At 38.6% G+C, this 124,855-nt stretch overlaps 6 protein-coding genes and 1 non-coding gene across 11 annotated transcripts; 3 read left to right on the top strand and 4 right to left on the bottom strand.

Moving 5' to 3' along the window:
* Positions 1 to 40,023: 40,023 nt before the first annotated feature.
* LOC106352652 (14-3-3-like protein GF14 psi) lies at positions 40,024 to 41,649 on the top strand. 2 transcript variants are annotated; one of them, XM_048759509.1, is made up of 5 exons: positions 40,024 to 40,205; positions 40,335 to 40,827; positions 40,907 to 41,029; positions 41,137 to 41,253; positions 41,352 to 41,649. In XM_048759509.1, the coding sequence occupies exons 1-5, from the start codon at positions 40,198 to 40,200 to the stop codon at positions 41,406 to 41,408; spliced, it is 798 nt and encodes a 265-aa protein (XP_048615466.1). In that variant the 5' UTR covers positions 40,024 to 40,197; the 3' UTR covers positions 41,409 to 41,649.
* A 1,707-nt stretch (positions 41,650 to 43,356) lies between these two features.
* Positions 43,357 to 45,964, bottom strand: LOC106436374 (RHOMBOID-like protein 9, chloroplastic). 2 transcript variants are annotated; one of them, XM_013877335.3, is made up of 7 exons: positions 45,727 to 45,964; positions 44,890 to 45,373; positions 44,692 to 44,794; positions 44,429 to 44,594; positions 44,110 to 44,280; positions 43,860 to 44,014; positions 43,357 to 43,789 (listed from the first exon to the last, which is right to left on the bottom strand). In XM_013877335.3, exons 2-7 carry the CDS (start codon positions 45,350 to 45,352, stop codon positions 43,543 to 43,545), a joined length of 1,305 nt encoding a protein of 434 aa, XP_013732789.1. In that variant the 5' UTR covers positions 45,353 to 45,373; positions 45,727 to 45,964; the 3' UTR covers positions 43,357 to 43,542. The 2 variants fall into 2 exon arrangements, with proteins under 2 accessions (XP_013732789.1, XP_013732790.1); XM_013877336.3 differs by having other exon boundaries at positions 44,890 to 45,366; positions 45,727 to 45,879.
* A 1,759-nt stretch (positions 45,965 to 47,723) lies between these two features.
* On the top strand, positions 47,724 to 49,902 carry LOC106436378 (uncharacterized hydrolase YugF). 2 transcript variants are annotated; one of them, XM_013877342.3, is made up of 6 exons: positions 47,724 to 48,225; positions 48,622 to 48,733; positions 48,815 to 48,908; positions 48,999 to 49,176; positions 49,257 to 49,326; positions 49,440 to 49,902. In XM_013877342.3, exons 1-6 carry the CDS (start codon positions 47,888 to 47,890, stop codon positions 49,749 to 49,751), a joined length of 1,104 nt encoding a protein of 367 aa, XP_013732796.1. In that variant the 5' UTR covers positions 47,724 to 47,887; the 3' UTR covers positions 49,752 to 49,902. The 2 variants fall into 2 exon arrangements, with proteins under 2 accessions (XP_013732796.1, XP_013732795.1); XM_013877341.3 differs by having other exon boundaries at positions 47,773 to 48,225; positions 48,996 to 49,176.
* Positions 49,903 to 62,242: 12,340 nt separating this feature from the next.
* Positions 62,243 to 66,501, bottom strand: LOC106436377. Its single transcript, XM_013877340.3, has 11 exons — positions 66,054 to 66,501; positions 65,787 to 65,884; positions 65,625 to 65,711; positions 65,203 to 65,509; positions 64,973 to 65,115; positions 64,704 to 64,895; positions 64,511 to 64,595; positions 64,277 to 64,439; positions 64,087 to 64,200; positions 63,908 to 64,005; positions 62,243 to 63,340 (listed from the first exon to the last, which is right to left on the bottom strand). Exons 1-11 carry the CDS (start codon positions 66,135 to 66,137, stop codon positions 63,287 to 63,289), a joined length of 1,425 nt encoding a protein of 474 aa, XP_013732794.1. The 5' UTR covers positions 66,138 to 66,501; the 3' UTR covers positions 62,243 to 63,286.
* Positions 66,502 to 69,907: 3,406 nt separating this feature from the next.
* Positions 69,908 to 72,445, top strand: LOC106436375 (tryptophan synthase beta chain 2). The gene is given in 7 exon segments (XM_013877338.3): positions 69,908 to 70,077; positions 70,240 to 70,564; positions 70,721 to 70,769; positions 70,771 to 70,938; positions 71,024 to 71,561; positions 71,774 to 71,872; positions 71,986 to 72,445. Coding segments are annotated over 7 exon segments (1,503 nt in total). The 5' UTR covers positions 69,908 to 70,007; the 3' UTR covers positions 72,240 to 72,445.
* Positions 72,446 to 96,018: 23,573 nt separating this feature from the next.
* On the bottom strand, positions 96,019 to 98,313 carry LOC106436376. 2 transcript variants are annotated; one of them, XR_007324930.1, is made up of 4 exons: positions 97,941 to 98,063; positions 97,517 to 97,869; positions 97,338 to 97,435; positions 96,019 to 96,767 (listed from the first exon to the last, which is right to left on the bottom strand). XR_007324930.1 is itself a non-coding variant. In XM_022705191.2 (4 exons), exons 1-3 carry the CDS (start codon positions 98,311 to 98,313, stop codon positions 97,681 to 97,683), a joined length of 489 nt encoding a protein of 162 aa, XP_022560912.2. In that variant the 3' UTR covers positions 97,338 to 97,435; positions 97,517 to 97,680. The 2 variants fall into 2 exon arrangements, 1 of the variants encoding a protein (XP_022560912.2); XM_022705191.2 differs by lacking the exon at positions 96,019 to 96,767 and adding an exon at positions 98,099 to 98,313 and having other exon boundaries at positions 97,941 to 98,025.
* A 13,473-nt stretch (positions 98,314 to 111,786) lies between these two features.
* On the bottom strand, positions 111,787 to 111,893 carry LOC125589415. Its single transcript, XR_007325608.1, has one exon. It is a non-coding gene; the product is annotated as a small nucleolar RNA R71 (small nucleolar RNA).
* Between the last annotated feature and the right edge of the window lie 12,962 nt (positions 111,894 to 124,855).

Consider the following 124,855-nt stretch of genomic DNA (forward strand, 5'->3'; position numbering starts at 1 on the left):
AAAATCTCTTAAATGATTTTTCAATCAATATATAGTATGATATATAGCTTTTATTTTAATCTCTTATAGATGACTTACAAACTCTTGTAATAATTCAAAATATACAATAAGCCAAGATAAATAATATGATAAATGTTTTTATAGATGATTTATAAAGCATATAATATGAACTTTAGGAGATGTTAATAGTTATCATGATAATTTATATAAAATATAATGCTTTAAATAAGAATATAAAATCATTATATTGATTTATATTAAAGGTTTTTCGTTTATTATTTTAAGTATTTTTTAAATATAAAAAATGATCAATTTATTTCTCTTTCTATAATTTCAACAATTAGTTACCATAAATCATTATTTATAGTATTATTATGAAAATTATTTGGCAAGTGATATTAATTGGTTATAGACTTACCTTTTATTTTTAGATCTAATTAAAATAAATAAAAATTAAAAATCATCGGCCAATCAAATTATAACAATTTTGTAAGAGTTCACCTATGATCGACACGTAAACAAAAATCACTAAAGTGAATTTTCAATTAATATATAGTAGAATTGACTTTGGAATACATGCAATCTTTAAAAACATTTTCTAGCCATTATTTGAGATGTGATTTGTCATATATCATCACCACATTGATTTTGAAAGAAATGATGACATGACTTACTATAAAATGTGACATGACGCTAATCTAATTGCGACATGTACAAGTTTCCTTATAAATATTTATATTTTTGGTAAGCTTTTAAAAATATGATAGTGACTATTAACTCATATATCACTATTAATGTACATTTTCAATATAAATCAATTTTTTGACAAGAATATTAAAATATATTTATTTTTGATATATATCACATTAATAAAAATAAGCTAAATATTATTACAAATATATTTTTTATATCAAATTATATTATATATATATATAACAAAAATGATTGTAAGGGTGCATCAACAAATACAAAACTAAAATAACTTTAATCAATATATTTTTGATAGTTAAATGATAAGATTTTAATTTAAATGTATCTGTTCATCAGGTAGTTAACAAATTAATTTTCCAGTTTTAACATTTTTAACTAAAACAAAAAATCCAAAAATTATTAGAATTTTTATATATATTATATATATATACCAAAACAAGATGATAAGAAATTTATTTTAAAATAAATAATCATTAAATATAAATAAAATTGAAATAGTTAAACCAAATCAAAATAAATAATATTACAAAAATGCATTTATGATTTTTTTCAAGCAGCTGAATTTAATAAAAAAGTAATAATGTCTAAATGTAAATTAAATTTTTCTTTAAAAAAAAAATATTATATTAAATTTTTTTTTTTTGATTAAATGTGAAATTTATTGATCATGGCAAAAAGAATAAGCATTTACAAAGACATATAGGCCTAAAAAACAATTTTACAAGGCTAAAAGATGAATCTTATTCTGCTATGTATTGGCTGAGACTTCAAACCATATTTGCATCAAACCAGTGAATTTATGGCCAGCTCTGTAGCGAAGAGAGGAGATTCTGTTTCTCATTGCCTTGTCAATGGCTCGGACTGTTTGATCAACCGTGCAATGGCCTGTCTGATGCCTTCTTCGGTTTCTTTCCTGCCATAAATGGTAGATAGTGGCTTGAAAGACCATCTTGAGCAGTATCTTGTCCATTATCTGCAGGTTGTTTGCACTTAAAAACTGCAGCGAGGTCATCCAATCAGGATCCGTTCTGTTACCACTCAGTCTGTTAGCTAATTTGTCCCACACTGTAAAAGAGTAGGGACACGCGAAGAAGACATGGTCCTGTGTTTCATCCCTCTCTCCACACAAAGGATAGCCTTGATGAGTGCCCCAAGCTCTCATTCGGTCTCCTGTTGATAGTCTGTTCCTCACAGCCAACCAGACAATAAAGGAGAACCTCGGTACTCCTTGCGTGAACCAAACACTCTTGTTCCAGAAAATTGTGGCCTTCTTTTGCCTGATCTGATCCCAAGTGCGCGCTGAAGAGAACCATGGTTTGAAATTGTCATCGGAGTGCTTCCACAGGATCACATCTTGTTCTTGTTGATCATCAGGGACCGGTTCTCTCTGAATGCGGGCATGTAGCTCATGGAAATGCCGACTCCTATGTCCTCTGACACTCCACTGCGCTTGAGTGACCGCCTCACATACTCTAGCATTGCGGGCAATGCCAAGATAGCAAGTACCCACTGCACCCGTAATGTCAATAAGTCTTCCACTCTGTAACCAATTATCAAACCAAAAGAAAGCATTTCGCCCATCTTTGACCTCAACCCGTGTGAACTGATATGCTAGCGACCGAAGCTTTAACAGCTTTCTCCAAATCCAAGAACTCTTTGCATCCTCCCTAACTTCCCAAAAAGAGTTTTGTCTCAACAGGTACTGTTGTATCCATGATACCCACAGCGAGCTCTTTTTCGAGATGATCCTCCAAATTAGGCTTAAAGCAAAGACTTTAGATGAATCGCGCAACTTTCTTATTCCCAATCCTCCTTCTTCTAGAGGACAGCAGAGGTCCCCCCATGCCACTTTAGCCTTGTGCGTCTGGTTAGGAGAGCCAGACCACAAGAAAGCGCTGCACATACTTTCTAATTCGTTCAGACAAGCCTTTGGCAAGATGAAGGCTTGGCTCAAGAAGTTGATAATGCCTAAGATTACTGATTTAATCAGCTGTAGTTGACCCACGTAGGAGATGCATTTGTTTCTCCATGCCAACATTCTTCCCCTCACCTGATCAATGAGTGGCTCATACTCTTGTTTCGATAGAGCTTTGGTGGTAAGTGGCATGCCCAAGTACCTCACTGGTAGCTTCCCCGCCTTGATCCCTAACCGCTCGGCCTCATTTAGCATAGGAGTTACAGTCTGACCAGAAGAAAAGATAGATGACTTAGAGGCATTTATATGCAGCCCAGAGATCCGAGCAAATTGATCCATGACTTGCAACACCCCGAGAAGTGACCTGCTAGTACCATCTGTGAATACTAGTATGTCATCTGCAAAGCTAAGATGGGTAAGCTTCACTTCCCTGCATTGAGGATGATAATCAAACTGTTGCGCTTCTGCTGCTTTATTCAACATCTTGGACAGAACATTGTTCAGTATGACGTACAAATAAGGCGAAAGCGAGCAGCCTTGTCGAATTCCTCTCGCACTCGTGAAGAAACCTTCTAGACTGCCATTGATCGACACCGAGAAAGCAGCTGTCGAGATACAGACCCTAATCCAGAGTATAAACTGCGCAGGTAGACCCATGGCTTTCAGAACAGATGTGATAAAAGACCACCGAACCGTGTCAAACGCCTTGGAGATATCGAATTTGATCGCAGCTTGATTGAAATTGCTGGTTCTGTGGTAGCCACTCACGAGCTCAGTGGCTAGTAAGACATTCTCCAAGAGTAGTCTACCTTTGATGAAAGCAGTCTGATTTAGCTTTATTGCCTCTGGGAGAATTTCTTTGAGCCGAGAGGCAAGGATCTTTGAGATGACCTTGTACAAGAAGTTGCAGCAAGCTATCGGTCGATACTCCTTCATAGTCTGCGCTCCTTCGGTTTTAGGTATGAGCGAGAGGGTCGTTGCATTGATTCCCGTGGGTAAGAATCCATATAAGAAGAAAGATTGCACTGAGACAACAAATTCCCTTCCTACAATAGACCAGGCTGCTACAAAGAACTCTTTTGTGAAGCCGTCTGGGCCAGAGACCTTATCGCTTGGCAGAGCGCAAGGCAGAAACAATTTCTTCAGCTGAGACCGGAGCTACAAGACTAGCAACTGATCCAGCAGAGCAGCGATACGATAACAGTTCCTGTAGGAGAGGGAGGGAGTCACCTTCAGAGTCCATATCCTGTACTTGGAGAAATTTCTGAAAATGCATGACCGCCTCCTTCTTTATGTCTGGAAGATTTGTGAGCGCTTCACCCGCCTCATTGACAAGAATTGTATTGGAGTTCGAAGCATTCCTAGTCTGAACCGAGCGGTGGAAAAGAGTCGTGTTCTGATCCCCTGCTCCCATCCATCTTACGCAAGACTTCTGTCTAAAAAACTTCTCCTCTATTGAAGCCAACTTGTTCCATCTCGCTGATGCCTCAGCTTCTGCAGCAAGTGTAACAGGGGTTGGATCCAACAGTACCACATTTTGACAATGGCACATCTCCTCAAATGCAAGCTTTGTCTTGTATGGTAGATTCCCGTAGTGAGTCTTGTTAAGGAGTCTCATTTCGAACTTGAGGAGCTTTAGCTTGGCTTGGAATCGGCTCAAAGCCGAGAGGGAGTGATGAATTTCCTGAGTCGTCTCCCACACTCTTTTAACAACTGGGAGGAACTCAGCATGCTCAGTAAGGTAGTTGAAGAACCGGAACGGTTTGCGGGCTTCATTGTGGTTACCAGTAAGATGAACCGCACATCTTGCATGATCAGATATGCCTCCAGCCTCGAATCGTGCTACCGACTGTGGAAAGTCTCTAAACCAAGCCGCGTTTATCAAAGCTCTATCCAACTTCTTGCCTATAGGATCCTCATCTCGCTTGTTCCACCAAGTGAATAGAGCTCCAGTTGACGCCATATCAGTAAGATTACAGTCCCCTACCAATTCTTGGAAATACCTCATCCCCAGTTGAGAGGAAGGGGCGCCACCCCCACGGGAATGCTCTCTAGTAGAAAGGGTTGCATTGAAGTCACCTATGACTATCCAAGGCAGGTCTAAATACTGATAAGCTGCCTGTGTACCTCGTAATTCATCCCACATAATTCTTCTTTCCATTTCGCTGTTCGAAGCATACGCCGCTGAACAAATGAACTGCTCTCCTGTTTCATGTGACTGGACAGCACAAGTGATGACCTGAGAGCTAACGTGAAGCTTTGTCACAACCACCTTGTCTGTCCAACAAAACCAAATGTGCCCTAGCTGACTGTACTCGTAATTGGCCATAGAGGCCCAGCCCGGTAGCGCTGCCTCCAAACAAACTCCATAGTTTTCCTTCTGAACCCTCGTCTCCAGCAGACACCCAAAAGTGAATTTACCTGTTTGAACCCAACGCCGTATTTCTATATATTTGTGTGGCATGTTGAAGCCACGCATGTTCAATGCGAAAAAGGATTTCATAACTTGCGATCAGAAGCTTTTTTAGGATTGTTACTAGACTTGACCGCTTTAGAGTTAGCTCGAATGGGGACTTGTTTGCTAAGCTTGAGACTGGCACTCGAGCGTAAACGACCACTCTTTGAAGACTCTTTGATCTTTGCGCCCACTTTCAGTTCCCCTGTCTCCATCTCTCCCTCCTCTAGCTCATCTTCTTCCTTTTCATTTTCCTCAACAATATCCTCAAGTGCTAAGACATTGAACCTAGAGGGCGATATGATAACTTCATCTTCTCCCTGCATCTCGTCGCCATTAGTTTCATTCTTTTTCCTATTTCGAGGTGAAGGTGGAGACTCTCTACCCACCAAAGCCCAAACTTGGTTCTCTGCTGATTCTGTCTCCACTTCAGTACCCGTTTGTGATGTGCCTCCAACCTCAAAACATTTCCTCGAAACATCCCCAACAACATCACTCCCGAGTGCTGGGGGTAGTCCCTCAAGCTCCAATAGCAAGTCCTTGACAACATTTCGATTGTTGTCTAGGTCGTTACTCCCCGCAGACGTTCTGTTCATCACCTCCTCAGAGTGTCTTGAACCACTCAGTATCTCCTTATCCTTATGCAGGATTTGAACATTCTTTGATGAACAGCTGCTTCTGTCATGTCCCTAGTTCTAGATAAGGCCATCAGGACGGGCCATGGTACGAGGAGATGCACCAGTCAGGTCAAATGATCTAAAGACAAGCGTATCATGGTCCAAACAGAAGGTTAAGTGCATCAGATGGCTGAGACTTGACCAAGATAAGAAGGAAGGAAGCTAAAGAGAGCTGGACGAGTGGTCCATATGCTGGACAAGGTCTGGAGGCAGCTCATTCAGCTAGGTGGAGCTGGAAGGGAGTTCACATAGTCTGAGCTAGCTCACTGGAGCTGGAAAAGTAGCTCACTCATCTGGGGCAGCTAGCACTCAGCTCATCTCAGCTGGGTGGAGTGTTGGAGTCTTGGCCGGTCATTACGGATCATGGGTGGTTATGGTCCGGATCATGGACATGGGGGTCTGATGGGTCTGAGGGACTCTGGCAAGTAAGCTATGTAAGTGGGCAAGCTATTGGGCCAGAGATCGATCATCCCAAACGAAGAGAAGAGCAGTTGTGAGCGGTTGGACGGTTTGGGTGAAAAGGTGCAACCGCATGTGCCCCATCGTCCAATCAATGCTTCTGTTCGCCCAGAGCAGTTGGTGGGCTCTTCTCCTATAAATACAAGTCCCTCCTGTCGACATTGATGAGGAGAAAGGGAAGGGGAAAACTCTGCCCAATTCGTTACAGAAGTAAAGAAAGAAAAGAGAGAAGTTGGCCGCAAGGCAGTCCGTGTGGAGGGTTGGTGATTCCGGTGAGTTCTAGCCGTGGGCAAGGGAGACTCAATCGGAAATGGATACTAGACAGAAGGAGAAGACTGTGGAGAAGAGTTTGGGGATTTCCAAGCACACACCTAAGGTACAGGGTGTTAACCAAGTGGTATCGCCCAAGACCATTAATTCGGGTGGTCTGGCCGATTGATCCATGTGTTGTTGGTTGCATCTAATACTCTTTACCTGACAATATATCTCTTCTCTACTATATTCTTAAGTGTTCTGTGGGTTCAGTCTCATGGGCACGCCACCAGGCCTTGGCCAGATCAGTGTAATCTCTCCATGGCCTTGGTTGGTCATGTAAGGTCTGATCTTATAGTTCCAAAGGGGATTGATAGGATCCGACCATGGATATCTCTTAGTGGCTATTTATCATGAATTATCATGGTGAAAGATTAGTTTTATATCAAATATTTAGAGGTGGTCAGTTATGGCCATATGGGCGGTTCATGGGCAAGATCAGTATGATCGAGGCCGGTTCTGAGGAATCTGACTTGACCATTCTCTTAGTCATGAATTATCATGAATTATCATGAATTTTATTTAGATTCTAGACAAGTATCAGAAAGGGTCACTTTTGGCCAGATTAGGCTAAGTATCTGAACCATGCTTAGGATGATGTTTGCTAGGGTATCGGATGTGATTCTTATGCATATGTATTGTGGGTTTTGTTTTCAGGTCCTGATAGGGATCGTGGTAAGGCTAAGGAGCCATGAAGACCTTGGCCGTGTGGGATGTGTGATGTAGTGATAGTTTGATACAGTGAACTTATGATAGCCTATTGTGCAACTGAATGATATGAACGATTTGTATGGATCACATTGACTTATATATATGAAATTATGTTACCTTAAGCTTCCGCATTGTATTGTCTGATTACATGAACCTCAACGATTGAAAAATGACTTAGAAACTATTGGACTTAAACCGGCTGAAGTACACTTAGATATTAGATAAGGCCGCGGACTGGTTGGATCAAGGGATCCAGGTTTGGGTCTTACAAGTTGGTATCAGAGCATGCTTGATTCTAGGATCTTGTGTTAGGGCTGATCATCACACATCCGGCTGGGTCTCATGGCAGGTTTTGGGTATTGGTTAACTTAGTTTTGTTCGAGGTTTGCAAACAAAAATGTAACCTAACCTCTGTCTTGTGTTTTGTCTTTGCACACCTAAGGGAACTAGGAAGAGGTCTCAGAAAACTAAGGATGGGACAGGGGCGTCCAGTGCTGGAGATGCCTTAGTGCTTAATCCAGTGGAGTTGTCAGTCCCACCTACTGGTCGGACCGGGGAGGCCATCCTGACTGAAACTCAGATCAATAAAACTGAGGTTCAGCTGGGTGGAGAGGACAGGCAGCTGGAAGAGACCAGAGAACAGCTGAATGGAGCTGGGAGCCAGCTAGGTGCAGCTAGTGGGCAGCTGAGAGATGAACGGGATGGTGAAGCTGATCCAAACGTCCAGAGAGATGGGCGGACTGGTCCGGTTGATCAGATGGCTAAGCCATCCATGAAGGAAGTACTTGATGCAATCAAGGTAATGGGAAGTCAGATGCTGGCAATGACCCAAGTGTTCACACCAGTAGTGAACTCATCGGTGGGTCAGACTACACAAGCTCAAGTGATAGCTCCTGGAGCTGGTGGACCTAGTGGTCAAGTTGCACCTGTAGCTGAGGTGATTGAGCTGGATCCACCAGCTGGAACAGCTAGGAAGGTTGATTACTTGAAGGTGCTGGAGCACATCTCTCGGTTGGGAACAAAACACTTTGCTAGAAGTGTTGATCCTCTAGAGGCAGATGAGTGGAGGACCAGGCTGGTTCGCAATTTCAATTCCACTCGTTGCCCAGATGAGTATCAGAAGGACATTGCAGTCCACTTCCTGGAAGGGGATGCACACAACTGGTGGTTGGCCCTTGACAAGCGTACCAATGGTACCATTGATCGGTTTGCTGACTTTGAGGTTGAGTTCAACCACAAGTACTTTCCAGCAGAGGCATGGGATCGTTTGGAGTCTCAATTCTTGGACTTGGTCCAGGGAAAGAGATCAGTTCGGGAGTATGAAGAGGAGTTCAACCGCCTTAGGCGCTTTGTGGGAAGGGAGCTGGAGGATGAGGCAGTCCAGGTCCGGAGGTTCATAAGAGGCCTTAGGGTCGAACTCAAGACCTACTGCTCAGTCCGTACCTTTCACACAGTGTCTGAGTTGGTGGAGAGGATGGCAATGCTGGAGACCAATCTGGCTGAAGAAAACAAACAAAGACTGAAGAGTGTGGTGGTGTCTTCTGGTCAGAGTAGTGACCGGAAGAGAAAGAGGGATGCGGCCGAAGGGGGTAAAACCTCAAGTGGTAGGCCTGAGTGTCCCAAATGTGGAAAACACCATGGAGGCGAGTGCTGGAAGGCTATGGGAGCTTGTACCCATTGTGGTAAGATGGATCACTCAGCTCGAGACTGTCCTGGACCGGAGAGGAACCGTGGGCAAGGCTCGACCAGTGAGGCCAGGACTTGTCATCAGTGTGGCAAGAGAGGGCATTTCCGTGTGGACTGTCCTCAGTTGCAAACTGGACAAGGGAGGAGTCGTGTTGAGAAAAACCGACCAGACCACAAGCAAGGCCAAACCTCAGCGCCTCGAGTCTATGAGCTTTCAAGGGATGTGGATGAGTCCGGACCCTTCAAGGCGATCACTGGTAAAAAGTCTAACCTTATTCTTTTTAAATTAAGTAGAACTGCATGGTAAGGAATCTAGGATGGACTAGATACTTAGAGGAGGTCTTATGTAGGGACCTTATGTATTGGTGGTGTGGAAACACATGTACTATTTGATACTGGAGCTACACATAGCTTTGTGAGTCCAGATATGATTGGAAAAGGTATGTTCCAAATGGGAACCAGGAATGATCTTGGCTTGGTGAGTGGAGCTGGTGGGCAAGTTATGCATTCACTAGGTCTGGTTAAAGACATTCCAGTGATGATCCAGGACAGGGTAATGCCTGTGGATCTGATTGTGGTCCGCCTTAAGAATCACGAGGTGATCCTAGGCATGGACTGGCTTGGCAGGAATCGGGCCACCTTAGACTGTCATCGAGGGAGGGTGCAGTTTAAGAGTGGGTGTGGACCCCCGATCAAGTATCAAGGTATTAATCCGGCCTCTGGATGCTTAGTGTTATCAGCAGCCCGTGCGGAAAGGATGCTGGAACAAGGTTGTGAGGCTTATTTAGCCACAATCACCACTAAGGAGGTCGTAGGGGTTGGTGGCCCGGACGGGATACCGCTGGTAAGTAAGTTCGAAGATGTGTTTAGGTCACTACAGGGCATTCCCCCTGATAGGTCTGACCCATTCATAATAGAGCTGGAACCAAGGACGACCCCAATGTCAAAGAGCCCATACCGCATGGCTCCGGCCGAAATGGCTGAGCTAAAGAAACAACTCGAGGAGTTGCTGGATAAAGGGTTCATACGCCCAAGTGTATCACCCTGGGAAGCACCAGTCCTCTTTGTTAAAAAGAAGGATGGTAGTTTCAGGTTGTGCATAGACTACAGAAAGCTGAACAGGGTTACTATAAAGAATAAGTACCCTTTGCCTAGGATTGATGAGTTGCTAGATCAGTTGAGGGGAGCCAAGTGGTTTTCAAAAATTGATTTGGCTTCAGGCTATCATCAAATCCCTATTGCATCGGAAGATGTAAGGAAGACAGCTTTCCGGACTAGGTATGGTCACTACGAGTTTGTGGTCATGCCATTCGGATTGACCAATGTACCAGCAGCCTTTATGATGATGATGAATGGAGTCTTCGAGATTTCTTAGATGAATTTGTAATCATCTTCATTGATGACATACTTGTATATTCTAAGACTCGAGAGGACCATGAGAGGCATCTCAGATTGGTGTTGGAACGGTTGAGAGAGCAGCAACTGTTTGCTAAGCTAAGCAAATGTAGCTTCTGGCAAAAGAGCATTGGCTTCCTAGGACATGTAGTGTCTGAGGAAGGAGTCTCAGTTGATCAAGAAAAGATCAAATGTATACAAGAGTGGCCGAGACCAAAGAATGCAACTGAAGTGAGAAGTTTCTTGGGTCTGGCCGGCTACCACAGGAAGTATGTCAAGGGGTTTGCTAGTGTGGCAAAACCTATGACACAACTACTGGAAAAGATGTCAAGTTCAAGTGGTCTGAAGCTTGTGAAAAGTGCTTTATAGCCTTGAAGGACATGCTGACCAGTGCACCAGTCCTGGTGTTACCTGAGGCCGACCAACCATATGTGGTGTACACAGATGCATCCATCACCGGACTAGGCTGTGTGCTCACACAACATGGGAAGGTCATAGCATATGCCTCAAGGCAGCTCAGGAAACATGAGGGCAACTACCCAACCCACGACCTGGAGATGGCCGCAGTGGTATTTGCCTTGAAGATATGGAGATCATTTTTGTATGGTGCCAAAGTTCAGATTCTCACTGACCACAAGAGCCTGAAGTACATATTCACTCAGCCTGAGATGAATTTAAGACAAAGGCGCTGGATGGATTTTGTGGCCGACTATGATTTGGACATAGCCTACCACCCAGGCAAGGCCAATCTAGTGGCTGATGCATTAAGCAGGCGTAGGGCTGAAGTATCAGCAGAGAAGGAAGTAGAGATCTTGGAAGGGATGGTCCGGTCATTGAATCTAAACACCTTGGCCAGTGAGAATGAGCCTTTGGGTTTGGAGGCTGTGAACCAGGCTGATCTCCTTACAAGAATCCAACAAGCACAAGGCTCGGATGAGAATTTGCAAAAGGTTGCAAGGAATGACAAGACTGAGTACCAGATCACCAGCAATGGTACCATTTTGGTACATGGGAGAATCAGTGTTCCTGGTGACCGGGAACTAAAGGAAGAGATTATGAGACAAGCTCATAAGTCTAAGTTCTCAGTGCACCCGAGGCTAAACAAGATGTATAAAGACATCAAGAGGTATTACCATTGGATCAGAATGAAGGCTGATATAGCTGAGTGGGTGGCAAGGTGTCCTACTTGCCAACTAGTTAAAGCAGAGCATCAGGTCCCAAGTGGTTTACTTCAAAACCTCCCTATACCAGAGTGGAAGTGGGATCACCTCACAATGGACTTTGTGACTGGGTTCCCTTCGACCAGGAACAAGAAGGATGCAGTTTGGGTGATTGTAGATCGCCTGACCAAATCTGCACACTTCTTACCCATTAAAATGGGTGATGGAGTGGATGAAATTGTAAAGGTTTATGTGAATGAGATAGTGAGGCTGCATGGAGTGCCGGCCAGTATAGTCTCAGATAGAGACCCTCGGTTCACATCTTACTTCTGGAGGGCTTTTCAAAAGGCCCTAGGAACCAGAGTGAACATGAGTACATCTTATCATCCTCAAACGGATGGTCAATCTGAAAGAACCATCCAGACCTTGGAGGACATGCTAAGGGCATGTGTTTTAGACTGGGGAGATTCATGGGAAAAGCACTTGCCACTGGTGGAGTTTGCATACAACAACAGCTTTCACACCAGCATAGGCATGTCCCCTTATGAAGCATTGTATGGGCGACCTTGCAGGACACCCTTATGCTGGACTCAAGTGGGGGAGCGCAGCATGATAGGTCCTGAGATTGTGGAAGAGACCACAAAGAAGATCAAGCTAGTCAAAGAGAAAATGAAGGACGCGCAGGACCGCCAGAAGAGTTATGCGGATAAGAGAAGGAAACATCTTGAGTTTGAGGTTGGTGATCGAATCTATCTCAAGATGATTACCTTTAAAGGTAGGACCAGAGTTTCTGGAAGAAGGAAACTGGACCCTAGGTTCTTAGGTCCATTCAGGATACTTGAAAGAGTTGGGGCGGTGGCTTTCAAGTTGGATTTGCCATCTGCAATGGATGCTTACCATAATGTTTTCCATGTGTCTCAACTAAGAAAGTGTCTAACGGATCAGGACATTGTATTGCCTGAGATTCCAAAAGATCTTGGTAAGAACCTCACCTTAGAAACAAGGCCGGTTCGGATCATTGATCGGATGGAAAAGGCAATGAGAAGGAAAACAGTCCCCATGCTTAAAATAGTATGGGAATTCAATGGCAAGGACATTATCACTTGGGAAACAGAAACAAAAATGAAAGCTGAGTATCCTGAGTGGTATGGTCAATATGAGGGTGGTGAACCATCGAGTTTGAACTCGGGGACGAGTTCCTTCCAAGTGGGGGAGACTTGTCATGTCCCTAGTTCTAGATAAGGCCATCAGGACAGGCCATGGTACGAGGAGATGCACCAGTCAGGTCAAATGATCTAAAGACAAGCGTATCATGGTCCAAACAGAAGGTTAAGTGCATCAGATTGCTGAGACTTGACCAAGATAAGAAGAAAGGAAGCTAAAGAGAGCTGGACGAGTGGTCCATATGCTGGACAAGGTCCGGAGGCAGCTCATTCAGCTAGGTGGAGCTGGAAGGGAGTTCTCATAGTCTGAGCTAGCTCACTGGAGCTGGAAAAGTAGCTCACTCAGATGGGGCAGCTAGCACTCAGCTCATCTCAGCTGGGTGGAGTGTTGGAGTCTTGGCCGGTCATTACGGATCATGGGTGGTTATGGTCCGGATCATGGACATGGGGGTCTGATGGGTCTGAGGGACTCTGGCAAGTAAGCTATGTAAGTGGGAAAGCTATTGGGCCAGAGATCGATCAGCCCAAACGAAGAGAAGAGCAATTGTGAGAGGTTGGACGGTTTGGGCGAAAAGGTGCAACCGCATGTGCCCCATCGTCCAATCAATGCTTCTGTTCGCCCAGAGCAGTTGGTGGGCTCTTCTCCTATAAATACAAGTCCCTCCTGTCGACATTGATGAGGATAAAGGGAAGGGGAAAACTCTGCCCAATTCGTTACAGAAGTAAAGAAAGAAAAGAGAGAAGTTGGCCGCAAGGCAGTCCGTGTGAAGGGTTGGTGATTCCGGTGAGTTCTAGCCGTGGGCAAGGGAGACTCGATCGGAAATGGATACTAGACAGAAGGAGAAGACTGTGGAGAAGAGTTTGGGGATTTCCGAGCACACACCTAAGGTACAGGGTGTTAACCAAGTGGTATCGCCCAAGACCATTAATTCGGGTGGTCTGGCCGATTGATCCATGTGTTGTTGGTTGCATATAATACTCTTTCCCTGTCAATATATATCTTCTCTACTATGTTCTTAAGTTTTCTGTGGGTTCAGTCTCATGGGCACGCCACCAGGCCTTGGCCAGATCAGTGTAATCTCTCCATGGCCTTGGTTGGGCATGTAAGGTCTGATCTTATAGTTCCAAAGGGGATTGATAGGATCTGACCATGGATATCTCTTAGTGGCTATTTATCATGAATTATCATGGTGAAAGATTAGTTTTATATCAAAGATTTAGAGGTGGTCAGTTATGGCCATATGGGCGGTTCATGGGCAAGATCAGTATGATCGAGGCCGGTTCTGAGGAATCTGACTTGACCATTCTCTTAGTCATGAATTATTATGAGTTATCATGAATTTTATTTAGATTCTGGACAAGTATCAGAAAGGGTCACTTTTGGCCAGATTAGGCTAAGTATCCGAACCATGCTTAGGATGATGTTTGCTAGGGTATCGGATGTGATTCTTATGCATATGTATTGTGGGTTTTGTTTTCATGTCCTGATAGGGATCGTGGTAAGGCTAAGGAGCCATGAAGACCTTGGCCGTGTGGGATGTGTGATGTAGTGATAGTTTGATACAGTGAACTTATGATAGCCTATTGTGCAACTGAATGATATGAATGATTTGTATGAATCACATTGACTTAAATATATGAAATGATGTTACCTTAAGCTTCCGCATTGTATTGTCTGACTACATGAACCTCAACGATTGAAAAATGACTTAGAAACTATTGGACTTAAACCGGCTGAAGTACACTTAGATATTAGATAAGGCCGCGGACTGGTTGGATCAAAGGATCCAGGTTTGGGTCTTACAGCTTCCCTTGTGGCCCCAAGTAGCACACACGTTGCATTTTGGAGGTAACCAAGGGTAGCTAACATCTATCATCACTTTCCTCCCATCCTTGTCCAGACAAATAATCTTTTCCACCAGTGGTTTACACAAGTTGACCTCTACCAGGACCCTGGCCACGTCAAGCCTAGTACACTTCTCAGTGTTTGGATGCAACTTGACAAACTTGCCTGCTGCGCGACTGAGACACTTCAGGGCTCGCTGAGAGATCAGCGGACTCGGAACCCCCTTGAGATCAATCTAGATGGGCATGGCCAAAAGATCTGGAGGGTCTAGAGCCGTTTCTGGGGACCATTCATTCACCACCAAGGGGACGTTAGCAATGTGCCAGTACTGACGCTGAATCACTCGAGCTCTCATATGTGGGTTCTCAATCCGGAACAAGACGGTATTCTTTTTGAGAAATTGCACATCGATTTTGTTTCCCATCTTCGGTGAGGACCAGAGTCGATTCACAGTGGCGTGGATTGAACCTATGTGAGGAGCGTCGCCGATGAAGTACCCAACCACATAGCACTGCCAGAGAGTGTTTGGGTCTGCCAGGATCTCGTCGGGGATTATAATCTCCACAACGCCGTCCACAGGGGCTGAAGGCGGAGGTGGCTCAGTTGGAGGTGTCTTCGCCCAGGGGGAGCGCTCTTTTCCTTCTGCGTCTGCCTCTGGGAGGAGCTGTGAGTCACGAGTCGAATCGCTGTCGTTGTCTCCTAGGGTTTCCATAGCCTAAACTTCCTCGCAATTTCTTAATTCCATTTAATTTTTTTTTTTAATTTTAAATAATTTAAAATTATTTTTCATGCTCATTCCTTTTTTTTTAGGAAGGGGGGGGGGGGGGGGGGGTATTAATATTTCTTATAATTTAGCTTACTTATAAATGATAATTTATAACTGATTTAATGTATTATTAATTTAATATATACAATATTTATACTTATAGTCTTGCATTTTTACGGTCCTACTTAACCGGAAATAAAACATCCAGGTCAAAACCATGATTAAAATATACCAGTCAAAATAATCATTTTCACACTTTTGCGCTCTTACAAATGTAAAATACATAGGTCGAAATCATGATCAAAATATAAATTTGAAGTTATATTCATTTAAACTGTAAAATATAAATAGTAAATTTATATAATATATAAATAAATATAAATTAGTCTGTCATTAGGGGACATAAAAAAAAGGTTACCGAACCGTTCTCTCTCTCCTTGCGACTCTCTGAGCGATTAGCACAAACCTCCATTTTTTGTGATTTCGGCGTCGGCTCCGACGTCGGTTGTGCTCTTCTTCTACTTTGTTTCTTTGTTTCATATTCAATAATACTGAGCGATGAATATGTCAATACATATTGCAGTTATCGTTCTTTGTTGCTTACATTCACCCCTTCGACAACGGTACTCAATTTTTTTACCCCAGTTATCGTCTCTTGAGATGGCTGCTGTCATTGATTGGATATCTTTTTGTTCTGTCTTTGAGTCATGGGGGAAATATACGAGGCAAATTCGTCGAATTGAAGGTTTTATTTTCTCCAATTTGAAGCGTATTCATCCGGCAAATCCCTTTGATTTTGCCGACGTTTTTCCGGCAAATCTGTAAGGTTTTGTCAGCGCCATCCCCGAGAACTTGTTGCGCGATGTTAATCTTTCTCCTCTGGTCAATTCTGGAGAGATGCAGTCATTCCTTAAGCCACCTTGGCCGGGAAACTATGACATCGCTTTCATCGTGCACCTATTATCGTCGGAATCCGTCATGACCTTTACTGTACAGAAAAGAATTTGGGTGCTTGAGGAAACTATGTTTACAGGGATCAGGTTTGGTTACTCCGGAGTAACCAATGTGGGTTACATATGTCCTTGTTAACGGGTTTGATTAACATCAATCAGGTTTGGTTTGGGGTTTATAAACTTTCAGAGATGATGTCTCAAGGGTATGAAACTATGGTTGTCAATTTCTCACTTCAAGCTGTAATACGATGGCGTGGGTATTGGAGGATGTGGAAACAATCATGGCATCGGAGAACTTCAGTGTCATTGGGTGGACGGGATAAACAGAAGACTACATCATCAGTCTATTGGAGTCACAAAAGGAGTATTATAGAGTCTACCTTAAAACAAATAACACGGATATGGGCTAATTGGTACCGTGTGGACATCTCAAACTATGTCCTGGATACAATGGCTTTTTACTGTACAATATGGAAAAAGAATGAAATGTCAAAATGGCATACCTATTGTATCAGAGATAGCCAAATTCTGGAGAAGGAAAATAACAGATTACACATTATGTTAACGTGTAAGGCTTACTGCAAAAGAAAGCAACGTCATTCTTCACTTCTTCAAATAATTTCTCTTCAGCATATGTCGCATATATCTGCTTATGTAATAAATTGTATCTTATTGTTTTGTATACGATTCTGTAACTCTAATTGTACTTTGGCATATTAATAAAATCTGTTTAGACGTTAAAAAAAAAATTAGTCTGTCAATATATTACTTTACACATATTGCATATATAAATAATAAGCCAATGCAAATTCAATACAATAAATATATGATATAGTAGATGGTTCAAAAAAACAAAATAAACTTACTCAAAATTAAAAAAAGAGGTCACTGTCTTATCATGCTATAAAATCCTATGTTTGTATACATATGCTTAACTTAAAAAATCTAAAACATGTATTCAAATTAGATTTTTCATAACAACTCCGACATGTTGTCGCTTAATATCATGAGTTGTATTGTAACTCTTAAGAACTACAAAAATATTATCTTTATGGCTAACGATTTTTTCACAAAATTGAAGGTATATTCTCTTAATAAACTCCATAAATATTTAACCATAAATATCTAACCACCTATAAATATAAAATCATTGACTAAAAAATCGACCATAACTGAAGCCTACTTCGGACCATGTCTTCCAATAAGACTGTTAATTAGCTTAAGGATGTTAAACCGTATAAGAGTGGATGGCGTGTTCAAATTATGTTGCTTCACTCATGGAGGCAATTTACCAGTTACAATGAAGATATTCTTAAATTGATCATGACCGACAAAACTGTATATATTTTTTCATTACCACAGTTTAGAAGTATTAATTCAATTTTTATATTTTTTTTGTATGGTGTAAAAAATACACTTCACTTGCAAGAACATATACCACTAATGATATAAAAACAAAATTTCTACGTACATACAAGCGTAAACAAACACCCGCGCATCAACAAATACCCGCACGGTTGCGCAGATCAAAGTTTAGTGTGCATTATAATGAATAGCATGACAACTAAATATGAACGTGATATCAACACACCAGTTAGATATTCAAGACACGCATCATAAGCAACCATTGAAATGTTGATAATACTCGATTTTAAGAGTTCTTAACTCGTAATCTTCAGATAAAAAATCAGGAGACTCCTTTCTTACTTCAAAATGAGTTGATTGATCATACATGGAAACACTAAAATAACTACATTGAGTAATTTATATTTTATGTTTTTATGAATCAATGTGTAATATATTATTATTTTATGTATTTATGTGTTATATTCAATTGTATTTATTAAATATTATGTTTAATATTTTTAATGTGTATGTATTTTTTATTTATATAATGTTTAATGACTATAATTAATTTATATTAAAATTAAAGACTGAAATGCAATTTACATAAAAAAAATTTAAGAAAATTTAAGGTTTCTTTTTGGAGTAATCCATCCCCAAGCCCTCATTTTAAGAATTCCCCACTCTCAAAATGAGGTTCCTTCATGGAGATTCTAACACCACCGAACCGTTTGAGACATCGGTCAGCTGGTCAGACAACAATCAAACAAGAACATGCCGAAACGACCTTCTTCAGCCAAGTCTGGAAATGTCACAACGAGTTGAGAATAGAGTTTCCAAGTCCCAAAACATAATTCTGTAACCTGGAATATCCATCCAAAACTCGTTTCCTCTATTCTTTGGTCTGAAGCTTTGCAATCCGTACCGAGTCATAGATTTGTGTTAGGTTGGACTAACCTAATATCAGATTCAATACACCACAAATATAAAACATACTTTATTTCATACATATAACATGAAGTTTACAAGCCCAATATATTATACATAAGGTCCATAGACACGCCAAAAGTAAAACATACATTCACATATCTTGAAAACGAGTCTTTAGCAAAAGATGTCAAATCTACACCAGTTCTTACAGTTCCGCCAGCGCTACGGTCCTTTCTACTAGTCACCTGCAAAAGGATGCGAAGAGTGAGTGAACTAGTTTCACTCAGTGAGCCATGGTTTCCTATCTAGCACATACAACTATCTGTCATCACGAACCCAACCCCAAACACAATAATTATATAAATTTCAAATTTTAGCAATCTAAGAAATTATGTATATAAATTTAAAGCATACAAATATATAAAACTTACAAAGTACATTAATTATGTATTATATTATAATATTATTTGATAAAAAATTTATCACTTCAATCTTATTTCATATTTTGAAAACACGGATCAAAGAATTAAAATAAAAGTTTTGGATTAGGAAACAAAATTCTGATCAAGGAACTTGACTATCGACAACATCTTCTCTCTCCTCTCTCTAGCTTTTGTGTTTTCTCTCTCTTTTCTCTCATCAACAAAGTGTTGTTTTTCAGTGACCGGTGCATGGTGACTCTGTTAACACCATTTAGATCTGATGTAGCTTCTCTTTCTTTATATCTGATATTTTCTTTCGTTTTCGCTGAGTTTTGGATTTTGATTTTCGGGTTGGTTCGTGAACTTGGTGAGCTCTGTCGTTTCTCTATTGGTTTCGTCAATAGTTATGTCTGATCTGAGTTTCATTTATTTAGTAGATGCGGTTGCGTCTAGGTTTGGTTGTGGCAGGTTTGGTTGTGGCAGACTGGCAGTACAGTTCATGTTTCGGTTGTTCATCAGTTTGTGATTCTTTCTCTGTTTTAGTTCTTCCCATAGCTCATTTCTTTTGGTTGAGTTATTGAAAGGTTTTGAAGAAATCTCTTATCTTGCTTCCTGTTCTTGGTAGGACAATATCTGTTTTGGTTAACAACAAAGTTGTTCAAGCGTTTTTTCTGTGAAGATATCTGGTTTAATAGAGCTTTTTTCGGCTGAAGCGGATAAAGGTATTACGCTTTATTGAGTGTTCTATCAACTATGTGGTCTACACTAACTTGGTCTATGTTCCTGTGGATAAAGAAATGCACCTCTGAGCTTTTGGTATGTTTCTATCATCTACTTTATTAAAACAGGAGAACGCTTATAGAATAACTCTAAAGTTACACAATATTTACAGCCAAATTCCACTGAAAATTAAATTAGTCTCACATTAAAAATGATTGTCTTTTCCACATATTCATTGTTTTCCTAAAATAACTCAAACGAACTAAAAACAAGGAAACAAATTATTAATAACTCAAACTAATTACATTGTTTTCCTAAATGTGATTTCCACGACTATAATAAAGGAACTATATCAATTTAGAATCCAGAATATTAAAACAAGCTCAAAATCTTTGATTTACGCCTATAACAAAGGAACAAGCATAAAATCTTAGATAAACATTTACGGAATAAGCACAAAATCTTATCACGTTTTTACATTCTTTTTTTACTTTTCCAAATCTAATCTATTAAAACTGGAGTACAAATTGAAATTAACCCTCAGTTTTCCTTAAATATTACAAGTTTATGCCACTAGCTTAAACCATGTTTAACACTTAAATCAAACCATTTAAATCTAATTTAAATAACTAACCAAACCGTACGTAGTAGTTAACCCAAACAAACGTCAATTCAATAATATTACTAAAACCTGAATTAATTAAAAATCTTAACCATTCATCACTTCTTCCTTTAAGGAATCCAAACTCTTATAAATTTGGAATCACACCAAAAATAGAATGGCATCTTCTTATCGTACACTGCTCCACTATAAATTTCTAACCTTCGTATGGCAAACATAAACCATATAATTATCATATATTCAGTCAATGAAAATTCAACAAAAAACATATTATTAGTTCGTTACTTTTCGGATTACAAAGTGAGCATAAAAACTAAGAATTGTTTTTTATCATTTGAATACTTTTTTCATGGATAAATCCAATTATTATTATATATCAACCATTTGGTCAATATCGACCAACAAACCTTTTCTACATCACAAACATTTGGTCAATATCGACCAACAAACCTTCTCACGATACAACTTGTTTAAATATAATAATATATAATTAGTTATATGGTAAATGTTAGAATATATATTTACCAATTATAAAAACAAATAATTATTTTGAATCAAAAATAAAAATAAACACCCGCACATCTAGTTACTTCATAAATTTTATTTACCATTATAATTCAATGTCATTTATTTTACGTATTAACCATAATAATTTCACATGTCTAAATGAAATTACTCCATTAGTGACAAGAAGTCAAACCGGTTAACAAAATTAGTTTTATTTGTTTACTAAATCATTTAGACATGGACATTCATGTATTCGTTCAGATACATATCGGTTTTTATGGATATCGAGTTTTTGGATTTAAAGTTAAATTATGTTCGGGTATTATAAATTTTCAAACAAGGTTCAAGTTGGATTCTTTTGGATCCGGGTAAGTTTGTAGGAACCTAAAAATATCTAAATAACCTATATGTTTTAAGAATATCACTAAACAATTTATAAAAAAAAGTAAAAATCAAACCCGCACCGTGCGGGTCAAGCTCTAGTATATATTAATCTTCGAACATTATAGCTATTGAGTGTAGACACGTATCATCATTAGGATGATTCTCAGAATCTTTAGTAAATATGTTGGTCCATAATTATACTCCTTTTTTATTAAATTAACTACCATACTGATTAGTAGTGCATGAAAAGATATCTACTCTATTAAAATAGAGTCCTATTTGAATCCTACCATGACATGTTTTTAATTTGGACCTATTGAATAAGTCATTACTTTTTTACATGTGATTTTTTATTTGGACCATCATTTTATAAATGTTAAATATACTTTTGTATTTACCTAATAACTTTAAACCCTTTTAACATTAGATAATGGCCAAAACTTCTCCGCAAAAGTATAATTGATCTGGATCTATGATACTAATATGCGTTCTTCAAACAAAGTTTGCAAGGTTCTTCATTGTTTTTTTAGGAATCGGATCTCTTATTTGATGCTCTGAGATTTCGATGTTTTAGTTAAAAAAATTAACGATTATGATTATGGATCTATGAGAATCATTTCGATTTTCACATCTTCTCATCGTAATTGCTATATATACATTCTGAGTTCTAAACGATATAAACGATGACGAGCATTAGGTTTTATATTCAGCAGATGGTGTGAAATTTGATGGGGAAAGAACTTGATGAGATCGGTGGATTTGAGTCTAGGTTAGTCTTATACCTGCTTTTGTGTTAGCTTCTTTGGTCCCTTGATATGAAGAGTGAATATTTAATCAATTGAAGTGAAGTTTTCAGTATGTTCTGCTTGAGAATGAGTTGATTAGTATTTGTCTGATTCCTCAATTTACTTGCAGTGAAGAAGATGATATGAAATATGACTTTTTATTAGTTACATTAACCTAAACTTTTCTTATTTGATAGATTACTAAAATATCTTAGGTTACAAGGGGAGAGAAGCGAGAGATTACGATGGGACCGATGAAAGTGGCAAAGGTGTTAAATATCATAGAGCTGAGATCGTTTCCAATTCCAACCAATCTGATTAACACGTAGGTACGTATGATAATGACAAAAGCAAGAGTGGAGAAGATGAGGATAATTATGAGAATGAGGAAGGTGTTTGTGAGCTCAAGAAGGTAGAACTGGTCTTGAAAGTCCAAGAATAGTGTTGTTGACAATAGAGTCCATGGTCGCAAACTATCAGAAACTTGATGGACTCCATTAATCTCCATCGATCCCTTTCTTCGACGCAGGTACTCTTTTCTCTCTTCAGTGATGCACTTCTGTTTTCGTATATGAGCAACACTCATAATCATAGGCGTTGAAGTTGCAGATACTGAATGTACGCTTATCGTATGAAAATAGACAAAGGGGTAATTTCTTTCTGATACACTTGCTTGGTGCAGTTACCTCGTGAATATTATCTCTTGGTGGTAATTTAAGAAGCAAGCTTTACAAGTTCTGTGTCTACTACATTTTTGTGTTTTATCTTTTGGTTTTCAATAGATTAGGTCTCATGTCTCTGGTATTTGAACTCTAAAAATGGGATTTTGTAACCATGTCTTTAGGCTTAGATGATGTTTGGGGTGTAGAGAAAGACATAGCCAAGTCTCAGAATGAGTGGACGAAAGTGTTATGTTGATGGAGTTAGATATCAAGACCAAATTTCAGTCTTCAAGCGTGAAACTGAGTTTATGCAACTGTAGGAATATTTCATCTAAGCATTGATGATTGCTAACATCTTTCTCTTCGAAATGTTTATATGGTCATAAAATATATTTTTCCATGCAGAAAATATCTTTATATCTCAATGATCTCTTAGCGTGTTGTGGATTCCTTTGCGGTCAAGGATATAATAGTGGCGGCCCAATTTCCGCGTGGCGGTACGTTAAGCATCACATATTTGTTCCACGTGACTTTACGCATTACAAATCTGGGGTGTACAAGCACATATCAGGTACTAACATTGGAGGTCACTCTGTTAAGCTTATTGGCTGGAAAACTTCTGATGATGGCGAAGATTACTGGGTATGGTTTCACTTTTAACACTTTGGGTTTTGAATTTATAGATTTTCCTCTTTGCAATAGCTTTTTGTTGGCAAACACGTTGGTATCTGAATCTTTTTCTTTGAAAGTGTGCACTAGACTACAAGCTTGCTATTATAGAGTATAGACTTCAGTTTGTTTAAAAAGACTGAAGGAATGTGATATTTTTGTGTATTTCTTACTCACTTGGATGAACCAAAAAATCAAATTGTTGAGCAATTGTCTTTAAAATTATTTCCAAAATATGAAGTAGATTGCTTCTGGTAATGTTTGTCTGACCCAGTTGCATCAAGCATTGACTCAAGCTCAAGCGAAGTCGTTGTGAACCATGTTGATCGGTCATTGGAAACTCTAAACTGATTCTCAGCCTCAAATTCTACCAAAATGAGCCAAGAATTTTTTTTTTTTTTTAAATTTAATATGTTAACTAATTATAATTCATGTAAATCTATTGTTTATAAAATACAATTGCAAAAATTAATAATTTAGAGTATAACTAATGAAATTTAGAAAATAACATATACAAACTCTGTGAAAATAATAAATATATTAAATATATTAAAAACCCACTTTATTTATTTTATAAATTGACAACAAAACATATTCTTGGCGTAGTTAATATATTTCTTATGTAGATGACATTTAACCGTATGTTAACAAAATATGTTAATTAAGAAATAAGGTATCCAATCATAAAATATGTTAATAATTTATTAGACATAAAATTGACACTGTATTTCCCATAAGGTAGCACTAATTTCTTATCAGTTTTGTTTTGAATCAAGCAAACATATACCCTTTATGTTTGACACTCAATATTCAAAATGAACCCATGATTTATTCTGATATATACCTTTTTTCTAACACCAAATTGATATATACCTTGCATATAAATTTCATAAGTGTTTATCTTACATTATTTTATTAACTTTACCCGCGATTTGAATCAAACGATTATGAAATATATTCTTATCATGAAATATATTTAATAATTAATTTCAAAAACCACCAATATATTGCGACCTATTACCGAAAGTATAGCTATCTAATTCCTATTTGGACTTAAAATACATACTGTTTCAAATTGATATTGGTATATTATGATCATAACAATTGAATATACATCTTATCTTTATCACATAGAGATACAAAATTAACAGATATTTTCTTATTTGGTACAATCTTTGAGATATACTATTTCCCTAAATACATTTTAAAATAGTAAGACATTCAATTAAAAAAATCAGAAAATGTATCAAAAATATAGCTACCTAAATCAGAATCAAGATCAGAAATTTTGTTTCCATATTCAGACACACGATCTCGAATTGAACTCAAAATTTTATCGGATTCCTAACACTGTTATTTGAAACAAACCAAAAACCAAAATAACAAAAGCCAAACCAAACACAAATTCATAAATAACTGACTCTTACTATATTTTTGAACCAAACACTACAAGAAAACAGGGGGATTCTGATGGCCGAAATCGTCGGAAATTCGTCGGAATAGACCGATTCCGACGAATTTCCGACGAACCCGTCCGTCGGTATCGTTTCGTCGGAAAAAAAAAATTCGTCGGAATTTCGTCAGAACTTCCGACGACTTTCTGACGAATACCGAGAAATGTCATTCTGACGAACTTCCGACGATATTATGATGCGGATACACGAGACCAGAGTTTATCGGAAAAACTACGAACCGACGGAGAATATTCCTCGGACACTTCCGACGCAGAGTGTTCCTCGGTACATTCCGACGGCCAACGATCGTCGGTATATTCCGACGACCGTTGTCCGTCGGTAAATTCCGACGAACAAGGTTCGTCGGTAAATTCCGACGGATATGTCCGTCGGTATATACCCATTTTTTTTTTCAAATTAATTTTGCATTTTTATTTATTTTTTGATATTAATAATTTAAAAGTAATAATATTATAAAATTTCAATTCATAAAAACCGAAATAGGAAAAAAACATTCATAAAGTTTAAAATTCATACAAACCGAAACAAAAAAAAACATTCCGAAAGTTTTGAAAAAGCCGAAATAAACTAAGATGAACTCGAAGACATCAAACGATCTAGCTTCTGCATAATCTCGGTGTTGAACTTCTTCTGGGATGCCAACTCAGCAAGGATAGTGGCATTCTCCGAACGGATAGTGGCATTCTCGGAAAGGATAGTGGTGTTCTGCTCCTCCAATGCCCCAATCCGTTCATCTTTGTCATGTAGCTCCTCGAGAATCATGGGATCGGCATACGGAGCTTGTGAAGAAGATGCCGGATACGAAGAAGCACGACGGGCCAACCCAACTAAACGGCCTCCTTTCCTTTTAGGAACCGCCTACAAAAAATTTAAAGTAAGTAAATAGGGACAAGTAAGTAATCGACATTATAAAAAATATATGATAAAAAAAATTACCTTTTCAACCATCTCATTTATTTGCAATAGAGACAGGTTGGTTGAAGCTCCCGTGGAGTCGCCGTCATCAGAGAGAGGCTGAGATTGGGAAACTATTTCAGCTTCCACCAAATCAACTACACCTCTGATCACGGGGTCCTGAATTTGACCCGTCGTCTTGTTAGTGTGAGCCACCTTAATGAGTTGTAGACGATCAACGGGATTACCGTCATTTGCTTCGATCTAAAAAAACCGCCATTATTAGCCAAGAAATATATAAAATATTTATTTAAAAAATATAAAGATAAATAATAATAAAAAACTTACAAGTTCATCCTCCTTAGTAGACATAGAGCAAGCGCCGAGGTTGTGCACATACATACCTTTCCCGCCACGATCGCTCTTCCGGTTCCTGGAGTTCCTAGAAGACGTCTCTGCAGTTTCTTCCTTCTCCCAATGAGCTATCAACTGCTCCCACACCGACCCGTTGATGAACCGTGGCTTCTTGTTCTTCTGCCAAACTGTCTTCCACGAGTTTATCTGCTTTGTGTAAGAGTCCATGGCCTTTTCGTTGAATTTCTTACGGACTGTTTCCGTAAGATCGGAGTGCCAGTTGAACTCTTGCTACAAAAACAAACACAATTTAATAAGTAAATATATTTAAAAAAATGTTCAAACTTTAAAAAAATGAAGAGTTACTATACCGCGAACTGACGAAACCACAACTCTCGTTCGTCGGAAGGGATCACACTCCACTTTGGATATCCAAAACGGAGCATGGAGTACATCATCTGGTTGATGCTCCGGCTAATGCCATTTTTCGACTTGGTGAACCTTTAAAAAAAATACAAGTTAGCAAGTTAATTAAAGAAAAAAATATAACGGTACAAATAAAAAAAATACTAACCAAGTGCTATGGCCTCGTCGTGGGTTGGGTTGGAGAAACGGGAGATGCTCTCGACCTGGTTGTTGAACCAATAGATGAACCGGCATGACCCCCGGATCCTGTTGAGCAGCAGCGTGAGGGGCAGCGTGAGGGGCTGAGGGAGCTGGAGCGGGAATATATGCGGGAACCGAGTCATGAGACGATCCCGATGCACGGGAACTGCTCACCGAACTACGTCGAAGACGGGCTGCAGGGCGGGCTTCATCCTCGGCCCTAAAAAAAAAAAATTAACCCATCAAACATATTTTCAAATCATTTATATTTTTAATGTTTTCATTTATATATTTACAAAAGGTTTTATAAACGTTTAAAAAAAACTATTAAACCTTTTATATATATATATATATATATATATATATATATGTATACAAAATTATAAAAAAAATTATAAATATAGAAAAATTATAAATGAAGAAAAATGTTGTTAAATATTTATATATTTTTTAAAAAAAACGTTTTATTATACATAGTTTATTAGTGGAAACTTATAAAAAATTATAAAAAATCTTAAAATTTTTATTATACATGATTTACATATATATATATATATGTATACAAAATTATAAAAAAATTATAAATATAGAAAAATGTTGTTAAATATTTTTAAAAAATATTAAAAACGTTTAAAAATAAAAGAAAACGTTTTAAAAAATCAAAAAACGTTTTTAAAAATCAAAAAACGTTTTAAAAAATCAAAAAACGTTTTTAAAAATCAAAAAACATTTTTAAAAAATCAAAAAACGTTTTTAAAAATCAAAAAACGTTTTTAAAAATCAAAAAATGTTCCAAAAAAAACTAAAACAACAATCCAAACAACATTCCTAACTTATATATCCTAAACTATCCATTCAATCCTAAAATTTTCAATCAAACAACCTAAAATCCGAGATCAACTTCCAAAACCCTAAACAATTGATAAAAAGAAGGTTTGGGATGATTCTTACATGATTTGGGGTTTGGGGAAGAGATATGAGGGTGAGGAGAGGATTCGCCGGTGAAGAGAGGCGGAGAAAGGCCGGAATCGCCGGAGAGGGGGAGAAATCGCCGGAGGTTTCGTGAGAGAGAGAGGCCGCGGAGATAAGGAAGAAAGAAGAAGAAGGGTTTTTATTTCCGAGGATTCCGACGGACACGGGTTCTTCGGTATTCCGTCGGTATAATTAAAATATACCAAATGCCGATTCGCGAAAATTTTCAAGCGGTTTGGTTCTCCCGGGCTAATTGAAATTCCGACGGAATGTGTCCGTCAGTATTTTCCGACGGACACATTCGTCGGTATATTCCGACGGAATTCCGACGACTTAGTGTTTAGGGTGTTGATTTCAAGTTTCTAAATGCAAAATCCAAATCTTTGATAATATATATAGTATTTGCATAAAGATTTAAAATAAAAATGTTTTATAACACGATTTTACACAACAACATTTTTTGTAGTGTAAGCTTATATAAATATGATTGTATAAGTATATAATGTTAAGATGAGATGTTATGAAAACAATGATATGCATACATAAATATTTTAATGAGTTGTTATATTTGAACGGTTGCGATCTAATACTATACTAAACACTTATTATGTGTTATTTTCATAGTTTTGGCATCTAAATTTATAGATTTTTATGATTGAAACTTTATAGAAAAAATGTCGTCGGTATTTCGTCGGAAAATACCGACGACATTCCGACGAACTGGACAAGTTCGTCGGAATGTCGTCGGTATTTTCCGACGAAATACCGACGACCTTTCCAATTTTCAATGAAACCCGTTGTCGTCGCTATGTCGTCGGTATATTGCGAGGGATTTCCGACGGACCATTAAAAAAAAAAAAAAAAAAAAAAAACTAATCAGAATCTTCTGAATCTTCATCAAACTCCCCAACCTCGGCTTCCGGCTCTGAATGTACGACAGCATCATGTCCAAACACAGTCAAATTCTCAACGAGTTGAACATTTTCCAAATCTTCAACTGCCTGGGCGTTGCTGGTAGACTCTGGTTGCAATGGTTCATCATCATCAGAAGTTCCATCCACTCGTCCTCTTGGGTTGATTTGCGTTACAGTAACCCATGGATCGTCTCTGTACGTCACCCGAGGGTAACTGATGTAGCACACCTATACATATCAATTATACAAGTATTAGTAAAATATATAACATTAATTAATTATATTGGTAAAAAATTATGAATAGATTGACATACCTGATCAGCTTGCGAACCAAGAATGAAGGGATCATAATATTGAAGTTTCCGCCGCGAATGAACTGATGTAACACCAAACGCATCAATCTTCACTCCTCTATCTGGGGTGGTGTCATACCAATCACAATAGAATACTACACAACGCAATCCAACCATTCCAGGAAATTGGATTTCCAATATTTCTTTTATGTTGCCGTAGTAGACATCGTCACCAGAAGAAGATGAAACACCAGCATCATATGTTGTCTTAGAATGACCTTTCCTTGTGAATGCATATCCTCGCGTACAAAATTTAGGATATGATTTGACCACATAGTTTGGTCCCTGCACAAATTCGCGTATCCAATCATCGAACACAAGACCTCTGGCCAAACCATCATTCACCTATAAATTAAAAACATATATGATTGCAAAATTAATTAGTTTATATATATTAAATTTAAACTAATCATTTGCATAGGGTAATATGATATATGACTCACATAACTACGAAGCCACGCAGCAAATCCGTTATCTCTAAGTTGTCGAAGCTCATCTTCTGTTGCATGCCTGTGAGTCATACGCAACTCCGCCATATATACACTATATACAAAAATATTATCAATATGAAATAAATTTATTGAATATTAATCTAACAATAAATGAATAAATATTTTTACCTCTCATATTGTAGAACATCTTCACAGTTGGTGAGCAAATATGTTTGCAAATGAGCGTGCTCAGTGTCCGTAAGTCTCCGCTTCGTGAATTTTCCACTAAGTCGTCCTATTTCCTTGAACATGCTTGGGACAGTAACATGATATGTTGCTCTCTCCCCTCTATCATCATGCCGAGCAGGTCTTCGGTGTTTTGTATGCACTTCTGGTGGAAAATAATTTTCAGCAAAGATTGCAGTTTCTTCATTGATCACCTGTGCCACTATAGATCCTTCCACCCTGCTTTGATTTTTGACCATCTTCTTCAGATGATGCATATAACGCTCAAAAATATACATCCATCTGTACTGCACAGGACCACCAAGTTCCAATTCTCTTGCGAGATGAATAGCAAGATGTTCCATTACATCAAAGAATGATGGAGGAAATATCTTCTCAAGGTTGCACATGCTGACTGGTGCGTTTGTCTTCAAATTATTAATACCCTCTTCAGTCACTACTCTGCTGCATAAGTCGCGGAAGAAAACACTAATCCCTACATAGATAAAAGACATAATTTTCGTAAGTATTAAGTTTTTATAAGCATAATTGTTAAATATAAAATAAATTAAATTGTAAAAATATAATATACCTGCAATTGCTTCATGAACATTACGTGGCAATAATGCTGAAAAAGCAAACGGAAGGAGGCGCTGCATAATTACATGACAATCATGACTCTTCAAGCCAGTAAACTTTCCTTCGCTTCTATCAACGCAGTTCCCCAAATTTGATGCATATCCGTCAGGAAATTTCACTTTATCTGTAATCCAATCAAAGAACTCTTCTTTTCTAGCACCATCTAGCCGATAAATGGGAAAAGGGGCCGTACCGTTCTCATCAACGTGAAGTTCAGAACGATCACAAATATCGACTAAATCCAACCTTGACTTCAAATTATCCTTCGTTTTACCTTGGATGTTAAGGACTGTGTTCATCAGATTATCGAAGAAGTTCTTCTCAATATGCATGACATCTAAATTATGCCGCAATAGATGACTCTCCCAATATGGCAGATCCCAGAAAATACTCTTTTTGTGCCAGTTATGTAGCTCTCCAACCGCATTGACTCGAATGTTTTCATGTCCACCTACATCTGGCGTCCTTTCTGCATCAAAATACCTAAACTGCTTCAACAAATCTTTCCCACTAACTTCCTCAGGTGGACCATCAAACACCTGCTTGTTCTTCGTAAACGAAGTCTTACTCCTGCGGTATGGATGATCAGGTGGTAGAAATCGTCTGTGACAGTCAAACCAACACGTTTTCCTTCCGTTCTTTAGTTGGAAAGCATCTGTGTCATCTTGACAATATGGACATGATAGCTTCCCATGTGTTGTCCATCCAGATAACATACCATATGCTGGAAAGTCACTTATTGTCCACATAAGTACTGCCCGCATCTGAAAGTTTTCTTTGCGCGAAACATCGTATGTCTCAAAACCATGCGCCCATAGTTGTTGCAACTCATATATTAGTGGTTGAAGAAACACATCTAGTGATCTTTTAGGATGATCTGGCCCGGGGACGAGAATTGAGAGAAACAAAAACTCTCGTCGCATGCACAAGCTCGGCCGTAAGTTGTACGGTGTCACAATAACTGGCCATAGAGAATACTGCCTTCCATGCTTTCCAAATGGGCTGAAACCATCAGTAGATAATCCAAGATAAACATTTCTTCTCTCTTCCGCAAATTCTGGATATGTTGACTGGAAATGTTTCCAAGCCTTTGCATCTGAAGGATGTCTAATCTCACCATTTGTGGAATGCTCTGCATGCCATCTCATTGCTTTTGCTGTGCGCTCACACTGATACAACCTCTTCAATCTTTCCGTCAAAGGCAAATACCACATTCTTTTGAATGGGATCGGAACTCTTCCCCTCGTCTCCTGATAACGAGGTTTCCCACAAAATTTGCATACATTCCGTGTCTCATCCGCTCTCCAGTAGATCATGCAGTTGTCAATACATACATCTATCACTTCATACGGTAGTTGAAGACCTGCAACAAGTTTCTGAACCTCGTAGTATGAACCCGGTGCAAGGTTATCCTCAGGTAGAATACCTTTGACAAAATCAGTAATCGCATCCATACATTCTTCAGCCAAATTATAGTCTGTCTTAATACCCATTAATCTAGTTGCAGATGATAAGACTGAATGACCATCTCTACAATTTTGATACAAAGGTTGTTTTCCTGCATCCAACATGTCAAAAAATCTCCTAGACTCGGGGTTTGGTTCTTCCCCTCTATAATGATCATGTACCATCTGCTCAGTACCTACACCATAATCTATATCCGTTCTAGATTCTTCTAACCTAATATCAGGCTGAGGTTCACTAACAGGCTGAGGTTCGCTAGTACTACCATATTCATAACCAGTTTCCCCATGAAGGTACCAAACTTTATAATTACGTGAAAACCCTTTCATATACAAATGAGTCCAAACATCAAATTCTTTTATAACCTTATTATTATTGCAAGAAGAGCAGGGACATCTTAACATACCACTTTTTGCATCCGGTTGCTGTTGAACAAGCCTCATGAATTCTCCAATCCCTTGAACGTATTCTTCCGTAAGCAAATTGGTGTTCGGATCCAAATGAGGTTTATCCATCCACGAACGATAATAAACTTCTGAAGACATGATTTTCACGGAATTGTTATGACTAAAGAGAATGAAGAGAGAATGAAGTGTGAATGAGTTGAATGAGGAGGGGTTGTATTTATAGGAAATTGCTTACGGACCTCCGACGACTTTCCGACGAAATTCCGACGGATGTAAAGCAGTCCGTCGGAATTCCGTCGGAATTGTCCAATCTCAAACGGCTATACAACGGTCATATATATTTGTCGGCAACGGTCACATGGTTCGTCGGAATTCCGTCGGAAAATACCGACGGAATTCCGACGACTTTGCTGTTAATCGGAATGTCGTCGGAAATTCGTCGGAATGTACCGACGAACTTCCGACGACTACAACGGTTACATTTTTTATCGGAATATCGTCGAAAAGTCATCGGAAAATTCCGACGAACCATATTTCGTCAGAATTCCGTCGGAAATGGCCGACGGAATTCCGACGACTTAATTTTTTTGGATTTGGTCGGAAATTTGTCAGTATTCCGTCACAAATTTCCGACGACCTTGGTGTCCGTCGGAACCTCCGTCGGAATTCGGTGTGTTTTCTTGTAGTGAAAAATCAAAACCCACAGCCGAACCGGAACCAAACGAAAACCAAAAAAATAAAATCTGGATGCCGAACCAAAGTTTAAAGTACTATGAAATCATAAAATTTTGATTTAAAACCATAAATTATAAATATTAATTATAAATATAAGTTATTCCGCGCAGTCGCGCGGCTCATAATCTAGTTCAAGTTGAAAATGGTTTAGCTTCTCAGCTTCTCCTTTCAAATTGAGATCATCAGTGTCGGGTTATCGTAACTTAAGGCTCGTCGTTTGGTCTAAGTTTGAGTATTCTTTTTTATATGCTTTTGTTGTTTAGGCTTTAATATTCTCAGCTTTTATTATTGTTTTGCTTGGTTTAACTTTAATTGTTTAGTTTCAGAAAGAAAGAGTATGTTTTTACCGGCTTAGAGTATCTCCAATGGTGCTTCATTTTTCACTTTTTGCTTCATTTTTTGCTCCATTAGTGCTTTATTTTTTTCTTCATTTCTTCATTTTTAAAAGATACACTTTTTAATTACAGATTAGTCCCTCAACTTTAACTTGTTCTTAGTTTTTACTTAAAGTAGTGTAACCCCCATGCTACGCATGGGTTAATTTATTGTTTGTAAAATTATTTGATCAAAAGTCATAATTTTCAATCAGAATAGATATTATTTAAAATATTATATGAACATCACATAATTTTAGAGGCACCTTCATTGAAATATATTTTATTTATTTTTGAAAGTTCAATAACATAAAATATTGTTAAAATATACTTTATTTGAGACTTTAATTTACTCGATAATTTCTTACTGAATAATAAATACTTAATTTAATTTAATGTAACTTTAAATATGATAAATCTAATAAATTTATTTTCTTTTTATTTTACAGTTCAAAATAATTCAGTGACATTTTATGTTAATCCACCTAACATATTTTTTTAGAAAGCACACATTTAAACAAAATTAACCCACAAATTTTTAAACTATAAGAGCTAATATTATCAACTTAATTTTAAAGCTTTTTTTATTCAATCAATTTAAAATATTAAATATACTAGAAACATGTTTTTACTAATATTTAGATGAAACATAATTAAATAAATAATATAAAAACTGAAAGACTTGATAAACATCAATCTAAATATAAAAAAAAAAAAATAGTGCAAACTATTCATGAGCCAGTGGGTTCAAAGAAGAAATATTTTGCTACACAACAAGAAGCATGTCGAAAAGATGTGGAACGTGCCTTTAGAGTTCTCCAATCACGCTTTTCAATTGTGAAAGGACCAGCTGATTTTTGGAAAAAATATGTGCTACATGACATAATGACTACATGTATAATTCTACATAACATGATAATTGAAGATGAGCGTGATCTTGATGCTCCAACTGAAGTTGGTGGAGAAGTTCCAGTTCTAGAGGTTGATATCGAAGAGCATGATAATATTCGTTTTCAAGAATTTTTGGCTTGATTTAGAAAAATTAAAGATCAAGAAGCTCATTTCACTCTTCGGAACAATTTAATTGATCACATGTGGGAAAAATATACATCTCATGTGTCCTTAAATATAGTGTTCTTGTGTTATTTATTTATGCTATGTGTACTAATTATATTGTATGATAATGTTTATTTAATATTAATTAGCAATTGTGGTGAAATATTGTTAAAATAAAATATTTGGGTAAAATTAGTAAACTAGCAAAAGTAAAATATGTTTTTGATAAATAATGATAAAACAGAAAAAGAATATATTTGGATATTCTTTTTGAAGAAAAAAAATGAAGCAAACCATTGGAAAACATGTTTTTTCATTTTCTGAAGATCTTCATATTTTGAGAAAAAAATGAATACCATTGGAGATGCTTTTTGTTGACATGAAGCAGAATTAAGCAGCTAGACTTGAGAATTAAGCAGCCAAACTTGAGAATTAAGCTGCCAGACTTTATAAGGTTTTATAAGGCTTTATAAGGTTTTATAAGGCTTTATAAGGGTTTTATAAGCTCGATTTTATTGAAGAGAAGAAGAAGAGAGCAAAAGATATTTTATTATATTGTGTACTGAGATCACTTGTCTTTAAATACTTGTACCCAGATCCACAATTAAATTAAGGAAACTATTCTCTCATTCTTTCTCTTACATCTTGAGATCTACTTTCTCTCTCTCTATGTTCTTCATGTTCTTCATTCTCCATAAATAAACTCTCAATAATTCTCTCATTCTAACATGGTATCAGAGCTTTAAGCTCCTGAAACTCGCAAAAGCTTCCGCAAATTTCTTTCTTTCCTTCTCAGATTATCTTCAAAATCTGTTGGATACATCCTTTTATCCACTGGTCCAAAGGTCTTTCAAAAGGAAAGAACCTCACCAGAACTCAAGATAGAGGAGTACCCTATTCTCTGGAACTCAAGAAAGCTTCAACCATATCAGGAAAAGCTTCTTCAAAGTCCAGTTTATCTCAAAATCAGTAGGAACAATCTATTGTCCACTGGTCCATATCTCTCCATGAGGGAGAACTCCAACATGGTGTTGTTTCCAGAGTACAAGAAGGCTCAGGAACAACATAAGAACCACAATATGCCAAGAAGAAGTGACTTGAATCAAGCCAGGAATGTAATCAAAGAGTTTGAGCATCCATCGATTCAAGGTCGAACCATGTATTCATCTGTCATTGGTGGTTCAAATGAAGAAGGAACATGGAGAAGTACTGATAGTGCAGTCAACACTGATGGTCCAGCAACCATGAGTGACCTACATTCCCTTATCCAAGCCTTTATCTCATTCAAGAAGGCTGGTACACACTCTCTTGACCCTAAACCTATCATTATAGATTCAGGAGCAAGCCATCACATGATTAGTGATAGAAACTTGATGAGTGATGTCCAGCCTGCCTCAGGGTATGTTCAAATAGCAAATGGTGATAAGATTAAGATAGAAGGGATAGGGAACCTGAGGTTGTTTGATAGGGAATCTACTGCCTTGTATATGCCTCAGTTTACATCAAACTTGCTATCTGTGAGAAAGGCTACTGTTGATCTGAGTTGTCAGGTTGTCTTCAGACCAGATGAGGTTGAATTTCAAGACTTAAAGACAGGCCAAGTGATTGGAAAGGGGCACGTTCACAATGAACTATATCATCTTCAGAAGACAGAGATGTCTAGACCATCCACTTCTCAGTGTTTGGCTAGTACATCCAGCGGGGTTGATAGCACACTATGGCATGCTAGATTGGGACATCCTCATACAAGAGCCCTAAACTTGATGCTTCCAGGTGTGGTCTTCAAAAATGATGATTGTGAAGCTTGCATATTGGGGAAGCATTGTAGAACAGTCTTCTCACAGTCTAGCACCATCTATGAAAGATGTTTTGACCTAGTTCACTCTGATGTATGGACTGCTCCATGTGTGTCCAGAGAGAACCACAAATACTTTGTCACCTTCATTGATGAGAAATCCAAATACACTTGGGTGACACTGATTCCGTCTAAGGACAGGGTGTTGGATGCTTTCAAGAATTTCCAGACCTATATCTGCAACCATTTCAATGCCAAGATGAAAATTCTAAGGTCAGATAATGGTGGTGAGTATACAAGTCATGCATTTAAGCAATATCTTGCTCAACATGGGATTACTCACCAGACAAGCTGTCCTTACACTCCTCAACAGAATGGAGTTGCTGAGAGAAAGAACAGACATTTGATGGAAGTAGCAAGATCAATGATGTTCCACACCAATGTTCCAAAAAGATTCTGGAGTGATGCTGTGATGTCTGCTACTTATCTGATCAATAGAACTCCAACTAAAGTCCTCAACGACATGTCTCCTTTTGAGGTTCTAAATAAGACCAAAACATCTTTGGACCATTTGCGTGTGTTTGGATGCCTCTGTTTTGTGATGATACCTGGGGAGCTGAGGAACAAGCTTGATGCTAAAAGCTCAAAAGCTATGTTCATTGGTTACTCTCCAACTCAGAAGGGGTATAAGTGCTATGATCCAGAGTCAAGAAGGGTTCTTGTCTCGAGGGATGTGAAGTTTGCAGAATCTAGAGGCTATTATGATGGAAAGAGTTGGGATGAGCTCAAAGATCTTTCTCAATCAGCCTCAGATAGAGCAAATAACCTTAGGGGAGTAATGGAGAGCCTGGGAATCAGTATGCCCTCTTTACCAAGTGTGGAACCTGTCCCTGAAAATTTATCATCTACTGCAGCTGATAGTGTTGAGAGCACTCATCCTAATCATGAGGGGGGCAGTAGAAATGTTGAGCAGTCTACACAAGCTCAACCTGAAGAGAGCTCTGTAGCTCATGATCAAGATGAGATGCCATCAGAATCAGATGTTGAGACTCAAGTAGAGGCGCCAAGTGAAGGAAATGAAGCAGAACCTTAGCAGATACAACTGTTGAGAAGGAGTACAAGGATCAGGAAACCCTCACAGTGGATCAACACAGAAGTTTACTTCAATGCTGAAGCTGTAGCTCACCCAATAAGTGCAGTATGCTCCCTTGCTCAATGTCCAGAAGATCATCAAGTGTTCATCAGTGAATTGGATCAGGAATACATTCCAAGAACATATGACGAAGCTATGCAACACAAGGAGTGGAGAGAATCTGTTGGAGATGAGATGAGAGCCATGATCAAGAATGATACATGGTTTGAGACTGAACTTCCAAAAGGAAAGAAGGCAGTGACAAGCCGGCTTCTCTACACTATCAAGTATGGAGCCAATGGAAAACCAGAAAGAAAGAAGACAAGACTGGTTGCAAGGGGATATACTCAAGTGTATGGTGAAGATTATCTAGACACTTTTGCACCAGTGGCCAAGCTTCACACTATAAGGATTCTCTTATCTCTTGCTGTCAATAAGTGCAGTATGCTCCCTTGCTCAATGTCCAGAAGATCATCAAGTGTTCATCAGTGAATTGGATCAGGAATACATTCCAAGAACATATGACGAAGCTATGCAACACAAGGAGTGGAGAGAATCTGTTGGAGATGAGATGAGAGCCATGATCAAGAATGATACATGGTTTGAGACTGAACTTCCAAAAGGAAAGAAGGCAGTGACAAGCCGGCTTCTCTACACTATCAAGTATGGAGCCAATGGAAAACCAGAAAGAAAGAAGACAAGACTGGTTGCAAGGGGATATACTCAAGTGTATGGTGAAGATTATCTAGACACTTTTGCACCAGTGGCCAAGCTTCACACTATAAGGATTCTCTTATCTCTTGCTGTCAATCTTGAGTGGGATTTATGGCAGATGGATGTGAAAAATGCCTTTCTTCAAGGAGAATTGGAGGATGAAGTCTACATGAGACCACCTCCTGGTCTTGAGAACATGGTGAAGTCAGGAAATGTTCTCTGATTAAAGAAGGCAATTTATGGCTTGAAGCAATATCCAAGGGCTTGGTACCATAAGTTGAGCACCACCCTCAATGGAAGAGGCTTTGTCAAGTCTAAAGCTGATCATACCCTATTCACCCTCACTAGCCAGCAAGGAATCATTGTCACTCTCATCTATGTTGATGACATTATCATCACAGGCAGTGACAAAGAAGGGATCATCTCGACCAAAGCGTTCCTTAAGGCTTCATTTGATATCAAGGACTTGGGAGAGCTCAAATACTTCCTAGGGATCGAGATGTGTAGGTCTAAGGAAGGGTTGTTTCTATCTCAAAGGAAATACACCCTTGACTTACTAAATGAGGCTGGAGATCTTGGTGGAAGAGCTGCCAAAACACCTCTAGAGGAAGGATACAAAGTGATGCGTGAGGGGGAGATTGAAGACAAGTCATATGAAGATGTAAAGCATTATAGGAGAATGGTGGGAAAACTCATTTATCTTACCATTACCCGACCAGATGTATGCTTTGCAGTAAACCAAGTAAGCCAACACATGCAAGCTCCCAAGGTACACCACTGGAACATGGTTGAGAGGATTCTCAGGTACCTAAGAGAGGCACCAGGCCAAGGAGTATGGATGGGATGCAATAGAAGCACTGAGATTGTTGGGTACTGTGATGCAGATTGGACAGGAGATCAACTACTGGATATTGTACCTTCATTGGAAGCAATTTGGTAACATGGAAGAGCAAGAAGCAGAAGGTGGTGTCTTGTTCAAGTGCTGAGGCAGAATATAGAGCTATGAGGAAGCTCACAAGCGAGTTGATTTGGATCAAGGGACTTCTTAAGGACTTGGGAATTGAAGTTACAACGCCAATCACGATGCATTGTGATAACCAGGCTGCTATACACATTGCTAGCAACTCAGTCTTCCATGAAAGGACCAAACATATAGAGGTAGATTGCCACAAAGTGAGACAAGCCGTGGAGCAGAAGATCATATTGTCGTGCTACAGAAGGAGAGAAGATCAGCTAGCTGATATCTTCACCAAGGCAGCAAGCACTAAGGTATGTGAGTTCATTCATCCAAAATTGGGACTCATAGACCTATCATGTCAATGATCTCTCCTTCATGAAGTGTTCTACTCTTTTTCCTTGACGTGGGTTTTCTCCCAAAGGGTTTTACCTAGTTGAGGTTTTAATGAGGGAATACTTCATGGCTTCCAAGCTTGACTTGTTCCACATGGTCAAGCTTGTTCCACATGGTCAAGCTTGAGGGGGAGTGTTGACATGAAGCAGAATTAAGCAGCTAGACTTGAGAATTAAGCAGCCAGACTTGAGAATTAAGCTGTCAGACTTGAGAATTAAGCTGCCAGACTTTATAAGGTTTTATAAGGCTTTATAAGGTTTTATAAGGCTTTATAAGGGTTTTATAAGCTCGATTTTATTGAAGAGAAGAAGAAGAGAGAAAAAGATATTTTATTATATTGTGTACTGAGGTCACTTGTCTTTAAATACTTGTACCCAGATCCACAATTAAATTAAGTAAACTATTTTCTCCTTCTTTCTCTTACATCTTGAGATCTACTTTCTCTCTCTCTATGTTCTTCATGTTCTTCATTCTCCATAAATAAACTCTCAATAATTCTCTCATTCTAACACTTTTGTGGCTCCCAAAAACTTGTAATTTTTTAGCTTTTGGTTTTAGAAGAACTTTTGTTTTTGCTGGCCTATATACTTTCAAATAAATGAACAAGAAATGGATTAAATCTGGTTTTTGGGACGTACTCAGTGTTAACCAAATAGCCCATTAGTTGGCCCAAGTGTCAGCTCATCATCATTCTATTCTATAACAGCAAGCAGCATGCAAGGACGCGTGTCCGGTCGAGGCCTCAATCACCTTCAACATGCGACACTTGTCAGCCAACCATTGGATGTTTTAACTCAACGCCTCGAAAACAGTGTGATTCCATTTTCGCATTATATCAGATTCAGTTTCTCTCCGTATTCCAAATTTCAAACCACCACTCAGATCTTTAGACGAAGAACGAAGGGTAACCCTCTGATCTATGCTATATTGTTGTATCATTCTTGAAATCGATCCGATCTGTTTTCATTGAGGATCAAAGTGTATACATCTTAATCTGTGATTGATTCGCCGATCTGATCGATCTCTGTTCTATTAGCTGTTTTAGTGAGAGTATGAGCAGGTGTGTTTGATTCAGTGAATGATTGTGTACTTAGGGTTCTTAGATCGGAGTAGTTTGTGATGAGTTTGAGTCAATCGTTTGCACTGTTTTAAGGTTTAGTAGAACTAAACAATCTTCGTTGCTCGATAGATTGTTGAAATCGAAGATGTCATCATCACGTGAAGAGAATGTGTACATGGCGAAACTAGCCGAGCAAGCCGAGCGTTACGAAGAAATGGTCGAGTTCATGGAGAAAGTTGCTAAATCTGTTGACAACGAAGAGCTCACTGTTGAAGAGAGGAACCTTCTCTCCGTTGCTTACAAGAACGTGATTGGAGCCAGGAGGGCTTCGTGGAGGATCATCTCTTCCATTGAGCAGAAGGAAGAGAGCAAAGGGAACGAGGATCACGTTGCTATCATCAAGGACTACAGGGCCAAGATCGAAGCTGAGCTTAGCAAAATCTGCGATGGAATCTTGAATGTTCTTGAAGCTCATCTCATTCCATCTGCTTCGCCTGCTGAGTCTAAAGTGTTTTACCTTAAGATGAAGGGAGATTATCACAGGTATCTTGCTGAGTTTAAGGCTGGCAACGAGAGGAAAGATGCTGCTGAAAGCACTTTGGTTGCTTACAAGTCTGCTCAGGTTTACTGATTCACCCTTCACTATATTCATTCTCTATTGTCTTCTTTCAGTAAATATTATGATTCTTGTTGTTTCACAGGACATTGCCACTGCTGAGTTGGCTCCCACTCACCCGATCAGGCTTGGTCTTGCACTCAACTTCTCTGTGTTTTACTATGAGATCCTTAACTCGCCTGACCGTGCCTGCAGCCTCGCCAAGCAGGTTTTTTTTTGTTACACCAATTTTCTTTTTACCTATGTTACTTCATGTGAAACTGTTATGGGAATTTGTTAAACTTTTCGGAACTTTATCACCTTATGGTTGTGCAGGCTTTTGATGAAGCAATCGCTGAGTTAGACACGTTGGGTGAGGAATCATACAAGGACAGTACACTGATCATGCAGCTTCTCAGAGACAATCTCACTCTCTGGACTTCGGACATGACAGTAAGCATTGACAAAAATATAGATTCATTGGCTATTTATTCATTATGTATATTTTGAGGGCTTGTTTGCTCTGTCATTGACATCTTTCTGGTTGATAGGACGAAGCAGGAGATGAGATAAAGGAGACGTCGAAGCCAGAAGGTGCTGCAGAGTAAAGCTGAAGACTGAGGAGTGGTTTTATGAATGGTATAAACTTCGTAGAAGGTTATGTGATAATTCTGAGTGAGAGATGGTAGCTCAGAACTCGTACCAGTTGCACTTTTATTGTTTGTTTTGTTTATTTCGTAACAATTTGAAATCCACTGTGCGAATTTGCGATTGATTCCTCCTTTAGGTTCCTCGAAATTTCCTATTTTTCAATGAAATCAAAACATGCAGTTTCTGCTCTTTTTCTAATTTTCGGTTCTGGATTTTGACAAGTTTAAATCTATAATTTTCGTGAGAGTTATGGTACTGATAACCCGATTAAAAGATGCCTAGTAGTTGTCAAATTGATGAACTTCTCAAACATTCCTTCCACAATACGTATTACTGATCCGCCAAAGATTTTGGTCGATTGTATTACACGAAGTAATAATTTACGAATAGACATGGTTAATGAACTATATTACATGGGCATTTAATTTGGTTATGTTTTTGAGTATCCTCTATATATATTATTTGAAAAACATTACAACTTCTTTTTGTAACCACTTGTCATCACTACGATGATTCTTAAAATCATTATAGAAATATGTTGGTACATCTAATTATATAATAAACTTTTTATTAAACTAACAATAAATTCATTATTAATGTATTTTATTATTTCCTTAAATAAAATTTACGGAATTACCTAATATGGCTAAAGTATATATGGCAATTAATGATTTTGAATAATAAAGATTTGTTAAAAATTATTGTATCTTCTATCATATTTGTTTAATATTAAACTATTAAATAAATTAAACAACCACAATAACCATATAATAAAAAATTTAGATTTTTCTGTATATGTTATATTTTGAATTTTTAAAAACGACTATAAATTACTAAAACTGTTAAAAGTTTCACATTCAAATGATTACAAAATTATATAAGTAAAAAGTATAATTTAATTAATTATTAAGATTAATATATATATATATATATATATATCGTTTTAAATTAAACTATAAACCATATAAAATACATAAATCTTTTAGTTTCATAATTTACTTTGAACAATTTTTTGGTAAAAGTTTTGAACGAACATTGACAACTTTTTTTTTTAAATTATAAATTATTAAAACTATTAATCCCACAATGAAAATTTTGTTATCAGTAATTTATTTTTTTTTCTATAAAAGATACAAATGATCAAAAAAATTACATGAGTAGAAATCATCATTTAATAGACAATAATATTAAAAATATACTGAAATAAACTATGTATGTTAGTATCATTTAAATTTAACTACATATTCTATCAAATATTAAAAAAAAAAAATTTTAGATAAATAAAATTAATTTATATGTTCGCACCAATTTAATTATATATTTAATAGTTGTTGACTTTTAATACATTAATTAATTTTTATATATAATATTTATCCCGCCTAAGGCGCGGATCTTAACCTAGTTTTATAGGTATAGAGAGACCAATATATGAGCTTATAAAAATTTGGTCCGATATTTTTATATATAAAATTGTTGTTCAAGTAATAAATTTTGAGAATCGAAAATTTTGGGTTTTGTTCTGTTTGCTTATTTTTTTAAATAATTTTAAGTAATTTGAGTTATATATCAGATAATTCAAATAAAAATATTTGAATGATTTTAGGTGGTTCGATCTTTAGAATAATTCAACAGTTCGGTTTTGGAGAATATATATATATGTATATGAGTACAAAAAAATTAGTTTATAAATTATATTTTTAGATATACAATTATTTTAAAACTAAATATAAATAAGATAAAAACTGTGTTTGGTATTTAAATATTCATTTGGCTTTAATTTAATTTTGTTTAAATATTTTGTGTTTAAAATACTGAACCATTCAGATATTTATTATGATTTTTGGTTTAGTTCTGTTCGGTTCTGGATAGAAATGCTCAAACCTACAAAAGCTTGAGAACTCATCATGGTTGCTTTAAACTTTTAAGAAAAGACTTCAGCTATAAGAGTTTAGTACAGTTTTCTCAGTTTGCTATACCCCCAAACCAAACTACTCTCCTCGTTTATCAGTACTAGACTACTAGAATTTAACTTTCCACTACACACACACACAAGTCTGCTTATATAGTTGATGTCTTGACGATGATGATGCACTAGATGAGAGAGTAGACAACATCATCATACGTAGGGAAGGTCAATGGTCCATCCCCAAGGACTAGCACACAAGTCACAAGAACCGCGACAAAGATTGTGAAAATCAGAAACGATTTACACGGGTCCGCGCTGTTCTGTTTCTCTGCCCCAACCGTCATAATCCCTTCACTTCCACTTCCAAGTTGAAACACCGGACAAGTGAAGAATCCGTACACAACCCCAGCTACAAGTGCTCCAAGATTTGTCCTGTCATGACTCACACATGTTATTAGAAGCATAAAACACACAAGTACCCCATGATCAGATGAAAGCTTACCAGTCATCTATTGGACCGAAATGGCTTAGTATGAGACCAAGCCCTGTCATTATAATGGCCTTCTGAAACAAGTCTTCGTACTCTTCTCTTTTGATCATCTCCTTGTTCTGAGATTGGTCAACAAGCCAAGCCCCTATTAAAGCAAATGCTGGTCCCTACACCAGCAAGAGTTTACATGATTTGATATTTTGAATGTTTAGGAACGGTGCAATGCAATTTGGTGGGGGAAGCAACAAGTATATTAACTTACAGTTCCTCCAACTGTAGGATCTGGTGTATGAAGGAAGCTCATGAAATTACCAGAGACTCCTCCCAGAATACAAATGAGACAGAACGTGAGTAGCCCATAGTCACGGCAGACTCTTGGTCCAAAGGTAAGCAGAGCCCATGAGCTAAGGGCTACATGAGGGATTCCAGAGTGCTGCAAAATGTAAAATTGTTTCAGTGACAAACTTACATGAAACCAAGACATCAAGAGTGGCTGAGTTTGACAAGATTGGGTGCTTCAAATAGCTGTTCTGAGACAGTAAAAGAATGGGAAGAACAGACCCAATCTGTTGGTCTTGTACCAGAAACATGGGCGTGACCAGCCTCCACCATTCGCCAGCCATGATTAGATCGTTTATCTTTGCTCCATATAACAGCGGTAGGGATAAGAGTCCCATATCATTGTTCCTCACCGGAGCCGCCGCTTCAAACAGACACACTCCAACGTTTATGGATGCCAATATGCTCCTGGAGAGAGACACACACACAACAAGAAAGAAAAGGTTTTTCTAAGCATCTACAAGACACATCTAAGACGAACAAGAGGTGATTGTAGGGTTCTTACACAGCATAGAAGTTCAATGGATCTTCTCCATCATTATTACTTTCGATATCAGACTTTCTCAATTTGCTTGCTACTGAGCTCTCTTCTCGTTTAACCATCGCATCTGAGAGTCAAAGAAACAGCCAAGTAAGCGATTATTAGCAAGAGGAAATCAAAGGAAACACTTATCTTAAAAGGATCATAATATTAATCTTATACCTTTTTGTTGTTTTTCAAGATAAATGTTCAAAGATTCTAATTCCTTCTCTGCACTGAGTTCAGCTTCCCGATTGATTTCATGCCCCACGGAGATAGAAGGCTTCTCATCGTTGCTTTGAACTTTCTCAAAGTAAGAATCCAACAGTTGAAGTCTCTTTTTGATAGTCTTGGTCTCTGATGATGCCCTAACCAAGCAAAGCTTTCCTCTTGAACACGGGTTCGATCTCATACAATCCCTCCCCAGAGCTGCTGTTCTATGTTTCAGACCACTAGTGATACTGCTGGTAACCTCTGCCTTCATCAACACGCCCAAAGCCGGACATGGGAAGGTTCTGCCAGACGGAAAACGTCTTGGACCATCCGATGCAAACAACACTTCTCCTCTGCTCTGTCGTCCTGAAGTTCCATGCTGAGAAACATGATCTTTACAAGGGAGTTCACGATGAAGAGGAAACGACGCCATTATAAAGCTCGTATCTGTGCACTGAAAAAAAATATCTATTCATTTCATTTACCAAATCCCAAATATGAGAAGGGCAAGTCAAAGAAACAATTTGGGAGGTGATGCAACCGAAAGATAACAGAGCCGATATTGTGTATTAAAGGATCAGAATGAATCAAGAAAGGCTTTGATTTATGTACTATCTCACTCACTGAGGAATTTAATCAAACAACAAAAGGTCATAACTTTATCAGTACGATTCGAGCAAAACCAGCTCTTACAAATGATAAACCTCTTCTCACTCCGACATAGTTTTAAGATATTACTAAGAGAAACTAACATCGAACACAAATGGTCGGAATCATAATCAGAAGCAGAGAAAGTGATGACTTTACCTTGGAAAAAGAAACCTGGTCCTATCTTTGGCTTGCTCAGACCTTAAGATGAAGACTGTGGTTGCAGGTATGATTAGGATTAGGATTGGATTTGGATTTTGGATGATGACAAGTGATTAGTGACTGACTGTCTTCGGGTAATGTAAATTACGTTAAAGACCCAATAGGTTTAACTTTTTATAATGACTGAGATCACCCCGAAAGGTTCACCTCGCCAAAAATTTCCGTAGAAAGTTTTTAGCTAACCCAGTACCATCCCGCTGTTTCTGAGTATCGAACTGGCGACCTCGGGTAGTCGTGTGTGAGAAACATTCACCACCTGACGTTCTCACGAGTTTGAGCTGAGGTGCCCGCCATTACAGTTTTTTAACTGGGTCTCCTGGTCTGGTGGTAAAGGAACCTCGGCTGAGGTGCCCGCCATCACGAGTTCGAGCCCCGACCACAACGGATTTAACATGGTTTCTGTTTGGCCTCCAGGACCTTCTTCGTCAGTTCCGGTTGGACGCGATGGGATAATCAGATTAAGTGAGAGGTCCGGATACCTGGATTATAAAAAAAAAAATTACGTTAAAGACTGACAAATAATAACAAATACTTTTATTGTTTGAACGGTAATGACTCGCATGTCACGAGTCACAAGTACGACTCTCCAGACCTGATCATTCCTTTTCTTTCTGATATTTTTTCTATCCCAACTATATATTTTTTATCTTTTTACTATAATCGGAAAATTTTCGAACAGAAATCTATATAGTATTTTTTTCCCTTTTAAGATAGATAGATGATGTTTTTATATATCAATATAACTTTTAACTTTATCTAAAATTCTGTAAATAATAATATTTTATAATTAATTAAATAATTTGTAATATATTTTAATCATATTTATTTTTTAAAATAAGTTTTTTTTAATAATTGTGCTCTAAAGAAAATATTAGTTTTTCTGGAGCATTAAAGCTAAAACGCAGCTATTTTGAACTAGTAAACGATTTAAGATAACCAAACCGATGATACATAATCAACATAATATACAATGCAAAAAAGAAAAACTCTGAGCATCTTATACAACATGTATATCATTATTTTTCTTTTTAAGGAATATAATAGATATGAAAGTTTATAAAGAAAGATAGTTTTAACCTTTATGTGGTATTAAAAAGGAAACCGGTTTCACGAAGGGCATCTCCAATTTTACTTTATTTTTCGTTTTAAAATAAAGTTTAAGTAAAAATGTTCCAATGATACTCCATTTCTCACATTATAATAGAATAAAAAAATATGTTTACTCTAGAATAATTTTTTTGTTCATTACTATATTTTCTACTCTAAAATGAAGTACCACTGGAGCAAAATCAAATTCTATTATAGAGTTATTTTATTTTAAAGTAAAAAATATAGTAATTCATTGGAGATGGTATAATTATAAACCATGTAATTAGAATTAGTTTAGTGAAACCGGTTTACTCTTATTCTAATATAATCTTAATAGTTTAGTGATCGGCAGTGGCAGAGGGAGGAAGAAAATCATTTTACAGAGGTCAGTCAAACCGATATAATATTTATATTTTACAAGGTTAATTCATTATATTTTTCTATATACATGCAAAAAAAAATTCTAACAAAAATTAACATGGGTCGTATGAGGCACATGACACTACTTAAGCTCTGCCACTGGTAATTCGTCGGGTTGCTGGATTAAAAGAACAATGTAAACTGAACTGAACCTTGTTAACCTAAAATACGAAAAAATCAAAGAAATTATCTGAAAAGAACCTAGTTTGTGTCGAGCAAGGCTAACTGGTAGTCTTACAAAAACTGGGTTGGGTCTCTTCGTTAAGCCTATAAGGTTGTGAGGCCAGGCCTTTATCCATGCCGTGGGAATCTAGTTTGATATCTCTTTTTTATCTTCGTTAACCATCAATAAAACGCCACGTGGACGCTCCAACCGAACGAGTGGTTGTTGTTGTTTCTGTTCGAACTTCGAACGTCGTCTCTCCAAATCGTTACCTTAATCTATGATACCGAACCATTTGGTTTAATCGAATTGTATGTTAACCGGAGCGGTACCGAAACTAATCAAACAAGAGAGCACGTAAGATTGTCTCTAATGGCAATCAACCAAAACGGATAACTAAGGAAGCAGAGTTAGAGAGAGACGACGATGAGAGCCCTGACATGGACAGGATTATCTCCGCCGCCGCCGGCTATGGTGGCGCGAATGACGATGACTTCGAAGATGGTTGCCTTACGACGGATGAACCTCCGAAAAGGTCGTGTCAGTGTTAGAGCCACGGCGTCGTCTAGCGCGGCTGTTTCAAGCGGAGGAGTAGTGGAAGCGGTGGAGTTGGCTGAGATAGGAGAAAAGAGTAAGAAGTGGAAGTGGAAGGGAGAATACTCAATCAATTACTTTGTCAAGAGTTCGCCGGAGGAAGTAACTCCGGCGAGTCAGACTGTTCTCTTAGTTCACGGCTTTGGCGCCTCTATTCCTCACTGGCGAAGGTATCAGTTTTCACTTTGATTCATTTAGGATCATACTTGTGAACTATGATGTCTTGAGAGTAAATGTGTGACATCGTGAAGCTTGTCCGGAAGTTATGTATCAATGTAGTGGAGCTGAGACAGAGTTATGTTGTGTAGGAGAAGTGTAGATTAGTTATGTATAAATTAAGTGAAGCTGAGACAGAGTTTTGATTAGTTATGTATTGGTGTAATGAGGCTGAGACAGAGTTCTTTTGTTGTTTAGGAGAAGTGTAGATTAGTTTTGTATCAATTAAGTGAAGCTGAGACAGAGTAGGAGAAGTGTAATTAGTTAAGAATCAAGAAACTATTGTATGTGGAAGATTTTTTTGTATATGCATTTGGTTCTTACAAGAACTAACTAACTTTTATTTGCAGGAATATAAATGCTCTGTCTAAACACCATACAGTGTATGCCATTGATCTTCTTGGGTTTGGTGCTTCAGAGAAGCCACCTGGTTTTAGCTACACTATGGAGTCATGGGCTGAAGTAACCACCTGGCAATTATCTGATCTGTTTTAAACAAGTGTCTTGTTTTTTTAAAATTTCTTCATGTTTTTTTTCTTGCAGTTGATAATCAACTTCTTAGAGGAAGTGGTTCAGAAACCGACAGTTTTGATTGGTAACTCTGTTGGAAGCCTTGCTTGCGTTATAGCTGCTTCAGGTCTTGTTCTAATATTTGATGTGATCTATTGTCTGCTATTTTTTTGATCTAAGACTCCATTGTTTGTTGTGACTTCTTGAAAATTTGAAGAATCGCAGCGAGATCTTGTTAGAGGTCTTGTTCTGTTGAATTGTGCTGGTGGTATGAACAACAAAGCGGTGTTTGACGACTGGAGAATCAAGCTGCTGATGCCATTGCTCTTGCTTATTGACTTCTTACTCAAGCAAAGAGGAATTGCTTCTGCTCTCTTCAACCGTGTTAAAGACAGGCATGACTCATTTAACAACTTATTTGATCTACTCTTCTTAGTCGAGATCTCTAACGCACTGATGGATGAATTAAACACAGGGAGAATCTCAAGAACATCTTGACAAATGTATATGGCAACAAAGACAATGTAGATGATACCCTAGTAGAGGTATTTTCCTATTACTCACACTCTCATCTCAATGACATAGGATTAGGAACCAATTAACTGTGTTACATTTAATGGTGAAAATGTTTTTTTTTATGCTGAAAATGTTATGTCAGGTTATCGCTGGACCAGCAAACAGCGAAGGTGCGCTAGATGCATTTGTTTCCATATTAACGGGTCCACCTGGACCAAACCCGGTTACGCTGATTCCTGAAATAACCAAACCGGTTCTTGTCTTATGGGGAGACCAAGATGGATTAATTCCTCTCGACGGTCCTGTAGGTAAGTACTTCACGTCCCTTCCGGGTCAGTTACCTAACTTCAACCTATATGTTCTAGAAGGTGTTGGACATTGCCCACAAGATGATCGTCCGGATCTTGTCCATGAGCGTCTCCTTCCATGGCTGGCTCAGCTTTCTTCCACATAGTCTCAGTTACGTGTATGGTGTTTAGAAATGTATAATATGTTTGATTGTTGTGTCTATGCACTAGATACTCAACTTCTACCATTTTTGTATATAAAAATGGTAACATCATATATCAAATGTTATATCGTATAAAATGGGTTCATTTATTGAATGTGTGTTTTGTTCTCATAAGTGGGGGATTTCGCTTGTGTTTTACGCAAATATCTTGTGGTTGAAAACTACTGAAGAAATCAGCAGTTCCGGTTTAGGAAGCCGATGAACCAAGCAATCAAATTTCGGTTTTGCATTCAGGTTTTAGTTGCTGGTTTTGTGAACAAGTCATCCAGTGTAGTTTTACTCATCTGCTTTTTTCCTTTTTTTTGTCATCTATGAAATTATATTAACTTGAAAAAATGAGGTTACAAGGTCAACTACGGACCACCCAGTAACCAAAACTAAACTTCTAAACAAGGACAGAGAGCGAGACATTAAACAGAGGAAGCACTTTTCTCACTGTCAAAGAGAAATAATATAGCCAATAAGGAACTCCTTTTGCCACATATGATTAAATCATGTTCTCTCCCGTGACATTTTGAACGATGAAAAAGCCCATCTATTTGTTATCCTCTCTTCCAACTCCACCCTCCACCGATCAATCTTGGCTAGCCTACTCATAAGTTCTGAGATCCGAAACTTAAAAGAAGGCCATGTTCTCGAGTTCGTTATCATTCCAAAAAGGGTAGAGTATTCAAATCAAAAAATACCTTGTTAATCTTATGGATTTCCATTGATACAATATCCCATAGAAGACAAATAAAACGAATTTCTTGCAGATCTGATGAGTTGAAAACGACCTTCTACTATGCATGATCACCTCTCCTCTGTGGTCTAGAAGCACCCAAGAGGCCAAAAACCACCTCCTATTCTTTTATTCCGATTCCACATGGCTATAGTATTACACACTAGAACCATCCAATAGGTGGAAGACACCATTTTTTGACAGTTTTTTTTTTCTTTCACGTTTGTCCTCCTCTTTCATAACTCTGTCAGGTTTTTTTTTTTTTTTTTTTTTTTTTTTTTTTTTTTTGGTAACTCTGGTATCTGGGCAGCCACATTCCCAACTATCCCACGTAGGGGGTCCAGCGCCCCAACGGAAGGGATGTTAAATCCGCTGTGGCCGGAGCTCGAAGTCGTGATGGCGGGCATCTCAGCCGAAGTTCCTTTACCACCAGACCACGAGGCCCGGTTTAACTCTGTCATGTTCTTGTGCAAGAAACCAGAAATCCGCTTTCTCTCTACCTTCATCAAGATTGATAGGTCCCAAGATTTACCACTTTTAGGCCATATTATAGGCCATATGTAGAGTCTTTATTATGCATTTAGAATCTGTTTAGAGTCATTTACAGGTCTATGTGTGTTTTGGATTAGTTTGGTGATTTTGGAACAAAATGAAACTTAAAAAGAAGAAAACCTGTAGCTGTGCAAAAAGTGAAGTCGAGACACGATATGAGCGTCGACCAACGCTTCCATGGCATCGATCGACGCTGTTGCAGATTGACGAGGCCGACCAAACTTTCAAGAATTGCACTTTTGCCCAGCAAATTTCTTATTTTCAAAGAAGCCCTTGGACATGTTAAACCTATTTATCTATATTTTACGGCCATTGTTTAGGCTACCCTTTTATTATTCTTAGTGAAGTTTTGGAGAAAAGATCAGAACTCTTTCAAAAATTGATTGGAACTCCAGTATTTCTTACCCTTAATCTCTATGCAATTATTTCAGATTATGATTTATGATTCCTATATCATGTCTGAGTAATTCAATTGTTAGATCTAGGGATTTTCTAAGGTTTTGGATGAGTTTTTGATTGATAGATCTGCTAGGTTAATCCATTGTCTCCTTCATCAATATTGTTCTTACAACTTGTTCTTAACTAGGAACTTGATCTTAGGATAATTGGAATACAACGAGAGTGTGAGCTAGGTTGCTAGACACAACGAGAATTGGCCTAATTAACTTAGTGAACATATCGAGTTAATCTTAATGCATAACTAGATAAATTGCTCGCGCAACGAGAGTTGGCCTTCGATGATCTAGATTTAGACAGTTTGTCGCAGCAAGAGTTGGACAGTTGATATTTGAACTCGAATTCTAGGATTGAACTTAATAAACCCTTAGCAACTATTGATGATTGCATGTTTGAGATCCATTGATCTAGCGTTTTCCCCATCTGTCTACAAACTGATCTTATCGTTCTATTTGATTTACTGCTTTCTATTTCCGTTCTAACTTTACCAATAATTGTTATTCTATTGTGTGATCCACGCTTCATGTGGATTCGATACCTAAGTATTGCAATCAATTTCTTATTTGAGAGAGTTACTCTAGGGTAATTTGAGTATATCAACGATCTCATTTACCATTCTCCAAAAGCCATCAAACATAATACTGTTCTTGTTTTTTCCATACAAACCAGATAATCCAAGGGAAGAATCGACAACCCTAAGGAGATATATTTCTCTTCTTGTTCAACTCCACTAAATGGTAAAAATTAGAGAAATATGTGTTCTCAGTGAATCCCTGATACGACAAAGTTATGTTAGCCAAAGCCCACACTTGTATCGCAATGGAGCATGTAAAAATAATATGATTCACTGATTCGCCTTGAAATCCTCACGCTTGGCAAACGTGACCTAACTTAATACCTCTTTCAATCAGCAGATCACCCGCCGCGATAGCATTACATAAAGTTTTCCACATAAAGACCTTTATCTTTGGAGAGGTCTCAAATTTTTATAATGTAGCTTTAAGACTGTTGAGAGAGGGCTCCATATCCGCTACACAAATTTATTCTATTCTAGTCAACCGATTCATCAAACAGTAACCTGACTTGACTGAATAACAACCATTTTGATTGTGAGACCATATCCAATAGTCTTCTTTTTCTTACATGGGACTCATTCATGATTCTATCTATATCTTATTGGTAGAAAAGATCTTCCAATTAAAATCTTTGGATCCCAAGTTTTTGTAATGGGATTGATAAGCTGATTGACCCTGAGTTCCAAATCGACCAAGATATTCTTCATTAAAGGATATCCTACCTCTCCTTCGATCCAAGTTTCCGACCAGATAGCTATCATATTTCCATTGACAAGTTGTCTCCGTAGAACTTAATTAAGAAATTCTCTCCCAAAAAGAATACTTCTCCATGCGTATGACGGCCTCGGTCAAAGATGCTGCTAGGAAATCAGAATGGCTATAATATCAACTCTTGAAAACTTTAATGAAGAGATAATCTGGTTGGTTTAACAGTATCCATGATTGCTTTGCAAGTAAGGATTGATTAGAACATTGAATGTCCTTGAAACCAAGCCCACCTTGATCCTTAGCTACACACATCGCCCAACTTAGCCAATGAATCTTCCTTCTATGCTCTAACAAATTCCACCAGAAGTAGGTCCTTGCTTTAGTTAAGTTCTCAAAAGCTTTTTTTGTTAGTTTGAAACAAGACATGGCATATACATGCATTGCTATAGCCATAAAATTTGAGCATCACTTCTTTTCCTCCTTGGGATAGTAGTCTTGCAAATTATCTGGAAAGCCTATCTCTCAAATGATCATACATGAAGGCCAACAACTCTGTTTTAGATCTACTGAGACACTCATGCAACCCTAAGTACTTTCCAGTCCCTCATTCATTAGACATTCCAGTGAGAATGCAAATCTGGTCTTTAATCTCCTCGTGAACCCTTGATCCAAAAGTGATGGCTGACTTCACTTGATTAATTATTTTCCTTGTCTCCAACCCATACTCCTTTAGAATGCTCATAACCTCTTTTGATTGCTCCGCATTTTCTTTGCATACAAACAAAATATCATTAGCAAATAGGAAATGATGTATCATCAGGCCATCCTCATCAAATTAATCGCTTGAATTCTCCCTTCACTCTCAGCTCTTTCAAGAAGATGGATCAAACCTTTGATAATAAGACAAAAAGGAAAGGAGACAAAGGATTTCCTTGCCTTAGATCTCTCTCTAGAATAATGTTGCCGGATCGGATAAAGACAATGACTTGCACAAAAAATGTGGACTTGCTTACGCACTACAAGAAAACATCGTAATTCTGACGGAGATTCTGACGGAAAATGAGATCCTCGGAATATTCCGACGAATTTTGGGTTTCCTTGGAATTTCCTCGGAATATACCGATGAAATACCGAGGAAGTCATATTCCTCGGAAAACACCGACGAATACCCGATGATATATTATAGCCGTTAGAGAGCCGTTGGGGATTTTAAAAATTCCGAGGAAAGAGCTGTTGCCGTTGGTATTCCGTCGGAATTTCCTCGGTACTGTCGGCAGCATTTCATCTATAAATACCCGCACCCCCAACCTCTTCATTCACTCCATTTCTTCATCCTCTCAGATACTATATTTACACACGAATTTGATTGAAAAAAGCATGTCTTCTTCAAATTATTATCGTTCTTGGATCGATCGACCTCATTTGGATCCGAACACGAGATTGCTTACGGAAGAATACAACGAGGTATAACCGAATTCATGGGGTTAGTTCAACGACAACCGGAAGCAGAAACGGGTATGTTAAGATGTCCTTGCTCTAATTGTAAAAATAGAAAGATTATTAAAGAGTGGGATGTTTGGACTCATCTATATTTGAATGGGTTTACACGAAGTTACAAAATTTGGTATCATCATGGAGAAACTGATTATGAATATGGTAGTACTAGCGAACCTCAGCCTGCGGTTAGGTTAGAAGAACCAATTAGAATGGATGTAGATTATGGTATAGGTACTGAGCAGATAGTAAATGATCATTTTAGAGGGGAAGATTTACCCAATGCAGAAGCTATGAAATTTTATGATATGTTGGATGCTGGAAAGCAACCCTTGTACGAAGGTTGCAGAGATGGTCATTCAGCTTTATCATCTGCAACAAGACTGATGGACATTAAAACAAATTATAATTTGGCTGAAGACTGTGTGGATGCGATTGCTGATTTTGTAAAAGGTATTCTACCTGAGGATAATGTAGCCCCTGGTTCATATTACGAGGTTTAGAAACTGGTAGCTGGTCTTGGTTTATCGTATCAGGTAATAGATGCATGCAGCGATAACTGCATGATTTATTAGAGGGCGGATGAAGAGCGGGTTACATGCAAATTTTGTGGAAAAGCTCGTTATAAAGATACGAGTGGAAGAGTTCCAGTGCCATTTAAAAGGATGTGGTATTTTCCTTTGACGGAAAGGTTGCAGATGTTGTTTCAGTCTGAACGCACAGCGCAACCAATGAGATGGCATGCGGAGCATTCAACAAATGGTGAGATTAGACATCCTTTAGATGCAAAAGCGTGGAAGCATTTCAAATCAAAATATCCCGACTTTGCGTATGAGAGAAGAAATGTCTACCTTGGATTATGCACTGAAGGTTTCAGCCCGTTTGGCAAGAGTGGAAGACAGTATTCTCTATGGCCAGTCATTCTTACACCATACAACTTACCGCCAAACTTGTGCTTGCGACGAGAGTTTTTGTTTCTCTCCATTCTTGTTCCCGGACCAGAGCATCCTAAGAGATCACTTGATGTGTTTCTTCAGCCACTAATATATGAGTTGCAACAACTATGGGCTCAAAGTGCTGAAACATACGATGTTTCATGTAAAGAAAACTTTCAAATGCGGGCAGTACTTATGTGGACAATAAGTGATTTTCCAGCATATGGTATGTTATCTGGATGGACAACGCATGTAAGGCTATCATGTCCATATTGTCAAGATAACACTGATGCTTTCCAACTAAAACACGGAAGGAAAACGTGTTGGTTTGACTGTCACAGGAGATTCCTACCACCTGATCATCCATATCGTAGGAGTAGGAATTTGTTTACGGAGAACAAGAGGGTGTTTGACAGTCCACCTCCGGAAATTAGATGTGTAACCGTCTGAAAATTCCACATCGTTTGAAATCCAATCAAAGAACGCATATTTTCCCTCTGCATCAAGTCGGTATATGGGAAAAGGAGCCCTACCATTCTCATCAACATGAATTTCTGAACGAGCATATATATCGACTAAATCCAGTCTTGACTTCAAATTATCCTTTGTTTTACCTTGAACGTTAAGGATCGTGTTCATGAGATTGTCAAAAAAGTTCTTCTCAATATGCATGACATCTAAATTATGCCTCAGCAGATGATTCTTCCAGTATGGCAGATCCCAGAAAATACTCTTTTTGTGCCAGTTATGTAGTTTTCCAACAGCATCTACCGGATAATGCACATGTCCACCTTGGTCTTGCGTCCTTTCTGCACCAAAATCTCTTAGTTGTGGGTACGTAACTGTGTCGACAGAAAGGAAGGAAAGTTTATCGGCTTGAAGAGTCACGATTGCCATGTAATGATGCAGCGCCTCCTTTTGTTTGCCTTCAAGGAACTATTACCACGGAATGTTCATGAAGCAATTGCAGGGATTAGTGATTTCATCCGCGATTTATGCACGAGATCAGTGACTCTTGAAGGTATTGAAAATTTGAAGACTAACATAGCCGTGATTCAGTGCAACTTTGAGAAGATATTTCCTCCATCATTTTTTGATGTTATGGAACATCTTGTTATTCACCTGGCAAGAGAATTGGAACTTGGTGGTCCAGTGCAATATAGATGGATGTATTTGTATGAGCGGTATATGTACCATTTGAAGAAGATGGTGAAAATTATAGTAGGGTGGAAGGTTCTATATTCGCACAGATGATAAATTCAGAAACTTCAAACTTTGCCGAGTTCTACTTTCCAGCAGAAGTGCAGACCAAAAACAGAAGACCTGTTCGGCATAATGATAGAGGCAAACGGGCAACATATCATGTTACGGTTCCAGACATCTTCACAGATGTTGGACGACTTAGCGGAAAACCAAAGGACCGTCGACTTACTGAGCAGGAGCGCAGTTATTTGCAAACATATTTGCTCACCAACTGCGAAGATGTTCTTCAATATGAGAGGTAAATAAATTAGCTTACAAATTTTTATTTTAACAAGTTGAAATTTAAATCTTAATTAATTATATTATTGTCAACATATGTACAGGATTTTCATGGCAGAAAAGTGGTTCGAATATAGATACGCCACAGAGGAGGAACTTGAAGAACTGAAGCAGAGAGAATTTTCTGGATGGATGCTTACTTATGTGAGTGCTTTAAACAAATTAAAATATTATTTATCACATATTTATATTAATTCACATATATTGATATAACATATATATGTGCTATTAATAGGTGTCTGCTGGTATGACCAGAGGTGAAACATTTGACGATTGGATACGCGAGATGGTGCGTGGAGCAGAGTATGTTGTGAAGTCATATCCGAGATTTTGTACTCGAGGATATGCATTCACAACTCAAAAGAGGAGACGTTCGAGTACGACTTATGATGCTGGCGTTTGTTCTGCATCTGGAGATGTTGTATACTACGGAAACATACGGGAGATTATGGAAATCAAGTATCAGGGCATGGTTGGATTGCGCTGTACTATTTTCTATTGTGATTGGTACGACAACACTCCACATCAGTACATTCGAGGCGAAAGTTGCAATATTATGATCCTTTCATTCTTGCTTCTCAGGCCGATCAGGTAATTAAATATACATATGTCAATTATTCATAATGATTCATCATCATGTGTATTAATAACACTTATTTACAAATTAAATAATTTTTTTAAATGTTACAGGTTTGTTATATCAAGTACCCCGGGTTAGGAACAGAGATGATTCATTCTTAAATATGTTTTTTTAAATTTATATATTTATTATAACTAATTTTAAATATTTTTTCAATTAATACTTATTAAAACTATTTTTAAATATTTTTTTTTAATTTACTTGTCTACTGGTGATCAGACCCGGTCTCGATCTCGTCGTGCCTCACCACGAGGTCGTAGTGGTACGGGGAGCCACTCTCAGGGTTCGTCCAGCCACTCTCGGGGTTCGTCCAGCCACTCTCGGGGGTCGAGCAGCCACTGTCGGGATTCTTCATTTCCCGCTCCGGTTTTTTCTCCCGCTGCTGCACCCCCTCCCGTTGCTGCACCCCCTCCCACTGCTGCACCCCTCCCGCTCCTCCAGTCGTTCTGGGAGTGATGACTGTTGCCCAGTTGGTTCAACAGCCCGGTCGTGAGCATCTTCTCTATCTCACTCCGTGTCCAAAGGGACGACGTCAAACATGGTAATTAAAAATTTTTTTTTTCCTTTCATTAAAATATGATTCATTATTAATAATTTGTTTCTTATATTAGATTCCACCGATCCGGGAACGGGATCAGGGCATGGATCAACAATATGATGTACTCGAACCTCAGCAAGGGATATCCGACTTTCACTCACTTCCCTGCCGAGGACCAAGAGATGTGGTTTCGTCAGTTTGCGGTAAGTATTCTAATTTTTTAACTTATTTTTAATCTTTAATATAAAATTTCTACAAATTGTTTTTTTTTTCAGCAAGAGTTCACCTGGAATCCCGATCACACGAACTTTATCCGTGACGCCTTCGTCCATAAAGTTATGGACAACTATGAGAAGCAGATCTACGAGTGGAAGTAGAAGTGGCTCATCAACCAGGTTTTTTTTAATTTATTAAATATTTTTTTGAATTTATTAAACTATTTTTGGATTTATTAAACTATTTTATATTTTCTTTATTAAAAGGTCCCGAAGTCGATCAACAGCACGGTCTGGGAGGAGTTGTGTGTGCATTGGGATAAGGACGAGACGAAAGCTACATCCGTGACAAACTCCGCAAACCGCAAGAACGATCGTGGCGGGAAGGGCATGTACAAGCACAATTTGGGTGCCCAGACTATTGCCACTCTGGGGGATCGCTTGGTAAGTTCAATCTTTTTTTTTTTAATTATTTAAGTATTTTTATTTTATTTTTTATGAATTTCTTCTAATTTCTAATGTTTGTTTAACTTTTGTTTTTTTCAAGGCGGATGAAAATGATGGCGAATCGGTTGATGATTTCGTCCTAATGAAGACGGCGCATACCAACAAGCACACCGGGGAGATTGATGATGGTGTTGTGAGGGATGTGCTCAGCCTGATCAAAACTCAGAAGGAAGACGAAGAGACCCGTCTATCTCAGCTTCAAACCGACCTGGACGCCACTTCGACGGCTTCGACCAACTTGTCCCGAATTCGAATCAACAAAATCTTTGAATCGGTATGTTCGTTATAAAAAAGTTCAATTCATTTATTTCTTTATTTTCATTTTATCATCTTTTATATTATTTAAATTTGTTTATTTTCTATTTCAGTCGGTTCCAAAGAAGAAGGGACGTTTGGTCGGTTTGGGTCGTCGAGCCCGGTCGGTTCCTCCTTCTGCACCACAGCCCTATGTTGATCCAGAAGTGCTTATGGACCAGTTGAAGGACAAATATGACCGCATAGCTGCGTTGGAGCAAAAGATGGCGGATCAATAGGCGGGATGGGAGGCAACGAGGAAGCAGAACGAGCAAATGATGGAGATGATGAAGAGGATGTACCCGAACGAGCAGTTCCCGTAGTTTCTTTTTTTTTTTTCAAAAACTCTGAATGTTTTATTTTGGTATGTACAACTTTGAATACTATCTAATATGCTTTCTATTTCAATTTTAATTTTTTATTTTCGAATTTCAATTAAAAAAATAAATTTTTAATTTTAAAAACAAAATTATTTTTGGGAATATTATGAGGAAGTGTATCCCTCGGGATATTCCGACGACAACTTCCTCCGAATATTCCGAGGGCATATCTCCTTGGAATATCCCAACAGATACACTTCCTCGGAATATTCCGACGGCAAAGGTTTCTCGGAATATTCTGACGGCCGAAGTTTGTCAGAATATTCTGATACCTCTTTTCTCTCGGAATGTTTCCGAGGACCGTTCCATCGGAAATATCCGAGGAGATACCGACGAACAGTCCTAGGAAATATTTCTTTGGAATGTCCTCGGAATCTTTAATTCTCGGTATTCCCTCGGAATTTTCCGAGGAAATTTTACTTTCCGACGAGAAATTTCCGACGACCATTCTCGTCGGTATGTCCTCGGAATACCGTTATTCCGAGGACATACCGATGATATTTGTCGTCGGAATACCAGTGTTTTCTTGTAGTGACGGTTGATCGTTGATAAGCATGGAGTATTAACTAATGATACCCATAACAGAACTGTCCACCCATTAGCTGTTAAAACCCAACGCTTGAAGCAACATCTTTAGATACGCCCATTCCACCCTATTGTAGGCCTTAGACATGTCTGATCTTATTGCCATGTAAGATTTTGATTACTTGTCATCTGTCCTCAAAGCATGAAGGATTCATAAGCTACATGGAATTGTCAGAAATCAATCTCTCTTAACAAATTCGGAGTGGGAAGGAGAGACTAAATCTGCTAGCATTTGTTTTAACCGAGCCACTAAGATCTTTGAGATAATTTTATATAGCACCAAACACAAACTGATGCGTCTCAAATCTGTCATTGCTGTCGGGTTTACTGTTTTTGGCAACAAACGTAGGAGAGTAAAGTTCCAGTCAACTGGAAAGGAGTCATTTGCGAATAATTCTTGGACCTCCTTTGTAACTTGATCACCAATTATCTCTCAATATCTATGGAAGAAAGCCCCAGTCATCCTGTCAGCCCCTGGGGAACTCCACCTTCAAATCTGGTTGCCAGCATGTTCTTTATGGGGCCCTAAACCTTCAGTGTTCCTTCAAAGTGCCTTCGCAAAATACCCCATGCATTTTTTGCAGCTTCGCATCCTTGAATCAACTCGAATTGCTTTCTTGCAACTTTACAGTGAATAGCAGTGGGAGATCTTGCATTAAACTTGGCCATCTTGTTTTCATCATCTGCCCAGAGTTCCCACGCCTTTGCTACATATTTTCCATATTCACCTCTGGCTACAAGTGATTTCCATCCAGATCCCACAACTTTCCACACAAGTGGGTTTATACCCTTGATTTTGGCCTTCACTCATGCTTTCCAAAACCCGTATATAGTTCCCAATCTCAAAAACAACTTTTGAATTTGACACAATCTCGTGATAGCTCTCCATTTCGTTTTGCATGATCCTTACTTGTTTAGAAAACACAGGTACCTTCTCTGATACCAATTGTACCAATTGATAATTTTTTCCAAGAAATATGATTATATTAATCCTTTAAAAAGCACATACAATTTTTTTCTAAAATCAATTATTCAACAAGCTCAAGACAAACCTTAACTTGTTGAACTAGTCATTCGTGTTCAAAGATTAGTACAAAATCTCTTGAACCGCTCATGCTTCTAACCCCTTAGTGTTTTGCTTCTCCTTGTCCAGACTTACAAAACCCTCTCTGCTAAAAGCTTTCTCAGTGTGTCCGGCACATTCGATTCCAACACCCTCTTTATACTTTAGAGGAAACCATAGATCTAAAGATGTAAAAAATGGAAATTTTCCGTTTGGTTCTTCAGCAAATAAGTCAATCTCCCTTATTGTGTAAGATTGATCTCTTATTCTCCAATACTTCCCTTAAGTTGTCTCCACATCAAATCTTCCTTAAATGTTCACGTCTTGAAGAGCACTTCACCTGACTCCATGTAACATGACTCCATGTAACATTCTTTCTCTATGTTGTAGTTCATCTCACACTTCATGAACTATTTCAGCTCTGCTCTGATCATACATCTTCAGTGATCTTATACATTTTCTACTAATCATAATGTAGCTTTCTTTTATAAAGTTACATTATAATATATATATTATTTCATGGTTGTATCATGTGAAAATCATACAGATCTATGCTTGGGCTATAAAATCTGTCATGAATTGATAAAGCTCTAAACCTATAATTGTTGTTATATTTATTGGTTTTGTGTCGTATTTTCGATACCATGAGATTTCTTAACACAAATTAGTTCAAATACTTTATTGAATAACCACTTCTCATAGTTAATATTAGACAACAGGAGATTTCTTAACACAGATTAGTTCAAATACGTTATTGAATAACCACTTCTCCAGAAATTTGTTGTACTGGCAATAACAGATTTGATTAGCATGAGAAATTTGTGTTGTATTTTCGATACCAGGAGATTTCTTAACACAGATTAGTTCAAATACGTTATTGAATAACCACTTCTCATAGTTAATATAAGACATGTTCATTTGAGGATTTGTTTTGATTCAAGTTTGCTAATTAAGGTATCTAGTATTTTGAGTACAAGTGTTTAAGATCAATTCAAGAACTGATGAAAATCCGGTTCTGATCGGTTGAAATAATCATGGTTTAATTCAGTTCGGATAATAATGGATAGTTCAGATGGTTTTAAATAAATTTAAAAAATATCAGATTCTTTTGCTTACTTCAGATATTTTAGATATGGTAATTTTGGATAGTTTGTTTTTTAGTTATTTTGGATATTTTCATATAAACATATCTGTACATATGTTATTTATAAATTGTATTCTATTTGTAATTATTTTTTTCTATTTATAAACTGCAGTCTATTTATCAATTGTATTATATTATCAGATACAAATATTGTATTTATAAATTGTATCTAAGATATTAGTTATTTAAATTAAAATATAGTTAATAGTTTTAAATATAAATATATCTTCTAACTGAGTTTAGCTCGGTTCTTTCAGTTCATGTAACTTTTCACACCTTAGAGCATCCGCAGTGATAAAATTTCTCTAATATATTTCTCATAATACAAATACTAATATAAGTTAAAACTAAAGTTAAATTTTTTAAAAAAATTGTTGAAATAAATATGATAACTGAGCTGAAATTTGGCAAAGATGTTGTTGACTTGTTCATCTTAGATTGTATGGTGGGATTAGTCTATGATTTCTGGAATCCTAGTGAACTGAGGTAGTTTTTGAACTCTTGTATTGCTTTCTTGTTGTTTTTGTTTCTTTTGTTCGAGATTTCATTTTGTACGGTTCTTTGATCTGTTCGTGTGGAATAAAGAGGACGTGATTGTATTTATAACCATTTATACAAAAAGGAAAAACTTTTTCCTTTTTACATTGAGAAGGTTCTCCACATCCTTTACTTTATTGCGTATATTATATTCTGCCATTGTTTAAGTGTTTTTCTTAAAAATTCATACAAGTGCTGGAAATATTTATTCTGGTGCGCCATGGTAAATTCATATTTTTCCCAACAACAAGCATGTTTCAATTTCCATAACACGAACCCAAAAAAAATTAAATGATACTAATCCAAAATTACTAATGTAAGTATTATAGAATCTATTCACTTTCGGACATTCAGAAATGTTACAGAATATAAATCTTACAACAATTCCCAACGACCAATTGTCTCACGTCGAATAGTCTCATATGAAAAAAGTCTGAATGTTTTTTAAGATAAAAAGAAATTACGAAACCGAGTTTTTTGGGTGTTCAGAAATGTAAATAAAACAACAAATCATATCCAAATGAGTCAGCCTTTTTACTTCTGCTTATCATAATCATTTTTATATTATGTGCTTGCAGAACAAGATAAATTATCACGAAGACTCGAGAGCAGTATTTCCCTTCCAATTTTTGAGAAGCCTTTCTTTCTACAAAATTAGAAATCAAAAGAAAAATTAAGATGCAAATCAGAATATGCAAACCCATGAACAAATTAGCGTCATTCGAAGTACAGTTCAAATGCAAATAAGTTATTTATTCACACCACAAACATAGTATTCAAAAGAAGAAATGATATGCAAAGCTGAAAATGCAAACCCATGAACAAAACATGTCTTGAGAGTTCAAGAAAATCACAGTACATTTTAATGCGAAACTAGTATTTGACTGTATACAGTTTCATGCTAAGTTAGTATTTGAATGTAAACCATGGCATCGAATCCAAAGTCTCTGGATAAATGCTTTAGTTGCAAGTTTATATATATGTAAATTATTGTATAGATGAAGATGTGTTTGAGATTAATAAAGAACACTTAAATCCTAAAAAACGTTGATAAATTCGTTTACCTAAACAGTTTTTAATGAATTCATTCACCAAAGTAATCTTAAACCTAAGAAGTTCTAATCAATTCTTTAACCTAAAATTAATTTAGAAGCCTACAAACCTTAATAAATTCCTTGACATTATATAATTAGAGAGAGAGAGAATGATCTACCTTTTTGCAAGCAATATACTTCTCTACTTGTGGTTTTTGCTCAGGGCTAAACGCAAACCACCTTTCATGAGGACATACGTCACTCCAGCTTCCTAAATCTGCACAGAAACAATGGTAAGAGAACAAAAATTACTACATAATACTTGTTAAGACGAGCAAACTGTTTATATTTTTCACACCTTGAAGTAAAATGTTTGGTTCTTTGTTGTACGACTTCAATTTCCAGAGAGTAAGACCACTGTCATCCAATTCGACCGGGCTGGTTCTAAGAACATCATCATATTCTTGAACTTCTGCGAAAGCAATTATAAAAAATAAGCCCCTAAACCATTGTTATTAACAATCAATCACATGAATTCAGAATTATACTTTGCATTTTTAACGCGTTTTGCATTCCGGCAAAGACTAGTTCAGATTCAGCTTCCATTTGTGATACAATTGCAAGCCGTTGTTTAATTGTCAACTCAACCCCATTATTCTCTGCTTGAGCTTTGGATAACTCATCTTCTAACTTCTGATATAGTTTTTGCTCCTACAACAAAAAGGTTTTAATATGAATAGTCAAACTTAAATTGTAAAGACCTAAGTAGATTTTACGGTTACGTTAGCTTTTGCTGCATTCAACTTTTCTTTTGCTTCCTTTTTCTTTTCAACAGATTCAGGATTAGCAAAGCAATCCCTCAGCACCCTGAAAGATTGTTTACAACATGTTAACTCTCAAGCACATAAAAAGAAGAAAAACTGATTCAATATATATATATATACATACAGATACATATATTACAATATAACTTACGTTGTGCTAAGCGTTTCATCGCACAAGAAATTCAAAAGTTTCAGCCTTTGCGATGAACCCATCTCCTCATACTCAGAAATGCCTTTTTGAAACATCTGAGGAGGGAAGTCATCAAGCTTAACTTCGGATTGGGCAAGACAGTCTCCAAGAACATTGAACCACCTATCATCTGATGCACTCAGGCCAACTGATCTAAATTATCATAAAAATAATATCAATCAGTTATGTATCAAAGAAAAAATCATACTTTCCAAAAAAACAATACGTACTTGTCTCCTGTGTCTACCAATATAAGAGTCAATAATTGGATTATCATTTGGGTGAGGGTGGAATGCTCTTGGCTCCTTGTGTTTCTTCCGGACACAATCTCACTCACAACAAGTTGAGGTTCCCCTCCTCTTAAGCCAAGAGCCTATTCAAAAGGTCATATGCATTAGAGAAGAGGAAATAGCAAACACTTCCAATGTAAAAAGAAAAAACAAAAGTAGATAGAAGACACCTTTCCAAATTTCGAACAGAACTCCAAAAACTGAAGAACTCTTCCAGCATTTTCAGAGGGCAAGTCAATGCCGAAGACAGTGATTGACTCGATGCCCTGAGGTAGCTTAACCTCCTCAAGCTGAGACTTTTCTTTCTTCTTGAGAATGGGTTTTGTTCTTTTTCCGGCTGCAGGATTCTCCTCGTTGTAGCCTTCACTTGAATCATTCAACTTCAGCTGGCGTTTGGCATTTTTGGGATTTTTAATGGCATTGGAGCTGGAACCATTTTCTCTAAGAAACCCAGTCGGCTTCTTACCTTGTTCCTTTCTGGAAAAGAAAAAAAACATTTTCTCTTAAAATTTACAAATTGAGCCCTAAAACATACACAATCCTTTTTGACAAAAAAAAAAATCAAAATGTAATGAATGATATTTAGACTTACAGGCATTTACTACAATCGCAAATTCCCCTGCATCTGTAACAAAGCCAGTCTTCTTTCGATGCAACATCCTCTGGGATCTCTTTGTACCTTTAAATTAGAGCCGTAGTCATATATAAAACAATCACTAGAGATTATACAAATCTTAAGAACATCAAATCAAACCTGTTCCATAGGCAACTACGACAATACTTCACCATACATGTCGTGTTTGGCCTCTTTGTCACACAATTTCCGACAATATCCGATCTCTTTTTATGACACTAAACACACAAAGATCACTGATTCGAACAATGACTAAAAAGAAACCAAGAAGTCACCTAATTTCGAATCAATAAGGATAACAACAATTCAGAATATAAGTGCCTATTGAAGATAGGTTGATCGAGGCACAAACCTAATTATCATAAAGTTCAAAAAAAATGTTTGAACCTGGTGGCAATACGACGATTCCCTAATCTGGGTTTGATCTTCGATCATTGTTTCAGAGATATTGTTCATGATTTCGTCGCCCATACTCTCGACAAAACACACACCCAAACCCAAAATAAAAAGGTAAATCCGATAAGAAAAACAAAACGAAGACAGATGTTAAATCTTCGTTTATGTGGCTTGATTTCAGATAATGTGAATCCGAAATCTGTAGATTTCTTACCTTTTCCGTCACTACCAAAAACTTTATGGAAGGCTAGTAATGGCGGGTTAGGATGTAATTCAATTTTTAAGTTGACCAATCTAGAAGGCTTATATATGTTGGTAAAATTAGTCAATCTACTAAATCTCACTAGGTGACCTCTCTTTAAGAAAGATACTAGATTTTGACCCGCGCTTTCAAAGCGCGGGTTTATTTTTGTTTTTTTTTTCAATTGACAAATATTTAGTAAATGTCACATTTTCATATATTTGTGTTTTCTTTTATAAAAGACTTAAAATTTTATCTTTATTTATCGTATTTCATTTTAAATGACTATTTATGTTTAAAAAATTAAACTTTATTTTTTTAATGAATTAAATTGGTATAACTCTGATAAATTAATTTTATTATGGGATTAATATTTTAATTAAAAAATTATATACTTTTAATAAAGATTTATACTTTTCAATAAAAAAATTCAATTATTTTTATGAATGCTTAAATTATACTAAGAAAAAAATAATAATAATTAAGAATCGTTGAAAAAAAATTATTTGAACTTGGACTCAATGGTCCAAAGGAAAAAAAAAGGTGAGAATTGAATCTGATTTTTTAATAGGCCCAAATGGTCCAATAGAGATTTGATTTGGACTGGATCCAAAAATAATGACCCAATATAGATTTGTTATTAATATTACTTAATTGCCCTTAATGAAACATGCAATGTTAGTGAAAGAAACATGCCCCTAAGGTAATTATGACAATAGGATCCTGCTTTAATAGTATAGATTAAAATGAATTCTTCATTCCTCAGATGGTATACTCTTTAACAAATGAACCATTGCCAAGTTTCTGATACATGAATTTCAAGCCATTCTTCATTTTTCCTCATATACTGAAGAATTATTAATGAAAAAAATTCTCCCTAAATTATTTCCTAAATTTTAAATAAAATTGACTTGACAAAAAATCTATCTCTTTTTCCGTTCTACTCCTTCCACGTCCTACTTATCACATTATTTCTCTATGTTGTAGTTCATCTCACACTTAATGAACTATTTCGGCTCTGCTCTGATCATACATCTTCACTGATCTTATACATTTTATACTAATCATAATGTAGCTTTCTTTTATAAAGTTACAGTATAAAATATATACTAATCATAATGTAGCTTTCTTTTATAAAGTTACATTTTATATTATTTCATTGTTGTATCATGTGAAAATCACACAGATATGTGTTTGGGCTATAAAATCTGTGATAAAAATCACACACAATATTGGATCATTTGAAATCATAAAGCTCTAAACCTATAATTGTTGGTATATTTATTGGTTTTGTATCGTATTTTTTTTATGAAACATTAAATTTATTAATCATCAATGGAAAAAATAGTTATGTACATGTGAAGCAAAAATAAAAGCCTAATTAAGTATGTGTGCTAAACCAGAGTTGCATCAATCCCCGCAGGCGTGGCTTCTCCGAGTATTTTACCGAAGAGATACGATTCCTCACTGTTTCCCCAATCAACTTCGCTAGCTGAGTTACTTGTCTAGGCTTCTTGAGATGTTTCCTATCATTTCTCTCACTCCAAATCATGTAGATTGTCGTCTGGAAGGTAAGTCTCAAAAGAATATAAACAAGCCGATCAAACCCATGAGTTGTTAGATGCACAAGTGTTCTCTCCCAGTCCGGGTCAGGTGGGCGACCTAACAACGTACCAATCACCTCTATCCATAGGGTATAGGTATATGGGCAAGCAAAAAAGAGATGATCCCATGATTCATTTGGTTCCCCACAAAACAGACAACCTTGAACATGTCCCCAAGTACGCATGCAATCACCCGTAGACAACCTGTCCCTTATAGCGAGCCAGGTGATGAAAGCAAACCTTGGAACACCCAGCGGAAACCAAACCACCTTACTCCATGGTACTGCTGGACTGTGAATACGGATTTTCTGCCATGTCTCAGAGGTAGTGAAACCTTTACCAAATTCAGTATCATTCCTCCTCCATAGAACGACTTCCTGGCCCAATTGATCTTCTTCTAATCTGTTGTTTTCAATTGCCTGAATAAGGTCCTTCATATGTCTATCACGAAATCTCCTAAACCTCCAGTAACCCTCGTTCCTCACATCACAAACCAAGGCTGTTCTTGCTATACCAAGCTTTTGGGTACCAATTTCTCCAACCACTTCTATTAATCTGCCCAAAGGATGCCATAGATCAGTCTATAACCTCACACTCTGTCCACTGTGAACTTCCATTCTGATAAACTGCTTTGTAGTGGCCCTCAACTGCAGTAGCTTCCGCCAAACCCAGGATCCTAAACCAATATCCTTAATATCCCAGAAAGACTCTTGACGCAAGAGGTGGGTCTTCACCCAATCCGCCCAAAGAGAGCTATTTCCATCAAACAAACGCCGTATTAGCTTAAGCGAGAATACCTTTTGTACCTTGCTGATACTTCTAACCCCTAGGCATCCCTCCTTGAACGGCCTACACACCTCCTTCCAAGCAACTTTTGCTTTAGTAGTATCAGTTGGGGAACCACTCCAAAGAAACGTAGAACACATGCTATCAATCTCGTCCATACATGATTTAGGTAAGCAGAAAGCTGAGCTCCAGAAATTTGTTGTACTGGCAATAACATATTTGATTAGCATGAGAAATTTGTGTTGTATTTTCGATACCAGGAGATTTCTTAATACAGATTAGTTCAAATACGTTATTGAATAACCACTTCTCATAGTTATAAATATAAGACATGTTCATTTGAGGATTTGTTTTGATTCGAGTCTGTTAATTCAGGTATCTAGTATTTTGAGTATAAGTGTTTAAGATCAATTCAAGAACTGATGAAAATCCGGTTATGATCGGTTGAAATAATCATGGTTTAATTCAGTTCGGATAACATAGGTAAAATAATGGATAGTTTAGGTGGGTTTAAATAAATTTTTTTAAAATATCAGATTATTTTGCTTACTTCAGATATTTTGGATATAATAATTTTGGATGGTTTTCTTTTTAGTTACTTTGGATATTTTAATATACAAATATCTGTACATATGTTATTTATAAATTGTATTCTATTTGTAATTTTTTTATTTATAAACTGCAGTCTATTTATAAATTGTATTATATTATCAGATACAAATATTCTATCTGTAAATTGTATCTAAGATATTAGTAATTTAAATTAAAATATAGTTGATAGTTTTAAATATAAATATATCTTCTAGCTGAGTTTAGCTCAGTTCTTTCAGTTCATCTAACTTTCCACACCTTAGAGAATCCGCGGTGATAAAGTTTCTCAAATGTGTTTCTCATAATACAATACAATTTAAAACTAAAATTAAATTTTAAATAGATTAAAATTTGTTGAAATAAATATGATAAATCTTAGTTTGTTTAGGTAGCAAGCATAGAGCATGTTATTCACTTGATTGTAGCGGATCAAAACTCTGATTGATTTTTCCAACGTTAATTAAATATTGATGTCAGAAAAAAAAAAACAAAACCAAACCAAAAGAGAAAAAAAAGTAAACAAAGAAAAAGAGAAGACAAAAAAAAATAGTAGTATTCAAAAAATTTCATTAAATACTCCTTGACCGTCGGGTGCCGGGGAAGTCTTCACATGACTATCCTTTATTTATTTCATTTGTTCCACCGAGCTGTGGACTTTCTCTCATTCTTAAAAACTCAAACTCTCTACTTCTGATTCCTAATTCTGCTAAAAGTTGCAAAGAAATGACATCTCAGTTGCTTTTGCCACCAAACCCATTCACCAGACCAGTCTCGGCTAAAGTTTTCCTTACAGGTACGTATAACTTTAATATGAACTCGTTTGTGAATAAAGAAAGAAATGGCATCTCAGTTGCTTAAGCTCTTTATATGTTTTTGGTTCTTGATTAATTGCTGTTGAAGCTCCAGCTTCATAGTTAAGTGCTTGATGTCTTGAGGTCGAACTTGATTTGATTAGGTGATGACTTAACTCTGATAAGAAAGTCAAACCAAGCAACAAGAGTTTCAAATGGATTTAGCTTAAGAGCAAAAGCAGCTTTAAGATCTAATCATAGCTCATCTGTTGAGATTCCAAATCAATGGTACAATCTTATTGCCGATCTTTCTGTTAAGCCTCCACCACCCTTGCATCCCAAGACTTTGGAACCAATCAAACCCGAAGATTTATCTCATCTTTTCCCTAATGAGTTAATCAAACAAGAAGCAACGTTAGAGAGGTTTATCGACATCCCTGAAGAAGTTCTTGAAATCTATAAGCTCTGGCGTCCAACTCCTCTAATCAGGTTCTTGATTTTTTTTTTTTTCTTCAATTCGTTTTATTATGTTGATGATATGCACTTGAAAGTGATAAATGAATACATTAGAATAGTATAAGGATGCAAAGAAATGCAGAGGATTGTTCCTCTTCTTTATAATCCCGAGTCTTGCTTTGAGTTTAGAGCAAAGAGATTGGAGAAGCTTCTTCAGACACCTGCAAGGATTTACTTCCAAGTATGAAGGTAGTAGCCCAGCTGGTTCACACAAACCTAACACAGCGGTTCCTCAGGCTTATTACAACGCGAAAGAAGGTGTCAAGAACGTTGTGACTGAAACCGGCGCTGGCCAATGGGGCAGTTCTTTAGCCTTTGCCTCTAGTCTATTTGGACTTGACTGCGAAGTAAATACAAAGATTTTGCAGCTATGTCTTGCCTTCTTAAGTTCAATCAGTTTTGTAAAGTGTTTGTTTCTTTTATGCTATATAGGTGTGGCAAGTGGCCAATTCATACCATCAAAAGCCATACCGCCGGTTAATGATGCAAACGTGGGGAGCAAAGGTTCATCCATCTCCGTCTGATCTCACTGAGGCGGGTAGAAAAATCCTTGAATCCGACCCATCAAGCCCGGGAAGTTTAGGCATTGCGATCTCAGAAGCTGTTGAGGTTGCAGCTAGAAACGAGGATACAAAGTACTGTTTAGGAAGTGTACTGAACCATGTGTTGTTACACCAGACGGTTATTGGAGAAGAATGCATAAAGCAGATGGAAGATTTTGGCGAAACGCCTGATGTGATCATAGGATGTACTGGTGGAGGTTCAAATTTTGCTGGTTTGAGTTTTCCTTTTATCCGGGAGAAACTCAAAGGCAATATCAGCCCTGTTATAAGAGCTGTTGAGCCATCTACTTGTCCTTCCTTGACCAAAGGAGTTTATGCTTATGATTTTGGAGATACAGCTGGACTGACTCCTTTGATGAAGATGCATACTTTAGGACATGACTTCATTCCTGATCCTATCCATGCCGGTAATAAATTAAAATTTTAAACCCATGATCTTGAATACACTAACCCTAAGGCTTCTCCAGCTCTTTGCTGCTTCATTTCCTTTTTTCTTGACTATTGATTCTTGTTTTCTTATCCGCTTTTCCTTTCTCCATGCAAGTAATAAGCTGTTTAAGCCTCATGCTCTTCTTGTTTTTCTTGATTCTTGATTTCCATTGTTTTGTTGTTTTGATAGGTGGATTACGGTACCATGGGATGGCACCCTTGATCTCACATGTTTATGAACAAGGTTTCATGGAAGCAATCTCAATTCCTCAAATCGAATGTTTCCAAGGTGACACAATATCTCAACTCTCAATTCCGAAAATTAATATTTTGTTAATTTTACTCCCTTCTATATTTGCATTTGACTGTAGTTCCCACTTCCTGATCTAATTTTCTTTGCAGGTGCCATTCAGTTTGCAAGAACGGAAGGGATAATACCAGCGCCGGAACCAACTCACGCCATTGCAGCAACCATAAGAGAAGCTCTCCGATGCAAAGAAACAGGAGAAGCAAAAGTGATACTAATGGCGATGTGTGGTCATGGCCACTTTGACCTTTCCTCTTATGACAAATATCTAAAAGGCGAATTGGTGGATTTATCATTCAGTGAAGACAAGATACGAGAGTCTTTGTCCAAGGTTCCTCATGTTGTTTAGCTCCAAATCCCCATAGTTTGAACCAGGCATGTAAAATAAGTTAGAGCATCTTTATCAAAAAAATAAAATAATAATAAGTTAGGGCATTCCCATGGCTTTTGAATAAAGAGTGAGAGAGTAGTAGCGACTTCAAAAATGGACACAATGTCTCACAGATCATTTAAAGACAGTTTCAATAATACCGTATTTAGTTTTCTGTTCCAAAATATTACCAATTGTTTTTGGAAATTGCATAGTACGGATTGAATTTTAGTTTTTTGTGAACATTTTCATTCATTGATCAAGAAAATTAATACAATGGCCTTTAGTTGAGCAAGGTTATTACATATCCTTGATTAATTAACCTAGCTTTCTTAGCTAATTGATCAACCTGATGCACAAGCATTCTAGGAACATAGTTAAAAGATGGCCTTCGAACAAGTCGCTACATTCATTAGCCTTTATCAACTCCAAACTCTTTTTTTCTATAGGTTAAAAGAAAAAAGCATTGAGCTTGGATAAGTGAACTACATCTTGGACCATTATCGTTGGTTGATTGAAGTGGAAGCCATGCTGTCCAATTATAGATGATGGTTCCAAACTCTTAAATAGTTGCATAAAATCTACTAGAATCATGTCATCTACTAGAAGCGTTTAGTCAACCTGCCTCCAAGCGGTTTAATGCTCTCCCCTCTTTACCCGTGGGTACTCTGGTACCTACGGAAAGCAAGAAACAGGCTGGTATTTGAGAATTTCACAGTGAAGGAGCATAGGGTGGTACCCTCTGCTTTACTAGAAGCCCGGAGGTTGCAAGCGGCTCAATCTTTGAAGATGCAGAAACCCAGCCCACCTGCGAGAGCCCACATATACTATGACTCAACTATCTCTGGTATGGAATGTTTTTTGGATGCTTCGTGGCAGGTCTCAACGCACTACGGAGGAAGGGGTTGGGTCTTTAAGAATCCCCCAAATGGATGGTCGCTGACCAACTCTTCAAACCGCTCTCATGTGGCTTCTGCTCTTTTGTTGGATGCTCGCTCTCGCAGTCAAAGCTGCACTTTTTGAAGCAGTAGCAAGGAACTTCAAAACGCTGAAAATCTGCTCAGACTCGAAGATCCTCACGGAATGCATCAACTCCCGAAGCAGATGTGTGGAAATTCAGAGTGTCCTTAGTGATATCTCTGCTATCTGCACAAGCTTTGATTTTACCTCCTTTAAGTTTATCTCTCGCTCTTTTAACCTGGAAGCTGACTCTCTGGAAAAAAGAAGTCTTCAGGATCTTGGAAACTATGGCCTTCATGGTTAAAGTCTGTTATGTTTTCTTAAGTAATGCATGGTTTTACAAAAAGAATGATACTGCTGAACTTCCTTGGATCTGAATTTGTTGGTGCTACTCCTGAACTTCCTTGGATTAAAATGGCGCCTTCTTGAATAATTTGTAGCTTACTTAAGCATATTTTATAACAGAATTTATGTTCGGTTTAGAAAGTAAAACATTTATAGAGCACTCTCGTGGGAACCAAAATTCGCACTGTCATTTTCAATGAACGGAGGAAAGCAAAGAATCCTTTATTTTCCTTGACGTCCCTGAAATCGGCTAAACCAACACAAAGTGATCAAATTACGAAAAACAGACGAAGTAAAATAAATTGAAATAAAGAGCAAAGTATGAATGATCTTATTTCAAATCCGCGTATGAGTGTTACAACAGGTAAAAAAACCTCGGCTGCAAGATCTTCAAGCGTATTTTATAGTTCTAATCACCTAAGACTTTAAGACCTAGTTGAGTCGCAGCTCAATAACGAAATGGAAAACTGCATAAATTGCTCTAAGTGCTAAGTTTGCTGTGAATTTTTCTGTCTCACGTGCTCCTCGCCTTGGCTCTTCTTATATATGCCTTCAAGATCGTCCGTCCTTTCTTTTTTGCCCCTGATTCGAGTCTATCCTTTTACGATTTTTTTCCTTATCACCTCAATCTTCATGTTTATCTTGGAATTTTTGCATTTATCTTTTTTTCCATTTATCTTCCATCAAAATTGAGTAAACAATCATTATTCGTTGGGCATATTCTCAATTTAATCGTAAGTGGGCTTTTATCGCGTTTTAGAGCTCATGGGAGCTATGACAGAGATGAGAGCCACTATATGAGGGCGATTAGAGATTGTGCAAGCTATGTGGGCGATGAGAGCCACCCTATGTTGGCTCCACATCAAATCTTCCTTAAATGTTCACGTCTTGAAGAGCACTTCACCTGACTCCATGTCACATTCTTTCTCTATGTTGTAGTTCATCTCACACTTCATGAACTATTTCAGCTCTGCTCTGATCATACATCTTCAGTGATCTTATACATTTTCAACTAATCATAATGTAGCTTTCTTTTATAAAGTTACATTATAAAATATATATTATTTCATGGTTGCACTACAAGAAAACAACGGTATTCTGACGGACATTCCGACGGAAAATGAAATCCTCGGAATATACCGACGGAATTCCGAGGAAATACTAATCCGTCGGAATATTCTTATGGAATACCGAGGAAAAACGTATTCCTCGGAAAAAACCGATGAATTCCGAGGATATATTATAGCCGTTATAGAGCCGTTGGGGGATTTTAAAAATTCCGAGGAAATTCCGACGAACTAGCCGTTTCCGTCGGAATTCCGTCGGAATTTCCTCGGTCTGTCGGCAGGATTTCAACTATAAATACAAGCACCCCTCTTCCTCTTCATTCACTCCATATCTTCATCCTCCCTCTTACTCTCTTTACACACGAATTTGATTCATAAAAAACATGTCTTCTTCAAATTATTTTCGTTCTTGGATCGATTGACCTCATTTGGATCCGAACACGAGATTGCTTACGGAAGAATACCAACGAGGTATAACCGAATTCATGGGGTTAGTTCACCGACAACCGGAAGCAAAAACAGGTATGTTAAGATGTCCTTGCTCTAATTGTAAAAATAGAAAGGTTATTAAAGAGTGGGATGTTTGGACTCATCTATATTTGAGTGGGTTTACACGAAATTACAAAATTTGGTATCATCATGGGGAAACTGATTATAAACATTGTAGTACTAGCGAACCCCAGCCAGCGGTTAGATTAGAAGAACCAATTAGAACGGATGTAGATTATGGTGTAGGTATTGAGCAGATGGTAAATGATCATTTTAGAGGGGAAGATTAACCCAATGCACAAGCTAGGAGATTTTATGATATGTTGGATGCTGGAAAGCAACCATTGTACGAAGGTTGCAGGGATGGTCATTCAGCTTTATCATCTGCTACAAGTTTGATGGGCATTAAAACAGATTATAATTTGGCTGAAGACTGTGTGGATGCGATTGCTGATTTTGTAAAAGGTATTCTACCCGAGGATAATGTAGCGCCTGGTTCATACTACGAGGTTCAGAAACTCGTAGCTGGTCTTGGTTTATCGTATCAGGTAATAGATGTATGCAGCGACAACTGCATGATTTATTGGAGGGCTGATGAACAGCGGGTTACATGCAAATTTTGTGGAAAGCCTCGTTATAAAGATACGAGTGGAAGAGTTCCAGTGCCATATAAAAGGATGTGGTATTTGCCTTTGACGGAAAGGTTGCAGAGGTTGTATCTGTCTGAACGCATAGCACAACCAATGAGATGGCATGCGGGGCACTCAACAGATGGTGAGATCAGACATCCTTCAGATGCAAAAGCGTGGAAGCATTTCCAATCAAAGTATCCCGACTTTGCGTATGAGAGAAGAAATGTCTACCTTGGATTATGTACTGATGGTTTCAGTCCGTTTGGCAAGAGTGGAAGACAGTATTCTCTATGGCCCGTCATTCTTAGACCATGCAACCTACCCCCAAACTTGTGCTTGCGACGAGAGTTTTTGTTTCTCTCGATTCTCGTTCCCGGACCAGAGCATCCTAAGAGATCACTTGATGTGTTTCTTCAGCCACTAATATATGAGTTGCAACAACTATGGGCTCAAGGTGCTGAAACATACGATGTTTCGTGTAAAGAAAACTTTCAAATGTGGGCAGTACTAATGTGGACAATAAGTGATTTTCCAGCATATGGTATGTTGTCAGGATGGACAACGCATGGAAGGCTATCATGTCCATATTGTCAAGATAACACTGATGCTTTCCAACTAAAACACGGAAGGAAAACGTGTTGGTTTGACTGTCACAGGAGATTCCTACCACCTGATCATCCATATCGTAGGAGTAAGAATTTGTTTACGAAGAACAAGAGGGTGTTTGACAGTCCACCTCCGGAAATTTGTGGGAAAGATTTGAAGATACAACTAAAAGATTTTGGTGCAGAAAGGACGCCAGACGTCGGTGGACATGAGCGTTTTCCGGTAGATCCTGTTGGAGAACTACATAACTGGCACAAAAAAAAGTATTTTCTGGGATCTGCCATACTGGGAGGATCATCTGCTAAGGCATAATTTAGATGTCATGCATATTGAGAAGAACTTTTTTGACAATCTCATGAACACGATCCTTAATGTTCAAGGTAAAACAATGGTTAATTTGAAGTCAAGACTGGATTTAGTCGATATATGTGCTCGTTCAGAACTTCATGTTGATGAGAATGGTAGGGCTCCTTTTCCCATATACCGACTTGATGCAGAGGGAAAAGATGCGTTCTTTGATTGGATTTCAAACGATGTGGAATTTCCAGACGGGTACGCATCAAATTTGCATAACTGTAGCGACAGAAAGGAAGGAAAGTTTACTGGCTTGAAAAGCCACGATTGCCATGTAATGATGCAGCGCCTCCTTCCGTTCGCCTTCAAGGAACTATTACCCCGAAATGTTCATGAACCAATTGCAGGGATAAGTGGTTTCTTCCGCGATTTATGCACGAGATCAGTGACTCTTGAAGGTATTGAAAATTTGAAGACTAACATAGCCGTGATTCAGTGCAACCTTGAGAAGATATTTCCTCCCTCATTTTTTCATGTTATGGAGCATCTTGTTATTCACCTGGCAAGAGAATTGAAACTTGGTGGTCCTGTACAGTATAGATGGATGTATCTGTATGAGCGGTATATGTTCCATTTAAAGAAGATGGTGAAAAATTTAAGTATGGTGGAAGGTTCTATAGTCGCACAGATGATTAATCAAGAAACTTCAAACTTTGCCGAGTACTACTTTCCAACAGAAGTTCAGACCAAAAACAGAAGACCTGCTCGGCATGATGATAGAGGCGAACGGGCAACATATCATGTTACGGTTCCAAACATTTTCACAGACGTTGGACGACTTAGCGGAAAACCAAAGGACCGTCGATTTACTGAGCAGGAGCGTAGTCATTTGCAAACATATTTGCTCACCAACTGCGAAGACGTTCTTCAATATGAGAGGTAAATAAATTAGCTTACAAATTTTTATTTTAACAAGTTGAAATTTAAATCTTAATTAATTACATTATTGTCATCATATACAGGATTTTCATGGCAGAAAAGCGGTTCGAGTATAGATACGCCACAGAGGACGAACTAGAAGAAATGAAGCAGAGAGAATTTACTGGATGGATGTTTACTTATGTGAGTGCTTTAAACAAATTAAAATATATTTTATCACATATTTATACTAATTCACATTTATTGATATAACATATATATATGTGCTATTAATAGGTGTCTGCTGGTTTGGCCAGAGGTGAAACATTTGACGATTGAATACGTGAGATGGTCGTTGGACCAAACTTTGTTGTGAAGTCATATCCGAGATTTTGTACTCGAGGATATGCATTCACAACTCAGAAGAGGAGACGTTCGAGTACGACTTATGATGCTGGCGTTTGTTCTGCATCAAGAGATGATGTATACTACGGACACATACATGAGATTTTAGAAATCAAGTATTTGGGCATGGTTGGATTGCGCTGTATAGTTTTTTATTGTGATTGGCACGACAACACTCCAGATCGAGGTGTGAGAACAGATGCATTTGGTGTCACATCAGTAAATTCGAGGCGAAAGCTGCAATATTATGATCCTTTCATTCTTGCTTCTCAGACCGATCAGGTAATTAAATGTTAATTATTCAGAATGATTCATCATCATGTGTATTAATTTATAATTTTATTAATAATTTTCTAAATGTTACAGGTTTGTTATATCAAGAACCCCCGGGTAAGGAACAGAGATGATCCATGGGTTACTGTTACAAGACTCAACCCGAGAGGCCGAGTTCAGGAAAGTTCTGAGCTGGAAGACCCACTACAACCAAGCACATCCGGCAACATCCGGCAACTTAAGTGCAGCAGAAGATTTAGCTAGAGTTGGCCTTGTAGTCGATTTAACCGACTTCGGAGAGGAATCCGTCGTTCACGTAGAGGATGAACCAGTGATTGGAGAGTTTCACCAAGATCCAGATTCAGATTCATCTGGTGATGACGACTCGGAAACAGACTACCATTGATTTTTTTTTTTTTTTTAAGAAATACCGAGGAAATTCCGAGGAAAACTTGATATACTCGATCGATCGATCACAATTTTTTTTTTTAAAGAAATACCGAGGAATTTGTTTTTCCTCAGAATTTGCTCGGAATATTCCGAGACTTTTCCGAGGAAACAAGGTTTTTAAATCCAAAACAACGTTTTTCGGTTTGAATAACACTTATATAACCCTTATTAAGTGTCTTAGACTTATTATGTAGTCAAAAATTTGTTTCTTACCCTATAATAAACACTTTTCCGATTGTATGAACGAAATCCCCACAACATAAGAGAAACACTTATACACTTTAATGAACGGTAAAGGGAATACTTACAATTCATTTTGAAATTTTGTTATTTCATGGTTTATGATCATCTATACAAAGAATCATCAATGGTATGCATTACAATTGTATAAGAAATGAAATACGACAAAAAAAAATTGATGTTTTGAAACCCCAAACACTAGTTCCTCGGTATTTCCTCGGAATATTCCGACGGAATTCCGAGGAAGATAAGGGTTTCCTCGGAATTCTCTTGGAATATTCCGAGGAAATTCCGAGGAAATAGGGGTTTTAAACCGAAAACAACGTTTTGCGGTTTGAATAACACTTATATAACCCTTATTAAGTGTCTTAGACTGATTATGAAGTCAGAAATTTGTTCTTCCCCCTATAATAAACACTTTTCCGATTGTATGAACGAAATCCCCACAAGATAAAAGAAACACTTATACACTTTAATGAACGGTAAAGGGAATACTTTCAATTCATTTTGAAATTTGTTATTTCATGGTTTATGCTCATCTATACAAAGAATCCTCAATGGTATGCATTACAATTGTATAAGAAATGAAATACGGCAAAAAAATTGATGTTTTGAAACCCCAAACACTAGTTCGTCGGTATTTCCTCGGAATATTCCGACGGAATTCCGACGGATATTTTACTATCCGTCGGAATTTCCTCGGAATATTTTCATTTAACCGGGCAAATATTTCGCGAAAATTGAAATTAGAATTCCGACGGATAGTATCCGTCGGACCCTAGGTTTTATAACCACGAGCCGCTTCTTCTTCCCCATTTCTCTCTTCTTCCTGTGCGCGACTTCTGCGCGACTCCTCCGGCGATTTCCCACTGAAATCCGACGATATCTCCGGCGATCTCCCCCTTCTCTTACACAAATCATGTAAGGACCCTATCCCACTCTCTTAGGTTCTATTTGTTAGGTTTTTGTGTAGTTTTGATAGATTTTTGTTAGGGTGATTAGTTAGGATTGTGATTTGGTTGTATAATAGGTTTAGAATTGTGATTTGGTTGAATAATTTGTTTTGTTGAATTGATTTAGAATTTTTTAATAATTTTTTTATTTTTTTTTGTATTTATAAAATCGATTTTTGTATATAAAATCGATTTTTGTATTTTACAAAACGATTTTTGTATATAAATTCGATTTTTTGGATTTTACAAAATGTTTTTTGTATATCAATTCGATTTTTTTGGATTTTACAAAACATTTTTAATATCTATAAAACTTTTTTTGTGATTAAAAACTTTAATATATATATATATATATATATATATATATTATATAAATTTCAATATTTATTAAAATTTTTTAATATTATTTTAACTATTTTTTATAATTATTAAACTATTTTTTATTTATTAAAACTATTTTTTGTTTATTAGAACTATTTTTATATATTTATTAAACATTTTTAATATCTATAAAAGTTTTTTTGTGATTAAAAACTATTATTTGGGATTTTAAAAATATATATATATATATATATTATATAAATTTCTATATTTATTAAACATTTTTAATATTATTAAAACTATTTTTTGTATTTATTAAAACTATTTTTTGTTTATTAGAACTATTTTTATATATTTATTAAACATTTTTAATATTTTCAAATCTTTTTTTGTGATTAAAAACTATTATTTGGGATTTTTTTTTTTTTAAAATTAATTTATATATTTCTATATTTATTAAATATATATTTTTTAATTTAGAGGTCTCATGATGATCAGACCCGGCCTCGACAGCGTCGTGGTCGTGGTGGTACGGGAAGCCAGTCTCGGGATTTCAGCCATTTTCAGGATTCCCCTTCGCCCCACAGCTCCTACCATACATCTCCCTCTGCTGCAGCCGCTCCTGCTCCTCTCGCTCCCGCTCCTGCATCCGCTCCTGCTCCTCCGGGTCCTCCGGGAGTGATGAGTATTGCGGAGTTGGTTCAACAGCCCGGTCGTGACCATCTTCCCTATCTCACTCCGTATCCACATGGACGGGGTCAAACATGGTAATTTAACATATTTTTTTTTCTTTAAATTTAGATTCATTATTAACCGTTTGTTCTTTTTATTAGGTTCAACCGATCCGGGAACGGGATCAGCGCATGGATCAACCGTATGATGTACTCGGCCCTCGACAGGGGACATCCGACTTTCACTCACTTCCCTACCGACAAGCAGCATCTGTGGTTTCGTCAGTTTGCGGTAAGTATTCTAATTTTTTACTTAAATTTTGAATCTTTCATATAAATTTTCTACTAATTGTGTTTTTTTTTCAGCAAGAGTTCAACTAGAATTCCGATGAGATGCTCTTTATCTATCACCACTTCGTCCATAAAGTTATGGACAACTATGGGAAGCAGATCCACGAGTGGAAGAAGAAGTGAGAAATCAATAAGGTTTGATTTAATTTATTAAACAATTTTTTAATTTATTAAAATATTTTTTAATTTATTAAACTATTTTCTCTTTTTTTTTATTAAAAGGTCCCAAAGTCGATGAACGACACGGTCTGGAAAGAGTTGTGTGCGCATTGGGATAAGGAAGAGACGAAAGAAACTTCTTCGACCAACTCCACCAACCGCATGAGCGACCGTAAAGGGAAGGGCATCTACAAGCATAACTTGGGTGCTCAATCTATTGCCACTCTGGGAGATCGTATGGTAAGTTCAACCGCTTTTTCCTTCAATTATTTGAGTTTCAGAATTTTAATTTATTGTGCATTTCTTCTAATTTCTAATGTTTCTTTAATTTAAGTTTTTTTTCAAGGCGGAAGAAAATGATGGCGAGCCGGTTGATGATCTCGCCCTAATGAAGAGGGCGTATACCAACAAGAAGACCGGCCAGATTGATGACGGTCTTGTGAGGGACGTGGTCGACCTGGTCCAAACTCAGGTGGTAGACGAAGTGTCTCAGCTTCAAACCGAGGATGACGCTTCGACGGCTTTGACCAACTTGTCCCGGTTTCGAATCAATGAAATCGTTGAATCGGTAAGTTCTTTTTTTTTAAAGTTCAAATTATTTATTTCTTGATTTTTATTTTATTATCAATTTATATTATTTAAATTTGGCTATTTATATTCCAGTCGGTTCCAAAGAAGAAGGGACGTTTGGTCGGTTTGGGTCGTCGCTCCCGGTCGGCTGCTCCTTCTTCTGCACTACCGCCATATGTTGATCCAGAAGTTCTTACGGCTCAGCTGAAGGACAAGGATGATCGGATATCTGCGTTGGAGACCCAGATGGCAGCTCAACAGGCGGGCTATGAGACACAGAAGAGGCTGAACGAGCAGATGATGGAGATGATGAAGAGGATGTACCCGAACGAGGTGTTCCCGAACATTCAAGACCCGTAGTTTTTTTTTTTTAACCAAAAACTCGGAATGTTTTATTTTTATTTGTAGAACTTTGAATTATCTAATATGTTTTCAGTTTTAATTTTAATTTTATATTTTCGAATTTAAATTTCACAAATTTTAATTTAAAAAAAATAATAATTTTTTTTAAAAAATTAATTTTTTCGAAATTCCGAGGAAAAGCACCCTCGGAAATTTCCGACGACCTTTTCCTCGGAATAAGTCGTCGGAATTTTAAAAAAAAATCCGACGAAATGTTCCTCGGAATTTTCCGAGGGGCTACGTTCTTCGGAAATTTCCGAGGGCCACGTTCCTCGGAAACTCCCGATGCAAATTCCTAGGAATATTTCGTCGGAACTTCCGAGGATTGGACCATCGGAAATTTCCTCGGAATATACCGAGGAAGTCCTCCCTCGGTATATTCCGAGGAACTTTCCGACGATCTAGTGGTCCTCGGAGTTTCCTCGGAAATTCAGTTCCTCGGAATTCCGTCGGAAATTTCCGAGGAAAAATGAATTTCCGAGGAGTTATTTCCGAGGACTTTTGTCGTCGGTATGTCGTCGGAATAGCATTATTCCGACGACATACCGACGATTTTTTCCTTCAGTATGCCGCTGTTTTCTTGTAGTGTTGTATCATGTGAAAATCATACAGATCTATGCTTGGGCTATAAAATCTGTGATGAAATCAAAAATCTCTAAACCTATAATTGTTGGTGTATTTATTGGTTTTGTGTCGTATTTTCGATACCATGATATTTCTTAACACAAACTATTTCAAATACTTTATTGAATAACCACTTCTCGTAGTTAATATTAGACATGGTCATTTGAGGATTTGTTTTGATTCAAGTTTGCTAATTAAGGTATCTAGTATTTTGAGTATAAGTGTTTAAGATCAATTCAAGAACTGATGAAAATCCGGTTCTTATCGGTTGAAATAATAATGGTTTTATTCAGTTCGGATAACTTCGGTAAAATAATGGATAGTTCAGATGGTTTTAAATAAATTTATAAAAATATCAGATTATTTTGCTTACTTCAGATCTTCACCATCAGAGTCAAAATCAGGAGAATCGGGAGTCCCCGGGTCGAACTCTGGTACATCATTCCACTCAACATTCACATCAGTCCATGACTCCATTGTCGATTTCTACAAAACAGAGAGACACAAAATCAGTACCAGAGAGAGACATAGAGAAAATACAATAACGACACAAAGAAAGAGAGAAAGAGAGAGAGAGAGAGAGAGAGAGAGAGAGAGAGAGAGAGAGAGAGAGAGAGAGAGAGAGAGAGAGAGTTATAAAAATTACCTGACTGGAGCCAAGCAGAGGAGACGTTCTTCCCGACAGAGACAAGGGATTTTTGTTTACGGTTTCAAATTGGCTTTAATCGGATCTTCGATCAGGTATATTAGACCCAATTGAATTAGGTTCATTTAATCCGGTTTATTTTCTCTAATCGGGTCATTTATGGTTTAGTTAAGTCACTCATTGGTTAAGTTTAGGTTTAGGTAACACTAACCAACTTTAAACCGCTGTTTGTTGGTTTGTGTGGAAACGGGTTTCGAACTATTATCGTGTGTAGAAATTGGTTGTGATAGTTATAAGGTGTGCAATTAGGACGAGGTTGGAAGATTGTGTACATTTGTTACTATATGATAGTTCCGATGTGGAAATACGTCTTCTTCCCTTTTGGATATGATAATTTTGGATAGTTTGTTTTTTAGTTATTTTGGATATTTTCATATAAACATATCTGTACATATGTTATTTATAAATTGTATTCTATTTGTAATTATTTTTTTCTATTTATAAACTGCAGTCTGTTTATCAATTGTATTATATTATCAGATACAAATATTGTATTTATATATTATATCTAAGATATTAGTTATTTAAATTAAAATATAGTTAATAGTTTTAAATATAAATATATCTTCTAACTGAGTTTAGCTCGGTTCTTTCAGTTCATGTAACTATCCACACCTTAGAGCATCCACAGTGATAAAATTTCTCTAATGTATTTCTCATAATACAAATACTAATATAAGTTAAAACTAAAGTTAAATTTTTTAAAAAAATTGTTGAAATAAATATGATAACTGAGCTGAAATTTGGCAAAAGTGTTGTTGACTTGTTCATCTTGGATTTGTATGGTGGGATTTGTATATAATTTCTGGAATCCTAGTGAACTGAGGTAGTTTTTGATCTTTTGTATTGCTTTCTTGTTGTTTTTGTTTCTTTTGTTCGAGATTTCATTTTGTACGTTCTTTTGATCCGTTCGTGTGGAATAAAGAGGACGTGATTGTATTTATAACTATTTATACAAAGAGGAAAAACTTTTTTCTTTTTACATTGAGAGGGTTCTTGATGCAGCGGCATCTACAAGCTTGGCGCCAACGAACGTTTGAATTATCCTTCTTAGGGCCTGACTGGTTCAACCGCAGCGGTTGCGGTTGCGGCTGCGGGAGTTTGCGGATGCGGGTGGTTACGGTTTGTAGCGGTTTTAAGAGATTTATACGACTGGTTATGCGGTTAGAAATTGGTGCGTTTGCGGGATACTTATGACTGGTTAACTACCAAACGCAACAGCGGTTAAATAATAAATTAACAATATTTACATTTTATATCATTATAAAATATCAAAAATAATAATATTATAATAAATATAAAATTTATATTTAGAAAGTTATAGTTTAAACTTTTTAAAAATTATAGAAAATATTTTCATTTTAAAGTTTTATAATATTAATTAAAATATAATAGATATATTTTAGTATTTTTATAATTCTAATTTAAATTTTTTATTGAATATTTTTATTTTTGTATTTAAATTGTTTTAGAAAAAAAAAAAAAATTTATCCTCCCGCAACCGCCCGCAACCGCAAACGTTAGCTGGAACCAGCTTTTGAATTTATGAGGTTTATAGCGATTTGGAGCGGTTTGAGCGATTGTTGCAAAACGCCAACAACCGCTACCAACCGCAAAAGCTGCGTTTGTGGTAGCGGGAAAACCAGTCATACCCTTAGTCGTTGCTTTTGATACAAGTTATTTTTATTAATGTTTGTTTTAGATAAGGCTTTGTTTTCCTTTTTCGTTTAGAAGATCGTTTTATAACTCCTTTACCTAAAGGGATTTGTCCAAAGGTAAGGATTATATAAACAACCTTACATGTTATGTTTGGGGAAACTTTTGATTTTAATAAACTAGAGAGCTTTTGCTTTTAATCCTTGTCTTGACTCGATTCAATTCGTCATCATAAGAAGTTGGTCTCAAGACATTCAAACGAATCTCTTGATTGAGCAAAGAATTGTCTCTTGCAAACCCTATTTGCGAGTTTGATCGTTCAACCCTTATCCTTACGCTGCGTCAGGTTGGTATCAGAGACAGCACCACGGTCCTACGATTCAATGCCGAGACCTAAGAAAGTCGCAGAACTGACAGAAGCCGAGGTCACACAGCAAGCAATTTCTGACCTTCAAGCTCAAGTCATGAATTTTGCAGCTGCCATAGCGGCCATGAATACACAGCGTACAACACCTCAGAATCAACGTGCCCGTTCGACACGAGCATATAATGACTCAGTCGAGGATGAAAATCTGTTCGCTGCCCTTCGCCGTGATCAAGCTGTCCATAACGTCAACAACAATGCTTCGGACTCCGAAGAGGAAGCCAACGACTCTCGTTGGAAAAGGTCTTTCAAGCTTGAGTTTCCAGAATTCAATGGATCCACTGTTCCTGAAGAACTTCTCGACTGGTTTGTAACCGTGGAGGAGATTCTTGAATTTACAGAAATACATTTGGATCACTGTGTTCCTATTATCGCCATTCGATTTCGAGATCGACCTGCAGCCTGGTGGTCTCAGAGTAAATCAACCCGTGCTCGTTTGGGAAAATCCAAAATCACGACATGGGATAAACTAAAGAGGGAGATGCGTTAAAATTTTCTTCCTAAAAACTACGATCAACTAATGTTTCAGAAATTGCAGACATTGCGTCAAGGGAACCGCTCAGTGGATGAATACGCAACAGACTTCTTTAAAATGATCAAGCGCATCACCATCCAAGATTCTGGACAACCATTAGTGATGCATTTTATTGGGGGCTTACGACAACAAATTCAGGTCACGCGAAATCTGTTTCAACCACAGTCCATCTCCGAAGCTCATCAACAAGCAATCACGGTGGAAACTCAGATTCGCGGTGGTTTTCAGAGCTTTGGCTCTAATAAACAATCACGACAGTCGACTACTGCAACAGCGCCAACCAATACCGACGCCAAAACAGAGACAACAACTGCACAGACTACCCAAGCAAATCAACAAAAGACTACTGGCCTGCGTTGTTTTTCTTGTGGAGAAGCCAGCCATCGCCAGTCAGCTTGTCCTTCCAGGAACCGTAGAGGTTTGCTTATCGAATACGTTACTCCAACAGATGAGCCAATTTATGACGAAGATCACACATAGATTGAAGAAGAACTGTATGCAGATACATGATATCTCCTTGATAGGCCATGGATTTTACCCACTTTTAGCCATGGTATATAAGTGTTTTAATATATATTTACTACTATATAGAGTCTATTTAGAGTATTTACAGGTTTAGGTACGTTCTGAAGAAATATGGTGATTTTGGAGCCTTTTGAGGTGCAGCTGCACAGATGCGTAGAATGATCGATCGACACTTTCTTGTGATCAATAAACGAGAGTTGAGATCCAAGATCTAGATATTAGACTGTCTATACAACAGAAGTTGTTAGATTTGTACTCCCAGTTGAGTTCTATAATATCTTGCAAGCAACAATTAGCTTCTATATCATTATAATCTTGATTACCTGAATAGAAACCATGATCTAGCAAACCATCCTTCCATCAAACAGCATCAAACAACTCTTTGCCAAGCTGAACAATTGTCTTGTTCAACTTGTTTACTACTTTATTTACTGCTTTGCTATATTTATTTACTGCTTTATAAACTATTAGCCTAGCTTAATTATATAACTATTAGATCTAATTGGTTCCGAAGCTTCCTGTGAATTTGATCCCTAAATACTACAACTCGACCACTTATTTGAGAGAATTTAAAAAAACAACGATAAAAGTTTTTCTTCTGTTTCAAGTACAAACATCTTAGTACCGGGAAAAACAACGAAGAGAGGATTTATATGGGTTCTTGAAAGAAGGAGCCTGCTGATTCACGTACGTCCGTAAGTCTACGAGGGAAGCATCGATCGACACCCTCCAAGCAACATCGATCGACAGCGTGAACCAAGCATCGAATGACACTATCCAACTTGTGTCGGACAACACTGTTCACTACGAACTGTTTATCGATGCACTGTTCATCGAGCTACTATTCATCTCCTGTCAATTGACACTGTTGATCCCACGTCGATCGACACTGTTCATCCCGCGTCGACCGACACTGTTCATCCCGACACTGTTCATTGGAACACTGTTCATCCCGGCACTGTTTACCGCAACACTGTTCATTCGGTGAAAAAAGACACCACTTGTGGGGAGACAGGGAAGATCGAATTGCTAATACTTGAAGTTGTCGAGAATTGGATGCTAAGAGACGAAGAAGGTCGCACTCGCAACAGCGCATGACAGTTGATTAATGCTCATGTTGCTGTGATCCCTGATGTGATTGCTGTTGCTGAGACAAACGACTTTGATCTGAACCGTGAATGGTATGATTGGGGAAGTGCGGACCCTTTCCGAGGTCTTACTCATGAAGATCTCAGAGACCTTATCAAAGAACTTGAGGAGCTAGCCTCTGCAAGTGAGCATAATGAAGTATATGTAGACCACATTATCTGCAAGATCTTCCCCTATTCTCTATCTGGAGATGCATTTAGCTGGTTCAGTCATCTGCAGCCAAGATCTTTAACCTGTTGGGAGGACATTAAAACCGCCTTCCTCAACAAATTTCTCTATGAAGCTACAGCAACTCGACATAAGGAGTTTGATGATATGTTGGACAAGATGATTAAAGGCCAGGAGAAAGAATTGATGTCTAGTTTCAGTCAGATGTTGGGTATAGTCTACACTGAGCCGAATGAGAAATCTGAAACCATGAACGCTCAGATCGAAAAGCCAGACATTGAGGTTCAATGGACAGATGAGTTTGCGCGAAGAGAAGAAGCTGACATTAGTGACACGACCTCCACGTCTACCGACGGTACGACCTCAACGTCTACCAACAGCAGGACTTCAACGTCTACCTACGGCACGACCTCAACATCGACCGACGGCAAGACCTCAGCGTCGACCGACGGCACGACCTCAATGTCGACCGACGGCACGACCTCAACGTCGATTGACAGTACGACCTCAACGTCTACCAACGGTACAACCTCAATGTCGATCGACGATATAGAAAAAGAGATCACCATGGAAGATTTCTTGGACCTATAAGAGTTCTTGAAGTTGGAGTTAGAAGAATTCTTGGAGCTGGAGGAATGACTTGAAGATATGGATCAGAATTCGAAGAAGAAGCTTGATGACGATCAGAATACTTCGAGAGGAGATCTGGAAACTTCACCAAAGGCTAGCATCGGTCGACACCAACCTGATGAGATCGATCGACACCCACCCTGCATCATCGACCAACACCCACCTTCTATCATCGTTCGCCATCTACCAGATAGCATCATCCTACACCCACCCGAGAGCATGGATCGACACCCATTGTTGGACGAACCGCACGATTTCATAGTTGAGATGGAACCAATTGAGGAAAGAGTGCATGAGTCTGAAGCCTCACACAATACTGACTCCAAACATCTGAGACCACTTATATGCACAGAAGAAGATCCTGGGCTTCACAAAAGAGCGAAGAGGATACATGATCCTGTGAAGATTGTGGCTCCATGCTGTATTTGAAACTGAATCTCCTATTCCACCTGATAGAAGTATGCAGATCAGTTCTTACATTAAGGTATTGGATGATCATCAGCACATAGAAGCTTCTCAGAGAGGGTTGCGATTTAGAGATGAAGTCGATAAAGGCCCAGCAGAAGCAGTATCGATCGACACCGACCGGATACCATCGAATGACACCAACAAACCGGCATCGATCGACATTACCATTTCACTATCGATCGACACTGGACGCAAGTCAGAGCAGAAGGAGTTCGATGTGCGTGGAAATCTTAGGGATGGAGATACCACCACGCGATCAGACAAGTCTGGGATAAAGAAGAGGAGGAATTGGAAGAAGAGAAAAATGATCAAGGACGGTCTTCAGGTATCATTGATCCCTCACTTTTCAGATGGTGTCAGGAAATCCAGAGTGCGCTTTATATGCTTCTCACAGCCATTTGCAAAGCTTCGAGCACTCCTTATTGCTGAGATGATAGACAAAGGAGAAGAGTCTATGGAGGAGGCTTTCACACAAGAATGATAAAGCTTCAGAGAGAAGACATTGAGACTTGTTTTGGTGCATGTTCTCATTCTCATCCGGACTAAATCAGATCTCCAAAGTCAAGCTAAATGACTTTACCAAAGCGCTGAGTGGGAAGCAACCCACTATTAGGCAATTTCATTCAGTTTATGTTAGATTGTTACTAATTTTTGTTTTTATTATTATGCAGGTCAAAAAAAAAAATAGGGGAGAAAAAGATCCAAGGAAGAGTTGATATTACCAGCAGCGATCGACAACAACATGCCATTGTCGGTCGACAGAGCATCACGAGTATCGATCGATCGCCGCTTAACTGTGTCGATCGACGCTCACCATTGGCGAGCAGGTATATCATTTCACCTTGTTAAATTTAGTACTTATGAATTATTTTACCACCAATCTTAGACTATATAACGCTGGTGACAGTGTTGTTTAAGTCTGGGGGAGGTTCTACTAATATTGTGTTTTAGTTAGGTATAAAAAAAAACAAAAAGAGATCCGAGTAGACGATTATAAAATCGACCGATGAGAGCATGTCGATATCGATCGACAGTACAACACCTGCAGCGACCGATGGTAACTCCTTTCCATCGATCGACACTTAACCCGGTCAGGTTATCGTTCTTACTTGTTAAATTGTGTACTTATGTTTATGTTATCACCATAACTCCGACTAGATATACACTGGGGACAGTGTAATTTAAGTGTGGGGGAGATGTTTACTGATATTAATGTGTTCATGAGTCTTATCAAAATATTTTCAAAAGAGTTTTATTGAGTCAAGAAGGGGATAATGAACTTATTAGATATTTGCTTGTTATCTAACCACTCTTTAGAACCATTCTAGACTTACTGAATGCAGATAGTACTAAAGATACTAAAGTGGATCAACTTGTCAACTATTTACACTTGCTGAGATTGTTTGAAGGAACCAAAGCTGACCTCTAACGCTAAACTTGACACAACTGCTTGTCTTGGGGCTTGATATACATGAGATCGGATTCTTCAAACAAGTCTGAAAGGTAAAACCTTGAGTAGATTTATCACTTTTTCTCTCTCTATTTCAACCCTAGATTTATAGGTAGAGATATTTATTTTTCAAAAAAAAAAGAAAAAAGAAAGAAAAAAAAAATATATATATATATATATATATAAATAAATAATTTATATAATAGATGTTAGTTAGGAGGAATCCTAACAGGATTTGGTGGCTACAACCATAAAGGCTTGCTTCATAAGGATTCCAACAAAAAGAATTTGAACGGGATTTGGTGGCGACAATCATCAAGGTTCGATTCACATGAATTCTTGGATATAGGTCAAAAAGAAGTGAACAGGACTTGGTGGCAACCAACATTAAGGCCTGATTCATGGAAGTCTGTCCAATCTTGGTCCATGATCCTGCCATGGAAGCAGACTTTGACTAAAGAGAGAAATTAGTAGAGAGAAAATATAGGAACTAACTTTTACCTGCAGATCTATATACTTGTTTGGAAATCGATAGTCCCAAGGTAAATCCTGCACTTTTATTTATGTTAAGAAATGAGGTTCGTAGAGGGGAATGTCAGACATGATTTGCTAAGTTGTTGGCTAGGTGAATTTGGTTGCTAAGTTAGGATATGGTATAATGTGCTTTTGGGATTAGGACTTCTTAGATGTGGATTGCAATATTGCAGAGGTGATGATTCTAAGTTTTAAATCATGTGAGTCCCTGCTTTTTTCAACCCTCTTTCAGAGAGACTGCCCGTCTGTTTTGCTTGAGGACAAACAAAATGGTAAGTCTGGGAGAGTTGATAGGCCATGGATTTTACCCACTTTTAGCAATGGTCTATAATTGTTTTAATATATATTTACTATATAGAGTCTATTTAGATTATTTACAGGTTCAGGTACGTTCTGGAGAAATATGGTGATTTTGGAGCCTTTTGAGGTGCAGAACTGCACAGACGCGTCAGATGTTTAGCTATGGATAGAGACCTTACCACAGTTAGATTGAGCCCCTATTTTAACAAAAGATAGATATTTGAGTTAGCTTTCCAATGCCACTGGTTTGAGGTCAATCAGCATCCTGTAGCAGAAGTTATGCCCGTTTTACTGAATAATGGTCAGTCTGCCTCGCGAGAGAAAACTGTCGAGAAGAGGAACTAATGTCGATCGATGCAGCACTCTTGACATCGATCGACATGGATTCCAGAATGTGGGCTGAGCATATTTTATGACCGACTGAAGCCCAGAAGCAACCACAAATTACAAGAATACCCTTTGACGACCTAAAACCCTATTTATGTGTTTTCTAAACCATTGTTGACGGCTACGCTATCTAAGTTTTATTCTATTGTTTCTCTTTGCTAGAAGAGAAGGGAGGAACTCCATCAGAGTCCTCCTGGAACTCTGTTTGTTTTAGTTTTATATTATTTATGCTTTTCATCTATTCATCTATGATTTCTGTGACAAACTTCATGTTTGAATAGATTCACCTGTTAGGTTTAGGGTTCAGATAGGATGAGGGATTATCCCAACATATAGAACTGCTAAGTTGTGATATTCATCATAGGATTGTTCTTACTGCTTGTGTTCTAGAGTCATGAACTAGAACCCTGATCTTAGAATCATTAGGCACAATTGCGAACGCTTGGTCTTTTCTCTGAACTGAATTCTATTGAACTAAGATTGCTAGAAACATACGAGAGTTGATTTAGGAACCCTAGTGAACATATATTCAGCCCGATCGTAAAGCTTGCTAGAAGCGATATAGATCGATGATCCAATAGATTAATCGATCGATATTGTGAAAGGTGTATCGATCGATATTCCTATAAAATAATCGATCGACACTTTCTTGTGATCAATAATCGAGAGTTGAGATCCAAGATCTGGATATTAGACTGTCTATACAACAGAAGTTGTTAGATTTGTACTCCTAGTTGAGTTCTATAATATCTTGCAAGCAACAATTAGCCTCTATATCATTATAATCCTGATTACCTGAGTAGAAACCCTAGATCTAGAAAACCATCCTTCCATCAAACAACTCTCTGCCAAGCTGAACAATTGTCTTGTTCAAGTTGTTTACTGCTTTATTTACTGTTTTGTTATATTTATTTACTGCTTTATAAACTATTAGCGTAGCTTAATCATATAACTATTAGATCTAATTGGTTCCCTAGCTCCCTGTGAATTCGATCCCTAAGTACTACAACTTGACCTCTTATTTGAGAGAGTATAAATCACTTCTTAGGGTAATTTGAGTGATATCACTCCTCATGCTTCGCCGATCTTGCTTGGCTCTGCGTTCTGACTCTTAGTTTCCTCAGCGAAACAAACTCTTCCAGTCATTTGTTCCTTCGTTATTGACTCCGGAAGCTGCGAAAACATCATTGCGGTAGACGCCGTTACAAAACTTGATTTTAAAGATGAACCTCACCCGTCGCCTTACAAGCTATCCTGGCTCCAACAAGATCACGATTTGTTTGTCACCCGTCGGGCACTTGTCTCATTCTCCATCGGGAATGTTTACAAAGACCAAACTTATTGCGATATTGCTCCGATGGATGCTTGCCACTTACTTTTGGGTAGACCGTGGGAGTTCGACAGATGGATTATACATGATGGTTTTCTTAACACTTACAGTTTTAAGTTTGAGAATCGTAAATTTATCCTCAGACCTTCTCCTCCAGAACAACCTACCATCGCAAAGAAGTCAGTCATGTTTCTTCAACGCAAACCGTTCGAACAAGAGATGCGATCAGAGGGGTTTGTGTTTCTCTTGCTCTCAAAATCACCGGCACTTGATCGTTTTGACAAGGCACCACCAGCCTTTGCATCTCTCGTACATGACTTCCAAGATGTGTTTCCCGAAGACTTGCCACAAGGCCTCCCGCCTCTGCGAGATATACTGCACCGTATTGACTTCATTCTGGATGCAGCGCTCCCCAATCGTGCACATTATAGAATGTGTCCGTCGGAACATGAGGAGCTTCATCGGCAGGTGGAGGAACTCGTCACCAAAGGCTTTTTGCGAGAAAGCTTGAGCCCGTGTGCCTTACGTCCTTTCATTGGCAAGTTCGTTGTCGTCTACTTCGACGACATCCTGATCTTAAGTGCTACGATTTCGGATCACATTCATCATCTCACTGAGGTCCTACAAGTTCTATGGCGAGACAAGTTTTATGCGACCCTTAAAAAGTGTGATTTTGGATCAACGGAGGTACAAATTCTTGGCTACATCGTTTCTGATAAGGGCTTGGCAGTTGATCCCGGTAAGGTTTCCGCCATACAATCCTGGCCAAAACCGAGCACTATCACTGAAGTACGAAGTTTTCATGGCTTGGCATCTTTTTATCGACGATTTGTGGACCAGTTCAGCGGTCTGATGGCACCTATCACTGACACTATTCGAGACGGTCGTTTTGTGTGGACTCAGGAAGCAGACAAGGCGTTTGGCATGATCAAACAAAAGTTGTGCTCTGCCCCGATTCTGGCTTTATCCGACTTCTCCTTGGTGTTTGAGCTTCATTGCGATGCGTCTAAAGAAGGCATAGGCGCTGTTCTTAGTCAAAGATGACGTCCCATAGCGTTCTTTAGTGAGAAACTAGCAGGTGCGAGATCTCGGTATAGTACGTATGATGTGGAGTTTTATGCTATCGTCCAAGCTAATAAGCATTGGCATCATTACCTATTTCACAAAGACTTTGTTCTCTACACTGATCATGATGCCCTCAAGCTTCTTAGTAGTCAAGCAAAAGTCTCTGCACGCCATGCCTCATGGATTGCTTATCTTCAGCAGTTCACTTTTATTAGACACACATCGGGTGCTTCTAATCAAGTGGCGGATGCGTTGAGTCGTAGACATACTGTCTTGGCCGTACTTTATACATCTGTCACGGGCTTTGGTTTGTTTGTGGATCTCTACGCAAGTGACCCCTTCTTCGGCCAGTTCTACGCGGCGGCATTAGAAGGATGTTCGTCGGAGTACTCAATTCATGATGGCTTTCTGTTTCGTGGAACACGTTTGTGTATTCCAGATTGTAGTCTCAGACTGCAATTGATCACCGAGCTACATCAAAAGGGTCACGTGGGTCGTGATCGCATGCTTCACTTGGTCGCTTCATCCTACTTCTGGCCGGCCCTACGTCGAGATGTAGAAAGGTTTGTCGAGCGGTGCGTTGTATGTCAACAATCTAAAGGGCACGCAACAAACACAGGTCTGTATATGCCTCTTCCGGTTCCTACTCAACCATGGACAGATATAAACATGGATTTTGTTGTCGGTTTACCGCGTACTCAGCGGGGTTTCGATTCTATCTTCGTGGTGGTCAATAGGTTTTCTAAGATTGCCCACTTTGTTCCTTGCAAGAAAACGACGGATGCATCACAGGTGGCGAGTTTGTTCTTCTGGGACATTTATCGCCTTCACGGCCTGCCCCTTTCGATCGTATCTGACCGAGATACTAGGTTTCTTGGCCATTTTTGGAGTTCTTTGTGGAAGCTCCTCGGCACAACGTTGGATATGAGCTCTGCGTATCATCCTCAGTCTGATGGTCAAACTGAGGTCACAAATCGTTCTCTCGGCAATCTCTTACGTTGTTCGTTGGCGATGCAATCAGGACATGGGATGCACGGCTTCCTCAGGCGGAATTTGCTCATAACCACGCCTTAAATCACAGTCTAGGCTTTTGTCCCTTTCACGTCACGTCTACGGTGTGATTCCTCGCGGCCCTGTTGATCTTTCTAACCTGCCCGATCGAACGCGTTTACATGGAGATGCCTCGACTTTTGTGGATTCTTTAGCCAAATTGCACGGTCAGGCTGTAGCAAATTTGGAATCGTCTTCTTCTAAGTATATGCAGGCGGCGGATCAGCACCGCCTGAAGTTGGTCTTTGCTGTCGAAGATCTCGTATGGGCGTACCTCACTCGTGACCGGATGCCTGCGCATGCATACAACAAACTTAAGGCCAAGAAGATTGGACCTTTGGAAGTACTGGAACGTATAAATGATAATGCTTATGGCCTTCGCCTACCCGATACGACGTCGGATGTGTTTAATGTCAAATATCTTTCTCGCTACATTGGCCCCAACACGGTTCCTGATACAGGGTCGAATCCTCCTGTGGCGCCAACGAACGTTTGAATTATCCTTCTTAGTCGTTGCTTTTGATACAAGTTATTTTTATTAATGTTTGTTTTAGATAAGGCTTTGTTTTCCTTTTTCGTTTAGAAGATCGTTTTATAACTCCTTTACCTAAAGGGATTTGTCCAAAGGTAAGGATTATATAAACAACCTTATAAGTTATGTTTGGGGACACTTTTGATTTTAATAAACTAGAGAGGTTTTGCTTTTAATCCTTGTCTTGACTCGATTCAATTCGTCATCATAAGAAGTTGGTCTCAAGACATTCAAAAGAATCTCTTGATTGAGCAAAGAATTGTCTCTAGCAAACCCTATTTGCGAGATTGATCGTTCAATCCCTCAATCCCTATCCTTACGCTGCGTCAGTTCTCCACATAAATAAATTTAGTCTCCTTTACTTATATTATATTCTGCCATTGTTTAAGTATTTTTCTTAAAAATTCATACAAGTGCAGGAAATATTTATTCTGGTGCGCCATGGTAAATTCATATTTTTCCCAACAACAAGCATGTTTCAATTTCCATAACACGAACCCAAAAAAAATTAAATGATACTAATCCAAAATTACTAATGTAAGTATTATAGAATCTATTCACTTTCGGACATTCAGAAATGTTACAGAATATAAATATTACAACAATTCCCAACGACCAATTGTCTCACGTCCAATAGTCTCATATGAAAAAAAGTCTGAATGTTTTTTAAGATAAAAAGAAATTACGAAACCGAGTTTTTTGGGTGTTCAGAAATGTAAATAAAACAATAAATCATATCCAAATGAGTCAGCCTTTTTACTTCTGCTTATCATAATCATTTTTATATTATGTGCTTGCAGAACAAGACAAATTATCACTAAGACTCAAGAGCAGTATTTCCCTTCCAATTTTTGATAAGCCTTTCTTTCTACAAAATTAGAAATCAAAAGAAAAATTAAGATGCAAATCAGAATTTGCAAACCCATGAACAGATTAGCGTCATTCGGAGTACAGTTCAAATGCAAACAAGTTATTTATTCACACCACAAACATAGTATTCAAAAGAAGAAATGATATGCAAAGCTGAAAATGCAAACCCATGAACAAAACATGTCTTGAGAGTTCAAGAAAATCACAGTACATTTTAATGCGAAACTAGTATTCGACTGTATACAGTTTCATGACTGTAAACCATGGCATCGATTTCAAAGTCTGTGGATAAATGCTTTAGTTGCAAGTGTATATATATGTAAAGTATTGTATAGATGAAGATGTGTTTGAGATTAATAAAGAACACTTAAATCCTAAAAAGTGTTGATAAATTCGGTTACCTAAACATTTTTTAATGAATTCATTCACCAAAGTAATCTTAAACCCAAGAAGTTCTAATCAATTCTTTAACCTAAAATTAATTTAGAAGCCTACAAACCTTAATAAATTCCTTGACATTATATAATTAGAGAGAGAGAGAGAGAGAGAGAGAGAGAGAATGATCTACCTTTTTGCAAGCAATATACTTCTCTACTTGTGGTTTTTGCTCAGGGCTAAACGCAAACCACCTTTCATGAGGACATACGTCACTCCAGCTTCCTAAATCTGCACAGAAACAATGGTAAGAGAACAAAAATTACTACATAATACTTGTTAAGACAAGCAAACTGTTTATATTGTTCATACCTTGAAGTAAAATGTTTGGTTCTTTGTTGTACGACTTCAGTTTCCAGAGAGTAAGACCATTGTCATCCAATTCGACCGGGCTGGTTCTAAGAACATCATCATATTCTTTAATTTCTGCGAAAGCAATTATAAAAAATAAGCCCCTAAACCATTGTTATAAACAATCAATCACATGAATTCAGAATTATATTTTGCATTTTTAACGCGTTTTGCATTCCGGCAAAGACTAGTTCAGATTCAGCTTCCATTTGTGATACAATTGCAAGCCGTTGTTTAATTGCCAACTCAACCCCATTATTCTCTGCTTGAGCTTTGGAGAACTCATCTTCTAACTTCTGATATAATTTTTGCTCCTACAACAAAAAGGTTTTAATATGAATTGTCAAACTTAAATTGTAAAGACCTAAGTAGATATTACGGTTACGTTAGCTTTTGCTGCATTCAACTTTTCTTTTGCTTCCTTTTTCCTTTCAACAGATTCAGGATTAGCAAGGCAATCCCTCAGCACCCTGAAAGATTGTTTACAACAGCACATAAAAAGAAGAAAAACTGATTCAATATATATATATCAATATAACTTACGTTGTGCTAAGCGTTTCATCGCACAAGAAATTCAAAAGTTTCAGCCTTTGCGATGAACCCATCTCCTCATACTCAGCAATGCCTTTTTGAAACATCTCAGGAGGGAAGTCATCAAGCTTAACTTCGGATTGGGCAAGACAGTCTCCAAGAACATTGAACCACCTTGTAAAAAACATGTTTTTGGTAGGTACAACAAGAAGTTGTATCAAGAACATGTTATTTCTTTTGTGTTTTTGGTAGGTGCAACAAGAAGTTTCACCAACTCCTCATAATCTTCTATAAATAACCACACAAGCAGAAGAAGAAATCCATCCCAAACAAGAAAAACAAAGTAAGAGAGAACAAGAGAAGAGAAGAAGAGAGAGTGCAAGAGAAAAAAAAAAAATCTTTCTTGTCAGAAAATCTTTCTCTTTAAGAAATTACGAATAATTTCTTGAGTGTATTTGGGATCGGGTGTGAGTTGAGAGTTTGTAAAATTTCCCGGGTTGATAATAAAAGATCTGTAGCAGGTCCGGAGACGTAGGCAACATTGGCCGAACTCCGTTAACAATTTTGTGTGTGTTTTCCCGCTCCCATAAATTCTGGTTTTCTGCAAAATTTGACCGCGTATTTCCTAACAACTGGTATCAGAGCCTGAGTTACGGTGATCGGTCAAATTTTTTGCGGGGTTACTATTCACGTGAACAGTACTTCGTGAATAGTAAATTTTCTCGGTAACATCGGTTTGTCGACGAAGGTGTTCTAATACACGGTGGTTTCAGAAACGATGGGAGGCGAAGACAGTTTGGCGCACAGTATCGGGAAATTTGACGGTACAGATTATGCATTTTGGAGAATGCAAATTGAATATTATCTGTACGGAAAGAAGCTTCATCAACCTCTGAGCAAGAAGCCTGAGAAGATGGATCAGGATGAGTGGGAGCTCCTTGACAGACAAGTTCTGGGTGTTATAAGGTTAACACTGTCGAAAAACGTTGCTCACAACGTTGCGAAGGAGAAGACCACGGAAGGGCTCATGAAAGTTCTCTCTGATATGTATGAGAAACCTTCGGCAAACAATAAGGTATTTCTCATGAAGAAACTCTTTCATTTGAAGATGGAAGAAGGTGGCCTGGTTGCCGCACATGTGAACGAGTTCAACACGATTGTCAACCAACTGTCATCGGTTGAAATTGAGTTTGATGATGAAGTGCGAGCACTGATTTTGTTGGCATCTCTGCCAAATAGTTGGGAGCCGATGAGGGCAGCGGTTAGTAATTATGTGGGTACTCAAAAGCTCAAATTCAATGATGTTAGAGATCGTATCCTTGGTGAGGAAGTTCGAAGGATAGACTCTGGGGAGGCATCAACGAGCTCTGCTTTCAACGTGGAAAACAGAGGGAGAAACCCAGATAGAAATAACCGGAGTAATGGCAGATCGAAGTCAAGGAATGGATGGGGCCAGTCCAAATTCAGACAGCCTGCAGAGTGCTGGAATTGTGGAAAGACAGGTCACATTAAGAAGAATTTCCGAGCACCACCGAAGAAGGAAGACAACACTAGAGGCGGAGCCAATGTAGTGACACGTGAAATCGCTGATGCATTGGTAGTGTCTGTTGATTCCCCGAGGAAAATTGAAGCTCGTGATGCAACTGCAAATACCACCAAAGCGTCAATCTCCTATGTCGATAGCCCAGTCGATTCATGGGTGCTTGACTCAGGAGCGTCGTTCCACACCACACCGCACCATAACATCATGGAAAATTATGTTGCGGGAAATTACGGAAAGGTATATCTTGCTGATGTGTTACCTTTGGACATAGTTGGTATTGGAGATATCAACCTGAAAATGTCAGACGGACGTGTGTGGAAGATTACCAAGGTCAGACATGTGCCAAAGTTGATGCGAAATCTGATTTCAGTAGGTCAACTTGCTGATATGGGGCACGATGTTAATTTTGGTGGTGGAGCCTGGAGAGTCAAGAAAGGTTCCATGGTGGTGGCTAGAGGCCATAAAAGAGGCACTCTTTATATGACGACGAGTTATCAAGACACTGTTGCTGTTGTCGAGAATGCCAAACATACCAAGTTGTGGCATTGTAGGTTGGGGCACATGAGTGAGAAAGGGATGAAACTCATGGTGGAAAATGGCGCTCTTCCGGATCTGAAGACGGTGGATCATTAGATGTGTGAAAGTTGCATCCTTGGAAAACAGAAACGAGTTAGTTTCTCTAAAGGAGGAAGAGAGCCAAAATCTGAGAAGTTAGAGCTGGTACACACAGACGTGTGGGGACCCACTCCTGTTGCATCGCTTGGAGGTTCGTACTACTATGTGACCTTTATCGACGACTCCACAAGAAAGGTGTGGGTCTACTTCATGAAGAACAAATATGAAGTGTTCTCGGTTTTCAAGAGATGGAAAACCATGGTTGAGGTTGAGACGAATCTCAAGTTGAAGTGTCTAAGGTCTGATAATGGTGGTGAGTATATCAGCGGCGAGTTCACGAGATACTGCGCTGATAACGGGATAAAGATGGAGAAGACTATTCCTGGAACGCCTCAACAGAATGGAATAGCGGAAAGGATGAACCGAACCTTGAACGAGCGTGCAAGGAGCATGAGATTGCACTGTGGATTACCAAAGACGTTTTGGGCAGATGCAATCAATACAGCAGCCTACTTAATCAACAGAGGACCGTCTGTGCCGTTGGGATTTAAGATCCCTAAAGAAGTTTGGAGCGGAAAGAAAGTAAACCTTTCTTATCTAAAGGTGTTTGGTTGCTTAGCTTCTGTTCACATTGACGATGCTGCAAGAAGTAAACTTGACTCGAAGTCTAAAAAGTGTTACTTCATCGGTTATGGTGACACGGAGTTTGGTTACCGGTTTTGGGATGACGAAAATCGGAAGATCATCCGCAGCAAAAATGTTGTGTTCAACGAAGAACCGTTGTACAAGGATAAGCTAAGAGAAGGCTCAGAGAAGAAAGAGCCTGGAGCTGTTGACTTAGAAGATATCCTGACACCGGAGTTGCCACAGGATACCGCAACAACAGAAGAAGAAATCTCTCAAGACGAGAGTGGTGAGGCTGAAGAAAGTGATGATTCTGAAGTGGTCCCATATACACCAGTCACGGAGTTACGACGGTCAAGCAAAATCATCAGAAAGCCAGTAAAAGTCTCTCCATCGCTCAACTACATTCTGCTCACAGACAGAGGCGAGCCTGAATGTTATGAGGAAGCTATGCAAGTTGATGAGTCGATCAAGTGGGAGCTTGCAATGAACGACGAGATGGGCTCGTTGTTATCCAATCACACGTGGGAGTTAGCAGATTTGCCTAAGGAGAAAAAGGCATTGCATAACAAGTGGATCTACCGAATAAAAGAAGAACCTGATGGGAATAAGCTTTATAAAGTGAGGCTTGTTGTGAAGGGATTCCAACAAAAAGAAGGCGTTGACTACACCGAAATCTTCTCTCCTGTAGTCAAGATGGTGACCATTAGAACGGTTCTTGGGCTGGTAGCACAAGAAGATCTGCATCTTCAACAGATGGATGTGAAGACGACATTTCTTCACGGTGATTTGGATGAGGAAATTTATATGAAGCAACCCGAAGGCTTTGAGATCAAAGGGAAGGAAAGCCTTGTTTGCAAGCTGAAAAGGAGTTTGTACGGCTTAAAACAAGCTCCAAGACAGTGGTATAAACGGTTCGACAACTTTATTAAAGGCGTTGGTTTCTTGAGATGTGAAGCTGACCACTGTTGTTACTTCAAGACGCTTGAAGAGTCCTACTTGATATTGCTCCTATATGTCGATGACATGCTGATAGTAGGAGCAGACTTGCACGAGATCAATAGCTTGAAGACGAAACTCTCAGAAGAGTTTGCGATGAAAGACCTTGGAGAAGCAAAACATATTCTAGGGATGAGAATCAGTAGGAGCAAGGAAGGTCTTAAGCTATCACAAGAGGAGTATGTGAAGAAAGTCCTCAAGAGGTTTAAAATGGATGACGCGAAGCCAGTTAGTACTCCCCTGGCAAGTCACTTTCGGTTATCCAGAGAACAGTCTCCAAAGACGGAAGATGAGATGGCATGTATGGATAAAGTTCCATATGCTTCTGCTATAGGAAGCCTGATGTACGCGATGATATGTACATGGCCAGACATTGCACATGCAGTGGGAGTCGTTAGCAGATTTATGAGCAATCCAGGGAAGGAACATTGGGAAGCCGTTAAGTGGATTTTCAGATATCTAAAAGGAAATCCAAGTTTATCGCTACGTTTCACGAAGTCTAAGACGGGATTGTAGGGATATGTTGATGCTGACAATGGAGGTGACATTGACAGCACGAAGAGCACAACCGGGTATGTCTACACCTTTGGCGGTACTGCAATTTGTTGGGTTTCAAAGATGCAGAAAATTGTATCTCTATCAAGCTCTGAAGCTGAGTATGTTGCGGTAACGGAGGCAACAAAAGAGATGATATGGCTACAGTCTTTTCTAGAGGAGCTAGGCCATGGCCAAGAGAAAAGTGTGTTGTACTGTGATAGTAAGAGTGCCATCGACTTGGCAAAGAATCCAGTTTAACATGCTCGGACGAAGCACATACATCGTCGGTATCATTTCATCAGATCAGCGTTGGAAGATGAAATGTTGGTGCTTGAGAAGATTCCAGGAAGCAAGAATCCGGCAGACATGTTGACGAAGGTCGTGCCGTATGACAAGCTGAGGTTGTGTGCAACCTCAGTAGGCTTGTTGGAGTAACAAGCTGGGAAGACCTGCTACATTAATCAAGGTGTGAAGACAGATTAAAACCAGTCTTCAAGTGGGAGATTGTAAAAAACATGTTTTTGGTAGGTACAACAAGAAGTTGTATCAAGAACATGTTTGTTGATTAATTCAACAACACATTTCTTTTGTGTTTTTGGTAGGTGCAACAAGAAGTTTCACCAACTCCTCATAATCTTCTATAAATAACCACACAAGGAGAAGAAGAAATCCATCCCAAACAAGAAAAACAAAGTAAGAGAGAACAAGAGAAGAGAAGAAGAGAGAGTGCAAGAGAAAAAAAAAATATCTTTCTTGTGAGAAAATCTTTCTCTTTATGAAATTACGAATAATTTCTTGAGTGTATTTGGGATCGGGTGTGAGTTGAGAGTTTGTAAAATTTCCCGGGTTGATAATAAAAGATCTGTAGCAGGTCCGGAGACGTAGGCAACATTGGCCGAACTCCGTTAACAATTTTGCGTGTGTTTTCCCGCTCCCATAAATTCTGGTTTTCCGCAAAATTTGACCGCATATTTCCTAACACACCTATCATCAGATGCACTCAGGCAAACTGATCTAAATTATCATAAAAATAATATCAATCAGTTATGTATTAGAGAAAAAAATACGTACTTGTCTCCTGTGTCTACCAATATAAGAGTCAATAATTGGATTATCATTTGGGTGAGGGTAGAATGCTCTTGGCTCCTTGTGTTTCTCCCGGATACAATCTCACTCACAACAAGTTGAGGTTCCCCTCCTCTCAAGCCAAGAGCCTATTCAAAAGGTCATATGCATTAGAGAAGAGGAAATAGCAAATGCTTCCAATGTTAAAGAAAAAACCAAAGTACATAGAAGACACCTTTCCAAATTTCGAACAGAACTCCAAAAACTGAAGAACTCTTCCAGCATTTTGAGAGGGTAAGTCAATGCCGAAGACAGTGATTGACTCGCTGCACTGAGGTAACTTAACATCCTCAAGCTGAGACTTCTCTTTCTTCTTGAGAATGGGTTTTGTTCTTTTTCCGGCTGCAGGATTCTCCTCGTTGTTGCCTTCACTTGAATCATTCAACTTCAGCTGGCGTTTAGCATTTTTGGGATTTTTAACGGCATCGGAGCTGGAACCATTTTCTCTAAGAAACCCAGTCGGCTTCTTACCTTGTGTCTTTCTGGAAAAGAAAATTTAATTTCTCTTAAAATTTACAAAGTGAGCCCTAAAACATACATCTTTTTGACAAAAAAAAATCAAAATGTAATGAATGATAATTAGACTTGCAGGCATTTACCACAATCGCAAATTCCCCTGCATCTGTAACAAAGCCAGTCTTCTTTCGATGCAACATCCTCTGGGATCTCTTTGTACCTTTAAATTAGAGCCGTAGTCATATATAAAACAATCACTAGAGATTATACAAATCTCAAGAACATCAAATCAAACCTGTTCCATAGGCAACTACGACAATACTTCACCATACATGTCGTGTTTGGCCTCTTTGTCACGCAATTTCCGACAACATCCGATCTCTTTTTATGACACTAAACACACAAAGATCACTGATTCAAACAATGACTAAAAAGAAAACCAACAAGTCACCTAATTTCGGATCAATAAGGATAACAGCAATTGAGAATATAAGTGCCTATTGAAGATAGGTTGATAGCAAAAACAAACCTAATATCATAAAGTTAAAAAAAAATGTTTGAACCTGGTGGCAATACGACGATTGCCTAATCTGGGTTTGAGCTTCGATCATTGTTTCAGAGATGTTGTTCATGATTTCGTCGCCCATACTCTCGACAAAACACACACCCAAACCCCTAGTTCCTCGGAATTTCCTCGGAATTTCCTCGGAATAGACCTTGTCGATTTAGGGATTTGATTATAGAGTCTTTTTCCTCGGAATTCCCTCGGAATATTCCGACGGAATTCAGAGGAAGATAAGGGTTTCCTCGGAATTCCCTCGGAATATTCCGAGGAAATTCCGAGGAACTAGGGGTTTTTAACCGAAAACAACGTTTTACGGATTGAATAACACGTATATAACCTTCATTAAGTGTCTTAACCAGATTATGAAGTCAAACTTTGGTGTTTTACCCAATAACAAACACTTTTACGATTGCATGAACGAAAACCACACAACATAAGAGAAACACTTATACACTTTAATAAACGGTAAAAGGAATACTTACAATTATATTTGAAACTTTGTTATTTCATGGTTTATGATCATCTATACAAAGAATCCTCAATGCTATGCATTACAATTGTGTAAGAAATGAAATACGGCAAAAAAATTGATGTTTTGAAACCCCAAACACTAGTTCCTCGGTATTTCCTCGGAATATTCCGAGGGAATTCCGAGGAAGATAAGGGTTTCCTCGGAATTCCCTCGGAAAATTCCGAGGAAGTATGGTTTTTAAACCGAAAACAACGTTTTACGGTTTGAATAACACTTATATAACCCTTATTAAGTGTCTTAGACTGATTATAAAGTCAAAAATTTGTTCCTTACCCTATAATAAACACTTTTACGATTGTATGAACGAAATCCCCACGACATAAGAGAAACACTTATACACTTTAATGAACGGTAAAGGGAATACTTACAATTCATTTTGAAATTTTGTTATTTCATAGTTTATGATCATCTATACAAAGATTCCTCAATGGTATGCATTGCGTTTGTATAAGAAATGATATAGGGCAAAAAAAATTGATGTTTTGAAACCCCAAACATGTGTTCCTCGGAATTTCCTCGGAATATTCCGAGGAAATTCCGACGGATATATAAGTGTCCGTCGGAATTTCCTCAGAATATTTTCATTTAACCGGGCAAACCAGCCGCAAAATATTTCGCAAAAATTGAAATTGGAATTCCGAGGAAATTCCTACGGAAACTATCCGTCGGACCCTAAGTTTTATAACCACGAGCCGCTTCTTCTTCCCCATTTCTCTCTTCTTCCTCTCCGGCTCCTCTCCCTCCTCTCCGGCGATCTCCCCCTTCTCTCCGACGATATCTCCGGCCGATCCTCTCTAAACCTACACAAATCATGTAAGGACCCTATCCCACTCTCTTAGGTTCTATTTGTTAGGTTTTTTGTGTAGATTTGATAGATTTTTGTTAGGCTGATTGGTTAGGATTGTGATTTGGTTGTATAATAGGTTTAGAATTGTGATTTGGTTAAATAATTTGTTTTGTTGAATTGATTTAGAATTTTTTTATAAATTTTTTTATTTTTTTTTTATTTATAAAATCGTTTTTTGTATATAAATTTGATTTTTGTGTATAAATTCGATTTTTGTATACAAATTCGATTTTTTGGATTTTACAAAACGTTTTTTGTATATAAATTCGATTTTTTGTATTTTACAAAACATTTTTAATATATATAAAAAAAATTTTGTGATTAAAAACTATTATTTGGGATTTTAAAAAAAAAAATATATATATATATATAATATAAATTTTTATATTTATTAAACATTTTTAATATTATTAAAACTATTTTTTGTAATTATTAAACTATTTTTTATTTATAAAAACTATTTTTTGTTTATTAGAACTATTTTTATATATTTATTAAACATTTTTAATTTCTATAAAACTTTTTTTGTGATTACAAACTATTGGGATTTAAAAAAAATAAAATATATATATATATATATAACATAAATTTCTATATTTATTAAACATTTTTAATATTATTAAAACTATTTTTTTGTAATTATTAAACTATTTTTTATTTATTAAAACTATTTTTTGTTTATTAGAACTATTTTTATATATTTATTAAACATTTTTAATATCTATAAAACTTTTTTTGTCATTAAAAACTATTATTTGAGATTTTTTTTTTTTAAAAAAAATAATTTTTAAATTTCTATATTTATTAAATATATATTTTTTAATTTACAGGTCTAATGATGATCAGACCCGGCCTCGACAGCGTCGTGGTCGTGGTGGTACGGGGAGACAGTCTCGGGATTCCAGCCATTTTCAGGATTCCCCTTTGCCCGACAGCTCCTACCATACATCTCCCTCTGCTGCCCCCGCTCCTACTATACATCTCCCTCTGCTGCACCCGCTCCTGCTCCTCTCGCTCCCGCTGCTGCACCCGCTCCTGCTCCTCCGGGTCCTCCGGGAGTGATGAGTGTTGCGGAGTTGGTTCGACAGCCCGGTCGTGACCATCTTCCCTATATCACTCCGTATCCACATGGACGGGGTCAAACATGGTAATCAAACATATTTCTTTTTCATTAAAATTTGATTCATTATTAAGCGTTTGTTCTTTTTATTAGGGTCAACCGATCCGGGAACGGGATCAGCACATGGATCAACCGTATGATGTACTCGGCCCTCGACAAGGGACATCTGACTTTCACTCACTTCCCTACCGACAAGCAGCATATGTGGTTTCGTCAGTTTGCGGTAAGTATTCTAATTTTTTACTTATATTTTTAATCTTTAATATATATTTTCTACTAATTGTGGTTTTTTTCAGCAAGAATTCAACTGGAATTCCGATGAGACGCTCTTTATCTATCACCACTTCGTGCATAAAGTTATGGACAACTATGGGAAGCAGATGCACGAGTGGAAGAAGAAGTGGGAAATCAACAAGGTTCGATTTAATTTATTAAACAATTTTTTAATTTATTAAACTATTTTCTTTTTTTTTATTAAAAGGTCCCAAAGTCGATAAACAACACGGTCTGGACGGAGTTGTGTGCGCATTGGGATAAGGAAGAGACGAAAGAAACTTCTTCCACCAACTCCACCAACCGCATGAGCGACCGTAAAGGGAAGGGCGTCTTCAAGCATAACTTGGGTGCTCAATCTATTGCCTCTCTGGGAGATCGCATGGTAAGTTCAGCCTCTTTTTCTTCAATTATTTAAGTTTTGAAATTTTATTTTTTGTCCATTTCTTCTAATTTCTAATGTTTCTTTAATTTATGTTTTTTTCAAGGCGGAAGAAAATGATGGCGAGCCGGTTGATGATCTCGCCCTAATGAAGAGGGCGTATACCAACAAGAAGACCGGCCAGATTGATGACGGTCTTGTGAGGGAAGTGGTCACCCTGGTCCAAACTCAGGTGCAAGACGAAGTGTCTCAGCTTTGACCAACTTGTCTCGGTTCCGAATCAACGAAATCGTTGAATCCGTAAGTTCTTTTTTTTTAAAGTTCAATTCATTTATTTCTTGATTTAAATTTGGCTATTTTCTATTTCAGTCAGTTCCAAAGAAGAAGGGACGTTTGGTCGGTTTGGGTCGTCGCACCCGGTCGGTACCTCCTTCTTCTGCACCACCGCCCTTTGTTGATCCAGAAGTACTTACGGCTCAGTTGAAGGACAAGGATGATCGCATATCTTTGTTGGAGACTCAGATGGCGGCTCAACAGGCGGGCTATGAGGCACAGAGGAGGCTGAACCAGCAAATGATGGAGATGATGCAGAGGATGTACCCGAACGAGGTGTTCCCGAACGTGCCAGACCCGTAGTTTTTTTTTTTTTCAAAAACTCGGAATGTTATATTTTTATTTGTACAACTTTGAATATTAACTAATATGTTTTCAATTTTAATTTTAATTTTATATTTTCGAATTTAAATTTCAAAAATTTTATTTTAAAAAAAAAAAAATTTTTTTTTTTTAAATTCCGATTAAATGAACCCTCGGAATATACCGAGGGACATGTTCCTTGGAATATACCGAGGGACTCATTCCTCGGAATATACCGAGGGACACGTTCCTCGGAATTTTCCGAGGGCTCCGTTCCCCGGAAATTCCCGATGAAAATTCCGAGGAACTCGTTCCTCGGAATTTTCCGAGGGCTCCGTTCCTCAGAAATTCCCAATGAAAATTCTGAGGAACATTTCGTCAGAACTTCCGAGGATTGGGCCATCGGAAAGTCCATCGAAATATCCCGAGGAAGTTCTCCCTCGGTATATTCCGAGGAGCTTTCCGACGAACTGGTCGTCCTCGGAGTTTCCTCGGAAATTTGTTTCCTCGGAATTCCGTCGGAAAATTCCGAGGGATTTCCGAGGAAAAATGAATTTCTGAGGAGTTATTTCCACGGACTTGTTTCGTCGGTATGTCATCGGAATAACGTTATTCCGACGACATACCGACGATTTTTTCTCTCAATATGTCGCTGTTTTCTTGTAGTGTTAATGAAAAGAGTTCTCCCTAAATTATTTCCTAAATTTTAAATAAAATAGACTTGACAAAAATCTATTTCTTTTTCCGTTCTACTCCTTCCACGTCCTACGTATCACATTATTTCTCTATGTTGTAGTTCATCTCACACTTAATGAACTAATTCGGCTCTGCTCTGATCATACATCTTCAGTGATCTTATACATTTTATACTAATCATAATGTAGCTTTCTTTTATAAAGTTACAGTATAAAATATATATTATTTCATGGTTGTATCATGTGAAAATCACACAGATAATGTGCTTGGGCTATCAAATCTGTGATAAAAATCACACACAATATTGGATCATTTGAAATCATAAAGCTCTAAACCTATAATTGTTGGTATATTTATTGGTTTTGTATCGTATTTTTTTGATGAAATATAAATTTATTAATCATCAATGGAACGAATAGTTATGTACATGTGAAGCAAAAATAACTAAAGCCTACTTAAGTATGTCTGCTAAACCAGAGTTGCATCAATACCCGCAGGCGTGGCTTCTCCGAGTATTTTATCAAAGAGATACGATTCCTCACTGTTTTCCCCAATCAACTTTGCTAGCTGAGTTACTTGTCTAGGCTTCTTGAGATGTTACCTATCATTTTTCTCACTCCAAATCATGTAGATTGTCGTCTGGAAGGTAAGTCTCAAAAGAATATAAACAAGCCGATCAAACCCATAAGTTGTTAGATGCACAAGTGTTCTCTCCCAGTCCGGGTCAGGAGGGCGACCTAACAACGTACCTATCACCTCTATCCATAGGGCATAGGTATATGGGCAAGCGAAAAAAAGATGATCCCTTGATTCATTTGGTTCCCCACAAAACAGACAGCCTTGAACATGTCCCCAAGTACGCATGCTGATATATGATGTTTTTGACATCATTGTGTATATGCTTTCTAACTTGTTTTCATTGTTTTATCGAGTTAGTCTAGTGTTTTTAGAGTCATTTCAGGTCTGGAGAAGATTGAAGAGCTAAAGGAAGAGGCATGAAGAAAAGAGCAAGAATTGGAGATTTCTCCCGAAGAACAATCCGCGGAGCAGTCTGACGGTCGATCCTACCAGGAACAGCCAAACGATTGTTCTCTTTCCATATACTTCAAAGATTTGCCCTAGTTGCCGATTCTCGACTTTGAAGTCTAAGGGCGCCTCCATATAAAAGCAGCCCCTATCTATTTTATTTGAGGACGCTAGTTTTTGCAAGAGACCTAGACCTTATTCTTGGATATTGCAATTGTAAGGGAGACGGCTCCCCTTCTTGACAGAGAAAATCATCCTGAACCCCATTGTTTTACCTTTGATTTACATGCAGTGTTATACAGTTATCATGTCTTGTTCGTCTTGTGTTATGGCTGAGTAGTCGGCTAGCTCGTCTAGGGTTCTAGGGTGTTAATCGCGAGGCTAAACATAAATAAGCAACTTTTTTGTTTCTTCGTTCATTCTAGTTCTTAATGCTAGTCCTAACCTAATCACTTACTGCTAGATCTTAGGCTCAATCACTCACTAATCGTGTAGTAGTTTACCTGATATCGAATGAATGAGCTGAGCATCTCTAGTCAGCGAAAGTAGATACTAGAGTGTTCAGTGAACCCATCGGACTTGATCTCTATAGCTTGCGATCGATCCTTGATCCAAACGACAGTTTAGGCGTCAAGGTCGAACCGCAAAGGGAACAGCGCCACGACAGTGGGTTGTTCTACTAAGAGTGATCCGTGTTCTAGATCATGTCTCAACGAGCTTGAATAAATGTTTGGCTAAGTTTTAACACCCGATGAGAAACCCTAGATCGGCTTATCTTTAATTTCGAAACTAAACCATGTAAAATCTTTTACTTTACTTGCAAGTCACTACTTAATTTAAAACCCCATTTTTAGTTTTAGCTATGTTGAAAGATCATAAGAATAAATTGTAGACTGGTCCTCTGGAATGAATCTAAATTACTACAATTATCACTGTTAACTTGACAGTAGGAAAGGTTCAGTTTTAGTGTATCAAATTTTGGCGCCGTTGCGACGGGGACCAGATATTTTACCTTTGTTTTTCAGTTCTATACTTAGTCTAAAGCATCTAACTTGCTTTTCTCTCTTTGTTCCAGCTGATGATCCAGGTGCATGACCAGTAGACATACTCGGAGCAACGCACAAGGGCCATTATTCACGCTAAGTAACGAGGAGCTCGCAAGATTAGAAAGACATAACAGACAACAACCGCGGCCTACTAGCAACTTAATGGTTGATCACGGAGGCCAAGACGATCTCACTGCTGCAATGGCGCTCATGCAACAACAGATGCAGCAGATGCAACAGACAATCAACGCACAAGAGGCTGCTCGCCAAGCAGCCGCCGACCTTGCTGCTCAGCAAGTCGAGCAACAAGGCGCTCCCATCGGAGAGCGGAACCTTCCGTGTAACTTCCCCACCACTCGCTCCACAATCAATCCGCCTCCCTGCACTAGACAGGACTATGAAATCAAACCCGCTTTGATCAGCTTGGTGCAGAAGAAAACGTTCAACGGTCTCGCAGCTGAAATCCCTTTGGACCACATTGAGAATTTCGAGAGAGTCTTCAACTTCTCTCGCGAGAATGGAGTGCCACCAGATTACATCAAGTGCACGCTGTTCCCATTCTCCTTGGAAGGGAAAGCAGCTCGCTGGCTAGTCTCGCTCTCAACCGGTACGCTCACTACATGGGAACAAGTCAGAGCGGCGTTCTTGAGCCACTTCTATACGAAGTCCAAAACCGCAGCTCTAAGGCATAAGATCTAGAATTTCAAGCAAAAGACCGATGAACCTTTCTATGATGTTTGGGAACGTTACAAAGAATACCGAAGGGGGTGCCCTCACCATGGGTTTGAGGATGACTATATTCTGGAAGTGTTCTATGATGAAGTGAGCTATGAATTTTGCAATGTTATGGATTCCTCGAGCAATGGGGATTTCATGACACAAACAACACCAGGCGCATTCGCACTGATCGAAAATATTGCGTCCAGCTCCCTCAACAAGAACAAGGAACATGATCGCTCAAAAAGCGTAAACAGGATAGACGACCTTGCGGCTAAGGTTGACCAGTTGTTGAAAGGTAATCAGAGCCAAGTGTTCATCATGGAGGAAGCTGCATCAGAGAACAATGTTTCAGACACTACAACTGAGGGAGACAACACCATGGATGATCAGCAAGAAGTGACCTACGTCAATGGACAAGGATGGCAGTACAAGAACTACCACCCGAACCCTAACGTTAGGAACAATCCTCACCTCTTTTCATATTCCAAGGCTGACAATCCGGTTGACAACGCTCAGAACAGTAAAGGGCAGAACAGCGGCTATCAGAAACCATATCAGGGAAGAACATATGTCCTGAGCCAAGCGGAGAATAACCAGTTCCAGAACCAGAAACAGCAAACTGCTCAACCGACCACTCCTTCACCTACAACTGCTCCGCAAGACGAAATAAAGGGTCTAGCGACGATGATGCAGCAGCTGCTCCAGGGTCAACAGATTCAAGGGAAAGCGCTGAATCAAGTCACCACGGACATCAACTCCAGGATGAACCACATGTTCAATGACCTGAGTACCAAATATGATAATGTAGCCAGCCATATGCGCCAGATGGATGTTCAGATCGTACAGACAGCTGAGAGCGTCAAGAGGCAGGAAGGTACTCTACCTGGAAAGACCGACAAGAATCCTAAAGAATGCAATGCTGTAGCACTAAGGAGTAGAAGAAACCTACCGGATACAATTCCCAAGAAGTTGTCAGCAGCGGAAAAGGGTAAGCCGAAAGAGGGTGAGCAACCAAGATCTGAAGCACTTCCTTTATCTGACGAGGAACCAGAACAGTCTGCTGAGACTGATCCGACACCTGTCGCTCCACCAGTTGAGCCTGTTCCTCCGCGCGAATACACCCCCAAGGTTCCATATTCTGTTCCAGTAAAGACGTCTCTCAAGGATCGGGAGGAGACCAAGTGTAAAAAGATGCTGGAAGATCTAACTATCAAATTACCTCTTGTAGATGCGATTCAAATGATCCCTTCTATGCGCAGCTTAATGAAAAGGTTGATCTCTGGTAAGGTGACTGGAGACACTGAGCTACTGATGGTTTCAAAAGAGTGCACTGCTGTACTTCAGAACAAGCCGATAAAAAAATTGGATGATCCAAGCAAGTTTGTTCTCTCCATACAAATCCGGAGAACTGTATTCGCCTGTTCTCTATGCGATATGGGTTCCAGCGTCAATCTCATGCCTTACTCTGTGGCAAAACGACTGGGCTTCACAAACTTCAAACCGACAAGACTCTCCCTGGTGTTCGCTGACAGATCAGTCAAGTCACCGGTGGGTATTCTGGAAGATCTTCATGTCCGAGTGGGGAACACTTTTGTTCCGACAGATTTTGTGGTTCTGGAAGTTGAAGAAGAACCGAGAGATCCACTCATCTTGGGACGTGCCTTCTTGTGCACAGCTGGTGCGATCATTGATGTTCGGCAAGGGAGGATTGATCTTCACCTAGGAGACATTGCGATGAAGTTCGAAATGAACAAATTGCTGAAGAAACCGATGCTAGATGCGCAGACATACACCGTTGTTTATAGCAATCAGGCGCTACTCCCTCAAGAAGGGATGATCGAGGAGATCCTTACCGACGATCCGCTCGAGCTAGCTCTGATCCGCTCTCCGACAGAGCAAAATGTCATGAGCGTGGACGCGGACGGCTACGACAAGATGCTTGACTCAGCCAAAAGCATGGAGAGACTTGTAACCAATCTAAGTCTGGGGGAGAAAGACGAGAGCAATCAGAGCGATACCTCTGGAGCAGTCGCTTCGAAGGGCGCTACTAAGCTGAGCACGCCTCGCGACGATCCATGGAGCGAACTGAAAGCTCCAAAGATCGAGCTAAAATCCCTCCCTACGGGGCTCAGGTACGCGTTCTTAGGGCCAAATTCTACTTATCCTGTTATTGTGAATTCTGAACTGGACAATGTGGAAACAGCTAAACTCCTGTGTGAGCTGAGAAAATACCGTAAGGCATTAGGTTATTCAGTAGCTGACATTCATGGCATTTCACCTGATATTTGCATGCATAGAATACACCTAGAAGATGAATCGATGACTTCTATAGAGCATCAGAGGAGGTTAAATTCAAATCTTAAAGATGTTGTAAAGAAAGAGATAATGAAACTTCTAGAGGCTGGTGTGATTTATGCCATCTCTGATAGTAACTGGGTTAGCCATGTTCATGTAGTTCCTAAGAAGGGTGGAATAACTGTCATAACAAATGAGAAGAATGAACTGATCTATACTCGAACAGTAACTGGACATCGCATGTGCATAGATTTTCGTAAATTGAATGCTGCGACTCGCAAGGGTCACTTTCCATTACCTTTCATTGATCAGATGCTTGAACGATTAGCTAACCACCCATACTATTGCTTTTTAGATGGTTATTCAGGTTTCTTTCATATCCCTATCCACCCGGATGATCAAGAGAAGACGACGTTCACGTGCCCATACGACACGTTTGCATACAGAAGAATGCCATTCGGCTTGTGCAATGCTCCTGTGACATTTCAACGTAGCATGATGTCTATTTTCACTGACCTGATTGAGGATATAATGGAGGTTTTCATGGACGATTTCAGTGTCTATGGAAGCTCTTTTACTGTTTGTTTAAAAAACTTGTGCAGGGTACTGCAGCGCTGCGAGGAGAAGGATCTAGTGCTGAACTGGGAGAAGTGCCACTTCATGGTTAAGGATGGGATTGTTCTTGGGCACAAGATCTCTGAGAAGGGGATCGAGGTCGACAAGGCAAAGATTGAAGTCATGATGAGTTTGCAGCCACCAACATCAGTCAAGGGAATAAGGAGCTTCCTGGGACACGCGGGTTTTTACAGGAGATTCATCAAGGATTTCTCAATGATCGCAAGACCACTCACGAGACTGCTCTGCAAGGATACCAGATTCGAGTTTGACAGCGAATGTTTAACGGCATTCCACACTATCAAAGGATCCTTGATCAGTGCACCACTCGTTCAGCCTCCGGACTGGGACTTACCCTTCGAGATCATGACAGATGCCAGTGATTTTGCGGTAGGAGCAGTGCTGGGACAAAGAAAGGATAAGAAACTGCATGTGATCTACTACGCGAGCAGGACGATTGATGAAGCCCAATGTCGATATGCGACAACGGAGAAGGAGCTTCTGGCCATAGTCTACGCCTTTGAGAAATCTAGGTCCTACCTAGTAGGATCTAAATTGATAGTGCACACAGATCATGCATCTCTGAAGTGATTGCTGACGAAGAAAGATGCCAAACCACGCCTGCTCCGATGGATCCTCCTACTCCAGGAATTCGACCTTGAGAATGGTGTCGCCGACCATTTGCCTAGAATGAAGATCGACAACGAGACTGTTCTTGATGATAGTCTCCTTGAAGAACAAGTCTACTCGATTGGTCTGTATGCCGAGAACAGCCCAGATACTCACGCCACGGACTGTTCTGCTGATTGTTCTGCGGATTGTTCCGCCGACCAGGAACACTTTGTTGCGGCTATAAAAAAGAGGTACTCCCACCTACAGTGGTTCGCTGAGATTGCTAATTTCTTAGCAGCAGAGAAAGAACCTGTTGAGTTTACTGGGAATGAGAAGCGGAAATTTCTAAGGGATGCAAAACTCTACTTTTGGGATGAACCGTTCTTGTATCGACACTGCAAAGATGGAGTGTTCCGACGCTGTGTTCCGGAAGCTGAAATTCCGGAAATCTTGCTTCATTGCCATGGTTCTTCTTATGCCGGTCACTTTGCAGCATTCGAGACTGTCTCCAAGATCTTGCAAGCTGGTTTCTGGTGGCCAACAATGTTCTGAGATGCCCAAGCTTTCATCTCCAAGTGCAGTTCATGCCAAAGACAAGGGAACATTAGCAAGCAGAACGAGATGCCCCAGAACTTCATACTCGAGATGGAAGTGTTCGACTGTAGGGGGATCGACTTCATGGGACCATTCCCACCATCGTGCAAGAACGAGTACATTCTAGTGGCAGTGGATTACGTTTCCAAGTGGGTAGAGGCAATCGCCAGTCCCACTAATGACGCGCGGGTTGTAACCAAAATGTTTAAAACCATCATTTTTCCTCGGTTTGGAGAACCTCGAGTAGTCATAAGCGACGGATGCACACACTTCATCAACAAGGTCTTCCAAGGGCTCTTGAAGAAGAACGGTGTCAAGCACAAAGTTGCTACGACATACCACCCCCAAACAAGTGGTCAAGTGAAAGTGTCTAATAGAGAGATCAAGTGCATCCTGCAGAAAACGGTTGGAACTACACGCAAGGACTGGTCTTTAAAGTTAGATGATGCGCTATGGGCCTACAGAACATCCTATAAAACGCAATTAGGGACCACTCCATATCATTTGGTCTATGTCAAAGCCTGTCACCTCCCTGTGGAACTCGAGTACAAGGCGGCATGGGCTGTCAAACTACTCAACTTCGATATCAAATCAGCCAAGGAGAGGCGTTCCATTCAGATTCACGAACTTGAAGATATCAGGCACTTGGCTTATGAAAGCACGAAGATCTACAAGGAAAAGACCAAAGCGGATCATCTGCAGAAGCTTCGAACCAAATGATCGAGTCTTGCTTTTCAACTCCAGGCTGAAGCTCTTTCCTGGGAAGCTGAAATCCAGGTGGTCCGGACCATTTCCTGTCAAGGAGGTCAGACCATATGGAGCTGTAGTCCTACTGGATCCGAATGGAGGGAAGTTCGTCGTAAATGGTCAGCATCTTAAGCCATACCTAGCTGATACAACAATCGCAGCAGGGGAAGAAATTCCCTTAGGCGATCCATCCCCAGTTCAATAGGCTGATCAAAGTCAAGCTAGTGACTTAAATCGAGCGCTTGGTGGGAGGCAATCCAGTGGTATGTGTAAATATGTTTTTCTTTTCATATTTTGTTCCATTTTGTTTTTATATCTGTTATAGGAAAAATAAAATCGAAGACTCCCGGAGGAACAGTTCATGGACTGCTCTCGTTGGAGAACAGCTGCTCCTCCAGGTAAGTTTTCGACACATAAAAAAATATATATAAAAAACAGAAAAGGAAGCGGTTAGGGTTTGCCTATTTAATGTAACTACCCCACTTTCCCACTTAGCCCCACATCGCCGCAAACCTCCTCCCCATAAGTTTAGAACCCTAAAATCGAAAACCTTAAACTCTCAACCTTTTCTCAATCGATTTTGGTTCTAACCCCTTGGGATTTCGAACTTAATCTGTTTTTCCAGCACTCTCTCAACCGAACAAGGTAAAACTCGAACTCTCTCCAATCGCAAATCGTGGTTCTCTCATATTCCTCTTAAGCAATTGAATCGTTTTTCATGGCATTATACTTTGATAAGTTCATCTCAAGATTGCTAGGAAGATAGAAGATTCATTGTAAAATAATGAGAACCGCCTTGTTTCGAAATTGAATTGAGAATTGCGACTGTTCATGATGTTGATTGTTGGTTGATGCGGGTAGAATTTAGGCTATATAAGGTTCGTTGTTCTTCATGTTGTGATTTGGGTTGTTCGAAAATTGAATGGACTTGGATTTAACTGAGAAATGGTGAAGTTCCATCGTTTTCTACATGACCCACGAACATTATTAATGCATAATTCATTGTTTTGTTTTGTAGATGGCTCCGAGAACAAAGCAAAAGGCGATGAAAACCCCGAAGATCACCCACGAGAACTACGTCCCGCCTGCGGGCCACAACGCCATGGCCTCTTACCCATGGCCACGCATTGGAAAGGAGGGTCAGCCGATAGATCTCGACGACCCAATGCTCCTCACCTTCAACTGCGAAGGATGGGACAAGGAGTCTGCGCAAAAATACAACACGCTTCTCAACACCGAGATCTTGCCAACTCGATTCGGTCACACCGAGACCCTCGCTGCTCTTGGGCTTGACACAGATGTGTTTGAGACACTCAATGCAATGGGGATTGCTCCCCTCTGTTACCAGACGCACGAACTCTACCCGGACCTAGTGAGGCAAGCGCTCGCTACAGCTCATATCCGCTACGACAACCCTCAGGCACCTACATATGAGAACTGTTCTTTCTCATTCATGGCCGATGGCAAGTTCTGCTCCCTTTCGCTTGACCAGCTCAATGATATATACGAGATCTCGGACGAGCGAAAGGATGTGGCAGTGGAGAACAAGTTCACTCCAATGGAGCGGTTTTGGGACCTCATAGCAACCGAAAGCGGATCATTCGCCTCTAGGAAGGCGTATCAGTCCCAGATCAGAAACCCAACGCTGAGTGTAATCGCAAAGATGGTCTCCAACCTCCTTTTTGCAAAGGATCAGACCTCAAAGGTCACCAAAGGAGAACTGCAAATGCTGTACTCGGGTCTTGAGGGTGAAATCAGCAGGTTGCGAGGAATCCCATTTCAGCATGTGCAGACCAACCCTAGCTTCCATCTCATCTGAATGTTCTACACACGGAAAGACTTCCTGATCAGGACCGACAACAAAAAGGATCTCTGTGGCGGCTTGCTCACTATGTTGTTCAAACACTTCAGGATCAACCTCCAATCCTACGTGGTCAACTACAACATTGAGTATGTGGACACACCCTATCTGATCTCGTGCCACATCCTCCGCGACGAGACCACATACAGATTCACAGATAAGGAGGGAAATGTGTTGTTCATCAAGCTGCCCCAACCGCACCTCACGAACTTCAGTTCGATAGAGAACATCCGTTTCTTACCTGACCCAGAGTTCCTCTGCGCCGACCCACGAGCACCACCTCCTGATGACGATATGGATGAGCCAGAGGACATCACACCGAACGAGGAAACGACCTATGACTTAGGCCCACTCGAAGATGACGCGGACGAGGCAGCATACCGTCGCTGGATGGTTGATTCGCAGCGGAAGAACAACAGCCTCATGAAGAGGATCCTCAAGGCGATCACAGGGGGATGTTTCGGCGGTCAAGAGCCGCGACCATCCGCAGCTGAGCAGACTCCACAGCAGTCCCATCGCGCAGGCAAGGAACCGGCCGGATCTTCCGCTGGAGCAAAGCGTCTTCCGAGGAACCGGAGGACGGCTGGTCGCTCTGAGAGCGGGGAGTCAGACTGATCCCGCCTTTTCACCCTATCTCATTGTCTTATCCATCTGAACAATTTATTATCTTTCTTTTTATTTGCTTGTTTGGTTTGTTTTTAGCCTACCTCAAATTTATTTTCACAACCAGGGATGGTGTGAACTAAGTCTAGGGGAGGTGATTGTGTGAAACTAATCTCTTTCGTTTTTTCTGTTTGAGTCAGTCTTTGTGTTTCATTGAGTCAGTCCAAACTCTTGTGGGAATTAGGACCGTATTTTGTGATGATCTTTTAACCACCTCGTGCTCTAACATTCTTATTCAGTGACCTTAGCAGCGACGAAAGACTCACACTTGGACCTGGAACAGCCCTGACTTATCTCACCTGACTCTCCAGAAGTTTTCAACCGATCAGGTTACACTGGGCTGACTTAACTCCATCTAACTTGAACCTAATTTTGACTGCAAATTCCTCTTGTTATTGGCATTAGATCAGGGAAACGAGACTTACACTTAGGACTTCTTACTCTTTTTACCAATCTTGATGATCCTGAGTGGCTAGTTCATTTTTAGCTAGTACCCACCTTGTACTTAAGCCTTTATTCCGCCTTCATGCATTCTATTCTTCATTTTCATATGTGCAGATATGTGCAAAAAGGTTGGAGAGGAAAGGATCGACGCAGCCTCTTACTCGTAATCGCTGCAAGAACAATCAGAACAATCAGGAACAACCAGCTCCAGAACAATCAGAAGAGCAGTCAATCGAGAACAAAGGAGAACAACCATAGGGCACCGATCATTCCGTGTATTATCTCCTTCTCTGTCACTTCATCATCTATGATCTCATCAGTTATCCAATTAAAAAAAAAAAGAGAGATATATGTATATTTACCATTTTATATGAGATCATCGATAGAGCAGGAGGACTAAGTCGGTCAGATGCCCTTTTGAGTTGACTCGGTCAGAACTAGAACAAGGAGAGTTGGTACCAATAATAGGGAGCAGAAGAACAGTCAAAGCGATAGCTCCAGAAGTCAGAAAAATGAGTGAGGGGTTGTGTACGTCAATGGATCCATCCTCTCTTGCTATTTTGCGCGATATCCTGCATCCACTACAAAAAATTTGGTAAACCCTAAACACTCTTTTGACTCACTATAAATTAGCATGTTCATACCTAACCCATCTACCCTGAATGATGTATGTGACAAGAGGATCACAACACTTTAAAACGAATATAGGGAGTTCTGTCTAGAAAGTGTGCCTTTTCAGGATTGAGATATAGAGTATGGAGCCGATCTTTGAACAGTGATCAGCGAAAGTTCTAGTAAAAGTGTGTGGTCCTAGTGGGTTGCTTATATGGTTCAGAGATTTGAGGTTAAGGTATGGTTATTGAGGATTAGGAGAGTTCCCACACTTTCAAACATTTTCCCTGTTCTTGATACTTGCCTTATTTGAGGACAAACAAGGATCTAAGTCTGGGGGAATTGATATATGGTGTTTTTGACGTCATTGTGTATACGCTTTCTAACTTGTTTTCATTGTTTTATCGAGTTAGTCTAGTCTTTTTAGAGTCATTTCAGGTCTGGAGAAGATTGAAGAGCTAAAGGAAGAGGCATGAAGAAAGGAGCAAGAATTGGAGATTTCTCCCGAAGAACAATCCGCGGAGCAGTCTGACGGTCGATCCTACCAAGAACAGCCAGACGATTGTTCTCGATAATTATGGAAGTTTCCATATCCTCCAAATATTTGCCCTAGTTGCCGATTCTCGATTTGAAGTCTAGGGGCGCCTCCATATAAAAGCGGCCCCTATCTATTTTATTTGAGGACGCTAGTTTTTGCAAGAGACCTAGACCTTATTCTTGGTTATTGCTATTGTAAGGGAGACGGCTCCTCTTCTTGACAGAGAAGATCAACCTGAACCCCATTGTTTTACCTTTGATTTACATGCAGTATTATTCAGTTATGATGTCTTGTTCGTCTTGTGTTATGGCTGATTAGTCGGCTAGCTTGTCTAGGGTTCTAGGGTGTTAATCGCGAGGCTAAGCATAAATAAGCAGCTCTTTTGTTTCTTCATTCATTGTAGTTCTAAATGCGAGTCCTAACCTAATCACTTACTGCTAGATCTAAGGCTCAATCACTCACTAACCGTGTAGTAGTTTACCTGATATCGAATGAATGAGCTGAGCATCTCTTGTCAGCGAAAGTAAATACTAGAGTGTTCAGTGAACCCATCGGACTTGATCTCTATAGCTTGCGATCGATCCTTGATCCAAACGGCAGTTTAGGCGTCAAGGTCGAACCGCAAAAGGAACAGCGCCATGACAGTGGGTTGTTCTACTAAGAGTGATTCGTGTTCTAGATCATGTCTCAACGAACTTGAATAAATGTTTGGCTAAGTTTTAACACCCGATGAGAAACCCTAGATCGGCTTATCTTTAATATCGAATCTAACCCTTTTAAAATCTTTTACTTTACTTGCAAGTCACTACTTAATTCAAAACCCCATTTTTAGTTTTAGCTAAGTTGAAAGCTCATAAGAATAAAGTGTAGACTGGTCCTCTGGAATGAATCTAAATTACTACAATTATCACTGTTAACTTGACAGTAGGAAAGGTTCAGTTTTAGTGTATCACATGCGATCACCCGTAGACAACCTGTCCCTTATAGCGAGCCAGGTGATGAAAGCGAACCTTGGAACACCCAGCGGAAACCAAACCACCTTACTCCATGGTACTGCTGAACTGTGAATACGGATTTTCTGCCATGTCTCAGAGATAGTGAAACCTTTACCAAATTCAGTATCATTCGTCCTCCATATATAGAACGACGTCCTGGCCCAATTGATCTTCTTCTAAACTGTCGTTTTCAATTGCCTGAATAAGGTCCTTCATATATGTCTATCACGAAATCTCATGAACCTCCAGCGACCCTCGTTCCTCACATCACAAACCAAGGCTGTTCTCGCTATACCAAGCTTTTGGGTACCAATTTCTCCAACCACTTCTATCAATCTGCCCAAAGGATGCCATAGATCAGTCCAGAACTTCACACTATGTCCACTGTGAACTTCCATTCTGATAAACTGCTTTGTAGTGGCCCTCAACTTCAGTAGTTTCCGCCAAACCCAGGATCCTAAACCAATATCCTTAATATCCCAGAAAGAGGTGGGTCTTCACCTAATCCGCCCAAAGAGAGCTATTTCCATCAAACAAACGCCAAATTAGCTTAAGAGAGAATACCTTTTGTACCTTGCTGATACTTCTAACCCCTAGGCATCCCTCCTTGAACGGCCTACATACCTCCTTCCAAGCAACTTTTTCTTTAGTAGTATCAGTTGGGGAACCACTCCAAAGAAACGCAGAACACATGCTATCAATCTCGTCCATACATGATTTAGGTAAGCAGCTCCAGAAACTTGTTGTACTGGCAATAACAGATTTGATTAGCATGAGAAATTTGTGTTGTATTTTCAATACCATGAGATTTCTTAACACAGATTAGTTCAAATACTTTGTTGAATAACCACTTCTCATAGTTAATATAAGACATGTTCATTTGAGGATTTGTTTTGATTCGAGTCTGTTAATTCAGGTATCTAGTATTTTGAGTATAAGTGTTTAAGATCAATTCAAGAACTGATGAAAATCCGGTTCTGATCGGTTGAAATAATCATGGTTTAATTCAGTTCGGATAACATCAGTAAAATAATGGATAGTTTAGGTGGGTTTAAATAAAATTTAAAAAATATCGGATTATTTTGCTTACTTCAGATATTTTGGATATAATAATTTTGGATAGTTTTCTTTTTAGTTACTTTGGATATTTTCATATACAAATATCTGTACATATGTTATTTATAAACTGCATTCTATTTGTAATTTTTTTTATCTATAAACCGCAGTCTATCTATAAATTGTATTATATTATCAGATACAAATATTCTATCTATAAATTGTATCTAAGATATTAGTTATTTAAATTAAAATATATTTTATAGTTTTAAATATAAATATATCTTCTAACAGAGTTTAGCTCAGTTCTTTCAGTTCATCTAGCTTTCCACAAGTTAGAGCATCTGCGGTGATAAAGTTTCTCAAATGTGTTTCTCGTAATATAATACAATTTAAAACTAAAATTAAATTTTAAATAAATTAAAATTTGTTGAAATAAATATGATAAATCTTAATTTGTTTAGGTAGCAAGCATAGAGCATGTTATTCACTTGACTAGGGGCGGATTGTAGCGACCGTGTTCCGAAGATCGATGTTAGGATGATCTAAGGACTGACTGGCCGAACTGTGAGAACGTACTGAATGGATTGGATGATGCTAGAAAGAGCTGATCAGAGTTCGAAGGACTTTCCGTGGGTGGATGGGAGAACTTGGATCGGCGCTTGATTAGTAGCGACTGAGCGGAACCATGTACCCGATTAAAGCTAGGAACGGATCTGTTTTTGAGCCAAACAAAGCTCCATCAGTCGGTCTTACGCTCGGGTTCTTGGACAGGCCGTTCGGTTTGTTGAAACTCAGGATGTTCGGACAACTCGATGAAAATCCAGGCAAAGCGGAATGTTCGGACAGCTAAGGTCGGATCCGGACAAGTGTTGTTGGATTCGGACAAGACGGTTGAGCTGGTCGGCTAGACAGCGATTGTCGGAAATCAGACAAGTTAAGTCTGCTGGCTAAGCTGTGATGAGCTGATCTAGTAGTATCAGTCTGATTCGGACAAGGCGGTTAGAGTTGTCGACTGGATCAGACAGCTCTAGCTCGAGTTTTGTCTAAGTAAAACTGGCGGGAACAGTTAAAGTCTGAAAAGGGGAAAAAACTCGCGCTGGAACGCTTTGGAGCGCGGGGTGGCGGTTACGGATTAAGAGCCCCGAGTAAAATGAGCGGGGATGGTTAACTTGACAGTTTCTCGGGCCTAAACCGCCCAACTGCCCATTTTAATCGTCTCCTTTGCCTTATTTTGCCATTTCTGTACGGGGAAACAGAAGGGGAGAACCAGAGAGAAACTCAGAAAGAGAAAAGTCCGATTAAGAGAGAGTTTTCGATATTTGGCTGGATTGATCAAGACCGAGTCAAGAACGATCGTCTGTGGGGTGAATCCGACTGTCTGAACGTTCGAAGATCCGACGGAAACCGCTCAAAGAGGTGTCAGAACAGACCGAATCAAACAGAACAAACCGACTCTAAGAAAAGGTGAGTGCGTGACCGTAGCCTAACGTATTGAATCATAGTCTGATTGATAGGAATGTTCTGTGTACTGATTGCGTGTCTAATTCGAATTATCTGCTAAGTTCTGGCTTGGTCCGAACAGTCGGTTCCTTCCATCGACGCATCAGGATCAGATCATGCGCCTAGAGCCGTATTGGCCTGCTAGGGCTTGACTGAATCTGATGGCGCTTTGGCTTGGAACGATTGGGTCGGCTAAGTAACTGACTGATGATAAGCATGTCCGTTTATTGACTGATTGACTTGATTGTTTTACTTGGCTGAGTGGGACGGAATGACCGCTCTCACTAAGCATACTGTTGCTTATGCCTCCTTGTTTGGATGCAGATCAGGACCAGACCCGAAAGGGTAAAGACATAGCTTGAACGCGAGACAAGGGCAGGGAGGAAGGATGGTGGGTTTGGGTAGATATAGGACGGGATTAACATGTAATAGCCTATAGCGAACTGACTTGTTAACTCGAACCTCAGATTATCTATTCAAATCGTATTATGC

This window comes from Brassica napus, chromosome C6 (assembly GCF_020379485.1).
Source record: "Brassica napus cultivar Da-Ae chromosome C6, Da-Ae, whole genome shotgun sequence".
Lineage (NCBI taxonomy): Eukaryota > Viridiplantae > Streptophyta > Magnoliopsida > Brassicales > Brassicaceae > Brassica > Brassica napus.

Bases quoted from the DNA above. Each gene is read 5' to 3' on its own strand.
- LOC106352652 (XM_048759509.1), top strand. The intron at 40,828-40,906 runs GTTTACTGATTC...GTTGTTTCACAG, and splicing joins TTGCTTACAAGTCTGCTCAG to GACATTGCCACTGCTGAGTT. The intron at 41,030-41,136 runs GTTTTTTTTTGT...ATGGTTGTGCAG, and splicing joins CCTGCAGCCTCGCCAAGCAG to GCTTTTGATGAAGCAATCGC.
- LOC106436374 (XM_013877335.3), bottom strand. From the start codon at position 45,352: ATGGCGTCGTTTCCTCTTCATCGTGAACTCCCTTGTAAAGATCATGTT. The intron at 44,795-44,889 runs GTATAAGATTAA...TTTGACTCTCAG, and splicing joins TCTTGAAAAACAACAAAAAG to ATGCGATGGTTAAACGAGAA. The intron at 44,595-44,691 runs GTAAGAACCCTA...GTCTCTCTCCAG, and splicing joins CCATTGAACTTCTATGCTGT to GAGCATATTGGCATCCATAA.
- LOC106436378 (XM_013877341.3), top strand. From the start codon at position 47,888: ATGAGAGCCCTGACATGGACAGGATTATCTCCGCCGCCGCCGGCTATG. The intron at 48,909-48,995 runs GTCTTGTTCTAA...CTTGAAAATTTG, and splicing joins TTGCGTTATAGCTGCTTCAG to AAGAATCGCAGCGAGATCTT. The intron at 49,177-49,256 runs GCATGACTCATT...AATTAAACACAG, and splicing joins TTCAACCGTGTTAAAGACAG to GGAGAATCTCAAGAACATCT.
- LOC106436377 (XM_013877340.3), bottom strand. From the start codon at position 66,137: ATGGGCGACGAAATCATGAACAATATCTCTGAAACAATGATCGAAGAT. The intron at 65,885-66,053 runs GTTCAAACATTT...TTGTGTGTTTAG, and splicing joins AATCGTCGTATTGCCACCAG to TGTCATAAAAAGAGATCGGA. The intron at 65,510-65,624 runs GTAAGTCTAAAT...TTTCTTTTCCAG, and splicing joins TGCGATTGTAGTAAATGCCT to AAAGGAACAAGGTAAGAAGC.
- LOC106436376 (XM_022705191.2), bottom strand. From the start codon at position 98,313: ATGTTCTTGATACAACTTCTTGTTGTACCTACCAAAAACATGTTTTTT. The intron at 98,026-98,098 runs GTAAGTTATATT...ACAATCTTTCAG, and splicing joins GATGAAACGCTTAGCACAAC to GGTGCTGAGGGATTGCCTTG. The intron at 97,870-97,940 runs GTAACCGTAATA...TTTTTGTTGTAG, and splicing joins TGAATGCAGCAAAAGCTAAC to GAGCAAAAATTATATCAGAA.